The sequence below is a fragment of the Haemaphysalis longicornis genome, unplaced genomic scaffold, assembly GCF_048455015.1.
Source record: "Haemaphysalis longicornis isolate Haplotype H1 unplaced genomic scaffold, Haemaphysalis longicornis Haplotype H1 scaffold_3, whole genome shotgun sequence".
Taxonomy (NCBI): Eukaryota; Metazoa; Arthropoda; class Arachnida; order Ixodida; family Ixodidae; genus Haemaphysalis; species Haemaphysalis longicornis.
In genome coordinates, this window is record NW_027526335.1 from 183,739,221 (window position 1) to 183,883,399 (window position 144,179).

The 144,179-nt window shown below is 46.7% G+C and overlaps 2 protein-coding genes and 1 pseudogene across 4 annotated transcripts in view; all 3 read right to left on the reverse strand.

The window, feature by feature from the left end:
• Window positions 1–59,456: 59,456 nt before the first annotated feature.
• On the reverse strand, window positions 59,457–101,057 carry Dctn4-p62 (dynactin subunit 4). The gene is made up of 14 exons (XM_077704898.1): window positions 100,901–101,057; window positions 98,533–98,603; window positions 97,286–97,464; window positions 95,602–95,645; window positions 92,483–92,584; window positions 91,276–91,334; window positions 89,237–89,349; window positions 81,814–81,923; window positions 80,624–80,697; window positions 76,956–77,010; window positions 74,926–75,024; window positions 68,104–68,198; window positions 62,785–62,860; window positions 59,457–59,919 (listed from the first exon to the last, which is right to left on the reverse strand). The coding sequence occupies exons 1-14, from the start codon at window positions 101,027–101,029 to the stop codon at window positions 59,782–59,784; spliced, it is 1,344 nt and encodes a 447-aa protein (XP_077561024.1). The 5' UTR covers window positions 101,030–101,057; the 3' UTR covers window positions 59,457–59,781.
• A 1,601-nt stretch (window positions 101,058–102,658) lies between these two features.
• LOC144176080 (U1 spliceosomal RNA) lies at window positions 102,659–102,789 on the reverse strand (annotated as a pseudogene).
• A 2,025-nt stretch (window positions 102,790–104,814) lies between these two features.
• The window catches only part of LOC144175871 (uncharacterized), a 47,746-nt gene continuing 8,381 nt past the window's right edge, over window positions 104,815–144,179 (reverse strand). For 2 of the 3 annotated variants that reach the window (XM_077704900.1, XM_077704899.1), the window contains exons 3-16: window positions 142,714–142,824; window positions 139,167–139,292; window positions 136,697–136,768; window positions 133,712–133,886; window positions 130,259–130,435; window positions 127,861–127,930; window positions 125,563–125,690; window positions 124,969–125,009; window positions 121,778–121,888; window positions 116,606–116,720; window positions 112,817–112,895; window positions 109,638–109,688; window positions 109,042–109,119; window positions 104,815–106,649 (exon numbers count right to left, since the gene is read on the reverse strand). In XM_077704900.1, the coding sequence (XP_077561026.1) occupies window positions 106,478–106,649; window positions 109,042–109,119; window positions 109,638–109,688; window positions 112,817–112,895; window positions 116,606–116,720; window positions 121,778–121,888; window positions 124,969–125,009; window positions 125,563–125,690; window positions 127,861–127,930; window positions 130,259–130,435; window positions 133,712–133,886; window positions 136,697–136,768; window positions 139,167–139,292; window positions 142,714–142,824 (1,506 nt within the window). In that variant the 3' untranslated portion in view covers window positions 104,815–106,477. The remainder of the gene's footprint in view (window positions 106,650–109,041; window positions 109,120–109,637; window positions 109,689–112,816; window positions 112,896–116,605; window positions 116,721–121,777; window positions 121,889–124,968; window positions 125,010–125,562; window positions 125,691–127,860; window positions 127,931–130,258; window positions 130,436–133,711; window positions 133,887–136,696; window positions 136,769–139,166; window positions 139,293–142,713; window positions 142,825–144,179) is intronic. The other variant, XM_077704901.1, reaches the window with a different exon arrangement.

Genomic DNA, 144,179 nt, shown 5'->3' on the forward strand with positions numbered 1-144,179 from the left:
GTTTCTGGCAGCATAATTATGTCAAACTCAAAATCAATTTGACTGAAAAATATTTCTAAGGACTCGTGTTTATTTCTAGCAGATTGAGCGTTTAAGTGAAAAATTTTTAAACCTGATAAGTAATCATTACCAAGGTGCGCGCATAGCTCGTTCGGTGTGACGTTCATAGGTTGCATATGAACGCCTTATGTTATTCGTGTCGTGGTCGGGGACTTATACTATTGTTTCGAGAGACCTTTGGGACTTGACAACAATCGCTTTGTCGCCCTCCGTTCGCCTCACAAGAACCTTTCCATTGCTGTGCCACACAAACTGGAAGTTGCTTTCACGTGCCCACTGCTTAGTTTCCCACAACAGCTTTCTAGTCTGCTTCGTGAGGTTTTCCTGGATGTACACGTCGCTGTCAGCCGTTTTCAGCTTTTTTCTAGCTTCAAACCAGTCGTCACGTACTGCCTGCCGAGTGAAGCGAACGATAACACCGGGTGTTTTATCGGGCTTCGAAGGCAGGCGGTGAGCGGCCGTGACGTCATTTATCTCGAGCTGGGGAAGCTGCAGTGTTGTAGCTAGTTCGTTCACCTTAGAAAGAACGTCTTCGTTTTCACTCTTTGGGATGCCATGGATTTCGAGATTAAGTTTCCTGTTGTGCCACTCAAGTTCGTTGATGTCTTTTTTTACATCACTGATGTCCTCGCCACCTTGCTCCGCCTGAACTCGATCAACTCGCCGCTTCACTTCTGCTACATCCCTTTCGTTTTCGGTTAGCTTTGCCAGAACGGAGTCGTACTTATCGGACACCATTTGTACGCTTGCCTCGATAGCAGTGACCGTTTCTTGAACCTGCTTCACCTTTTCCTGCAGCTCTGCGATTGATGCTGCTGTGACGCTGTCAATCGCCCTCTTTTGTTTCCCACCTCTACAAAAAGGGCACCGCCACTGCTTTCGAGCGGCATCACCCCTTGACTTGTACGTTTTTTCTGACAGGCCAGAACAAATTCCGAAGTGATAGGCGCGTAGACATTCGTTACACACCACGCAAGCATCGTCAGAACCAATAACCAAGTCGCAGTCGAAACAAAAGTTGTCATCACTCATTTTGACATTCTCTTGGGCAACAGCTCAGCAGCACAAAATACAATCGAAAGCTTGAAGTGTGCAATTAAAATAATGACAAACCTGAAATAATACAGAAGAACTGAGTGCTGAGCTGACTGTGCCGCCGCTGCTGCCCAAATGCCGGGGACGTCGAGTGCTGTCTCTTTTATAAGGGCCGGGCTCGCTGAAGTGGCAGTGAAGATCGCACTGCGCAGTCGCAGCAGTCTTCCCAGATCACTTGCTCTTTTCTTCAGCAGCCGGGTCGACAGACGAAGTATCTTTATTTCCCCGTGGCGGCCAGAAGCATGGAATACAGTGTCTGAAATACGGCTTCGATACATACGGCTTCGATGTCTACTCTCAACACCACAGCATGCATTTTGCAGGCTTCATATAGAAAACATGAATAAAACGATCAGAAGTTCACCTATGGGACCGCATGGCTTTTTCAAGTTTTTGGAAACTTACTGGTTAGGTGATTTCTTTTATATGCATGACTCCTTATTTTTTTTTCCTGTGTTGTGTTTCTTTTACTTCTTCCCCCTGTTAGTCTCTTCGTTCCGTCCGACCCCCCATTCCTACAACACTAAGTATAGCGTATTCTTACAGTGCAGTAACAACCCTTAATTCGTACCAAAATAAGGCAAATTATATTTTCATGTTAGTCGCACGCACTGTCGACATTTATGTTCCGTTAATTTTAACAGTCGCTTAGCACGTAGTTCCCCTAATACAAAGTCAAGGTGTACATACGAGACTCCCAGAATGCCACAAAACTGGAGTGTGTTCAATTACTTAGTGTGGTCATATGTGTAGTTCTTATTTTTCCTCTTGTCGACAGGACAAAGTGGCTAACTTTCATGAGGCTCCGATTTTTTACGTTGTGTTCAGTAAACACTGAAGAAGCTCACTGAGGCTAAAGGTCATTCAAACCCACGAGAAGGACTTCAAGCTATTATTGATGAGATTGTGTGACGCAGTTCCGCATATGCGTGCTATGGTGGGGAAACAGACGAGGAAATCGATAGGTTTGTGTGCAGCGTAATTCACGGAACTGATTTCCCTTTAGATAACAAAGTTCGGCATTGAGAAGGCATGGTAAAAATATTCATCATCATCACCAGCCTATCTACTCCCGCTGCAGGGCAAAGGCATCTCCCATTAATCTCCAATTCTCCCGGTCCTATGCCAACTGCGACCAATTTATCCCAGCAAACTGCGTGATCTCATCTGCCCATCTAACTTTCTGCCACCCCCTGCCACGCTTGCCTTCTCTAGTGTTCCACTCTGTTACCCTTAATGACAAACGGTTATCTTGCCTTCGCCCACGTCCATTTCTTCTTCGTAATTTCTACTAATATGTCCTTAACGCGCGTTTGTTCCCTGCCCCACTCTGCTCTCTTCTTGTCCTTTAACGTTACACCTATCATATTTCGTTCCATTGCTGGCTGAGTCGCCCCCAATTTAAGTCGAACCCTCTTAGTGAGCCTCCAAGTTTCTGCCCCGTAGGTGAGTACCGGTAAGATGCAGCTGTCATACACTTTCTTCTTCAGCGAGAAAGGTAGAACGCCTGCCGAAGACACTCCACCCCATTCTTATGCTTCTGAAGACCATTTGTGCTTATTTGCAGCACGGGTGTGCATGGTTTTGAAACGTGCCAAATTATATTAAGGCAGTAAACATCGATTGTATCATTAGGAAGAGAACGGCGCAATGGCAGCAGTAGGGGGACGGTTTACACGTTCGCGTAGATGCGTTCACCAGCGAAAGCTTACACGAGAACCTCATTATTCGTCAAGAGCCTAATTTGCCGTATGTAGCAGCAGAAGAAAACGAAATGAGCAAGGAACACGACAACAACTAGATAAAGCAGTTCCCTTTAGCGTGAAAGCCGTCTGAACAGTGATTCGCCATAGGGGCTGTGGCGCTGTTTAAACGCCCTTTGCTACCATCCCGACACCCTTCCCCCCTTACCCTCACTCCTCTCTTGATGAGGTTTGTTCTATGTAATTCAATTTTTCCGCCTTCGCAGTTCACGCGCGCCTTCTTCTGGGATAGCACGCATCCTCGTTTCATCTGGACGTTCTTTTTCTGCTTCAAACAGCATGAGCGGGAGTTCTTCTTTTTGCGCGTGGTTTCATCTCGCACGTGCTAGAGCTTTTTGCGCCATTTCTAACGCGGCGTTTATAGGCGGTGGCGACGGCGATCGCGGCGGTGTTGTAACCGAGCGAGTACAGACATAAAGACAACTGCGGAGGAAAGTGTGGTGAAGTGTCAGGAGAAAGGCAGTATGGTGAGCCCGCACGAGACTGCGCCTGCGGCGTCTGGCGGAAGTGTGAGGGGGCGGGTGGCACGCGATGATATGGTGTCATCTCTCTCACTGCCTCCCCCTTACACTTTCGCCGCCGCCGTCGCCACGTCTTCCCCCTCACACTTTCACCACAGCTGCTTTTCCATTCGTGGTTCACCCGAACCACGTAGCATTTGCGCGGGATGAACGTGATTTGCAACAATGTGATTGCAGGCGGCGGCGACGCGCTGCGAGATAGCGGCAGAGTAATGCGCGCCGGCGTGCGTTCTCTGATCACGCGATCGCTTCCTGAGACGCAGAAGATATGCGCCGTGACCGAGAAGACTGTTCGCGCTGCGCACAAATTTCGTATTAGGGAGTATATTAATCGTCAATGCTTTTTTTTTTCTTCTGCGGCGGCCACATTTTTTCGCTTACTATCGTGAAAGCCAACCCAATGAGCATTCCTAACCAAATGGGCACGGGGATTGCCGGTTAATTACATTAATTCTTTCTTTCTTTCTCTTGCTGCGGCCTCTGGGAGCAACGCTTACATCTATCAAGGACATGCGCACAACGTGCCTTTGGTGCTTGTCTCCGACGGCGTTTTCCATGGATCGACACGGACCATGAAAGCTGCGTATCTACCACACGTGGATACATCGTACGGCGCAGCTATAGTTCGAGCACGTTGACGTCACCAGGGGACCACATGACAGTCTGGCTGGCAGCTATAAAGGACGGACACGGGACATCACTCTTCAGAGGACACGGCAACCCCGCGGTAGCTATCTCGCCTGACACTCCGCTTTTTGTGCAGTTTGGTGACACGAAATACGGCTTTCATAGTAACTATCTTTGCATAGAGGTGTTGCCGTGTCTGCACACTTTTTTTTTTTTTTTGACTTGGCGTGAGTGAATGTTTCTCTGTAGCGTGTTTTCCACTAAAGCTGTCGGGAGATGTCGAAGAGAATCCAGGGCCTATTGAGGATATGATTAAAGAGGTGCTGCAGTCGCAGAGGGAAATGCTAAAATTACTGACATTCAGGAAAAGCATCAGGCCTCGGAGACGGCAATGTCGCTTGTCGAGAAAAGACTGGAAGCGATAGAATGTAAATTACGGGGCGTAGACGAAGTGAACGAAAGACTTTTACACTTGAAGGCTCTATGAGGAACTTTGATGAACAGTTCAACCAAATGTCAAAACGAATAGACGATCTCGAAAATCGTTCAAGACGCAATAACATCATCTTTAGAGGAATAGAGGAGGCAGAGCTAGAAACTGAGGAGGTACTCGTACGAAGAGTCAACGATGATGGGTTTGGGAAAATTCTAAAACAAAAATTGAACTCTATCGAAAGAGTTCACCGGTTATGTAGGAAGATACCGGGAACAAATCGGCCAGTGATACTCCGAGTAGGAGATTTAGGGGAAAAAACAAGATATCTAAACAATATTCGAAATTAAAGGGAACCCCTTTCAGCGGGCAAGAAGATTTTTCTAAACGAGTGGCCGCTACTCGGAAAAACTTGTGGAAATCGACAGCGGAGGAGAGGAAAACCGGAGCTAATGGGCTTTCCACAAGACAAAAGTTGACAATGTGCTCTACGCTTGGGATAAAGTAAACAGCCGCCGGCATGCGCACCCGGCTTCTGCGGCCACGCCTCGTTCAGCTTCGGAAAATGACTGACTCCATGGAAATAAATCTAAATGTTTCAAAATTTTCAACCTTAATCAAGAAGCGCCCTACATACTCTAGAAAGCATTATAATCGAGCATGACCCAGACGCATTGCTAATCACAGAAACGTGGCTGCATCCAGACATATCTGATGTTGAACTGACGCCCCCCGGATATTCGATAATCACAAAGGACCGGCGCACTAGAGGGGGCGGAGTAGCTATCGTTATTAAAAACGACATTTCCTTTACGGTACTGGATGATCGAACCGATCTTGAAACAGTTTGGATTAAAACAGCTTTAAACGACCGTAATGTGCTGATCTGTGGTTTATACAGGCCACCCAACTCTCCTGTAGAAGTGCTTGTTAACTTGGAAGCATTTATGAACTTGTACATGAGCCCTGATGACCCCATATTCCTTGCGGGGGATTTTAATTTAGCTGAAATTTATTGGGTATCCAGCTCTCCAGGATTGACGGTAGTGCGGAGCTGTGACCAGTTGTTAGATATTGCATTTAATTATAACCTAACACAAATTGTGTCTGGTTTCACAAGGGTGGGCACTGAATCTTCGACGCTTTTAGATCTTGTTTTTGTTTCAAATCGCCTATGTCCTTTTGTTGCGAACTGTGACATCGAAGATGGTTTATCCGACCATAAAATGGTAGTGACGTTTTTGAGCATGTGTGCACGTAAACGCATTCGTCCTTCAAAAGTGCCGGCATTGAAATTTGCTTTAGCTGACGATGTATCTTTCTTAGATTACCTCTAAAAATCGTTGGATACATTTTTAGGCCTAACAGACTCTTGCGCAAGCGTAGACGGCCTATGGAATTTTTTCTCAGACACGGTCAATCACTGTGTGCTATGCTTTGTGCCTAAAAAATTCAAAACTACTAATAGAAAAAAATCCCTGGATAACGAGAGAGATAATCCACGCAAAAAGAGGGCTAAAACGGATGCGAGCATCGCCTTCAAAAAACTGCCGACCCATCGATAAAAGCTGCATTTCCACTATGAGTCGAGAGTTGAAACAGCTCATCAAAGAATCAAAAAATAAATTCTATAATGTAACACTGAAATCTTTTCTGGAAAACGCCCATGGAAAATTTTGGCGATACGTTCATCCCCCACCCGCCTCTTCGCATGAAAACGGAGATGGCGCCCCAAACAAGCCACACGCTTTCAACTCGTTCTTTTTGTCGGTCTTTACGCGTGATAATGGCGTCTTGCCCGACTTTACAGATGAATCAGTAAGGCCCCCATTTGATGATATAAAGATTGACGAACAGGATGTGTTTAACCTTCTGTTCAACATAAATACTAAGAAAAGTGCAGGTACTGACGGAATTTCTTGTGAATTTTTAAAAAAATATGCAGCGTGGGTCTCTAAATTCTTAACTGTAATTTTCCAGGCTTCTATTAACCAAATTTCCTTTCCACAAGCATGAAAGCGGGCTAAAATTATTCCACATCATAAAAGTGGCAGCAAATCAGACGCTACAAATTTTAGGCCTATCTCCCTCACTAGCAATTGTTCGAAGTTACTTGAACATATAATGTCGAAGCATCTGTTATTCTATCTTAACGATTACCATATTTTAAACAAATGCCAACATGGGTTCCGTCAGGATCTCTCTACAGTAACTCAGCTAATTGAAACTATCCATGATCTCTCGTACACAATAAACAGCCGTAGTCAAACAGACATAATATTCCTAGACCTTGCTAATACTTTCGATAAGGTATCGCACCCTAAGTTGCTATTAAAAATTAACACTTTATTTAGAAATCCCCGGTTATCTGAATGGTTCTCGTCATACCTTAGCCATAGAGAGCAATTTGTCGAATATGAGGGCTTCCAATCTTCCTTTTCGCCTGTGGAGTCTGGTGTACCCCTGCAGGGAAGTGTTCTGGGCACCCTGTTATTTCTGTTGTTTATTAATGACATGCCGCGTAATATTACTGTTCCAATCAGACTGTTCGCAGATGACTGCGTATTATACAACCGTATTGGAACGCCTGCCGACCACATCGAATTAAATGACAATCAGAAAAAAATAAAAAACTGGTGTGACAGCTGGTAAATGGTTTTGAACACACAAAAAACTGTGTACATGTCTATTACTAGAAAACGAAGTATTATTGATTATGCTTATTGTATTGAAGGTGTGCCGTTGAGAAAAGTATGAACAATTACGTACTTGGGTTTGAAGCCTACATCTGATATGCGTTGGAATGAACATGTAGATTATGTATGCAGTAAGACCAGGAAAGCAGTTTGGTTACTTCGAAGAAATGGGTTTAATGCCACCCCTGAAGTAAAATCTTCAGTGTACAAAACCTTAATACGATCAATTATTGAATATGCTAAAATTGTGTGAGCCCGTACACTTCCGGAAGTCACTCGAAACTGGACAAGATTCAACTTCTTGCGGCAAGATTTATTTTTAACAAATATCGTCGCTGCCACTCTCTCACCCAGTTATGTGAACTTGCTGAACCTCCTTCTTTAGAACTGAGACCTGAATATGACCAATTGAAGTTTCTTTTTCTTATTATTCATGGCCATGTTAAAATTGACAGAAATGAATACTTTCGCATATCGCCCGACGAATATTTTCGCAATCGTCCCAGCATGCATATCCCGCCTCCGACTGTTCGTAATGACTGTTTTAAATGTTAAACTGTTAAACTATAAATGTTTAAATGGTTCGTAATGACTATTTTAAATAGTTTATTTCCTAGAGCAATGAAGCAATGGAATATGTTAACAGATGCCGCAGTAAGGACGTGATCTATAAATGAATTTCTCGAAATTGTGAAAGGCACACACGTTCGCGCTAAATGACCTGGCCAAAATTGAACCATGTCATCCCCTATGTTTCTTGCGCATGTCATTGTTGCCTCCATGTTGCATTTCCCGAGAGTATTTTGTGTTTGCATTTCGGGAGATGTACTTTATTTTTCTTCCTGTAACCAAAATGTATTGTACCCTTTCACTCCTGTAATATCCCAACAATGGGCTGACAATATTGATAAATAAATAAATAAATAAATAAATAAAATGAATATATTTTGCCTCAAATGTACCTGCAGTTTCCTTTGCGCTAAATAATGGGGAAATGTATGGCAAGTACCACCGGTTCCGGGAGTTTCGAATGGTTCTGCTTATATAAACCTCTTGTTCATGCATTCTCTTATCTTTCGGCCGTAAGGCTGAATGGGGGACAAGAGGGCATTTTTTTTCGAATTTTCTGTTTGGGTCCGTGACACCGCGTGGCGGCGCTGGCTAGACAGCGCCACTGCGGACGAGCTACAGCGACAGGCCGGTCCCCTGAATTACTCTGAAGTTAATATGCGCTCGTGTTCTTTTCGATTGCTTTACGCGCATCTCGCCACAACATCCCGCCAAATAGTATCTGTAAACTATCCCTGACACCTACGAAGCTTATCCACTTCGAGATAGTCATCAGCCGAGCGTCACATTACTATAAGCCTTGCGCACCAGCCAGGTGGCGCTATACTGGCAAAGAGGCTAAATCGGCCGTCAGTGTAGTGCCCTCACCCGCGTTTCCCAATTCCCATGCGTTTGCTCTGTTGGTCAACTAGAGCTCGGCGCTTCCGATATTGTCATGGCATGGGCCCTAGCCTGTCACCAGTGTGAGGTCCAGGGTTTATGTACCTCATTCGGCAAAAACTAAAAATAATTTGCCGCACAGAAGAGTTTACAGCATCGCAAAACCGGCCAGTGCAGTGACGGGGCTCTCCCACCTTCGAGTGCACTGATGGTCGTATAAGTAGATTAAGAGCTTAGAGAAGGCGAAGGTATGTACTTACAACACAGTGGAACGATTTAGGCCCGTTTCCTGTACCGCCGTCGAGCCAGTGCAGGAGTCATGATGGACGACTTCCGAAGAGTTAAAACTTGAGCTGGTTGGTAAATATCTTTGCATACGTGTCTGTCTCCTGTCCGCTCCGTCCCATCTGTTCCGCTGCCCCTTTATTACAAAGATATTGGCAGACGTGTGCTATCACTTGACTGGAGTTCGTCTTTGCAGCCGTTGCGAAAAAGAGTGGTTAAAAACGCCGACGTGAGATTGGAGCCCTTTAGGTGAAAAAGAAAATCTAGAGAACGACACTGCATAGGTAATAGAAAGAGCAGAAATAAATTTCAAAGATTTAGATATTTTCGCGTTCGTGGTTGCGGTTTCACATAAAATATGGGGTAATACCTTTGTCTCCTTTTTTCCCCAACCCTCACATTCGTTTATACCTGGTTCTGGACACTTTATCGAACGCCGTTTCATCGAACGCCGTCTCGGAGAAGCCGTTTCATCGAAGACTTTCATCGAACGCCGTTTCATCCAATCTTTATTCTGCCCCATAAAAGAGAGCTATAATAGCACAGTGAAAGTTTTTGTGCAAGCTTGCTGCCAGCCACATGGAAACGGTTAATAGATAAGACTCTACAAGACTCATGTACCGTTCTCCCAAGCATGCGTGCGCGTTGGCCCGATGTGCGCATGCTTGTCACGACAAATTGCATTTGTTGCGGCGTGGAGGCGTTTCGCTGTGATTGTTGTATATCGTGTGATTGGCAACTTTGCACGTGTTTGGTGGTATATGTAGCAGATATTTCACCACGAAAAGTTAGCATACGCGCAATGGAGTTCACTACGACAAGCCATGGAAAACCGAAGCTCTGCTTAGTAGGCCACGCCCACGTTTCCGACAAGAAAGTTCTGTAGAACTTTTACGGAAAGTGGGAGCGTTACGGACCTTACAGGGGACGCGTGGTAACTCTCTATGACGTGGATCTAGGAGCGCACGATTTGAAAGTCTTCAAAGAACCCAACCATGTTCCGGACAGCACTAGTGTTGAAGTGCTGTAGGCCAATCAAGAAATCAAGCGGATGACTTCCCCCCGCGGTTTCGCAGCTACTTTCGTGGTTTGAGAAGAATTATTTCGCTAGCAAAGCACATCAGGTGCTGGACACCGTTGTAATTCGGACGCCGCCACTATTTCAAGTTGTGGTCTGCCCAGCTTTTGATAGCTGCAGGGGAGCCACGGGAAATAATTCCGTGGAGAGCTGGCACAGCCGCTTCCTCGAAGTCGTGGGCACCCCGGTTTCAGCCGTTTCCTCAGCCGCCTTCGGCAAGAACATCAAGTGACTGAAGATAAAATTTAATCTTCGCTACGAAGCCAGAGGCCGCCAAAGCTAAAAAAAAGTACAGTCGTTGCACAAGAAGAAAGCATCATCGCCGGAATCGCCGACAAATGCCAGTCCAAGATTTCTTAAGAGCGCTAGCTCCTAACCTGAAAGATTGACTGAAAGATTAAATGCTTGAGTGGGTTATCTGTCCATCTTTCGCCCATCCTGCGTTATTTTTTACGCCACTCATTTTGTTTTAAAAACAATTTGTCGTATGCTTCTGTGTGATCTCTGTTGGTTTACTGCGCCAAATCGTGTTGGCAGGACACAACGTGTGGTTATCATTGAGGACTCACTAGCAAGATGCTCTGAAACGGGCATGCCTTCGATAAAATGGCGCTCGATAAGACGGAGTTCGATGAAGTGTCCCGGACAGGGCTGCCAACCTGCGAAGCTACTGTTCCCCTGGCTCAGATGAAAAAATTCCCTAGATTTCCCTAGATATTTGCTGAATGCGGTTATCAGATGTTTTCTCTCAGATATTGGGTTCTAGTTATGAGATATGACTGCCGAATTTACTTTTAAGGCATAATTATGAATTCGTTTGAAACCATTTTTGAAGTAACGGTGTTGAAGGTGAAAAAAATGTTGGAGCACAATTTGTAATGCTTTAAATATTTTATTTCATCAAACCACAAAAGCAATACAGGGTCATTACGTGGGGGGGATATGTAATAGTGAATAAAACATATATAAATTACCTAGAAAGTAAAAGAAATTGATTGATTGTGGGGTTTAACGCGCCGGCGCAACGCAGGCGATGAGGCGCACCGTAGTGGAGGGCTACGGATTAATTTTTACCACGCGGGGATCTTTATCGTGCGCCGAAATCTCGTACACACGGGCGCTTTTGCTTTTCGCCTCCATCAGAAAAGCGGCCGCCGCGGCCGGGAATCGAACCCGCGTCCTCGTGTTCAGCAGCGCAACGCCTTAGCCACTGAGCCACCGCCTCGGGTAAGAAAAAGTAGTCGCTCGGCGCACACACAACGATACGACATTCCAAGAAGCACTACCTGTTACAGCGCCTTGTATATAAGACGAAGACGCGTTAAATTATAAAAATAACATAATCAAGAACACCGCAATTCAATGCAAAACACAAAAATCTTGTACTACGATACAGAGCACTTGTAATAGCATCCATGTATATATGAGAAAAGGATAATTGGAATGAGCACAGACGATGCGCAGTGCATGAGATATTCGAGCGAGCAAGTTTACGAACTTCATCAATCATGTTCTTTTGCTATTTAAACCAGCAGTGTCAAACGTAGGAGCAATAGCTTCGCTCGATGCATATTAATGGGAAATAGACTGAAGCAAAATGGAGAGACGAGCTAGTTGGTTCGCAATTTCCATGAGTGAAACTTAAGCGCAAAAATTCTTCACAGGGACGAGAAAGGGAACGACACAGGCGCTTACTATCAACTGAAAGTTTTAATGAAAACGAATACACATTTATACGACCCCCAGACTGAACAACCCAGCACGTGTGCCCTTCGCACATGCGTACGGCCGTACAAGAGAACCACCCCATTCCCTTCTCGTTTCTCTTCTCCTTTCCCTCATCCTCTACCCCCGCTCCTTGAGAAGTTGCACTTCTTTACCTAAAATACTCAGCGACGGGTGACTTATACAATCGGGACCCTTAATCCGGATATGGAAGGCTTCTGCAAGTTCCCTGGTGGCACGGTCTCTGTGCTCGGCTCTGTGCTCTGTGCTTTCTCGTCCCTGTGAAGAATTTTTGCGCTTAAGTTTCACTCAGGGAAATAGACACCTTGGCTTCATCGAGAAACTGAAATGCATAGGTACATAAAAAATGATAAATGTTAAACTTAACAAAGGACACCATTACACTACTGAAGGCATAAGTCCTTGTGGACGCAAAAATTTTCCTAGATTTTGACAAATTTTTCTTTTTTCCTAAAGACAACCCAAATCCCTAGATCTGGGGAAATTTCCCTAGAGTTGGCCGGCCTGGTCCCGGACCCGTTTATATCAACCTTTATACCCCCTTGACCTCAACCAGCCAAATCCATATCAGCGGAACCCGTACCAGCCGAACCCTTACCAGCCGAACCCGTACCAGCATTATCCATACCCGGGAGCAAAGCCGGGCGACTTCGGCGTGGCTTACCATAGCAAGCACACTGTTGCTACAAGTGGCTTAACAGGATGGACATTATATCTGCTGCACCTTCAACCAACGTTAGAACATCACTGTGCATTATTACGCACTCGCGCCATACATTGCTCATTCCTCTGTTTCTCCGACGAGCAAGGTTGAGCAGCTTCAGCCTGTAACGACGGTTCACTCTTCGCTAACTGGATTGAAACTAAAAAAAAGTCTTTGAAATATTGCACTGTCACTTCAGAGCACCAAATACGTGTCTCTAGCCAATAAACTATATTCCAGAAATGCGAATGTCTTCGCATATTTATTCGCTTTTTCTTACAGAAATCATTCCAACACGTAAGGATGGCCATGACTTCCGACGAGCACCCACTCTCGCCGGCCGTGGGCTACTTGCTCTACTCCCACATATCACTGAACCACAACATCCCATTGCTTTGCCGCTTCCGCCATGGGACAACTTCCTCATCGTTCTCCCACAGCCACTCCGCGTCACCGGTCCTACGCTTCCCCATCTAACGAACACAGACGCACGGCTCCAACGACTGCGCGGTTTCCACATAGCGCTGTTTATACCGATGCCACTTGCGACTCAACCACGAATACTACCGGATTAGCGACCGTTCACTCGTCATTTTATGCCACCCGTCAACAAAAAATACTCAACAGCGCCTTCGTCTACCCACCTCGAACTCGAAGCGATATTACTCGCGGTCCCAGAACGTGAAATTTCTTACTCGCCTGCCAACCAGCCTCATGCAACTATTTTCACAGCGAGCCAGGAGGCATTCCGCGCACTGAGCCCGGTGCCTTATCAGAATTCTACCTGCGCTTCTATCTAGATGCCTGCCCGGGGGCTACGTCGTACAAAAGGAATACAAATTCCGGTAGACTGGGTGCCAGGGCACTGCGTTATCTCCTTCAGAGGAGCCTCGCGGGCCATGGCAAACGATGTTATTCCCGCCCCCCCTCCCCTAACACCCAGTTTTGCCTCATCACGACCCCAACTTGGACCCCTTAGAAGCCCGTGTCACCTACCAGCGCATTCTTTTCCCGCGTGGTGGCTTGCTCCTCCACGTGGCTTCTCCCTGTCTTCCTCCGTAGTAGTAAATAGGGATCCTTGAAACGCTTTGAACCGAGCCCTTGGACCTGGTGAGGGGACGGCCACCGCAAATCTTGCGTTTGCGCTGGAGGTTATGTCCGATTGTGCGGTACCGGATGCCGCACTCATGGCAGGAATTAGCATTTTGTGAGTGCAGGCCCAGTTTCAGTTGCCGGCTTCGCAACGTTGCATACAGACGGGTACATCTACCCCCGAAAACAAAGCGCTGGGCGAACTGGAGTCCGGACAGAGCATTCCTGACGTCAAAACAAACATCGACTAACCTGCATCTAACGCGTTCTTGTTGGCCATGACCAAGCGCAGTGTTAGAGCAATGCAATTACAACGGACAATGTAGTTACAGGACAACGTAATTACAACGACAAAATGTTCCCTTCTGTACAAACTTCCAAGCAAATACCACTGGCACTGCTCCCCTTTTAGCTTTGCTGCTAATTTAAGCAATATCTTGCATGATCAGCTAACCACCAGCGGCTTCAGAGAGATCACCGTTTAAACGGTCTTACGAAACGTTTAATAATCCCTGAAAAAGTGCACATATTTTTGTTCACCCTTATTGGTCTGTATGTGAGAGGCGAGCTGGGCGCGTGTTATTTCACATACAAAACTGGAGGGACAGAATTGGCGCCTCGTAGAGCGCGTGCGCCAGAGAGAGCAAAAAATATTGCCAACAATAAAGTTGGCGTTGAGCTTACGTCACAAGCAACAAAACTGGCCCCGTAAATGCTCGCCTCGCTGCAAATGTCGTCGAAAGACAATGCTCTTCTGCCGCCCCTGCCTCGTAAATGCCTCTTATCTCTTTCCTGCCCACCTCTCATGTTCTTCCCTTCCTCGTTCGCTCCTCCCACAATAAACACAGTGAAGGTTTGATCGGGGAAAATTAATATTACCGCGTTCCACTGCTTGCGCCATCTGCTGGAATATTTTGTCACTTTTGAACTTAGAACTCTGCCACGAGGTGGCGCCACAGGCAATTTTCGTATTCTGGAGTCAAATTTTTTTTTTTCTAGCCGTTGTTTTTTATGTGCTGCGCAAAAATCAGGCAGGTATGTATTTTAATTAAAACAACACTGCCCGGTATAACTTACGTATTGATGTTTTGCCTCAAATATGCCTCATGTATTCTGTTTGCTCAAAAATGGAGATGAATATGAACATTCCAACCAGATTTAGTTGTCTGGAAGTTTTGCCTATATAAACGGCTCGTTTTACTGTCATTTTAACTTTTGGCCGGGAGGCAAAATCAAGGGACAGACTGACAGACAGACAGACAGATAGACAGACAGACAGACAGAGACAGACATTTTTGTGTTTAAGTAGCCCAATAAAGATTATCGTCTTTAAAAAACAAGAAATTTGCACGCTCAGTCGCATCGTTTATAAAGCCACCCCGACGGTAGCCATGCCACGAAAATGGCCGTATAAACTGGTGCCTAATAAAAAAAATCATCCATTCCACTCTGCGAAGGTGCAAAGCACGCAAAGTCGGGACCCCGACTATACGCGGCGTCTCCGTTACGACTACAGAAGCGCAGTAAAATTCAAAATGGAAAACGGCAATCGTCTTGACGTCGGGCCCACCGCTCCGATGGGCCGGAGGAAACTAGACACAGAAGAGCCAAGAGCGCCGACTCAGGGAGGAAGTGCGACCGTAGACAACCCCGATGCGAGTCGCAGAGCGGCTAATCTTTGAGGCGCGTTTATTATCTACCTGGGAGCACTAATTTTGAAAACAGCGTTTATTAAAAACTAATCTACGGATCTGCTTCCCTCTTCCCGCGATACCTACAAGACTCCCCCCCTGCCACAAGACTCATGGCAAGAACGAGACCTTTTCAATTCTACAGCTCATTTATTCTTACGCCACCCTTTAACATGTTTCCCTTAGCAAGCCTGGAGCCCGCCTTGCCTCCAATAAAGTCTTCTCTCTCTCTCTCCATCGTTTTCTTCATTTTTTCTCCTTCTCTTTCTTTCTCTCTTTCAAAATTCATATCCAAGTGATGAGACGTTTAATCTGGAGGTCTGAACAATGTTTGAACGGTTTAGCTATTTAATGGTGACTGCATACACACTCACCGGGACGCTCCTTTCCGCCCTCTCATGCTTCAATGACACGTGACTTTTTGTTTTACGACATCAACAATGCATGAAACCTGGTCATAACAAGCTTCGCTTTAAAACCTAGTCGAGATGATTCACAGTGACTGGTCAAATTTGTGCCCACCTATTTTGCACCAGAGCTGGCGTTCACAGCAAACTGTCGACCTAACGTAACAAGTCAGTCTACGCAGTCTTTTTTGTTAATTAGTCCAGCAGATCCTGCTTGGGCTGTGGTTGTAACTGTAGCTGCACAGACTGAAGCTGGTCATTATGTGCTGTTCACAACGGCTAACGATGAACCAGTGCACGCCGTGCTTCAGTGTGCGCCGAAACCGAGAAGCGCTGCCAACTTTTAATTCGACTGATCTTCTGACCGGCCGACATTCAGGCTCGTTTCGACGCTGCAGTAAAGTTTTTTTTTTTTTTGGATCATGCGCTGTCCCCTTTGTCCCGTCCGGGTTTGTTTCGAAAAATTACTACAACAACTTCAACAAACTCTTGTTTTTTTAAACAGCGCTGTGGGAGCATTGGTGATGCTGCGTACAAGGCGCTTTTCAAGGAATTACGAAAATGTCTGACTTTGTCACTCTTAAATCTGAGCAGTGTTAATGATAACCTCCTACCACTTTTAGAATACCCTACGAAAGGTTTCAAATTAGGCTTTCCGGACAAGAATTGTAACACTTTGAGCGTGAAGTTATGTGAAGGCATTTCCTCAGACGTACGTTGTAGTTAGTGCCTGCACAACTAACACTTTACAAGTAATTACACAACAATGAAGCTAAGCGGCAGTTTTTTCAACAGCTACGCCGGCTTTTCCAAAGGTTGTACCATCGTAGAGTTGCAGCACAGAACCTTTTCATTGTGAAAAGTTTGTGCTCTGAGCGTGATAGGTAAAAAAAAGACCCTAGTTTCTTCTTTTCTTAGTCAACGCCTAATTCTTTGAAGAGCTCACATCCTTCATCACTCTTTGTGCAAGAGCGCGCTTACTTAAAACGTCAAGTAAATTTACGTGTACGTGATGCGTCCCTGCAGGATGTCCCGTTCCATAAATCTTCGCCATAAACTACCTTTTTTTGCTAAAAAGCAACAAGTATTATTCGAAATAAAGCAGCTTAACGTGTTCGCTTAATATTCATGAAGCCGCACGACCTCGTAAAGCGTTTCATCCGAGCTCTTGAATGGCGCGTTATGCCATGGCTGCAGCAGAAGTAAGGAATAGCGGGAGCGTCAGCAGAATCTTTTCAGATATTAGGCCTGATGTCACGACAACGTCTGAAAGAAACGCCGCAATACGAAAGCGTCCACTTGCCCTATCGTAGATGCGCACCACAAAAGGACTCAGTTCGTGCACGTGAAGCCTTCGGCTTTCAAGGTCGAGGATTAAAATAAACCACCCTTTTTGCTCCAGTCAGAAACACCAGCTCCTTTCAACAGCTCCCGGAACTTTCCAGTATGCATAACTCTCGGTGTCGCTGCAATTACGCTGCCTTTTTCAGCCGCACTCATACAGGTATATTAAGCTTTTTCGGTGCAGAAATAAGCGCGATGTCTTGCAGAATTTTCTAATCCGAATTCAACTTGCAGCGAATGCAGACTGTAAGGACGTGATTAGCGGCCGCATCTTGGAATTGGAAAGCATCGGTAAGGGGAGCGCTTTATTCAGAGTCGGGGCAACTGGAACGCACATTCCAATTTCTGTATTGTCACAGCATAGGTCGCTTTCGGCATTTGACCACCTCTGTAGGAAGCTTAGCTGAGTCTCAAGTTCTGCTGCCGCCTTTCAACAAGACAATTCCTGCTAGAAAGTCCGGTATAGACTGCCAGGCAAACTGGACTCTGCCAAGAGGTGGTTTCTTGCATGCTGACCCTGGTCTTGTGTGTGTCCGTTATGTGAATGCGAAGCCAAACATTTGCACCTAATATACACACCTTTATTTCGTTGAATAACCCCGTCATACAGCTTCGCTAATAAGACACTGCAAATAAACTTGGCATATCTTACGTTAATTTCCTTTACATTCACTTCAAAGTGTGTTCTCATACCCGCTATTCTAGCAGTCGATTGGTTTGGCTTCAAAGTAAGGTTTAAATCTTTTCTCCTAGCTTTTTTCGAGAAACAACACCAACATTTTTGCGAACAAGATTTCTTAGCAAAAAAAAGGAAAGCGTTCCGACCTCATATGTGAAAAGAGCATGCGTATGTTAGATTCGAGGCCACGTGACAATCGATCCCAGCAATGCGTCATTCTCAAGGAAACATAAAGCGTATACAAGGTTTTTGGTGCAATGCTTAACAGAAAGTGATCTCTTAAGCAGAGAGAAACTTTTATTCTGGTGAGTTTTTGCTGGAGGCCCAGCAGCCAAGGCGTTGGAGTCTCAGCGGTGGGCCTCAGCCGGTGCCTATGTTGCCAAGCTCCCTCACCTCAGCGAACCGTGTGGAAACAGCCAAGTCCCCCCGGTCCTGCCCGCCACAACCCCCCGGCGCCCTCGTGAGGGCGGGCCACCGGTGCCGGCGAGTCCAGAGCCAGACGGACCAGCCGCAGTTAAATCTCCGGGTCGTTGCTGTGCAGAGCTACTTCCCAGTCGTGATGACTCCTAATGAAAGTCGAGCATACGGCCACTATAAATAAATTGCATTAAAACGTTGCCTGTATCAAAACATCTTACCAATAAAGTTTCATTGCGCGGACAATAGATACTTGCGGCATTGTTTTACCAGCCTCTTTTGACCTAGAATAGACTGCACGAGCAGTATTTATCAATCAGCACCCAAAGTAGTCCTCATAATGCTGGGCTCGGCTTCTCACCAAGGGCTCTGGCTGGACACCGATGATATTAGTACGAGTCCCGTTCAACAACTCTACATGAATTCCGACATGTAGTCACCCAAGTATCAGAGCAAAGCACATCTTTTAGAACGCTTCTTTTACGTGCCCATACGTTCGTTCGGCGACGGCGTTTAGAGAAACGTACCTGCAGGGATACAGAGGTTCAGAGACGTCAGGTCACCCTTTGCCGTAGTTGAGTTTCTGGGGTAAAAGTGAAGACCTGCGGAGACTGGAGAATCATGACTGCAATGGTGTGCGAAGAATTAAGGAAGTGGCACAAACCTTATGCCTATAGGAAGTTCCGTGGAGCGGTGAGCAGACGCTGGTCACATATTAGATTCAATAAGCTTTGATTAAGCCAATCGGTCCGACTCGGTGGACTGGTGATTTGTGCGTTTAAACAGTGAAGCTGTTTAATAAGTCGTAATTTTTAGTGTCCGCAGTTCAAAATACCAATTGCCGAGCGAGCGCACGTGAGCGGGCACGCCTCGCGGCGACCGCGCCGCGTCCCCTGCATGCCCACGTTTGTCAAGCCAGGCATAACCACTTACAGAGATTGGCCAAGATTGCGACGACCTCCCGGCAGTTAAAAAAACAAGCAAACGAGTTCAAACAAGAGCTCAAACAAGAGTTCAAACAAACCCCAAGCACAGCCTGAATCGAGTAATTTCGGGGCACAGACCCCGCGATCGGCTGCGTGAAGTCTCGCCGTCCGTGTCATCACACCAGCAAAAGGGCCTTGCACAAGGTCCTCCTCCCTTGATCAGCATTGGCATGCTCTTGGCCGCGCCGGTCGGGTCATGCGCTCCCCGTGACCCCTGCACACCCTCAGTCCTCGGGTGGCAGTTCGCGCTCGAAGAGGCAGAGCGTCCGGAGTACAAACTCGTACTGCTCCGCAGTCTGCACCATGCCTCCCCTGTTGTGGTTGAAGGGCACAAGGAAACGGCAATGTAGCAAGCGCGAACAAAGTAAAATGGGTGAGAAATAAATGCGCTCCTACAAGCCTCTCAACAATAAATGAATTTATAGCAAACTTAAATGAACTAAATGCCACGAGAAACAAGTACACTGATAGAAGTCTCTCAACAAAAAATAAATTCATGTTTTGGTCCTGAGCTTTTTGTTTATGAATTTCAAGAATAACGAGCTTGGGTGCCAGATTATTTCAGGCATCACGGAGGAACATCCGGAGGCAGTATTAAGCTAGAAAAGCAGCTTCTGCTGCTTTTCTTAACTTGCAAATTATGGATAAAGGGCACCACCCCCTTGGCACCATCACACTGGTAGCGAACTTTCCTGCTTAGCTATGTAAAGTCAAACCTCGCTACTGTGAACCCCACGTTAACGAATTTCTCCCATTTACACAGATTTTAAAACTCTCTGCACGATTGCCTACATTTTTAATGTAAAAACATTTCATAACTGCGAATTTCAGCATAGCGCATATTTCAGAATAACACACATAATTCATTTTCTTCTTTATAATAGAGGAACATCAGTTATACGAATTCGGGTGAAAGTAACAGCGCCGCAACTCTGGAGGGAAACAGAAACCACTGTTTCTGCAAGTATTCTCCGAATGCGGTAGCTATCATCATCACCATGTCGAGTGCAAACTGTTAGCGCCACCACAAAGCTGTGGTTTGTGCAGTAGCCTAACGTGCAGCAGGCAAAGCCGCCTTTGCCTCTTTTCTCTCTGGTTGTGTTGGGTGGTTGGGTGTTGGTGGCCGGTCGGTCATTCTTCACGCTATTCACATGTGTGGGAAGGTGTTTTCTTTGTTCTGGGTGATTTTTCTGCGAACGTGAACGATGAATGCAGCAAACGACAGAGCCTGAAGAAGCGGAAGTAATCACTGTCTTTAGTGACGATGACGACGCAAAGGAAGACGACTGTGGGTCACCAAACACAGAATAAAATGAGATTGTGTCGAACATTGGTGTTTTAGTGCACATGAACAAAGTCCGCACTGCAATGACATATCCGATGAGCAACTCCACAAAGTGGGAGATGTAGAGGCATAGGCATTTATAATCACCGTCCGCCAGAAGAAACTATCTGATTTCTTCAAATAAAGCAGCTTTGAAGTGAGTGCAACGTTTTTATGTGAGAGTTTGCTTGTCTGCACACGCGTCTACTGTCAAGGTACGTCATTTTTCTTCCTAGATCTGATCACTGGCCTATAACGGCAAGTTTTTCAATGCAACGATACTTCAAAATAACGAATGCTTTTTGGTGGTCTCGCGTAATTCGTTATATCGAGATCTGACTGTATTGCCAAGCATCTGCCAAGCTGACATGAAACAGTGGGCGTGGCCAAAATATGATGGCCTGTTTTTTGTACTTATGTTGGTTAATGCCACAGGTACTAGTGACTGTAATTCTGTCTTTTTAATGGAGCCTCAAGGCAGATCTAACTGCGAGCCCCTATTCACATTTGAATGAGTGCTCGGCCCATTTTAATACATATCCTTGTACTTAAGCCGGCCTATGACTTTAATATCCTATTTCAAAACAACGACAAAGAAGTGTTTAGCTTAGAATCGAATAAATACTGTGTGATGCCATCAGGTGTAAAGATGTCAGAGAGGGAGCAAATAAGACGAAAAAAGAAAAAAAAAGACAGTTCACAACAGCAGGTTGCAGCCAGCGTGCCTGCTGTGGTGGTGGCGAAGGCACCCTACTGTTGTAACACACACACACACACACACAGACGCACACGCACACGCACGCACGCACGCACACACACACACACACACACACACACACACACACACACACACACACGCACACACACACACACACACACACGCACACACACACACACACACACACACACACCACTGCCAGATCCAGAGGAGTTTATAACCTGAGGCACAGCTTGTGGTGGCCTGTGCCGGGTACCACTAGCAGGCAAGAAGGCGATAAGAACGTGGGAGATGGGCTCACCTGTCCCTGCGCAGCGCACACACGATGGCCAGCACATCGACGCTGTTCTCCTCGCGTAGCTGCCGGATGTCAATGCTGCTGGCCACAAAGCAGCCCGTGCGACCGATGCCCGCGCTGCAACAACACACGCACGCTCATCACCGTGAGGGAACGACATAGCTTCCCCTTTCACGTCCACAGAACGTGCCAGCTCTGCCCGCAAAATAACAGCCCTCACCAGAAAGTCAGCAGCCATCTATAGAAGCTCGCTTAGTCCTGGAGGCATTTACTGGACTACTCGGGTAACACTCGCAACGTCCACATTTCCAGACGTGCACCAGTTTACGAGCGAGGTCATAAACGTGTTCCTCCTGCCACTCTGCATTAGTAAGGGTATTGACCCCACTCTTTCCGCCACTCTTCACAAACACGAGGGGCAAGACGGAATTAGCTGCCCTTGGCACGGTATACCGACAGAACAGCACGCGACGAAAGGGCACGCGACAGAAGAGCACCGCCATAACAGCACGGCGTCAAAAGAGCACGCGACAAAACAGCACGCGACAGAACAGCACAGCGTCAGAAGGGCACAGCGTCAAAAGCGCACACGACAGAAAAGCACCGCGACAAAATAGCCCAGCGACAAAAGCGCACACGACAAAATAGCACGGCGACAAAACAGCACACTGCAAGGGCACAGCCCTGAAGCAGTCGGGTGCGGTGGCGTAGCTAGGTAGTCTGACGTACTGCACTGGCGGGGCAGGCTCGGGCCAGGTAGCACTCGATTTCTCGGGCCCGGGCCGGGCTCGGTCTTGAACTAAACTTTTCGGGCCGTGCCAGCCCGAGCCGCCCTGGCCATCCCTCAGGCCCGGCAATCCTGTGCCGCAAATTATGAATTGTTGACAACAAAAATATTTTTGTTGATGTTTCAGGTTAAGTGAGAACAAACAGAAGCGAAGTGTAAATTCATTACGGCGCTGTTAAAAGACATGATAAAAGGCGATTCCGCTTAGAAAGCCTTTACATCAATAAAAAAATATCTGGGACTCATCAGCATAGTGGGAGAGAGTGGGCCAGAAAACGATGGCACTCTAGCCACACAGTAGAACACGATGGTCTTTTACCTTTACTTTTCAAACAAACACAAACAGAACAAATGTGACCTGGACTTTGGACTATGTGCAGAGTTTGAAGGACCAATTTTTGAAGGAGAGCCCATGATTTCTTCCGGGAAGAATTTTTTCGAACCCATGAAAAGAGGCAAAAAAGAACAGAAGTGCCAATAAAATATTGCTGCCAACGTAACTAGAGGAAAATACTAAAATGAAGTGGTGAAACCGGGCGCATCGTCAGCTCAAATTTCAGCAAGTAATGGAACAGCGAAAGCTGCAGTATCTGCTGAGGAATTTTAATATTACAAAAAATTATCCACTTGCTCCGAATCATTTAAAGTATCCTCGGTGTCTCTTTATTTCGAAGACTCGCAAACGAAGTGGCAATTGGAGTTCATGACTACTAAAAGAACAGTTTCTAAGTGAGGTTATTGAAGTTGTACAAAGTTCGGTCCAAGTTTAATGGAAAATTAAATCCACATTAGTCGTATTCGCTTTGTGCTTGCGCTTTTTAAGCTAACAGAAAACTTCTTCGAGTTCATGTTTACAGCCTGTCGGACTAGGGAGGGCATTTAACAAGTCTGGCGGGCTCGGGCTTATTTTTATCAAATGCTGCCGGGCTCGGGTCTGGCTCGGGCCCACATTTTAGAAGTTTGCCGGGCCAGGGCCGTGTCTCTATCGGGCAGGTTCGGGCCGGGCCTAGAAATTGCGGCCCGGACAGCTCGGGCCCGGGACGGTCCAAAAAAACGTCCCCAGCCCGGCCCACGGGCCGTGCTCGGGCCGGGCAGCGCGCATTGTCTCGGGCCCGGGCGAGACTTGGGCTTGAACAAAAACACTTTTTGGGCCGAGCCGGCCCGGGCAGACCCTGAATACCGGCAGTCGTGGGCCGCAAATTGAGAATGTTGACAAGAAAAATTCGGCTCATTGATCATTTGGGTGCAATGAAAACAAAAAAAAGCGAAGTGCTGTCAGTCTGTCACCGTGGCGATGCTAAAAAAAATACAAAATGACGTATTGCACTCAGAAAGCCATCAAGCCAACAAAAGAAAACGTATGGGCTTCATCAGCATAGTGGGAGAGAACGGGTCAGAAAACGAGAGCACTCTGGTAGTAGAGTACATGATCGTCTCTTTCCTCTGTTTTTCAAAATAAAAAAAAAAGAAGAAATGTGACCTGGACATTGCACTTTGTGCAGACCATAACACCAACGATTAGCTAACGTACCCTTGTGTCTTTCTTAAAGCCTTTTATACAAATACCTTTTTGCCCATAAAGTGACTTTTTGAGTAGAAAACTTTGTGAGCATGGGAGGAACTTAGGTTGGATAGACACCTGGTGCAAACCGACAACGAACCTTGTCAAATTAAATTGAGAGAAGTACAAGTTAAACTAGCTCTCGGCAGACTATGCTGGCGTCAAAAATAAGTAGGAAAAGAGTTCTTTGGGAAACGAATTGAATGAAATAATGAAACGTGGCATATCTGTCCAAGAAATGCATAAATAAAAATATCCACTTTTATCGGCATCATTTAAGCGATCCTCATTGTGCTTTAAGTTCGGAGACTGTCGCAAATGCAGCGCCTGTTTTACCAATATTTTTCGTAAAGATACATTTTTTAGGTCAAGATATTTATATTGTACTGATATAGGTCTAAGGGACATCTGTTGAGTTAAAGAATGCATTGAAGGCACGGACAACCTTATTTTGACGTCCAGCGTCAGGCCATATACCTAATAGTTTCTGGACCCACCATAATATGGTTAGCTACTGCTATTGCTTGTGGTACAGTTCACGTTTTAGCCTGGAGTATATTGGGCAGTCTAAAATAACACGCTGGAAACATCTTCCTTGTGCTCTCCGCATGCGCGGGATGGTGAATTTTCACAGTCACTTTCACAGCAGAACTGGCTAGGCCGAGCTTTGTCCGTCAGTCTCACCAGAAAGCCTCGAAGCCTGAGAAATAACTGCGGTTCGGGAGGGCATGAAACCATAAACCAGAAACGCCATGAAACCGGAAACCTAACACTGTGACTGTGCCACCCCAAAGGCCCGAGGGTGGCACGGTTGTAGCGGCGGCAGTGAACAACACAATAACAATAATTGGAAAGAAAAAAATCCCGGGCCATCTCCACTAACGTGAAACCTGAGGTGGGGCGATGCATGCAGTGGAAAAGTGTATTCTTGGCGCCTTGGCGTTTTTCCAACGGAGATGAAACCACTGGGGGTATTCGCACTTTCCAGCGAATATAGGGGGCCTGACGGGGTATCCAAAATGGAGGACGGGATGATGATCGGGACGTCGCGTTAGCGCGCGCGTCTGAAGGAAAAAGCCGATCCGGACCCATTAGTGTCTCTTCAGACCATCTTTTCTCTTGCCGATGAGACACGAAGGTGCTTTGTCTAAGGCGGAGCAGTTTATAACGCCAGTCACACAGTGTTTTCCGGCATCACGGAAACCACCGATGACATGCTGAGCATCGATAGATTGTGCCTGCAACCGAATGGCGTCACTAGCCAACCGCACTGCATGAACGTTTGTTGGCACTGCAGGTTCCATAAAGGATGTTACACTTCCATCCATGCTCGTAAAATTGTTCAAGCATACTTTACGAATATTTATTACGCGCCAAGCAGAGCTCGGTAGACGACACCGAGCACAGCGTTTTGTTATTGCCTTGTGCGCAATTGTGTCGGGTTAAGTGCGAATAATGCGAGTTAATTATAATTTTGTCGGTTTTTTTTTTACAACGAAAGATCGAACGGCGTTTATGAAGGTCACAGGTAATAATAAAAATACCGAAACTGAATGTCAAACGCTGACGCCTCTACGGCAGGGCCTGTTACATCAGCTGTGCTGTGCTTTCAGCGCACTGTCAAAAGCGACGATGCCGCAGTCACAAGTTTATTTATTTATTTATTGCAAATACATACCTACATCGCCCATTCCTAGGGGGGGGGGGTTTGAGAAGGAAAAAAAGCAGCAACTTCAAAACAGTAATCACACATAATGCTACAAAGAGAACGAAGCCCAAACAACCCAACAAAGCACAAAATGCAACTGGGATGAAGCATTTATTAAAAGAAACCAGCGTTAATAAAAGAACAATGACGTTCTCCTGTGGGTCCTTGGCTTCACTTTCTCGAGAGTGCGCATAGGAATGTTATATGTGGCGGCGCGGCGCCGTTCTTCAACCGCGGTTTTTGTGGCTGCAGACCATCTATTAATAAACGACACACTCCACTTGCACGAAAAACACACAATCAATAACGAGAAAGCGAACTAAACTTACGGATATTGCTCCAGACGAAGTCAGCTTTTGTGAAGTGACTACTTCAAACCCCATTGTGTTGCTAACACCTTTTCCAATCCGGAGCATAGTTATCGAAACCTTTCGGGCTTTTTTATCTCTAGGAAAGGTATGAACGCTGACTTTCCCCGGCACTGAGCGATTTCTATACTGCGGTACACAGCACAATCGATTGCTTTTTGGTATTGCGTTCTCAATCACGTTTCTGAACGCTCCGGCTGCCTTCGCCTGGGACGCCGATCATCTACAATCAGCTTCGGAAAAAAGGCGCGCGGCGGCGCCACCGTTGCTGGAAAGTGCGAATACAGCTTTGCTGTAAAAGTCTCTTGTCTTTGAAGCACGAAGCTCTCTTGCGCGAGGCGTAAACTAGTGTACCGGTGTTTTTTTAATAATCGTTACGAAGTGCTCCAGCGCAAGGGGTAAACGAGTGTCCCGGTTTTTTTATTACGCGTTACGTTCTCCATGACTACGTGAGCCGACGATTACGACGACGAAGACGACGACAGGAGACGCCAACACTTCGGCTCGCTTCCGAAGGCTGTGTTTACTCCAAAGTCTGCCTGATTCTACCTACGACGAGTCGGAGCTCGAGCACCTCCGGTACTCATGGAAGTGCAGCATGAGCCAGTCGCGAGCTTGTGAAGTAACCCTCACTAGCTTTCGCTGTCGCGTGCCAAATTTAAATTATTACTTGTACCGCTCTAATCTGGCCCTGTCACCGTTATGCGCCTTTTGCAAAGAACCGGAAACAATCGACCATTTCTTCTTCTCCTGCCGACGGTTCTCCTCGATAAGACGGAGATACCTAGAAAGTACATGCAGCCGGCTAAACCTCCCGCTGTCTGCTACAGTTATTTTGTCATTCGAGGCGAAGGAACTGGATTCTGCCACGGGGATCTTTGCAGTGCGTTGCACTCATTCATCCTGGAATCAGGCCGTCTGCCGTGCTAGACAGCATTTAGCTTAACTGGATTTTCTTGTCAAGAATATGCGCGCCAAGCTCACTGCTTCGTCTGTACCACTTTCTTCGTGTTTCTTACTTCCAATTTTCATTAAATGGTGTTCGTTTTTACCTTTTTTTTCTTTCTTTCTCTAATCTCCTTACTTTTATTTCTCTACTCATCTACTGCTAATCCATCCTAATAATTAAAAATTATTCTTTCCCTTCAAGAATTACCTAATTTCTTTCGGTAAGGCGCCCATTTCCTGGCCAATCCCCCTGAGTGGGTACGCGCCATTTCACTGGAACCACCACCACCATCCCCAGCCCCTAAGGGGCCCCTGCCCGCGGTCGGAATCGAACCTGGGATCCTCGCGTTATGGATACTGACTGAGCATCGCATTCCGGGCGCACCGCATTTCCTTTGGGTTCGTAGCGCGGGCGTTGACTTTAGACTCGGCCGCCAGTTCTAGCGCGGGCGGCCCACTTTGGGAAAGATGTGGAAGCCTGCGGACGAAACGATCCAGCCCTGCCAGTCTTGCAGACGTTTCAGCGGCAAGTTCGGAAATAAATGTGAGATGCAACAGACTGGTCTCCGACGATGAGGGGGGGCCGCTATCTCTGCTTTTTTTCTTGCAGTGCACCCTGCGCCATTTTTTAAACAAAAAAAATGTGTAGGCAACGCCGAGTCGCATAAGGTGGAAGAGAGCTTCCACATATTGTGGCACCTCTACATTCAATCGGAACTGCAAGGCTGGAAAATATTTGAATAGAATCGAAAGATATGTGATACGCAGAGACTTCCAATAATTTTTGTAAGGGGGCTCACGGCAATATCTTGTTATTATTATATCTTTATTATTATTATACTCTGATATTAACCCAAAAAAAATTGAAGGGCTTCTTCAAAACGATTAGTGTAAGGGATCGTTTCTATAAACCTTGATGTTGAAAAGGAAACAAAAGCCATTTTGAGTTTCATATAGCCCAACCTTTCGTCTTTTCTTTTTGATTTTTTTGGTTCTATACAAGAAAGAGCAGCGGAACGTGAAGAGAAACTCCTACAGAGCATCTTCCGCCCTCTATAATGTTTGTATACGCTTTAAAATCTAAACAATTGCCCAGTTAGACATTCCATAAAATTCGTGCCCTTCTGTCGCTGTGCTGTTTTGACGCTGTGCTGTTTTGTTCGTGTGCTCTTCCGTCGCGTGCGCTTTTGACGCCGTGCTGTTTTGTCGCGTGCTGTTTTGTCGCGTGCCCTTTTGACGCCATGCTGTTATGTCGGTGCTCTTCTGTCGCGTGCCCTTTCGTCGTGTACTGTTTTGACAGCGCCCCCTTGGCACTATTCAGGCTCCACGATTAGAGCTTGGTAAGTAGACAAACACTTGAACTTTGTCTACTTGCTTTGTTTGTCCCGTCCCCTCTGTAGTGCTGCCGCTGGTTTCTGTCAGTTACGCACCAACCAGCTCAAGTTTCTACTCTTCCAAGATCAGAATCTACACAGAATGCAGTTGCGTGCCAGAAGTCTCGTGTAAGAGGACCTGTAACAACACCTCCAGGGAGCTTACAGTGTTACAGCCCTAATAAACAGCCAGAAAAGTGTCACTAGGCTACCTCAACCGTGGACTGACCAGGACATGTGAAATGTGAGCTTCCAGTTCAGCCTACAAATAACTAGACAGCACAAATAAAGCAAAGGTGGTGGCGACAGCAGTGTCCTCTAGTGGCCACTACAATCACCGACCTCTTACCACAACACCTTCTGCACCTTGAAGGACTGCCATATTGACTCCCTTTCCACGGCCCTAGCGTAGCCTATTTCCCCACTCGTAAGCCTGTATCGGAGATCATACCTCCTGAAAACTTACCTGAGAACCAAAAGTTCTTGCCAAATTGTCCGTCAAGCCTTGTCACATGGAAATTTCCACAAATGGAACTTCGTTACACAGACGTTAAACATACAAGTGCGCAGGCACTTGAAGTTTGACTATTTTATGCGTTTTGTCGCTACACTGCAGTTCATTACATTGCGGTAAGACGACATAGACAACTGTTGAATGGTGACATCATGCAGATGTGGTGGTGCAGTTGTCAATGGCAATGGCCAGAGTGTAGGAAAAAAGAAATGGCGATTGCAATGCGGAAGACAAAACTGTGTCTCTCTCTCTTTGAAGTCCTATCGGAGTTATATTGAGACCGGCCGTACCGAAATCAAGCTGCATCAATACTTTTGCATGCCGAAAGGTGTCTAAAATGGGAAATAAAAATAAATTCAATGTTGCCGCCGCGTGGCTCAACACACGGCTGCAACAGTGTGCTGGTTCACTATACCGGAGAAGTGGCACTGTGCCACAATTCGCCACAACAAGGGTGTGACAACAGAAGTTGGTGCACGCGCCTATTCACATCCAGAAAAGCTGACACAGCTTACACTAGGAGCAGGTGCCCCAGTATCTGTGTATGGCACCTGCATTCAGTAAGAGCCGTTAAAAGGCGAGGCCCCAGATACGACGGCTCCGAGTGCTTGCCATTTGTGGTTGTGCGCACCCAAGGCAGAATTCTCAGCCGCGTCCAATTTATCGTCCGTTTAAAGGGTGTCCATTTCAAGCGAGCCCTGCCTGGCCGAAAGCAGACCACTCGGACGTGAGGAGGCAGCACTAGCTGGCCACAGCACTTGGGCTGGCCACAACGGATATAATGGTCACAAAATGTGAGGCCCCAAAATGTGAAGCCGACTGCCCGATTGGCGAGAAAGGAGGTCAACACTTGAAGATGTGGAAGGCGACAGGCCGAGGGAGAAGAGAGGAGAGAAAAAAAGAAAAGAAAAACACCTGGTTGATCAGATTTGACGGCCAGGACAGAGGTGAGACAGCTGAATCAGATTTGGGAGCAGTTTTTGGAGCAGCGAAATCTCTATTTTGGAGAAGAAGAACCTTGATTTGGAGCAGAATAATGATGACATTTATTATGTCACCTTAGGAGCCTAAAAAAATCAAATTTTCACCAACCCTCCCATTTAAGTCCCCAAGGTGCGCGTTCATCGCAATTTGAGTAACGTTGATATGTTTAGCCACCTCCCTCTTGGCATTAAATTTCACTTCAGAGAGATAAACCATAATTACTAGCGTGCAATAATAGCCCGACCCGCAATCGGACACTGCCTGAACATTTTGCTTCGATGTAGCCTGCGCCGGTGAATTTCTGTAGTGTCGATCGTCCCGTTCCCGCCGCTCGCAAGCTCGCCGTCTAAGACAGCAATAACTCAACGTTTTATAACACCGCAATGAGTCCGCAATTTCCCTTCCAGCACGCACCGCACCTCACACTCAAGGCCGAAACACGGCAAATTTGCGGCACCACGTTGTTGTGATGAACTCCCATTTTTCCAGCCGCGCGACTTCCCGCAGCAGATCAAACAACTAAATGTAAACACAGCCACCCCCATAACCAAAAAACCACGATAGAAATCGGTGAAGAGCACTCTGCTTGAACCACGAGCAACTGCTTCGCCCGGCGGCCACGTTTTCCGATCTTCACCACACCAAGATGGCCCAGTGATGTCGTTAAGGAGACACGGCGCTCCGAAAATTGACTTTTTTTCATCAACTTGCACACGCAGTTTGACAAGTATTTTTTCTACATACAGGACTTTGCAATGATTTTCGATTGGAAAACTTTAAAAAATCACAGAATTATAACATGTGCAACCCGAGATTGTGACTTTCGAAAAAACTATCTCGTGGACAACTGTAGGCGGGTTTTTATTGAATGATCAATCAATTACTTTTACAAACAGCATCACCTTGTGGGTGCTGGAAAATTATGCCGTCAGTAAGCATTTTTCCCCACTGAAACTGACGAGAGCGTTATAATTATTGGCTCTGACTGCTTTGGAGCAGATTGACGCAATTTCTGCAATATTCAAACTTTTGGAGCAGCCCGGTGCAGGAAAACAAATTTGTATCAAAACTGTGCAATATGCGCACCTGTTTCAGCCCTGCAACCATGGAGCGGAAAGTGCGGAGCAACGCTGACGACGCATCGCACACATACATCGGATCATGTGTCTCAAATTCATGCGTACGACTAGTCGTGGCAACAGTCTTAACGACCAGTCGCATGCCAATCGCATGCTGTAGTCGTGCATGTGTCTCGTCCTCACTACAATGTGGTCCGATTGGGAGAATATTGTGATGAAGTGCCGGTGGACGACGAGGAAGAAGGGACCGAGCGTGCAGCTGCAACGAGTGCCTCTCTCTCTCTCATTAACCTAGACCAAATTCTTTCTTCTGCTCCATTATTTTGCCTTGATTGATTGTAATGAAAACATAACTCTTCTTGGCCAATCCCCCAAGTGGGTATGCGCCATTTTTCGGGCCACCACCACCACCACCGCCTGGAGAAAATCGAATCGGGCCGGTGATCATTGGGCGCCTGTGACGCGCTGGGCTGGACAGCGCGGCCCTGTGATCGTGTTCGGGTGAGAACCTGGGTCGCAACCGCTGCTGGGTCCGTGAGCCGTCCTCCGCTGATCACAACCCGTGGGCCGGCCGTGCATGGAGCTGGAGACGCGCTGGGCGAGAGAACGCGGGTCCGGATTCACCTGGAGGTGGAACCCTCCGCCCACACCCACTGCTACGCCATCGAGCCGTGACTCATCGGCAAGGTCAACGATGCCTGACCGACGTCCCGTGCCTGGATGCGACGTGGCCTAGAGCCGGTCGTCGAGCCAGCCACGCCGTGACGTCCCCGTCGACCCCGAGAGGCTGCGACAAAACCCCTTAGGGCGTTTCTTTTCTTTATTGGGGACACTTTCCCGTTAGCCTCTTGCCTTTTTTAACGCTTATATCTTTATTCTCGCGTCGTTGCTTCCGTGCCCTATCTTCTTCTTCTTCTTGCGTCATGCATAAAGCAAAGTTTACTCGCGCACGCACTGGCCACTGACTCGTGACTTTCACGCCAACCCTTGGCCCATTCATTACAAATATACGTCTTTTGGAGAAACAAAGGGGTAAGTGATTGAAAAAGGTACCTCTACTGGTTTAGTTGCATCCATCCCTGGAAGGTCGCCAAAAACTCTTCCAGGGGCTGCGTGGCAATGTCGGTGCCCGCAATGGCTCCTATCGGATTTTGCTTGAACCCATTTTCCTCGCGCTTGTACAGGAGAATTGTTGGTGGCGCCGACCCTCCTGAGTGACCGAGCAGGGCACTGCCACATAGATAATATTTCAATGTATCTGCTTCAAAACTGAGCCATCTATATGTTACTTCATGAAAGTGGCGTCCTCAACCCCTAGTACTCCCGCTGGTATCCGGGCAATGGTGTCCGCTCCAACCTCCGTCCGTCTGGACAAAGACGGTGATCTGCGTGTATAAAAGCGTTTGTGGTTAGTACTCAGCAAGCCAGCCACCACGCTTGTGCATACCCTTCCGCTCCCTGCAGCGAGTCTCGGCCATATTGAAGCATGTCCATGATCTTTTTATATGCCATGCCCGATGCCGCTACGAGTACAATGACATGATTGGTTCTTTGCGTGAGTCCCGTTACTTGGTGTACGCTGCCGTCGGCCGCTTGGAACACGTACCGTACAATATCCAAGTTAATCCTGCACAGAATATTGGTGTCTTTGTCAGTAACGGTTGAAGAGTGTTTTGTACTGATAACAGTTTGTGTTGCCAGTTTCATTGCAAACTCCAAACAGGCAATGGAGGTATTAACGAAAACAGAGAAAGCGCAAACAACTCCCCAGCCACTTTCGAGGCCCAAGGGGTGTGAGTTAGCAGCAGTGGGGAACAATAACATGTGTGCAGCCAATTAGAAAGGGGGGAAAAAAGCACCCGGTGGTTGGAACCGAACCTGGGTTTCTCGCGTTACTGAACCGGCGTCTATCCGAATGAGTTGTCATTGCATTTCGGATGCACAGCATTTCCTTTAGGTTCGTAGTGCGTGCGAACGCGGCCTGCTTGGGATAGATGCGACAGCCTGCTGAAGAAGCGATCTGGGCGTGGCAGTCATGGAGAACTCTTAGCGGCAAGTTTGGAAATAAATGTTCGGTGATGACATATGGAGCACAAACTTGGCGCCTTACTAAACAACTTGAGAGTAAACTCAAGTAATCGACTCAACAGGCCATGCAACGAATAATGATAGGGGTAACACTTAGAGACTGGAAATAAACTTCCTGGATCAGCAAACAAACAACAATAAGTCGGATTGTATCGGTGCAGCAGCCAGATGTGGCTACAATGCACCAGACACAAGGTTATAATATGTTAAATTTGAACTGAAAAGTAAAATTCTCAGGTAAAATTGGGTACAATGGGGCAATCAAATTTTCTGTAAAAGTTTGATGCACTCAAACACTTAAGAACATTTCCAAATGAAACCAGGGGTTCATCACTTAGCAATAAAACAGGGTGCAATGGAATGTAAAATTTATAGAAAAGAAAAAAATTCACGACGCTTGTTTTCGTAACTAACTCATCAACAGAAAATTGTGGCAGAGCAATGCACGGGCCCGGGCTGGGTAGCACGCATTTTCTCGGGCCCGGGCCGGGCTCGGGCTTGAACCAAAATTTTGTCTGGCCGTGGTGGTCCGATCCGGCCCAGGCAGTTCCTGAGGCCCGGCTATCCTGTGCCACAAATTATAAATTTTTGGCAAGAGAAAGTTTTCCTGTTGATATTTCAGGTAAAGTGAAAACAAAAAAAGGAAGTGCTAATTCACTACCACGCCGTTAAAAGAGATGATAAAAAGACGATTGCACTTAGAAAGCCTTGACATCAATAAAATAAACGTCTGGGTCCCATCAGCTTAGTTGGAGAGAGCGGGCCAGAAAACGAGGGCACTCCAGTCGCAGACGACAAGATGACTGTATTTTCTCCCTCCTTTTCAAACTAAACAGAACAAACGTGACCTAGGTTTCGCAGTGTGTGCAGAGTTTGAAGGGTCAATTTTCTAAGCAGAGCCCATAATTTTTTCGCGCAAGAATTTTTTTAGAGCCATGACTAAAGGCAAAAAAGAACAGAAGCGCAGGTAAAATCATGCTGCCAACGTAACTAGAGGGAAAGACAAAAATCAAATGGGGAAACCGGACGCATCGTCTGATCAAATTTCAACAAAACATGGAAGAACGAAAGGTGCAATATCTGTTGAAGAATTGCAATAATAAAAAAATCCACTTACTCGGAATCATTTACGGTATCCTCGGGTGTGCCTTGATTTCGAAGACTGGTAAATGAAGGGGCAAATGAAGTTACACGACTACCGAAAATACAGCTTCTAAGTGAGGATAAGTTGCACAAAGTTCGGTCCAAGTTTAAAGGAAATTTAAATCTAAAGTAGTCGTATTCGCTTTGTGCTTACGCTTTTTAGGTTAACAGCAAACTTCTTCAAGTTCATGTTAATATCCTGTCGGACTAGGGATGATATTTAACAACACTCTGGCGGGCTCGGGCCAGGCTCGGGCTCATATTTTAGAAGTTTGTCGGGTTCGGGCCGGGCTCGGGCTCAGATTTTAAAAATTCGTCGGGCTCGGGCCGGGCTCGGGCTCAATTTTTATAAATTTCTCGGGCCCGGGCCGGGCCTGGGCCGGGCCTGGGCCGTGTCTCTATCGGGCCGGGTCGGGCCGGGCCTAGAAATTGCAGCCCGTGCACTGCTCTAAATTGTGGGTCAAGCATGTGCGCCCAGTTCTTAGGCGACGTAACACCACCTCTACAAATCATGTCGCAGCTCTGCCACTCTCTCAGGTGCGGTTTCACGAGGTGCAGCTTGTTTTCATTTAGGTCTATCCATTCCGACTTCCACTTTTTCGTTATTGATAACTTCACTCTCCTTCTGTAAACCTGGTAAGGTGAACAGGTTTCCGCCACATCGAGCTGTTTTGTCTGGGCTGCAAGGGCATCTGCCTTTTCATTGCCATCAATGACCTGGTACCAAACAGAAACTCGGCTTGAGTGATTTTTGCCACAGTCCATTAGTTTGTTGAGCCCTTGTTGAACAAGCGGATTATTGGTTTTGCTTCCTGAACACAAGGCAGCTGGTGTGCTCAGAGAGTCAGCGAATATGATTGACCATGGTGCCCTTTCAGTGCATACTCTGTTTATGGAGGGGTGGATAGTGGTATCGAACTACATCTGCAGCTAACTTCACCACTTTTTCAACAATCAAACTTTTGGAGGGTATGTGTACTAAATATCTACTAACCGTGAGCAAAATTTCATACAGAATTATTTATTAGTTTTTAGAATATAATTCTAGACTTTAAGATTTTTTTCTCGGCTCAAAGAACATTTTCAGAAATGTTTTTGCAGACAGGGCTGAAACAGTTTTTATGTGTGAAATGCCTAAAGCTTCCTTCTGAATCATAATAATAATGGTGCCAATAACAGTTGATCTTAAAAAAAATATTGACGTAGCACTAACTCAAGCTTTTATTATTTTCTACAAAAATACCATAAATAAAAAAGCAGATTTTGGTGAAAACATACTTATTCTGGTTCGGAATGCGCATATAGCATTGATAAACAACTCACAAGAAAATGGTTTCAAAAACCTAAATAGCTAAAGAGAAAATGCTTCTATTCTCAGCGGAAATTGTGTTTTGAGAACTTCCGCTTTGAAGTCCTTGTTTCGCTGTTGTTGTTTTTTTTTTTTTTAATGCAGAGCATTTCTTTAACTCACGATGTCACCCGTTCTTGGTGTCCGTAGTTGTCCGCATCGCTCGCAGGTGCGCCCTCTCGGCGCGATCGTGGCGTGATAAAGGCGGGTGTCGGCGAGGCTGGAACGCACTCATCGCCGCGCTCTCTCGTCAGCCCCGCTCCTCCTCGCCTACTCTCCGCTCGCATCGCGCGCTCTCTCCGCGGTCGGTTCGCGCCCAACAGGTGGGGGCGCGCGCGTCGCGGGATCAACAACATCTGTGGCGTGATCGTGACGTCAGCATCGCGCGCGCGTGGCGCGATCGTGGCGTGATAAAGGCGGGTGTCGGCGAGTCTGGAACGCACTCATCGCCGCGCTCTCTCGTCAGCAGTTGCCACAAGTGCCACAACATTAACGTAACGCAAACTACTTAACGTCGTGCGCCCCCGGAAATGCTCTGCATTTGATCGTCCCCCTCGCGAGGGGGATGTTTCTGCATCGCTTTCCCGTGGACATCGTTTGCAAACCACAATTTTTTTTTTCAGATTGTCGCTTCTCGCGTGGATTCTGAGAAAAGCGAGGCGATGCGACTAGCACAGGAGACTTCAGTCATTAAAACTCGCTCTAACCCGTCAAAAAAGAAACCAATTACTCGCATGCAAACAGAATTACAGACGACCTGACACAGAAAAAAGTTTCACAATGCATGCGCAATGCTCCTGAGTTTCAACTAATGCAGCGCATTTGTGGCATGAACTCAACTACAGAAAATTTCAAGTAACTGTTGGCTATATATGTAAGTACTTATAAAAAAAACATTATTACGCATTTTTAAAGAAGAAATAACAATCTAAATACCACTGTGTGTCACACGAAACTTCCAGTGACTAGGCGGAGACACTTGGGGGCACGTTAGGCGCCATTTTTAAATGACAGAGCGCATCTAAGGATGTCACTTCGTGGGGATGTTGTCAAAGAATATTACCATATTTTGGCCCTATAATAAAAAAATCTGAAAGACTATTAGCATATTTTGGCCCTATAATAAAAAAACCAACTTTAGTAGGCTTTGCCCTCCATTCCCCCGTAAAGGAGTATTGACACAAAATTTCAAAGCTCAGATAACTATGTAACTTTGTATATGGAGACACCCCTCGGAATTTTCAACTCTAACCGTTCAGTAGGACATACTTCAAATCGATTTTAATCCTTGCGCACACGAGAAAGCTCATTCACGCCAACGTCATCGGCGTTTCAACCCAAACAGCCGACACCAGGGCTCCCGTGACGTATCGAGGCAGCCGCAGTGCTGTTGGCGCACGCTCTTCTGCCCTGTGCATCACATCACAGTTTCATGAGATTACAACGCACTATCGGCTCCAAAGACAAACGTACGCCCCACCGCACAAACAACTACCCAAGGGTCACGATAGAATACTTCGTGCCCTGCAAACTAATATTTACCCCCACCCTAGCAGAAACCACCACATAGCCCCCACCCTGTATCCCCGTTTGTGCCGCTTCTGCGGGGAGTTTGGAACACTTTTTCACATGGTCGGCGGCTGTACACAAAGCCCACTTGACCCGCCCAATCCCTTCCACACCTATGAGCTTTGGGAGGGCGCCTTGGCCAGCTCTTCCCTCGACGTCCAGCGCAAGTTGGTGGAGAGGGCAGAAGACGCGGCCCGTGCCAATGGACTCCTGGAATGAGGAGGCCACCCTAAGGACTCTTTATTAAGAAACAATAAGCATGTTTAGACTCTCTCGGGACTGACGCCACGTGCTACTACAGCTGATCAGGTCGGTCTGGTGCATGCGCGTGCCCAGACCGGCGTTGCCTGTGGTGCGACGAGAACAGTGGCGTCAAATGCGCCTTCCTGTCTTGGTGGCTGCCTCTGTGTTCAATTCACCGAACCCGAAACTGACACGAATAGACGGAGCTTTAAGCAATTATTTACGCTGCGTTCGACAATTAGTGGGCTCGTAGGCACTTAAAGTCACGAAAAGTATGTAACACAAAAATTCGTGTCAGCACTTTTTTAAACCGAGCTGTATAGCGCGCAGCCGCGAAAATGGTTTGTGTGGAGACTGTCATTGATTCAGTTGCAAATTAACTTGTTGCAGGACAGTGGTGCTGCAAATGGGACGCTTCACCATGTCGGAAGCACAGCAAACAGCCATTTGCAACATCATGGATCGGATTGGATCGGCTAAACGACATTCTCCAGTACTGCCACAAAACATGTTTGTAAAGAGTAAAAGAAACACGCTGTGGAGCATGATGCTCAGAAAATAATTAGAGACAACAATTTTTTTCGTGTTTTTGAGGAGAAATTTTAACTGAACATGGAAAATGCTGTGTGAAGGATGTTTTCAGGAGAGATCGGGCAGGCGTGTCCAGTCGACATCTTTATTTGGACAAATTATTTATATATAGCTCCTTGTTCGCGGGGGGGGGGGGCATCTGTGAAGTTAATTTTCGGAAAGAAAATTTTCCCTTTCTCAAAAAAATTCCGAAAGCGGGCTTGGGTCACTGGCACATGAGCGGCCCGCGGAGAATCGAAAACTTTTACCGCTGTGAAACAAAAAATTACTGCAGCTATCGCCCTAGTTCTTTTTATGTGAAGACTTAGCATACTCTTTAATGATTTAACATATTCATGCTTGGCTTGCAGAGCAAATGCTTTTTAATAAAATTCCAAAATTGGGAAAAATTTTTAAAATTGCCCGAATTCGGGGATTTCTTTCTCAGAATCTAAACATGCCAAGTAGTTCAAAGTTTTCGGTGTTATTCTTCTATCTTTGTTCAATCTTCGTACCAATTTAGGTTTATGTAATCAAGATGGTTCAATATAAAAAAGGCCCTGTACTGCAGCAATGTAGCGCATTTTGGCATATTTTGAAAGCCAATTAAAAAAGGCCATCTTCGATTTCTGTTAAGCTTTCACAAATTGAAGCTGAGGTGGCTCTCTATCACCTACATGGAAAACACGCTACACTATTTTTGTTGTTTTGCAGCTACGAAGAACTAAATGTGGCCTTGTTAGCAGTATTGCGGTGACATACCCAAGTGGTTTGTAAGAAGCTTATGACCGCAACGTAGGGTGAGAACTGGCCGTTACATAGAGAAAATCATTAAATAAACATTGCGGAGAGCATGCTTTGTTGAAATTGAACGCGTATAAAGTACATTGCACCTAAATCCCATGTTGAAGCAGCTTCCAAGCCCATGTTTGGTTGTGTGTATAATTATCTACTCCTGCGGTCTCAACCACGCAAATCGAGACCTGGACTTTTTAACCCTTTCAGGGTCAACGACGTACATGTACGTTCCCGGTAAACACCTTCAAAATGGTCAATGACGTACATGTGCGTCATGGCTGGTATGTTAAAACAGCGCGCCTTTTTCAATCATTTCTTTCACTTGGCATGTGGTGCCACACTGCGGAAATACGTGAAATAAATTTTTTTCTTGCGCCGATAGTTCTTTTCTTTTTTTATGCTTTACTACATACGTGCGCCAGCTGTAGACGGTATTCGTTGGAAAGTTTAGCGGTCAAATTCTTCGTTTGGCAACACTGGAAACGGCCACAGACATGGCCGATGCGCCACGGACACGGCGCAGCCTGGTCCACTGCGGCCGCACGCCGAAGAAAAAAAAGACACCGGCGTGCGTCATCTGCTCCATTCCAATCCGATTCTAAACTGCGGCGTCAACAGAGATGTTATTAATCGCACTCACAGTGAACTCGACGCAATACTTTGTGTTGGGCGAAGAATTCGTAACGTGAAACACAGTCATGTGTTTCACAGTCGTGCTTAGCACGGACAAGTGCCGCCATCCCGTGGAGCGCGACGTAACGAGTGACGGCGCACTCACATGGTTGCATGGAGGAGAAGAGGGGTGCCTGATCTGCGGGCCGTGCGCACAACGTCGCCTAGCAACAGAGGCTTGGCCACAGATATGGCGGCGCACACTTGGTTGCCTGTATGCATTCCACCCAATTGAATACCGAGGATTGCTTGAACATCAGGTCACGTGCGGGTGCGCGGGGTCTGGTTTCGGTTTCGTCCACCGGACGCTTACCGCTTCTTGCGTCCGCGAAACTGATGCAATTTTCCCCCTTCGCTTGCTTCTTGCGCCCGTGAAACTTTCTTAGAATTGTTCTTACGTTACTCATGAATAAACCAAGCATACGCAACAACACAAACGATTTTTTGTCACTATGATCACACTAAAAAATTTCGACAATTTTTTCACAATAGATTCGTCCGAAGAATTGATATTAGCAATAAAAAATCGACCCTGGAGGGGGGCTGCATTTGGCAAAAAATTTGACCCTCAAACTGTTAGGTTCTGGGCTTTATAAGACTGCCATAATATTTTAGAGAAAAAACAGTTGAGTCATGAAGGAGGAGGAGAAAGGTGGAGAGGTTATCCAGGCATGGTGCTTTCACTGTCATGGCCTGTACGGGCAGCAGCATCAGCCAAAACATTGCCGGTTATTCTACAGTGACTTGGCTGCCACTGAATTGAAATAATATGGCCCTCTATGACGCCCTGGTAAATTAGTAAAAATAGACCACTTTTGCGGAAAAGCTTCCACAATGTATTGAAGAGCTTGGCGGATGGCTGCAAGTTCAGTAACCGTTGAGCTCGTGACATGGCCAACACGGAATCGGATTTTGGTTTATTCCGAGCTCGAGGACGGCACAGAACCATCTGTGTATACGTGCTTCCGGTCACTGTGTTGTTCGTGCAGTAACTGCATGGAAAACTAAGAGCCAGTGGTGGCAAGTCTGCCTTCTTTCCAACACCCAAAACATGGAGATGAATATCCAGGGTTGCCAGGAACCACAATGGGAAGAACGGTGTGACCGCAGGCGTGTAACTCAACGGCACTTCAGCCCTGTACGCTGCGACAATGGTTGCAAATGAAGAGCGTGGCCGACTTCGAGGAAGCTGCGCAAGGTGGTGACATGGTAGCCTCGTGAGGAGCATGATGTGTCGGCGTAGCGTCTCAGTGGTCACATAAGTTGCTGTAGGATAATCTTGGGCAAGGTATATTGTTCCCGCTATTGATGCACATCGCAGCAAACCAAGACACGTGCGGAGAGCATGTGCTTCGATGCACTGGATCGCCCAAAGGTTGGTGGAGCATGTACTGGATATCGCTGGCAAGCTGTAACGCAAAACTCCCAGGAAAAATGCCGTGTACAGCTGCAGCATTCCTCTGACCGATATGTCACACGTCAGTCCAGCGAGAAATCTGAAAATGTGGGTGATGGCGGCGAGTCTCTTTTTTAAGAAAGACATATGTGCGCTCCATGAAATGTCCCTGTTGATGAACACGCCAAGAACTTTGTGATTTCTGGAGTGCGGTGTCGACTTTCCATTGATGGTTATCAGATATCGGGACATGGGTTTGCGGGTAAATGCAATCACCGTGCACTTGTCACTGGAAATGCTCAGCCCTTGCTTTCGGAGGTATGCCCTCGTCACATTGGCCGCTTTTTGAAGCCGTGCTCGCAGCTGAGGTCGATTAACACCCAAAGCCCAGAGGCAGATGTCGTCGGCGTAAATGGATACACAGACAGTCTTCGGTAGAGCGTGTACAAGCCAGATTATAGCTAGGTTGAAAAGGGTTGGGCTTAGTACCCCACCTTGAGGAACCCCACGCTGAGTGGGGTGCTGCGATGTTGGGTCGTCTTCTGTCATCACAAAAAATGATTTTCCGGACAAGAATCTGCGTATCCATTTGTAAGCTCGACCACCGAGTCCAAAGGGTGTCTAGCACAGTCTCGTGAAGCACATTATCATAGGCCCCCTTGACATCAAGAAAAAGGGCTGCTGAGAGGCGTTTGCGGCTTTTTTCGTGCTGCACAAACTGTGGTGTTTGCGAAGGACGGAAGAAGCACCAGAAGCACCACCGTACGAAAGACGTTTATTCTACACAACACATCAAATATATATATATATACCTAAAGGACAGATGCGCCGCCTGGGGGTGAAATAACACAAAGGAATAACGAAACTTACTATAACGGGCTCCCTCCCTTATATCAAGTGATTAGTTGTTAGTGTTAGTAAGAAACCCCTATGCGTGCACTGCACATATCTACACGCTGTATACACATTAATACCCAGTGGTAGTTTGTGGAGTACAGCGGTAAATAGCGAGGTAGTCCGTGACTGCTTGTTGGATAGGGCGCCTTTCGAGGAGTGAAAATTGGATAAAGTTCTTCAAAGTTCAATTGAACCTTTCGACTTTCCCATTCACCTAGGGGTAGCATACCGACGAATGCGACAGCTTGATGGCTCGGTTTTGAAGAAAGGTTATAAATTCACGTGAAGTGAACTGCAGCCCATTGTCGCAAACAATCTCCTCCGGGTACCCTTCACGGGCAAAACCACTGGTTAAGAAGTCTTTGACGGTGCTTGTGGTCACTTCGCTGCAAAAATATATCTCTGGCCATTTGGAATGGTAATCGGCCAACGTTACAGTAAATTTGCTATTGTGAGGTGCATGCTCCAACGGGCCAACAATGTGTACGCCCAGTTTCTGCCATGGCCTTTCAGGCCAGTCAACAGGCTGCAATGGCGCTGGCGATGGTTTGACGGACTTATCTGCCTCCAGGCAGATGTGATAGTTTTTCACGGCAGATTCCGCTTGCTTGTCCATTCGTGACCACCAGAATACCTCACGAAGTCACGCCTTTGAGAGCATATTATGTCCGGGTGTGTCTCGTGGGCGACGCCGATGAACTGAGCCAAGAGCGAGGACGGAACAACGAGGCGCTCTGCGCGCAGTAGAAGGGCATCAACAACAGAAAGTTCTTTGCGCACAGAGTAGAAAGGTTTTGCCTCCTCTGGTACGGACTTTTGTGGTGGCCAAGAACCGATCACGAACGGCTTGACAGTTTGCAGGCAACCATCGTTGAGGACGGCTTGCGTGAATTCTTCCTTCCTCACGCAGGCCGGCTCGACCAACGACACGATTTCTTCTTCCTTGGCCAGTTCTGCCTCAGACGTAGGAGCCGGCAGCCGAGAAAGAGCATCTGCCACCATGTTGGTGGACCCCTTGCGGTACTCGACAGCGAAATTGTAGCATAGGAGTCGTGCACTCCCGTGTGCAATTCGGAGTGGTCTTCTTTCACGTCCTTGCAACGACAGCAACGATACCAATGCCTTATGGCCCGTTCGAATCTTGAAATGGCGACCCCAAAGGTAAGTGCACCATCGTTCACACGCCAAAATGCATGCTAATGCTTCGCGTTCGCCGACCGAGTGCTTTCTTTCCGCTGGTGACAAGGTACGAGACGCGAAAGCAACTGTGCGGAGCTCGTGGCCATTTTGCTGCTGCAGGACGGCTCCCAGCCCGCAGTCGGAAGCGTCGGTCAACACGATGACTGGAAGTGATGGATCAAACATGTGGAGGACTGTACTTGAAGAAAGCATTTCCTTGACCCTCCGAAAACTGCTGTCTGTTTCGGCTGACCAGATGAATGGCTCAATCTTGCGAAGCAGAAAGCGCGTAGGCCCGACCACCTGGGCCACGCATGGAACGATGATGATGATGATTTCGGGTTTAATGGCGCAAGGCCAACAAAGGCAAAGCGTGCCATGACAATGGTGAAAGAGATGAGAAGGATTTGTAGAGGAGGCACTAGTTTAAAAAACTTTACTCAGCGGGTTGGTGTATAGGGCCATAATTAAAGCATAGTGAGTATACTAATTGAAATGGTGTATAGGGCCATATTAAAACAGTGAGTGCAAGCACCTAAGGTGTAAAGCCTCAGGTTCCACCACCATTTTAAAACACATAATGAACACAGGTAAGGTTATGGGCTTTATAATATGACGTGTTTTAAAAAGTCTACATCTGCTAGGTAACTAAAAACGTTTTTGTAAGAGAACATTGGATGGTCTGATAAAAATAATGCAGGGTGCAAGGGAATGTTATATGTGTAAGCTGCATTAAAATGACGTTTCCTTGTAGCTGCAAAAAAACAAAAATAGTGCAATATTTTTTTTTCATGTAGGTGATAACGAGCAACGTTGGCTTTAATTTCTGAAAGTTAAAAAAATCGAATATGGCTTTTTTTAACTGGCTTTCAAAATATACCAAAATGCATTAACTTGCAGCAGTACAGGGCTTTTTTTCAAATTGAAGCGTCTTGGCCACACACTAAAATTGGCTCGAAGATTGAACAAAGACAGAAGAATAACACTAAAATAGTTCAACTGCCTAGCGTGTTTAGATTCTGAGGAAAAAAGCCCCACGTTTGGGCAATTTTAAAAAATTTTCAATATCTGGGAATTTTTATTGAAAATAATTTGCTCTGCAAGCCAAACACGATTATGTTAAATCATTTGAGAAAATTTAAAATCTTTACGTAAAAGAAACTAGGGTGATAGCTGCAGTATTTTTGTTTTACGACGGTAAATTTTCAATTTTCCGCGAGCGATCTCAACGTGCCAGTAACTCAAGCTGGCTTTGGGAATTTTTTTATTGAGAAAGGGAATTTTTTTTTTCGAGAAATAACTTCACATATGTTTTCCTCTGTGCACAAGGAGATGTAAAATTTTCGTAAAAATTAGAGATGTCGACCGGACAGGCCTGTCCGATCTCTCGTGAAAACACCCAGCCATTCAGTTCCCACGCCCGTCAGAGAATTCAACTGCCGCTTGCGCGTTTAACGGCCGTTGCCAGACTGGCCGCGAACTCCTCGAGAAGAAGACCTGCAGTCGTTTTTCCCGTACATTTCTATGGAGTGGAGAACCCGCGCCTTGGTATTCTGAGTCCTTCCACCTTGAAATCGATTTACCCATGCATAAGCATTGCACAATCCTCCCCTCAGCCAAGTGGAGGGTGCAAATGGAGTGGAAGAGAGACTCAGAACACGGCCCTCGGACTATTCGCAATGAGACTGAGAGTAAATCGAATAGCTCCCACTGACCGCACTGCGTCTCTCGAACAAGACACCCTTTCCTCCTCTCCCACTGTGCAAGTTTGTTTCGCAATTCGGACGAGTGCGTCGACCCGCATCATTATACGTCCTCTACATTGTTCCTACAACAATGGGGATGACGTTATGAACAGCAACACGGTGCGCGCGCGCTCCAAACGAACCCGCTCTAAACGACGCAGCCGATACAACGAAGTTCTAACGAAAATGTTTGCGCCGCTCCATGTTTGTTCCTTTTCACGGAAATGTTCTTTTCAGTCGCGACGTGTGATCAAACCACGCGACACCGTCAATGTTGCCGCTCTTCCCGGTCCAAACGAAGCTACCAACAACCTCCCACACCTGTTCACACTTGCCTTATGGCATTTCAGTATTTCCACGCAATATAGAACTGTTGCAAGAACAACGCTTGCTACCTTTCACGGACTCACTTATGGGTTTCTGTGCCTAGATGACACTATGAGATGACTAATGCATCTTCTACGAGCCCTCACCTGAACAAGGGACCCCGTGCTGATAAGGACACGGCAGCAATCAACATCATAATCCCCCGGCTTCAAAACTTCACACACCGCTCAAGAGTGGGAAAACGTTTGTTTAAGAGAGGACGTTTTTCAAAGTCTTCCAGCTTTTTCACAGGGGGAAAAGAGCGTTGGCAGGTCCTGTCTGCGGGAACTGCACGAGCTGTAAACTGCTGCTGCTGCGCTCTAAACGCTCAACGTTTCTCTGACGCCACCTCAATGGCGACGCCGTGCGGTTTCCGAAGAGGTCATGCATGGTCCAGACGAGAGCCACTAAATCTAGTGGTCAGTGGCGTCGCTAACGGGGGGACGGGGGGGGGGGGGGGGGGGGCTGGGCCCTAGGTACCAGCACCCTCGGTGAGGGGGGGGGCTTTTGTACATCTCCAATGTGTAAAGTCGATGTTGACAACTCGAAAACTGCGAAAACTGCGATGGGCGCAGCTTCAAGAGTTCTATGAGTGAAGGGCTACTGGAGGCGAACGAACGATTCCTGAGGGCGGGTCTTCGGTATGACCGCGACGCGCGGAAGGGCGTAGCAAGCAAGGTTGTTCCTCCAGGGGGTGACAGCGGGGCCAACGAGACTGTGGTCACGTGTTTTTGGCGGCTTTCTGTGTGGCTTTTTGTTGCGCAGAAAGGTTGTGTGAGCTTATATGCTGAATGGTTTGCTTTTTCTTGCGTCTTTGCGGTGACGCATCGGAGACCGTGCACTCCGGTCTCCGATGCGTCATTTCAGAGAAAAAAATTTCAGAGAAAAATTTCAGAGAAATTTTCAGAGAAAATTTCAGAGAAAAATATTTTCAGAGAAAATATTCAGAGACAATGAATTGAAAAGAAAATTTGGGGTTGATACTTGAGAAAGAGGGGTGGCTGCGGGACTAAAAATTAAAATAAGATGAAAATAAGTGTAAAAAATGAAACTACGGCTGGTGTTGAAGAGATAACTGTACAGACTTTCTGTGTGTGGAAGGGGAGTGGGGGCCGTTCAGTCGCCCAACACTGGGTGAGACAGTTGGCGGCGTCATGGCGGCGTTTTGACCATCGATGTGGCATTAATCGTGGTTTTTGGCGTTTGTAAATAGGGACCGATAGCCCCTGAGAATGAGCAAACGCCGCGGACAGAAGGATGCAGCACTGGATGTCTCTGATGGGGACGAGGATTGGTTAGCCTGCATGGGTTGCGGATCCTGGGTCGACCTGAAAACGAATCGTTTCGGCAACTTGAAAGAGGCCATAGAGGCGCAAAACTACAACTGCACCCTATGCGTAAGGCTGCGGGTGCTGGCAAAGACGGCGTCGGATGCAGGGGCGGCGGATGAGCGATGGTCGTTGTGCTTTCAAAAGCTAACCTTGCGGCAACCCAAAGCGAACTTGAAGGCAAGTTAGGGGAAGCGCGACAACAGCTGCGAAGTGAAGCTCAGCGGAGGGAAGCTTTGGAAGTGCAGGTGCGGCAGCTGCAAAAGCAACGTTCGGGAACAAGGGACGCCGAGGTGCAGGCGGCGGGCTTGTACGGAGTTGCAGAGGGTAGAGCTGATACAGTGGCCACAACGGACCCAGATGGTCTGTTCCCCAACGCTCGCAAAGGGGATGGGCCTCAACAGTCCCTGACTGAGGTGGAGGCTAGCGCCCAAGCATAGTTGCATGCTGAACTACAGCCACACCACGAAAATGGTGCGGTTGCACTTCAGCAGCTGGAGACGGATCGCGGTCGACCGCCGGTCAGTGATGAGGTGGGAAGCACAGGCGCTAAGGGCAGGCGAGGGAAGAAGAGAGGCCGGGACAGCGGTGTGGCGGGCGGCAGGGTGACTAGCCAGACAGGGACACAGACCCTGCGGCAGTCGAGCTCAAGCCAGCAGGTGCGTGCACAAGTGCCTAAAAACAGCAGTGATAACAGCCAGCCAAGCGTTGACTCGGGACGGGAGGTCTGGGTGTTTGGAGACGCCAATGCCTACAGACTGAAGTCGGCCATACTCGGCCAAGAGGGGGTGGACTGCGGAGTCACCTTTTGGATGCACGCTGCGGCAACAATCAGAGAAGTGGCTGATGTGGTGCAGGGAAAGCTCACTGCAGAGAAAGACAGACAAAGACTGGTAGTGATCCACGCTGGCCTCACGGAGTTGCTTCGGGGAGCCGACCTGGCCGAGGAACTGCAGCACCTGAAGGCGTGCCTGGGAACATATGGACCGTGCAGTACCCGCGCAGCCACTTCCTTATCTGTGCGGTTCCGGAGGTGACATGCAACGGTGACACTGTCCGCAGCAAGTGCCAGCACTGGAATGAAACTGCCCAGAACATGTGTCGGGAGGCTGGCCCGATGGTGGAAATGATTTGATTGATTGATTGATTGATTGATTGTAGGGTTTAACGCGCCGACGCAACGCAGGCGATGAGGCGCGCCATAGTGGAGAGCTCCGGATTAATTTTGACCACCTGGGGATCTTTAACGTGCGCCGAAATCTCGTACACGCGGGCGTTTTTGCTTTTCGCCTCCATAAGAAAAGCGGCCGCCGCGGCCGGGAATCGAACCCGCGACCTCGTGCTCAGCAGCGCAACGCCTTAGCCACTGAGCCACCGCGACGGGTCATGGTGGAAATGGTGTGGTCATCTCGCCCGGCTGGTGAAGCAAGCCTGGAGGGTGTCCGCTACTCAAAGATGACAGCGGATGTGTTTGGTGTGAGGTGAGCAGGAGGTTCAGCTCTTTTTAGGGCAACCTCCACCTGCTTTCGTCAAAAGTCTCAGACCAGCGAAGGCTACCGTTGGTGGCAGGAGGAGCAGCAGGTCGGGACACTGCAGCTGGGAGCCCAACGAGGTCCAACTGGTCCGCCAGCTAGGCCAAATCCTCAGAAAACTGGGCACGCAGATCTAGGGCGCCATAGCCCTTCAACGGGGGCTGGGGGCAGTGCACCCGGACTACCAGTGGCGGGGGAAGAGGCCAGCTGCAGGTGGGCTTGGAAAGAGCGTCACCGCAGACACAGGAGGCCCCGTCGAAAGCAGGCACAGGAGATGATGGTGGCTGCTCCCAACCTGCATGGAGCCAGGAGTGAACAGAACTGGGGTGAGCTCGCCAAGGAAATGCGAGACGAATACATCGCGGTATTTGCAGTGATAGAGACCCACTTACGGGAGGAGGAAGCCCCTCCGAGTGAGCCAGGCTTGGGGTGGGAGGGGTGTAACAGGGCCTGCTCAGAACGCCGTGGGGGTGGCTTAGGATGCCAGAACCCCAGCGAACTCCAGCGATGGACTAGATGGCCAGAACCCCAGTGATGGACTAGAACCCTCACCACATGCCGGGAACACATGTGGTTGAGGGGTACCATTGCTGGTAAACCCGTTGCCCTGGCAGTGGTCTACTGGTGGACAGGCAGCTCGAGAGAACACAACGCAGAAATGAGTGCCTACCTACGGAAGGACATCCAGAGCCTGCGAGAGGGGCACGAGATTCAATGCACACATAGAGGATCCGGGTGACCGCCCTGATGCCAGTGGCAACTTGCTGTTGGGGTTGGCGGAAGACGAAGGCCTAGTGATAGGCAGCCTCACGGGCAAATGCACCGGCAGGGTGACATGGGCTGTACGTGACCTACAGTCATGCATTGACTACTGTTTGACGTCTGAGGGCCTTAATGCAGTGCTGGACTCTATGATCATTCACGAGGACGGGAAGGGGAATCTGGGCAGTGACCACAACCGTATCGTGCTGACATTCCGGGGGCACAACAATCACTCAAGACGTAAGGGCCACAGGCAGACACGACTAAATGAACGGCAGCTCCAGGAGGTGGCGGATCGGCTGGAAACGAGGGCGGAATGGATGAGCACATACGCAGAAATGATGGGGGTGATGCGGGATGAGATGAGCAGGCAAGTTCCTTTGAGAGCACGGTCACACTGCCCAAAGACGGGGTGAAATGCTGAGGTGGCTGCTGCAATACATGTGAAGGAAGGCCAGCCGCCTCCATCGACGCCTGAACAAGGCTGGGAACCCTGAGGCTACTCGGAGAGCATGGGAGCCCTTCCTGGACTGCAAACGCTCAGCAGCAGCCCTGGTGCATACCCACATCAGATGCGCCAATAATCAGTTCATGGAGGAGCTCAAGGCGGCGGGCCGTCAGGCACCTAAGCGTTTCTGGCAGAAAATTAAGAGGGACATACGGTCGGCAACCGGCACATCTCTGCGGGCACCAGAGGGCCACACTGTAGAGGGTAAGGACTGTTTGCCGGTGTGGAACAATTGGCTGCAGTCACTGCAAGCACTCAGGGGCCCCCCGAAGCAGCAGAGTGGGTGCACGGATCAGTGGATTCACTGCAGCAGTGGGGAGTGTCCCAGTGTAAAGCGGAGCTCCGTTTTCCTCCCACAGAGAGGGAGCTGGAACGGGCAGTCAAGAAAGTGAGTTCGGGAACGGCACCTGGCTGTGACGGCGCCCCAATGAGCTTGGTGAAGGTGTTGGGCTCCCTAATGTGCAGACAAGTGGGCATCCTCCTGACTGAGACTCTAGGAAGGCTGCCATTCCTGAGGAATGGTCGAGGAGTCTGTTGAGGCCACTGTACAAGGGGGCTGGAGACAGGACGGACCCGATGTATTACAGGCCCATTGCAGTGACCCCCGTGCTATACGGGATGGCGACGCAGGTGGCGCAGGAGCGACTGCAGGGGTGGGCAGAGAGAAAGGGCCTGCTAGCTGCAGATGGGTTTCCGAGCGGGAAGGCGCATTGACGACTGCTTATATGCGCTCACCCAGTGCGTGGAGATCGCGCGGCGCAGCCACCTTCCCCTGTATGTCGCTCTACTCGACATCAGCAAGGCATATGAGTGTGGACCGGGAGCTTCTGTGGAACCTCCTGGGTAGGTATGGCCTCGAGGAGAGGGACGTGGACCTGCTTCGAGCCATCTACGCAAATGTAACGACGCAGGTGGTCTGGGAGGGTCACACAGCATCGCCGGTCGAGGTCACGCAGGGACTGAGACAGGGCTGTCCTCTGTCACCCCTCCTTTTCATGGGGGAGTGATAGGGCGCCTCAAGGGATCCGGCCAGGGCTTTAGGCTGGAACATAAGGAGGGCGGCCAGAAAGTGGTGGTCAACATTCCGGCGCTGGTGTACGCGGATGATTTTGCGGTTCTTGCTGTTCCCCGGAGGAACTGCAACAACTGCTGGACACCTGTGCTATGGCTATGGGCATGACCGAGCGTCACCTTGTTTTTAACTTATCCAAGTGTGTCGTGATGGCGTGGAGTGTGGGGGCACAGCAGACAACCCCCACCTGGCGCCTGCAGGGAGCCACAATCCATTTGGTCCCAACGGCGAAATACCTGGGCGTGAGGCTGACCACTGGAACCAGCTGCTACCTCGCCGAACATGAGACTGAGCTCACGGCGAGAGCATCCCGCAGTAAGGGCATGCTGGTCCGCCAGTCCCTGTGGTCGTTCAATAGGTACGAGGTGACCAGGGCACTATGGAAGTTGGTCGTCGTGCCGGGCATCTCATACGGGAACGCCGTGCTCTGTCTTCGGGCACCCGCGAGTTCCTGGAACGGTGCCAGCGATGGGTGCACGCGACTGGCACTGGGCACCCATGGGCAGTGTACGATGGCGGCGGTGCAGCGGGACATGGGGTGGTCCACTTTTGCAGCGAGAGAAGGGCGAGCTACGAGAACAGGTTGCTTCGCTTGCCTGTACCACAAACGTGGCTCGACAGACACCCCTGCACACCATCTACAATAGCCAGCCAACGAGGTGGACGAAGAGGACCAGAGCACTTCGGGACCGCTTCGGACTGCCAGCGGCGACACTCGTCACAGTGAACCCGTCGAGGGAGGTGGTCCGGACCCAGGTGCAGCGATCCGAGAAGGCAGAGTGGCAGGGTCTGGCGACAGCGAAGCCGTCTCTGGAGGTGTACTGCAGCTACAAGGACATTCGCCGGGAGACACTCTTTGACAACTGCAGGGGCAGTGGCCTGCTTGCGGGAGGGCGGGGTGTTGCGCACTCGGGTGTGCGGGTGTTGCGTCCAACGTTTATATAAACGTTGGACGCAACGGCCTCTCAAGTTTGGACGTTCCCGGTTTTCCTTCGAACACAGTCGGCCCCCGGCGGCGGCGGGACGAACCGCTCCTAGTGTGGATGGCGCTCTCGCGTCGTCTGCTCGTTCACGTTGCGCGCGGCGCAAGACTCGTGCTGCACGCGATAAAATAACGAATATGTGTATTTTTTGGGCAGTAAGCAATGACATAGTTAACTCTACTTGCGCATTTCATCTAGAGACGCAATAATCAGCGGCCGTTGCGGGTTAATGCGCTGGTTTAATTCCACGAAACATCTACGTGTGAAACGTACATAAACATTGCTTCGACACATTACACTTTTCTTATTGGTGAGTGCAGTCGTCTACCGTTTCGGGAACGTCGAAGGGTGCTTTTTTAAGGTGGTGTGGCGGTTATTTAAAGGACAAAAGTTTAATACACGAAACGGGTAAGAAGCGACAAGATGTGCATACCCGTGCATTTGCCACAAGCGCCTGTGTGATCGAATTCTTGCCGTACCTTTTCGAAAATAAATACCATTTTCGGACAGTCGTTGCTTATATTCTGTGTTGCTAATTTTGCGTATTATTTAAAATACGTTTCTGTGGATGCGCAAGGGTGTTTCGGGGGATTTCTCAGTAAAATTAAGAGTTTGCGCCTGTCCTGTGGCATTTCGTGTGTCATTTTCATTTGTCCCATTTTCAAATCCCGACGTGAATAAGCTAGCTTGTCCAGAAATGTGTTTCAATATGGTCATGTCTTAATCTCTTAAGGTGGTCCTAAGTTTAAAGGAGGGAAAATTGCGTAATATAATCAACCTTGGGCGACGCGTTTCACATGCGCCTCAAATTATAGCGCGCTAGAGCTGCCCCGCGAAGGAGCAGTGAAAATGCGCACGTTGTTGCCCACATGTGTGGAGGGTGTGTGCCGTGACTCGCTGGGTTTTTTTTTTTCCCCACAACGCCCGATTTCAATACCATTCTGAAAAAGGCGAGCCACAATTCCTTGACAATCTTGGGCAAAAATGGGGTCAATCAGTTTTGGAAATACCGGCGTCTACTCGTTGAAGTACTGCTTTTTCACCGCTACGGAACACGACGCCGAGCTTACTTTCAATTGCAAGTGATACTGATAACCAACGTTTGGCTTTTCGCGTTACATGCGTTCTATTCTCGCTAGCTGCGCTTGGAACGTTGGCAGACCCCCCGAGCCCCTCTCCCTCCCCCCCCCCCCCCCCTCCTCCCAATAAAAACGAAATGCACAGAAAACTTTTATCCGTGCCTTAAATATTTGTTTAACTCATCCTCAAGAATTAAATGCCAAGACAAAAGCGAGGTTCAGTTTACAACAAACAAAAAGCATAGTTATCGGGAACCCGTTACGCTCTTTCGTAACGAGAATTAAAAAGGGAACGTCTTGCTCATCTGCAACAGGGCAACTTCATTTGTCATCTTTATGGTTCGTAAGCGACATTAGGCAAGAATGCAAACACATCTCGCTGTCCTAGGCACCAGTTAGATTTTAAAAGGAAAGCAAATGGTCAACATGGCACCCGTAGCAGAAAATCTGTGGTGACTGTGAGGTCCCAGAAGCTTAATGGTTTACACACTGTAAACCTGCTTGCCACTTTGCAAGTCTAGCTAGCATGAGATGTTGATTGTACTGCGCGCGTTAGAATTTAATTCGCAAGTTCACTTGCGACGAAAGCCGTAAATAAGCGATCCGACACCGCTATTCATCAAACCTGCCTTCAGAATCGCTAAATTTTCGTTTGTCTAAAGCTGCGCGCAAAACACTCGTTAGAACGGTTGCATTTATATCTCTGTACTGGTTAAATTTCAGTAATTTTATGTTGCCATTCGAACGCACAAAAAATATCGTAAGCTCTTAGAAAAAATGTCGGGGCAGTTAACTGGTGTTACCATTTCAGGGAATCCCACAAGTGCAAGAATTGCGTCATGCTTGCGGTGATTCCACGAGAGAACGAACATGCGTGTACACGACCATTTTTTGTTCATTCTGGTTTTTTTATTATATATGCGCGCAATATGGAAACCCCCGAAAATCAAGTTTGTTTTCTCCTGAGGTGCGTAGTTCGGGAGAAAAAAATGTTTGAATGTGCCCGGAGCGCAGCGGTGGTTTCGGCAACTGCAGATTTTTCCAAGTTTGCGTCTCTGTGTACGTCAAGGAGTACAAGGGGTGTGTATAAAATGTTTTGGGCCATAAACTAGACCAGAATGCTAATCTGTATAACGCAAAATCAGTGTCCTGCAGCGAACAAAAAATAAAAAAAAAATCGTGAAATCGGCCCAGACGATAATTTGTTAGTGTTTTTGACGCCCCCTATCTACATTTCTTCTTTTCTGAAAAACTTGTAAGTCGGCCATTTTATTGGCCATACGTATCTGAACGCATAAACAAAAGATGGTGTTTGTAGAAAATTTAGAAGTACTAAAAAGAATTGAATAACTTCGGCTCTTTTTCAGAAATTGCGCAAATTCAAAACTCAATATAAAAAAAACCCCATACTCGATTTTCTTCAAAATTGAGAAAATAAGACTCCTTTACTTGGACAACAAAACTGTGGAAAAACATGTTGCATCCTTTTGTTGAGAACAAAGTTATAAGGGGCCAAACTTGGGGCTCGCGCGACGCGTCTTGGCGCGCCGCGGTAAGTTCTGGCCGCTGTTGCCGGACGTTGCGCGGGTGTACACGGGCGGTAATTCATATTCCACTGCCACATGCCGGCACGGTCAATCTCTTTCCAGTATTCCCAAACGAAAAAAACTATTCTGGAGATTCTTCTGTTTTTTTTTTTTTTTTTTTTTTTGCCCGCCTCTGTTTCCCTAATTTGTTCTTTAACGAGCTAACTTTCTGGCCGATACCAGCTCGAAAGCGCTCCTTTGCGAACGCCACTCTTCTTATAGGGAAAGGAAAGAAGGATTCGAAACAACAGGAAAAGTTTTTCCGGTGGTTATATCGGGTAGAAGGGGTAGGAGTGGTCGAAATTTTCTATTAATTTGGCGCTTCGGTCACAGCACGAGTAAATTACTGAAGGTATTTCAGTTTTTTCTCAAGAATATTTCTTCAAGCAAAAAGACACAAGTTTGGAAATTTGCTGTCAGACTATCGTGATTAATTGTTTACAGTCAGGAACACAGCAAAAGGCATACGTGTGGGAATACAACTCAAGTAAAATATTTATAATATCTGCAACACAGCTTCCTCGGGCGCTCATACAGTCAAGCACAGCCACTTCGCAGACGTGTAGTTTGCTCTGGAACGTTCGTACAGCTGATATTTCTTCTTGAAATGGCTGGCTGCACCGTCACTAACGTAAACAACGTAGCTGCACACAGGGGCACTTTCTTCCAGGCATTCGTGCACCTCGTGGAGCGAGCGCATAGCATGCATGTGCGGTATCGTGTTGCATGTGATCGCTAACTACTGCGAAGCTCTGAACTGATTTTCTTGTAGTTACAACGCACGTAAACAGTGAAACCTGTGTTTTGTGCCAGTGGTACGAATGGAGTTCATTTGGCAGAATAACTGTCCAATTTTCAGAGAAGTCGAAGTGCAGTACAATGCTTGATCGCCGTTCGCATCTTTTCGCTTCGTTTATGGCAATGGCCTGGGTCCGCCTAATAGAGTCACGGGAAATCCACTTGGTGACCCATTTGCCTAGCTCCTTCACGAATGCAGCTGGCGGTAGATTCTTTTTTATAAGAGAACCAATTTCCCATACAGCGTATGTGACGTCTTCTTCGTCCGAAACGCCCAAAGCGGACATGGTAAGGTTGTCGGACATTGGGAATTGCCGGCACGCGCCCAAGAAACACTGCGTCGATGGTGAGGTGCAAAGACAAAGCTCCTTTAAGTTGCTCATTCTTCGGTCAACCCCTGTAACATTTTGCAGGGCCAAAGCAGACAGGTCGGCATTCGCACAATAAACGCAGACGCACACTTCATGCTGGGGTGAGTGCAAGACTTGGGCGGGAATTAACTGTGGGTGGGTGAACGGGTCACACTTTTTTTTTTTCAGAACAACATCCGCTAGGCTTCCCCTGCCACATCTATCAGGATAAGAGTGTGCGGGTAGTCGAGCAAGCAAACACGCGCACAAATCCACGTGCAAACACTTAGGCACAAACGAAAGCATCCACCCATGAAAAAAAAAAAAAAAAAACTTTTAAGGGGAGGAGTCAAAAGCAAACAAAAATATGGCAAGAGTAAAGCAAAGGGAAGCATCCGTTGAGAGCCCATCAACCAGTGAGTTGAAGGACAGAAAAGGACGGGGCAGTAGCCTCCCCTTACTGCAATTTTCGTACGCAAGCGTATCAAAATCGCTAGTAATACTGTAATGTACGCTTCGCCTTTGTGATATGTGACTAAACAATAAATATACGGCAATAATATGACAACAGACCGGAATTTAATAATACGTAAAGAAGCCAGGTACCCGACCGCACCTGATTTTCATTCCAGTAAAATAGATTCGCGTGCACGTGGCGTCTCCGAAAAGCCTCCTACGGCCTCGTAAGCCGTGGTGCAGGTGTTTGTTTCCTGGTTAGTTATTTTTAAGGTCGTTCTCTTATGTTTGCCTCAAAGAATGCGGTGGGATACCCTGTACTGACGCCAGCGCACCATGCACCACCAGCGGAAATGCGCCGTCGTGGTGGGGAACTGATTAGGGTCTGAAGGTCAATCCATTCCCTCCCTTGTAACTGCCCGAGCGCCATCTGTTTCGGTTTCCTGCGCATCGGAGGAACCTTTGTTTTTTTTTTTTTGTTTTGCATCCCGCAAAATACTGGCGCCGCAAAGGAGCGCTTTCGAGCTGGTATCGGCCAGAAAGTTAGCTCGTTAAAGAACAAATTAGGGAAACAGAGGCGGGCAAAAAAAAAAAAAAAAACAGAAGAATCTCCAGAATAGTTTTTTTCGTTTGGGAATACTGGAAAGAGATTGACCGTGCCGGCATGTGGCAGTGGAATATGAATTACCGCCCGTGTACACCCGCGCAACGTCCGGCAACAGCGGCCAGAACTTACCGCGGCGCGCCAAGACGCGTCGCGCGAGCCCCAAGTTTGGCCCCTTATAACTTTGTTCTCAACAAAAGGATGCAACATGTTTTTCCACAGTTTTGTTGTCCAAGTAAAGGAGTCTTATTTTCTCAATTTTGAAGAAAATCGAGTATGGGGTTTTTTTTATATTGAGTTTTGAATTTGCGCAATTTCTGAAAAAGAGCCGAAGTTATTCAATTCTTTTTAGTACTTCTAAATTTTCTACAAACACCATCTTTTGTTTATGCGTTCAGATACGTATGGCCAATAAAATGGCCGACTTACAAGTTTTTCAGAAAAGAAGAAATGTAGATAGGGGGCGTCAAAAACACTAACAAATTATCGTCTGGGCCGATTTCACGATTTTTTTTTTATTTTTTGTTCGCTGCAGGACACTGATTTTGCGTTATACAGATTAGCATTCTGGTCTAGTTTATGGCCCAAAACATTTTATACACACCCCTTGTACTCCTTGACGTACACAGAGACGCAAACTTGGAAAAATCTGCAGTTGCCGAAACCACCGCTGCGCTCCGGGCACATTCAAACATTTTTTTCTCCCGAACTACGCACCTCAGGAGAAAACAAACTTGATTTTCGGGGGTTTCCATATTGCGCGCATATATAATAAAAAAACCAGAATGAACAAAAAATGGTCGTGTACACGCATGTTCGTTCTCTCGTGGAATCGCCCACCAGTGAAAGCAATTGAAACTGCCGCTGTAAAGTGAATTTTAGAAATTGGGGCTTGCTTATTCATTTCTTTTTATGCTTTTATTGAAGGCTCAATACCATAGTCTGGAAAGATCGAGCTTGCTACGAGCCGCGGCGTACAAGTTCATTCGGCTGTTCTTGAGATTCCCGATGGGTCGCCGCTTTTTTTGGCGTAGTAATGACAACTTATTGCCGCTTCCATGCTATGCATTGAAGGTTGAGCAACCGAACCACAGCATACCACTCTTGTCTGCGCCTTTCGCCCGCACATGCGGCGCGAAAAAGGCACGAAGCGCGTCCACATGCATTCCGCCGGGCCGCTCAGCGGAGCATCCACACTAGCAGCGCGACGCTGTCGCCACCTACATGTCGATCTCGCGGCGAATTAAATCCCGAGTTTTGCTCGAGAGAACAAATTTGAATTTTTTCTATGAAGCAAGTTAAATCTTTTTAGATGCGACGCATCTCTTGCTCTGAGGCATGTCCCTCCTGCGTCGGCGTCGGCGACGTCCGCACGCCACCTGCGCATGCGCGACTCTCCTCCGCTCTTCTCTCCGACAGCTGTGCGCAACACTCTCCCTCCGTCTCATTATCATAAACAGCTGCGTGCGCGCGCTTCGCTCGCTTCGCTCCGCTCCCGTCACGCAAGTACGCGCATGCGCGACTCTCCTCCACTGTCTCCTCTCCTTCAGGCGCTGTGAATATAAAGTGGTCCAGTCAGCGCTCGCTCTCGTTCGACTTCGCGTCACTGTGCTTGACGACTGCGTGCTTGACTTGACTCTTCCGATGAAGACGTGATGGAAGCGACGGTCCCTTCATGAAAAGTAAAATTACACCCATCTTCCCGCGTATGAGAACACCCACATGTGATGGAATGCATCATACGCGTTCACAACAAGTTTCACCCGATTTAGAGAATCAACCCAATGGAAACGCCAATTGAACCCCCCGATGCGTCGCATCACACCAGGGTTCCCTCGCGGGAAGATGGGCGTAATTTTTGTTATGCACTGCTTGTTGTAATCGCAAGGGCAAAGTGTGAATCAATTGATACAGCTAGGCATTTTATACAATACAACACCAAAAAGATCATTTGGCGACTACTCCAGTTCACAAACTGTGCCAACGGACTGGTACGCTTTTAGCTGAACATGTACGAGTGACAAATTTCCTATTCCCAAAAGAGCAAGACTAAGCAGGACTACTGAAACAATAATTGTAGAAAATTGTACATACAGTAACGAGTGCTCTCTGCGTTTGGGTAGCAGGGCTGGTCACCGTCGTGTCTTGAGTGCAAAGAATAGTGCAGTTTTGTACAAGCTGAACTTAACGCATTTACAAGTCTGGTGTGGGGTGGGAAAGCTGGTGCAGTGTGGGCAGGCAGATCGTACAAGCTGTGGAGGTGGGTCAGCTTGTACGATGCCACCAGAGGCCACTCGTAATGTTGTGGTGTGGACGAGGTGGAGGTGAGTCAACTTGTAGGATGTCTCTGGCTTGTGCACACAAATAATGCAAGATTGTGTGCATACTAGGTTGGCGTGGTCAGTTAAGGCTGATGTGGGACAACTTGTAGAATGGCGCCAGATTAAGTTTATGCACACGGGCAGCACTCTGGTGCTTTGCTTCCCTCTTTGCTCTTGCTAAATCCAGGGCTCTGTTTTCACTGGCCGCCAGAGAGAGCAAGCCGTCAGATAACTTTTCAACAAATGCCCCCCCGTGAAGAATAACCTTTGAAACAAATGTTCTTGTTATAAACCACTCTGTTACGACAGGCCCACGACCAAATGCCACAAGACAAACGGGGCCACATTCATGGCAGGAGAGTCTCCCGCATGATGTCGCACTACAATGGCCATCCTGAGGCGTCCTTCAGCTCTTACTAGCGCACCTAGTCCCCAAATAGCGGTGAGTTGCACCTGCACACACAGCCCCATTCAACAGTGCCCCATGTGCTGGTTATCTGCTCTACTGAAAGTTCCCTGCAATACGCACCACTTTGAACCTGGTTATGCATTACACTATGTAATGCTTTCACAAGCCGGTGCACAGCACCTAACACAGGGCTACGCTGGCTACAGATGGTGGTTTGGTTTAGTCCTCAAACAGCACTTCCATCATTTACGAGATTCCTGCGGGCATCGATGCTCTGATCATACAGATGGGCAAGCATGTGCCCTTTCAAGGCAATACAATAGAGGCAGGAGCTCATTTCACTCCGGGGTGGATAACTGTAGCAGCTACGTCCAGCCTGCACGAAAGGACATTTCGCAAAATGATGCTGTGAGCATTTTATCAACTAAAGAGCCACTTTACATGCCCGCAGTAAACTTTTCAAGCACATTATGCGCCAAATAGCTGCTTGAGGCTCTCGCTTGAACATCTTTCACTTCAATGGGTCTACCAGTTTTGTGTTCTACAGTAAATAATTTCTTCCGAATGGTCCAGGAGCTTTCAAATGCTTGCGGTGAAGAATTACGGGTTGTGCCGGCTTCAGAAATGTCCATTTCAATTGCGGTGTCAACTTACGGTTGCAAGGCTTCTGAGGTGCTCATAAATCAACAAGCCTTGCTTGGTTAGCATCACATCCTGTTGTCTCCCTTCAACCAATAAGGGCTCACTTCAAATGGACACTTTGAAACGGACAAAACTCAGAATTTCACCCCTGGCACTCTCAGCCACATCAAAGGTATTCAGAACAGTGCACCAGAACAATTCCATAACAGCTTGCATTGAGACAGGTTTTTCTTCTGGCTGCCCAAAGATGAAGCCATTGCAGAAAGAAGACCAGCAGGTGAGAAGCCCGTCATCAGCGTCAGTTTTATTAAGCACACAACGAGCACCTCTTACAACAGTGACCAGGACAACAGAACTAGCCACACATCATCAAAAGAAACCCTTTTACAACCAAACCATAAATAAAACAGACAGAACGCGAGGCCGCCAATGGAGAGACCAGTCGCAGCGACAGAAGGCACACGTAGCGCAAGCACATTGTTGCAATGTCCAAGTGCCACCTGGCTGAGCGGAGAAGGACCCGACACCACTTGGTCGCAAGCATCTCTGCCCAGGCTCGCTTGCCACAAGCACTGAGGCATGTCTTGGAGGTGGAACGGGGGCCTAGGGGTCCGGCCGGTACGAGCGGGTGCCCAGGTTGACCAGCACTGTGTGGGTCATCCAGACCACCTGAGGTTCGCGGTGGTCGGCCTGCAGCTGCACCACCATGTTCGTGAAGTCGTGCTTCAGCCGGAAGGCCACCTAGTGGGGACAGGCAGGGCTCAGGGGTCATGCAACCGGTACAAAACACAACTGCTCCAGCACTATGCAAAGTAGGCACTGCACTTGTGCCCCAGCTGTGATGCCCATTTCAACCCAGCTACTCCTGAACCACTCCAGATGAATGTTGGTGGCCGTACTTGTGGGCCTGTTCCACTTACGCAAAGTTCACAATGAACCATGCATCGACCTAAGCACTGATCATGCCAGTATGCAACTCTGTTCAACCAGAACTTGCTAGACATCTTCACTCACAGCAATGCGAGATAAAGCAGGTGCAAACTTGTAGCACTTTAAAACTGCACAATTGCAATTTACACTATCTTTGCACCGTCCATGGCACATCATGAACGTACACATGACACAGATCAGCACATTAGCTCGTTTTCACAGCTTGGCCACAAAAAAAAAGTCAAACAGAAAGCATACCGTGCCACCGTGATTCCTGTCACCTATTACAGACAAAATAACTGGGTTTGTTTGAGCTTTTGAGTACACGTGAAAGCAAGCGATAGCTGGTCTTAAGAAAAAAAGATTGCGGGCCTGGGCATCCTTCTCAGTAAGAGGCAAAAAAAAAATTCTGGAAACTGCAAAAAAGGCCTGCAAGAAAATTTACACTCAGTGAATTGCAACTAGGTACCCACGCATACGTATATACAAACAGTAAAGCCCCTTTATAACAAACTCGCTTTATTCGAAACCCACTTTCATTTGAAGCCCTACTTGGTTTCCACTGCAGTGTGGCTAGAAAAAATTGACTGCTGCCCACTGTTACAATTGTTATCCAAGTGAATGCACTATAATTGCGTGGTACTCCTCCTCTTCTTTTTTTTTTAACAACTGGAATGGTAATTTTTACCTGTGGACGACACAAGACGGACATGCGGTTTTACGCAGGATCGGGTTATATATCAAGCTATACCTGTTCCATTCAGAAGAACCGAGGCCATGCGTACGCAGTTATTCTTCCACCATTAATGTCAAGACGCTCCGTCGCCTTCCTGGTCACGTACCTTTTTACAATTATTTCATGGTCTTTTTAAATTACCATCGCTGGTTCCCCAACACAAAAGCCATCCCAATGTTCTTCCGGTGCATGCGCCCCATTGCCTGATGAGCATTTTTTCGGACGATGACAAGCGAATAGACGGTGCCTTCACAGCAGCAAACTCATCTCTCTAGGCTTTCGCACAGCCCCATTTTCTTCCAATTTACTGAGCTTACTTTACTCGCAAACAAAACTTCGACAGGTTTTTCAGGAGCCAGAAAGGCCACAGCCAAGACTGTGCACGAGCCTATCCTTTTCAAGGTGGATTTCACACTATGCAGAACAGCATAGCACAGCATCCAATTTTCCTTTTTTTTTTTTGTTTCATACCTGTGCTACACGGGCATTTCACAGAGCGAATTGTCTACAGAGAGGCCCGCTGTACTTAAATAGGGCGCCCTTGTGAGTAAGTAGCCAACTGACCATGTAGCACAGATATTCATTTTTTCACAACCAGAATTTGTACCAGTCATTCAGTACAGGCTTCTTGTGGCTACAAGGTAAGAAACAACCATGCCACAGATTCCAGTCTCAGGCAGGTGAATGCACAACTCAAGCAAAACACCCTAAAATGCAGTGCAATTACGTTTTTGCTTCTCATCCTGGCTTGTGCGCACTGCTTACTTTGCAAAGTGCCTCACTTGTCAACCAGCCCATCATTATGTCCTCCTCGTCAGCCAAATTAATGCAAATACAGTCGAGTCCACTTATAACGATACCGTTTATAACAATATATCGGATATAACGATGAACAGCTATGGCACCGTCAACTTTTTTATTCTTTCTATGGTAAAATAAACTGCTTATTACAATGCTCCAGGGCCACGATATCGGATATAACGATTGAATATCCGGTTATATTGTGCAGCAAAAGTGCAACAGTGACGACTCTAATGATGCAGTTCCGCAGCCTACTCAGGTAGTGCCTTCGTAGGAGGCCCAATGCGTGACACAGTCCCTCGGGGACTTTGTTTCCGCCAAGGACATCTACCCCAGCTAGGTGAAGCCCCTATAGATGCTCTTGGAAAAGATTTGCGCTAGCTTCACACGCAGCAAACAAAGGTGACCGACTGTGGCTTCTTTTCCGCAAATTAGTAGTAGTACGACCTTGCTGGCGTGCGAATAAAAGGTTTTGAGTTGTGTTCCGTCTTTTTTTTCGCAACAAGCTTATAACAATTATCGGTTATAACAATGAGATTTCCATGGCTCTTGGATATTGTTATAAGTGGACTAGACTGTACAGGGAAAAAACATCCAGCAGAACTCTCAAGGGTTAGCAATGGCAATGGACTTTCCATTCAACAAAGCATACGATTTCTCAGTTCAGGGAAATTAATGCGTAGTTCTCCTCAGACACTGAAGCTCACTTTGAAATTCTACCAACCACAAGTGCTATCTGAAACTGAATACGAGAGCTGCACCTTCCATTCAGGTTGCACATCTTTCGAGATCTCAAGAGAGTCGTACAATCTGGGTTCTTGTGTGGCACCAGTCACTTCCATTTCAACATGCAAGTGACAACAAACACAACGTTCTTCGTCAAGTAGTGCGAACGTGTGTGCATTTGTGGCTGGCCACAAAGTGCACAAGTTTTTTGCCAACTAGGAAAGATCCAAAATCTTACAGCTTGCTAGGCCTGGAGCATTCACAAATGAACCCCTTTTCCCGGCGCAATGCAGTGCCACATTGCACACTGCGCTTAGCTTATGCTTAGCGTCCACTGAACATGCTCAACCCATTTGCACTTCTCCTCCGAAAGACAAACGGGAAAGGAAAAACAGAGGGGCGAAGGGACTCACAATGACAGCGTCGTGCTCGGACGGAATCACCCGGATGTAGAAGCCCAACCGGTTGGCCTGCCGGAATGTCACCACGCTGCGAGGGGGGGGTAAAAGAGGAGAAAAGGCCACTTACAAACCACAGCATTTCCCTCAAGCCTCCACTGTCCAGTTTAGAGAGACAATTGCATTGCCATGTGTACAGCTGTAACTTCAAGAATGCCTGACCAGAGCTGCACAGAATTGAGTTACTGAATGCTAACAGACGTGCAAAATAAGGGGCTCCCCCATTTGCCCTTTACCACAGCAGTGGTGGGCTCTCCCTTTTATGAAAGAGGCAAGTGAAAACGTACCAAATTTTGAAACAATGAACAGAGCGGCAACATGTGCTTTCATCAAACCACAATGTTACTGGACATATAAGCATCCTGCAATTGTAATTCCCCACTTATGAGGGTCGTATTTAAAGAAAAAGAACAATGAAAACAGGCATCAATTTTGCAAAGAAAAAAACTGAGGGGCTTGAATTTGAAAATTTCAGCTATACAGCACCCTGCAGGCTTTTTTTTTTTCCCCTTTCCTTTTCACTTCACACACAGCAGAAATACAGCATTGGCTAAAACATCACCATTAAATTGTCCAAATGGTTCCTACACGCAAGTTGTGTAGTCCTCCAGCAATGGGGCATGTGCCTCAAAGGATCCTAAATGGGAACACTGAAAGCACATTTCATCTTGAGATATTGCAGCGAATTTTTTAGTAGCTGCACTCTCACACTGCAGAAACAAGCCCATCTTGTAACATGACGGCTTGGTCTGCCCAAGGGCAGAGAAAACAGGAATTGTTCAGCTCTCCATTGCTTAAAGGAGCCATGAAGACAAAACACAAGTTTGGTTCATTCAAAAGATTGCCTCGTTAGAATCGCACTGACACCATTTTTACCGTAAACTTCACTCAAATGAGCTACATAATTAGGAAAAAAGGAAGGGCCATGCGACCCACTCGCTCGTTTCCCACAACAGAACCTATGATGTCATACCAGACAGCTCTGCGATTGGCGGAGGCCGGCAAAAGCAAGCGCAAATTAGGCAGAACTTATATGCTTGCCAAACGGGCTATTTGCGCTTAAATTTAGGCCACATTCTTTTTGAAGCCGTAAGAATGGTAAGACCGACAGTGGCAGTTACAAAAGCACACGAAAACATAGAAGTATCGATGGGCACTGCTGCTGGAACTGCGTGAACTATGCTTGGTTTAGCTACACAGGACTGAGGGGCTTTGCGGTAGTTTTAGACAGCACTTGCCGATTGACGCAAGCAGCGGTGTATTATGTTACCATATTTGTCAAGCGAGCACTCTGTTTCACGAAACGATTATTTTCTTCCTGAACAAAAACAAGCCAAGTTCAAATACAGTCAAAAACAAATCAGAAGCAGAAAACGGTTTGCCACGGTATGGTGGCGCCATTTACGTTCACTAACAGTAAACAAAGCTTTCCAATCGGCTGCAGAGCAGTCAGTTCCGGTGATGTCATTGCAGACCACGAAAACACACGATTTAGTGGGAGAATCAAAATTTTAATGTAAATTGATTAATTTCTCAGTGAATAAAACGTCGTTTGCACCCGGACAAGCACTGGGGACACTATAAAACACGAAATCTTTCGAACAAAACAAACTTGTATTTTATCTTCATGGCTCCTAAGCCACCATGCAGCAAAACACAGGTTTGTTTTATTCGAAAGATTTCATGTTTTATAGTGCCCCAGCGCTTGTCTGGCAGCAATCGATGCTTTATTCACTGAGAATTATCCAATTTAAGTTAATATTTTGAATCTCCTGCCAACTTGTGTTCTTTAACACGTCTCGAATGACATCATAAGAATCGCTCTGAAGCCAACTGTGGCACCTAATTTACCTGCTGTTAGTCAACCTAAATGGCGCCATCATACCGAGAAGGGCCGTTTTCTGCCTTTGCTTTGTTTTTGACCGTATTTGTACCTGGCTTTTTTTTTCTTAAAGGAGCCACGAAGAGAAAATACAACTTCGTTTATTTTGAAAGAACTGGGATTCAGTATCTCACTCAGCTCCATTACAGCCACAAAAGATGTTTTTTTAACGAAAAAAAGCAAGTATTTAAAAACTTTCAAATTTGGCACCACAGTGGCGTGTTATGAGCAAGAATGACGCCATACAGGCCAACAATAAAACATAATTTGCAGTGCGTTAACTGCATGTTAGCATTCAAGTGATGCGGTCAAAGGGAACTAGGGGCCCCATTACAGGCGTCCAGTCATGTGTCGTTTCAACAGGTCAGTTAGGCAGCCGCCAATCACACAAACAAGGTTCCGTGACGTCATAGAAAAGTTGCGGGAAATTGGCTAGGGGGTCGCGACTGCCTCGCACATTTCCTTTAATATCTCCGTTATTCGTTCGAAGATTGCGATGATATTGGTATCATTGTTATCAGGACTAAGCAGTCTTTCTAATAAACCCAACTTGTATTTTGTCTTCATGGCTCCTTTAAGATAGAAAATAATCGCTTGGTGAAACATGCTGTTCGCACGATAAATATGGTCACATAAGACACCACCGCTTACGCCAATCGGCCAGTGTCGTTTCAGACAACCCCAAAGTGCCGCAGTGCTGTGCAACTAAAACAAGCATAGTGCACGCAGTACCAACAGCAGCGTGCATCGGTACTTCAATGTTTACGTGTACTTTCGTAACTTCCAGTGTTTAACCGACCATTCTAAGCACACATAGCTTGTTCTGCAAGCTTATAAGCCTTGCCTAATTTGCATTTGCTTTTGGTGGCCTCAGTGAATCGCACAGCTGGGCATATGACGTCATAGGTTCTGTTGCGAGAAATGAGCTAGTGGGTCATATGGCCATTCCCTTTTTTCCTAATCATATGGCTTATTTGAGTGGAGTGTGTGTTAAAAGTGATGTCGGTATGACTCTAGCGAGGCAATCTTTCCAATGAACCAAACTTGTGTTTTCTCTTCATGGCTCCTTACATGGACAGATACATGGCAGATACATGGGCAAACCAAGTCAAGCCAAAGAAACCTTCACGACATAGCACACTCTGTTTTCCAACATGCCATCTCCTTTGCGGTCACTTCTAATGCACGTACTGTGCAGGCTCGCCAATGCTTTTTTTTCCTGGTGCCATGACAAAGGGACACGAGAAAAAAAAAAATCCATGAGAGACACAGTTCGAGCCTGTGAACGATACGCACTCAACGTGATGGTGCCTTTTGTGTATGCTGGGTTCGCTGGGCATGCATGCACTAGTGCTGAGCTCAACCACACTCAAGCACTCACTCTGTGTCCGTACCAGCCTTTAATGGTCATCAAGTTTCGACAACAATTTGTCCCACTGGTCAATTCCAATTGCTTGTGGGGGCATGTGCCAACAACACCGCCTGGCTATAGTGTACTAGAAGGTAAGTTGTGTCGTTCGGAGGGAAAACCGATGGAGAGCGCAGGTCCCTCTTGCGATGAAAAAATTGTATGGAGCGCAGGCGTTTTCCAGAGAACTCCTGTTGCCAGCCAGCACCAACTATAAGTTTTTAAATCAAACTAAACAGTTATTTGACAGGATTTATGAAACTTCACATCATCAGAGAAAGAATTAAGACTGTTTAGGGCAATACATAAGGATTAATTTAACAAACAAAACTTCTGAAACCAATTCTTAAGCAGCCGCCAGCAGGGCGCTGCTTACAACAGGAGTTCCTAAGCAGAAATTTTCATCGCCAAAGGAACCCCTTTAACTGGCTCAGAATGTCACATCTCTCTCTTCAAGTACACTTGTACCCTGGCTGTGTTTATTATGACTTACTGCACTCTGAAATGCTCATGTCCTGCGTGTCACCTAACGCACCAGACACGAAACAGTTGGTACAAGTTCTTTCCAGTGGTTGCTGAAGTGTTGCCACGCCCAGAACGCTAGAGCACTCACTTCAGGATCCAAAATGGACAGCAGATTGAGACTTTTTTGTGTGTATGGTCATAATTTCAAACTAAGTATATACTAGGGGGAAATCTGTAGCTGCAATGGCATGGCGTTGTGTGCACCACCATGGCAGCTAGCAGCAGTCCTCTCCTACTTGGCTTGGCCACGTGGCTTCTTTCCACTCTTGACAACAAAATCAACAAAAAATGGTGAAATCTCCTATTCTTGTCTTGTATGAAGCTTCTAAATAATCCCTGACAAATAATTTTTGGGGGGCTTCACTTTTCTATAGAAAAAAGCACCTCTAAGACGGAAGGCCGCAGTGAAAATTAAAAAAAAAAAAACTAGCCAGGATTATAATATTTTTCCTGTTAAATAAGCATGGTTTTTTATCATGACCAACTCTTTAAAGTATCAAATAGAGGTATTGTTGAATTTTAGAAGTGTTTTTTTGTTGAAAAATGCATCAAAATTGCTAGTCACGCCAGCAATGACAACTGAGTAAGGAAATGTGCAATAGAAGAAGGCTTCCGCATTTATCTAGCTAAAGGTCTGACCTGTGCAATGAACTAGGATAAACGTAATACAATGAATACACTGGCCTTAGGTTTTCCTACTAGCGTACCAGTCAGCGAAGCGTCGCATGTGCACTTGTGCAGCGCTTGTGTGGAGCGACCCGGACTCGGAGCTTCATACAGTGTACAAACTAACAAAGTAAAGAAAGGCACATTCTTCCATTCACAAACGTGCTGTGGCTTAGTTTCAACTGGGCGAGCGAATTGCGACGACCCGTCGGCGGCCGGTGGACTAAACGCTGGGACGACTGACTGCCAGAAGGTCGGCGAGCCAGCTCATCTCCTCCTGACGTCACATGAAAATGCCACAGAAAATGGGCGAGGGTGCAGAGAGGACGACAGCATTTTCAAATTGATTTTTCTACTAAATAAATTCGCGTAAATGCGCTCGGAGTGGTAGAAACATGGCCTATGGACTCTGGACTACAAGTTGCGCTAGTAATCCCGCAATTTTTACAAATCACTTCAGTGTCCCTTTAAGAAAGCAATGATTGAAAAACTGCAAAAAGGTAAAAAACTGCCGCTTTTGACCACAGTTTTTTTGCAAAATGAGTTCAAAATACAAAATATTGCGCATATTTGTTATATCGTAGTTCATAATACAAATCTGTGCAGTCAAATCCTGGTACAACGAAATTGACAAGACGTGCGAAAGATTTCGATAAAGTGGAAATTCGTTGAGGCGAAATCTGGCCCAACACACCCACCACGTGTGACAACCTTTGTTACGTTTTTTGCGTGAAATCTCTGACGAAACACACTTTACGTTGATACACATTGTGCAGGCAAAAGCAACACCTACCTGGGGTCATCCAAGAAGCTGCTCTCGTTGCTGTCGTCGAATTCTGCCGTGTCATCCCTAGCAGGCAGCGTGAATTCGCACGTGGGCAACAGCACCTGCAGGCAAAGGTGAAGGTGGCCGGTCACAGTGTGATGGGAAAACGGAAGCCTTCGACAGGCAGGCTTGCACAACGACAAAGGAAAACTAGTAAATCGAATATGTTTCACTCACGAGAATACATGGTGCTGCCACTGCTGATATGATAAAGGAGCACCTTTCTAGAATAATTGCATGGCAGCTGTACCCCTAGTAGTTACAGTGTGCCACAAACTGGGATGACAAAGGCAAAGAAAGAAAACAGCAGAGCACAGTTTTATAACAGCTCTATTCAAACACACATACACACAAATTACCCTTGCTGTACTTACCCGATTCCAACGCACATTTTTTTTCAGGAAAAAAGGGCAGAAAAATCGCATGCGCGTTACGAAACTGCCGGAACAGCAGAAATTTCGTTCCCCCCCCCCCCCCCCATCGCCATCGTAGGATGGCGCCAAAGCTCTTTTAAGCAACGATTTTTTCGGAAGCAGGAAGCCTCGGCGCCTAGGATTTGTTCTATCGGCGTTCACACAAATCGTCAAATCATTCCACTTGCGTGTTTGCTAATAGCAATGAAGGTGCGCCGCTTCCACCAGTGACTTACGAGTGGCTCCCACGCGTTCACAACGAGCGGTCGGCTGAACCGTGTGCTTCTGGAGATGCTTGAGGGTAGGACGTGTGAGGCATGGGCCACGATACCATCGACCATGGCTGAACGTTCGTCCAGAAGTGTGGCATCACGAACGCACTTGATGGCACCGATGACGAGATGTTGCGGTCAGCGGAAGGCGACAAGGAGCTCTCGGAGAGCGACGAGAGTGATATGAGTGAGACTACTTAGGGAAATAAATCGCCCGTTTTTCTCGCAGTCATTTTTCTTGATCACAAAGTTCTATGCGAGTTACAATCAGAGATGCAAGTTTTTCCTTTTTTTTTTTTTGCCTGGAATTCGGGTGCACGTTAGAATTGAGTAAGTGCGGTACCTAGAACTACTCAGGATGCAGAACTGGGTTACCCATGTACCTGGAGGGTTTCCATTTCTCATTGAGCACTGTTTTTTACCTATTCTAGCACAACAGCTACCTGTTCTTTTTTTTTTTTCCTGTGCCCAGAAACATCTTCGAAAGTGGCACACACACCACTGCGCCGCTTTGAGCTGTTGTTCTACTCAACAAAAGCAGCACTGCAAGTTTTCATTAGTCTCCCGCATGCTTACATGACTCCCAAACCAAATACGATGCGCATTTCTGATGTCGTTGATTTGATTGATTGTGGGGGTTTAACGCGCCGACACAACGCAGACGATGAGGCGCGCCGTAGTGGAGGGCTCCGGATTATTTCGACCACCTGGGGATCTTTAACGTGCGCCGAAGTCTCGTACACACAGGTGGTCTTGCTTTTCGCCTCCATCAGAAAAGCGGCCGCCGCGGCCGGGAATCGAAACCGCGACCTCATGCTCAGCAGCACAACGCCTTAGCCACTGAGCCACCGCGGCGGGTGCATTTCTGATGTCAATACAGTGCAAATTCGAAATGATGGCCAGTGCTTTACAAAATTTGACCTCAGGGAATAAACAGCATCTGCAGAAGCTGTGGCCACTAAGCAACCAGAACAGGCTGGCAGATGAAGTCCAATGATGAAGTCCAATGGTGAAGTCCAACAAGGAAATGGAGACCAGTTCAGGCAACAGCAAAAGGGCAAGGAAAGGAGGAAAGTGCATGAGGTGTCACCCTTCTCTATTATGGGAGCCGTAAAAAAAAAGCTGGGGGGGAAAGGGGGAGCACTAGCTGCTTTCTCTTGCCTGCCAAAAAAAAAAAAATCCCGGGCCATCTTCACTAATGTGAAACCTGGTGAGGGGCAAAGCATGCAGTGTGTAAGTGCATCCTTGGCACCTTGGCATTTTTGCCCACGGAGATGAAACCGTAGGGAGGTAGAAGTACACAGCTTTGCTGTAAAAGTCTCGTGTCTTTGAAGCCCGAAGCATTCTAGCGAGAGGCATAAACGAGTGCCCCAGTGTTTTTCTAGCACGCGCTATGTTCTAGCGCGAGGTGTAAGCAAGTTTTTTGGTGTTTTAATACTATGACTACATGAGGCGACAATTACGATGATGACAGGTGATGTCAACAGCCCCTGCCCGAAAGGGGCATTGCCCCTAAAAACAAATTCCACGCACCCCAACAAGCCCATAGCTCGCACTAACAATGCTTTCCCGTACTTCCATAAATTGCCTTCCATAAATTTTCCATAAATTGTCTTCCCAAGACCAGTTTTCTTAAATTAAACTGACGCTAACCTTGTTAGCGTCACTATGAGGCTATCTCTATAGTTAGGAAAACTATGAGGCTATCCCTGCAGAATTAGAATCATACCTCGAAATTTTTATTCGGCTGTCTAAATCCCTAGGGTTGGAAGAACTTTGGTGTATCTTTCGCGATAAAATAAAACATCTAACAGAAACGTTTATACCATCGAAGTACCTAACGGCAAAAAAAACAACAAAAACCTTGGTTCAGCGCGGAAATTCGCAAGATAATAAGGAAAGCCCGGCGAGCCTATAGACGTTTCTGCAGTAATAGTAGCGAATTTAATTAATGAACAGGCTTTGAAAGACTAACAATAAGGTTAAGATTGCAATAAAAAATGCAAAAGAAAAACAATTTTTTGGCCAGTTGAACACTGACCTTAAGCAAAACCCGAAACAGTTTTGGAAATACGTAAAGAAAACCAGGAAAGATGACATTTCTATACAGTCATTATCAGTGGATGGTATCACTGTGCAAGGTAATGCTGAAATGGCGGAAACATTCAATGCATTTTTCCAGTCTGTTATTTCACAAAAAACGTCAACTGCTCCTTTACCGTCATGCGTTAGTGATGTAACCCACTCTATGGATGATATCATTATAGATGTTTATGGCATAGATCGCCTCTAACCCGAAATGGACACTTCTAAGGCATGTGGTCCAGATGGGCTATCGCCATTTCTACTGAAGGAGTGCCATGACGTTATTGCAAGGTATTTAGCTATTATTTACAAAATGTCACTTGAGTCAGGCATTGTTCCCAAAGACTGGAAATTTGCAAATGTAACGCCTTTTTTTAAGTCCGGGGATAGAAAAAATGTGAAAAATTATAGACCGATTTCTTTGACTTCAATTGACTTCAAAATATATTATATATAGTGCAATATTTCAATACCTCAACTCCATCAACTACCTTACACCTTCTCAGCATGGCTTTCGCAGTGGATTTTCATGCAATACTCAATTAGTAGAATTTCAGCATTACATATCACAGGCCCTCTATAATAATACGCCGCCAGTAGATGCAATCTTTCTAGATTTTAGGAAGGCTTTTGATACCATTCCTCATAACCTTCTGGACAATAAACTTGCACCCTGAATATTAACTATAAAATTCATTCTTGGATACGTCACTATCTGCACAGCCGCGAGCAATGTGTGGTTTTAAATAGTCATAAATCTAGCTCTATTGCGGTGAGTTCTGGCGTACCACAAGGTAGCGTACTCGGACCATTATTGTTCTTAATTTATATAAATGATATAACAGAAAACATTACGTCCGAAATTAAATTATTTGCTGACGACTGTGTTATTTATAGGCAGATAAATTCACTAAGCGACGCATGCGCGCTACAAAAAGACCTAGAAACGGTAGCTCGGTGGTGTGACAGATGGGGCATGAACCTAAATATCGAGAAATGTAATTACCTCCGGTTTACACGAAAATCAGCTATAACCCAAGCAAGTTATAAAATAAAAGATACAATAATCACTAGCATTACAGAGTACAAATACTTAGGTGTATACTTAACTCAGTCACTCAAGTGGATTAAACATGTAGAGTACATAATTACAAAAGCCAGTAGAATGTTATATTTTATCCGTAGAAACTTTAAGGATGCATCCAGAGAAGTGAAAGAAACACTGTATTTTATGCATGTCCGATCTATACTTGAATATGCGTGTGTAGTGTGGGACCCACACCAAGAGTACCTTATAGAAAGATTAGAAAAGCTGCAAAACAAGACAGCGCATTTTGTTACCAACAAGTACGAACTTTTTGCTAGCATCTCGGCGATTAAAGCTACCCTGAACTGGGAACCACTGCAGTCCATACGTAAAAAGTTAAAGGGGCCCTGAAAGGCATTTTGAGCACACTAAATGAAGTAGCGCAATCGTTAGATTGGGTCGTCAAGGTCATATGGGCCAGGTATTACTCTTTTACGCGCAGCGGAAAGCTCACACTTTTGTTGCAAAGTTTGTCGCTTTTTTTCTCACCCTTTCCTTCGTGTTTTTGGACGCCGCCATCTTCACATGTCTACATCATCGATTCCCAGATGTTCGTCATGAGCTAGACATCCTGCTATTGGGCGGCTTTTTCACGCACTTCCGGCAAAGAGATGAGTCGTCTGCTCAGCGTCAACTCGCCGGCTGATCTGCCAGCGGAGTGCCGGAGTGCTTGGGCATTTTACGAGAAACGAAACAAGTGTAAAACAAACGCTTAACCGTTTATATTGAATGCAACGCGCCCATAACACGACATGGATATTCTCTTACCGGAGTACGTTCCATAAAGAAAGCGTTGAAGCCCCGTGGCACTTCTTTCGTGCAATCGCAGAGAACGCCCTGAGCCGAATGCCCGGGTTTGACGGATACATTTTTTTCCACTTCAAAACAATCCAGAGATGCGTTTCGAACGAACACAACGTCACAACATGCGTTGCAAGTCTGAACCGCGATTGACAGACGATGGGTTGCCTCCTCCTGCCCGTCGTAAATTCGACACTCACCTCGCGCGCGGTTTGCGGGGACGAACAGCAAGTCACTCAACTCTGGCGCGCAAGCCGAGATGGCTTTTAGCCACGCACACTGCACATACCCCATGCGAGGTTGAGTCTTACGTCGCTCGAGAAAGATAATCCAGACCATGGGAAGCACTATCCACCCGCAGAAGCACAACGTCACATTTCATTGCGAAACAAAGGCGTCCACAACACACACACCATCGCCTCCTGTAATGCCAAATGCATCTCACACTTCCTAATGAGAGTGAGTGGTACGCCTGCAGTGCCCACATGTCGCGAGGTGGGGCCCCGAGCTGAACCGGGATCACGCGACCGTAACTGACTTCTGGGGCGGTTTGTGCCTTGTTGCCAAGGCAACCGATGTTTGAGATCGTCAAAGAAAGGCGCTCGCTCCAGCGTAGAAAGCTCAGAGCCGCGCCGGAGCATGTTTTGCCAACGTTGCCGCTCTCCACCACGCGTCGCCCCAAGCTGAACTGGTCACGATTGAAGCGTTTTGTGCACGGGTTCTGTATCGGTTTAAAATGTCTTTTTCACATGGCGCCGGCAGGAATTACCACCACCGCAAAATAAGACCCGGCACCAGCGGGGCCACATCTGATACGGCGCTTTTTGGATAAACAGTGCGCGGTGCATGAAAGGGACCGAGCGCAAGATGCTCCCCAGCGGCTGCGAGTTCGCCGCCGATTAAAAGTCACGTGCTGCACTGCAGCAATGCACCGTGAAAGGGCGAGGCCAGGCCACCGCACACATGCGGCCAGATTCTTCGTTCGCTTATCCATCCTTGAGCGGAGTGCGGAATTCATGGTGTCAACAAAACTTGCCCGTAGCAGACGGCAGTCGGAGGAGCATAATGCGGAAGTACGTCACCGCTGACTAGCGCAGCATCATGGGAGGGAGTGCTCGCGCGCCGTCAACAGTTGAAAAGAGGAGGAAACGCGGCGCGACAATAATGCGCGGTTTTTGATTTACGATTTCTCAGCTAATACTCATCGCTTTAACAAAATTCTTGCGGGAGGAGATTGCTAATACATTGTCTTATTTGGTTACATGTACATCCATGCATCGGCGGAAGGTATTTCAGGACCCCTTTAAGGTTAAAATTTTTACACTGCATTTACTACAATCGTACAGGTATCGACAAAAAACAGTATCTCCTCGAGCCAAACTACATATCACTTCATCATGATAATCCAAAAAAAGTGCCAGAGTATTCCCACAGAACAAATATTCTTGAAAATTCTTTTTTCCCTAGAACACTACGTGACTGGAATATGTTGTCAGAGGAATTGGTTAGTCTACAAAATAACAATCTTTTTTTCTCCCATCTATGATCAGTGTGGTGTTCGTTTTTTTTAATCAATATGAATAAGTGCTTTTGAAAAAGTGTATGAATGTATAAATGTATTTGTATACTCTGTTCTGTACATGTTGCATGTCCCCCCTACAAAAATGCCCTTGTGGCGATGTAGGTATTTTGTAAATAAATAAATAAATAATACAGTACATGCTTTTCAATGAGCATTTTACATCGTGTAAATTCGTTAAGTTGACAATTTCTTGGTACTGAAGTTTGCTATATTAGGTTTCACTACGTTCCCACAGAGCCCTTGGGCTACCCTCAGGCTGCTTGCTGCGAGTCCAGAAACAATAATCGAAGAGCTCCACTGCTCCACCTCCATTAAAAAAACTGTTGCCGTGGCTGCCAACCAAGCCCTTTGACCTTGAGCATGTTTGCCGGCAATTCTCCGGCCTTGACCTCCACAACCAACAGCCAGCACAGACACGTCATGTCTGTGGGGGAAAAGTCCATTATAAATTGAAGGACAGCTCAAACAGTCCTGCCAAACAAAGGTGGGAGACAAAGTATCGCAGACAAGGCAGAGTCAAGACTCGCGAGCAGTGTGGTGGTCACGCACCGTGGCCGTGGTGCCCTCGATGTCCTGCTCCAGGGGCAGGAGGGTCACGTGGGTGACGTGCGGGGTGGGGTTGTGCATGGACAGCTGCACGTAGCACTCCTGCAACAGAGGGGGAGAGGAGAGGGAGACGCAGCAACGTTCAGAACGAGATGCAGTGGTGGTGACTGACATGGAACTCTCACAGAAAAATGCTGGCGGTCTTTTCTCTTATCATTGATGAGGCAAGACAAAACTCAAGTCTAGAAGCTAACACCTTGTATGCTCCAGTGGCTGAAATAAGATGGCAGCCATCTTGCAAAACTCGCTCCATTTGCCTACCGTGCCGATGAACAAAAGGAGAAAGCCTCGGCCGGATAGGACAGTTCACAATTACAACAGAAAGCAACAAAAGAGATAGCTCATCGTGCATTAAGAATTGTATTCCTTGGTGCAGGCACCGAACAATATTTTACAACATTTCAGATCGCCGCCCCCTAACTGATTCAATTAGGGAGTGAAAACTTTTCTGACATGGCAATTCAGAGGCAGAGATCAGGCTTCCTCAAAATTACTCCAGTCTCAAGACGTTCCTTTGAGACCATTCAGAACGCACAATTATGACCTCTTTAGCACCAGTGTGGGCATCAGTGAACATGAAGAAAACCCCACACATCCATTAAACGAACACAAGAGTGTATGAAAAAGCTGGCCTACATAGGATGCAAACATCATGAATGAAAACATGTGAATGCAAACATCATACTCGTCGCTGCTCAAATGCCGCTGCGTTTTCATAAAAAAGCTGATGTCAAAGCTCTTGTTGCTCTGCTATAAAGTGAAGCATCAACACTTATGTGCATTATAACAGTAATGTTGAGCCCTGTCATTAACGCACTAACCTAGCAGTACGCTTGGGACACTCCAAAAAGGCGGTACCATCAAGTGCTGGACAGTGCAGGCTCGCATGGAGCATGTTTGCCTTCACGCTCCTGATGCGCTCAGCAACGCGCACGCAATTCCTGCTTTAGATGCACTCTACAAGATCGCAGTCTTCTTCCCAGCATACTTATCGCTCCCAGCACAAAAAAAGACCAGGGTGCAAGCAAATGTGAGCGAGAAAAAACATTCTCATTCTACGTGGCAGTTCTCCCTCGCATAACTGGCTCCACCACCGAACGCAGGGAGCTAATGTTGGAAGAAAGCAGACGACAAAACATTTGTGTAATAGCTGGGTCAATACATTTCCCCTGAGCATCCACCTCAATGCTCCCAAAGCACACCGTGCCCCAATGTCGCCCGTTGTGCCTTCCGGACACTGCCACTCCCTTCATTTCACTCAAGCATAAAACAAGAAAACGACGACTCAGAAATACTGAACCGCAACAAAAATGATTCAAACCCACCCCAAAGAGGCCACAGCTCCTGAATCAGAAGCCAATAACGCAGAAATAAACAAAGGTGCAGTCTATAGCTACGCATTATGTCACAGCAACCCCACCATAAGTACAAAGATAACAAGGCGCTGTGGCCTTTGCTTGCACAGATAAGGAAATGTGCACATGATGTTCACAGCACCTCTACCCTGAATGGGCTGCTTTGCTTGCATGTCAGAGTGAATGGATGGACCCACGGGTGCAGACAGAAGTTATTGGGGCAGGTTGCAATGCAAGCAAACTTTGGACTATGCTGGAGCTCACAAGGATGCTTTTGGATGGAGCATTCTTCAAAAGCAAGTACTAATCCCTTTGTAGACAGACATTTGCTGCCGGATAACTACACAGCAGAGCAATTCCCCTAGTTTCCATAACCCGAACATCTGCTTGCCTTTTTACCTTCATCCCTGAACACTAAAATTTCTCTCGTGTAATCCCTTAGTGACAAAGTGTCTGGCATTTACGGAGACCTGCGTAGAGACTGTTCCAGAAAAATTACCCAGATCCAAAGATACACCAGCAAGCTGCAACACCCAATACTTAATGCAGCATGACCTAAAGACCTAAATATTGCTGTTTCCGGCCCGCTGTGTAAAAAAATGCCAAAGCTGTTCTCACCTCCCCAATGTTGAACGGCGTCACCGACTTGATTTTGATTTCCGGAATGTGATGGCTGCACAACAAACACAGCAGGACCTATTAAAATTCTGAAACAGTACTGAGTGGTAGCATTTTGAAGGGCTGTGTCATGCGAATAATTAGGTGCGTTTCAGGCCCTCAAGAGGCCATGAAGACGAAATACGACTTTGTTCAGTTCGAAAAAACTAGCTTTTGGCAACTAGTTCAGCTCTACCCCAGCCACAAAAGATGTTCGTTAACCTAAAAGCACACAATTATTACTTAAAAACTTTCAAATTTTGCGCTACAGTGTTATGGGTGGGAGGGATGTAATATTGGCCAGCACTAAAAGCATAGTTATCAGTTACACACTGCATAACTGCATGTCAGCATTCGAGTGATACGATAAACAAAGCTGGGGGTCCCACTTCAATCGCGCAGTCATGCGTCATAGCAATGTTTAAGTTGGCGGCCGCTAATTGTACAAACAAGATCCTGTGACGTGGCCAGGGAGTTGCCATGGCTTCCCATGCTTTCTTTCACATCTCCCCTATTTGTTCGAACTTCGTAATAAAATTGGCATCCTTGTTATCGGGAGAAAGCAGCCTTTCTAATGGACCAAAGTTGTACTGTGTCTTCACGGCCCCTTTAAGACACTAGGGCTCTCACTGAAGAAATAAGTTTGTGGGCAGGATTTTGCAACAGGGTTCATAGTTGCGTGCTAGTACTGATGTGCCGCATCCATCTGCATTAGTCAGTGGTCAGCAATGGTGCAAACTACAGTCAAATCCTGATATGACAAATCCTGCGGGACCACCAAAAATTGTTCATTATTTTGAAATATAGTTGTAATAAAAAACTGGCGGTTATAAGCCCTAGTGCTACAAACCTAGGAATGTAAATGACGTACGTTAGCAGTAGACATGTGTGGAGACAAGCAAACTATCAAATAAAAATGATGCGCTCAGTTCAAAGTTGCTTTATTTGAAGAAATCAGTTATTTTCTTGTGGCATGCGCAGCACGCACAACCGATTAGGAATGCGTTTACATCTTCCATCTTGCACACTGCCTCATTGGGTACATCATTGCACTGAGTGATGGAAGTGTGGACTTTGTTCGTGTGCACTAAAACATCAATGTTCGACACGATCTCATCTTCTTCTGTGTTCCGTAACCACAGTCGCCTTCCTTCTCTTCGTCATCCTCACTAAAGATGATGACTCCTCTCGCTTAGCTGCATTCATCTTTAAATCTCGCACAAACGCACAAACTTCGCAGCAAAATCACCCACAACAAAGAAATACCCGCCCACACACGCGAATAGCGTGAAGTACGACAGACTGGCCACCGTCACCCAACACAACGAGAGAGAAAAGAGACAAACACGGCTAGGCCTGCTAGGCTACTGCACATTAAACCACAGCTGAGTGGTGGCGCTAGCTGTTGGTGCTCGACATGGTGATGATGATAGCTACTGCATTCGGACAATACTCGGAGAAACGGCGGTTTCTGTTTCAGTTGTGGCGCTGTTGTGGCGCTGTTACTTTTAGCCAAATTCATAATGATGATGTTCCTCGATTATAATGGGGAAAATAAATTACGCGTGTTATTCTGAAATATGCGCTGTACTGAAACTCGTAGTTCTGAAATATTTTTACATTGAAAATATAGGCAATCTAGCGGGGATTCTTAAAATATTCGTAAATTTGAGAAATTCCTTAACGTGGTGTTCGTAGTAACGAGATCAAACTTTATTTATCACAGTCGACGTACTCATTTTGGAAGCTTTGCTTTAAAAGAAATATCATTTTTGCTTGAGTCCAATGAAGCCCCCTGGAAAAGGTTCACAATAATAATGATGACTAGTATGCAAGTATAGTCTTTTTTTACGGTGAAAACCAAATACAGTAGAATCTCGGTGATACGAATTTCTTGGGATAGCAACAAATATTTGTATCAACCAAACTTGATACCAGAAATGAACCAAACAAGCAAAAATACACAAAGAACCTTTACTTGCACCAGCAGAAAGTATCGCGCATTTCCGCTCTTTTTTCTTACCGTAACATTACTGAATGGATTATAAAAAACACAGGCCAATATATTCATACGGTACATTATTACATCAACCTCTTTCCAGCAAACGTATATCAACAAAAAAAAGAATACTGAAGAGGGGGTGAATACTCTTGACACACTAGTGCTTCCACCTACTCATGCTTCATAGAAAAAGACAAGAGTTCCTCCATATCTCTGGAACACTGAGAGACTTCTACAGGTCTGCATCAGTTGGAACCCGTGTTTACTTTAGCCAACTTTTAATCCCCTGGGAGTCGAAACCAATCAGGTCTGACCACAGAGCTTTTGAGGCTAGAAAAAAAAAAAAAACAGGCATACGGAGAACAAAGTATAGAACAAAGCAAAGCAAAGCAAAGACACTGTTCACACCTCTTAACATTGTGCCAGAGCCTGTGTTTATGCACGGCTGCATTCCGTTGCTGTTTGGTATGCAAGAAAGCGAATGCATGGCAAGAACCTTGCTTCCCAATGTAAGAAAATTACACTGGGCTCGTCTTTACACTAAAAAACTTAGGCGTGTGAACATGGCAAGGACTGCTGTGGGGCGAGCGCAGCTAAAGAAATGTCTGGGACAATGGCATCATCATCAGTAGCCACTGCTGGACAGCCTCTCCTATCCTGCAAACCTGCTAGCCCCCTGTATGCAACCAACCATGCTAATCTCATCCCTACAACGAGCTAGCTCTCCTTCCCTACTGCAGGTCACATCCCGTGGTATTATGTTTAGCCACTCTGTTACCCAGGTGATTTGCCTGATGCTGGTCCTACACATTGTGCGTGTGGCCCAACACTTTTAGGGCCCCTCAGGCGCTGGGGCTGCCAGCGTCTCCTGTCGGCATCTATTGTCGTCGTCTCATGTAGTCAGGGTACTAAAACACCGGGACACTCATTTACGCCTCTCGCTAGAGTGTAACACGTATTAAAAAAACACCGGGACACTCGTTTCAGCTGGTGGACAGAGCACAGGCGGCGCGGACTGCATATGGGCTCCAGTGAAGAAGGAACAACTCCCCTGGGCCGCCCTCTGGGCCATTCAGAAATCTGAATAAAAGTATGTTCTCCTCCTCCCCCTCCTCCTCCTTGTAAACAGGGAGGAACCCCACTTATGCGTCCCTCCGTTAAAGAACTGCCTTCCAATGACCGATGGACACCAAGGTCTCCACAAAAACAGTGCCCACTGATACGACACGAGAGTACGAGGGGCCTGCTTCATACAGTGGCTCACACGTATAACTGGAAATGCCTGTGATGGTTGAGAGAAAAACTGGCGATGTTCTCTTTCCCACCTTTCAAGCCGCTCTCCCCACTCCTGACCCAGGGTGGTGGTTCTCTATTCACTTCACTGCTTTAGCTGCCACATTGCTCAGCACCTGTGATGCAGTTTTTATGCCGCACAACCCCCCTGTTCATTTTTTTCCACCTCGATTTTGTTCCTTCACTACCTCATGCCATTGTTCATCTCACTTCGCCCACCTGCCCTGCTCCGTCATTAGCTGTGAGCAGAGTGGGAAGGAACCGCCTCACTGAAGAATGGGCCTAAGCCAGGCTGAGACGCAAGGGAAGCTCAGGCAGCAGCAGCAGCACTCACAAGGCCGCCATCTGGATCTTGAACTTGATGCTGGACGGGCTGAACTCGGGCTTGCTCAGGTTGTGCTCGCACTCCTGCAAGCGCCACAAAAGAGGACAAGGGGGGAAATTGCCGCCGTGTTGTTCTACCCCAGCTTGGAGTCACTGCGAATGGCTCTAACTGCAGCAGCATGCGTAGTCAGAATAAAACACACTTGTGCGCACAAATCTAGAGCCACACAAAGTTCCACGCGACCCCAGGTTAACCAATATCTGCAAGAAAGCTTTGTGGGCCCCTGTCACCGGTCTGTCATCATGAGCAGAGACAGTGATGAGATGCAATCATAAAATGACAGTGTCAACTGCTCTTTCCATGAGCAGAGATGCTGGGTGTGCCCCTGCCACGCACTCTTGCCCAGCCCTCTCCTGACTATAGCGTGGGAATCAGGATGACCTGTATTTGTGATCACTCCCCTCCGCGACTGTGATCCCACAATTTGTGGTACAGTCCAGCCCGCTTATAATGACACATCGGGAAAAGAAAACCAGCTTGTTATATCTGTTTTTCGTTATATTTGAACATAAAATGTGTACAAATGGTAATGGGAAATGAAGAGTTGGTCTTTATAGCCGGTATTTCGTTAAAACCGTGTTTGCTTTAAGTGGGTTATACTGTATCACAAATGAGCACAGCCAGCTGTTTAAGCTGGTCCTTCAACAGTACATCAGGATTAAGCAAACCTCCATGTGTGCTTACCAACGGACCCATGCGGCAGCACTCGGAAGTTCTCAGTTGGTGGCCTTCACGACTGTTGCCCCACTACCATGCTGCAAGTTCTCCCTCTGTCCTAGGTGCCACCCAGCGGCACGCTTTAAAGCCTTACACGTTCTTTCCCATCGGCTTTGCCAGCCATCCTACAGAGTGATTAGATGGTGTGAAGGTGTAACGAACACCAAGCCCCACCCAAGCCCCGCGCCCAACAAATTCTCTTGCATTTGGACAAGAGCTTTTCTTAATCGGGCATTTACAGAGCATACAACACTTTAGCTTTCTTGCCTTTCTTTTATTAGGCTGGGTCATGTTGTTTCCTCTAGGTACGTGTCGGCAGGAGGTTTCCTACGCTGCACCCCAGCAGCAACAGCCGAGATGGGGGTTAAATTTAAAGTGTGCCACAGAGAGGGAGAGAGAGAGAAAGCCAGCGGCACACGTACCCTGCACCTCTGGGAGCGCTTGATGAGCAGTGGCTTGCGCCGGGGGTACAGGAAGGCCGTGTACTCCGGCTGCACATCCGGCTGGGCCAGCCGCTGGCCGATGGAGCACACTGGGGCAGAACGGGGGAAGAGGAGAGGAAAGGGAGAGTTCAGGCACACGGCCACCAACTGCTCACTTGGCGAGCCTCTCAGGGGGCAACTGGACCACTGGACTACAAACAACCACAGCTTCTTCTGATGCCCCAAAGCAAAGCTGGGGTACGTCCCAGTGCAGGGCTCAACACTGTCACCACCCTGGGTCAACATCACCCAGGGTTGTTTACTGTGTGAAGCAAGCACCATCTGTGCAGCACTCAGCTCCCTCAGCTGCTGACGAGCACTATTTCAACCTATGACCAAGTGCTCAGCAGGGGATGCAACTAACGGAGTAGCAGAAACCGGCTTTACGTGCTTCTTCTAAGGAGTTTTGCTGAACAACAGTGGTTGGTGCTTGCAATCTCAAGGGGTGTGCAAATATTTAAAGCTTCAGGGAATTGATTTTAATAGAACAGTTCACATATCGAAATTTTAAATATTGAAGAAAACGGCACAATATTCGGTTCAGGAGAAGATCCAATTCGGGATCAAATCAAATAGCAGTAATTCAGAAACTATGAATACCTTAAGTACCTACAATTTGGGTTTCAAAGGTACGAATATGTACTCAATGACACACCCCTGAACCTTCTTTCGACAAACTTGGACACAGGGATTCTGCCCCCACATTAACTGCAGGGAACGTTCCCTTAAAAACACAACATATTCATTGTTTGTAATGCACTAGGTGTCAGTTTTATTGCACTTTGAGTGCTTGCGGTGACCACCCAAAACGTACAACCTACCAACACTGACGGAAGAGGGTTATCTGCAGGCTTCAGCTGACACTTGATGAAAAGGCCTTTGGAAAGCCTTTAGGCTCTGTCCCAGTACACACTGACAATAATGTGGCCACCCAAAGGCAAGACTAGTCAACACCTTCCAGAGAAAAAAGCCTAAACAACCACTTCTCAGAATTACTTTCTCTCATTAAGGGTTGGTCAACTTTCATCCTACTTAAGATGTAATCCCTCCGTTTTTTTTTTTTTCTATTTAAGGCATTCAAAAGAACAATAAACCTGCCACAGCTTCGCGAAGCCATGACAAACCTTTATTCTTGACCCAAAGCTGCTGACGCCACAGTTAAGGAGATGCTAATTTCGCATCCACCATAACACTTCGTTCTCACACATTTCCCGTGCTCAACCGTTTGCCGAACGTAGACTAGCTGAGCTCGTCCACACGGGTTCTACAGCTCCCACCGAAGACGAGCTACGCCCGTCCACACTAAAACAAGTGCTTGCATGCTACCAGGGTCAAGCTACCCTAAAATATGCTAGTTTATTTATCATTTTAGTCATGTTTAGCATGTTGTGTATCATGTTAGTTTATTTTTGAACCGGTTTTATCCATGATACACCATTTTTTTTTTACCGTCGTTTGACAACTTGACAGGAGACGTCGGTGTCTCCTGTCGTCAAATGACAGGAGACGTGCTTCATTTAACCCTTTCACTCCCGTTGACGAGTATAGTCGTCGTGAGATGTTGTACGAAAATGACCAATGACGACTGTACTTGTCATTGGTCATTTTGTAGCACTGGTGGCGCTTTTTCTGCAAGACACTGCGGCCATGCGGTGAAGCCATCTTCGAGCAATCTTTTTTAAAGGGGCACTGACACAAAAATTTAGCATCTTGTTTTTTTCGTTGCGATAAGTAGCTAGTGACCTACTTATAACCTGTAGAAACCTCATTTGCTTCAGCGTGCGACGGTTGTTTAATTAGAGGGATTTTAAATGCGGCCAGTCGCAGTTTCGGTTTCAGCGAGTGCCGCGAAACGATGGATTTTGTGGATTTTGTGTGAACAAAGCTGACCACGTGACCGCCGGAGGGATATCACAGAGCAGAGACGCCGTAGCACTGTCGAATCCGCATCGACGGCAGTTTCTGCGAATGCCCCCACGTACTGATCTCGTGAGGCGCTTAATTAAAAAGCGACCGTGGATGTGACGCAGGCGCTGCGAGTTCAAATGCTACCGCGGCTAAAGAACGACGCGCGACGCTCGAGGCGGTGGGTGGCAAGACGCGCGCTGGGAGCAGCCGGCCGGTCTGCCTACAGGTCCGCCTACAGATGTGTTCGGCTCAGCACTGCGGCGGATATTCGAGTGCCGCTCTCGTAAGCGGTGCGGATGACAATTTTTAATGCAACCCGCCATCGCATCATTAACTCCTTTCTCATTTAAGCCACTATGGTCGGGACTTGGGGACAATTTCGTGCAGCGGTAACAAGCTATCACTCGAGCTACCTGCGCCGGCCTGGGCCACTTCGCGGCCGTGGCCGCCGCCTGCACAGCGACCGTGCGGCTAGCTCAGTGGGCTTTTCGTGCCTCCGGCGCGTTTTCGCATCCAATGGTAATAAACAGTAATAGAAACAGAGTGCCTGGAATCGCTGTAGAACTTTGGTCGCGGCCAGCTGCCCGATTAGCTGACGAAATCACGGCGCCTCCGCCGCCAACGATCGGGTCGTTCGTTCTCGAGAGCAGAAGCTCCGCCCTCCGGCCGTCCGATTGGAGCGGCGAGCCGGGCGAGCCCGCGTAAAACGCCGGTAGTGCGGAAGCGGCAAACACAAACTCGTGACGTGTTTGGATGTTGTTTATTTACAATTGCGCGTGGTCCTCTGCTGGCTGCTCGGTTGCGTTTCGCACACTTCAAAATTGATTTTAAATATGTTCTAGGCTGTATTCGCCGCTGATATTTTGCAGATGATGTATATGTGTTCCCACCAATCTATCTCCGACGTTATCTCGCCTTCAAAATTTTGTGTCAGTGCCCCTTTAACCAAAGAAATAAAAGAAGTTACTTCACCGAAATAATGGTGCCGTCTCAAGCCGTCTTAGAGCAATCTTTTTTACACAGTTAGAGAAATGAAGGAACGTTTGCTAGGTGCTAAGGTGTTTTATTCAGAAAAAAAAAGCTCTACAAATTAAGTGAAAAACATTTTTTGGTAAATTCAGGGGTGAGACAGCTGAATCTGATTTGGGAGCAGTTTTTGGAGCAGCGAAATCTTAATTTTGGAGCAGAAGAACCTTGATTTGGAGCAGAAAAACGACATTAATTCTGTCCCCTTAGGAGCCTAAAAAATCAAATTTTTGGCAACTCACGGGAGAAAAGTGCACTTTTTAATCGGTTTTGAATTTACATAACACTGAAACAGCCTTTTAATAAAGTTTTTTTTCTACCAGAGTATCACAAGGTGTGAACTGCACTACCTTTTTGCTATACTATTATATCCATTTTTTAAATTCTTAGGCCCAAATTTTAAAACCTTCCTTACCTTACCCTATTTCCTCACCTTACTGAAGGAGCCCTTCATGCTCCCTTACAGTGAGGCGACCTTGCAGCTCTGATCCTCATTTTTAAAGCTTCCCTCAACCTCCCTTACCAAAGGGCGCCCTTACTCCCGTCAAGGAAGCCATTCGTGCACATGGGTGCGAGGGTAAGCACAATTTGTTGTTATAATGTGTCTTCATTAGCCGTGATAGGCATGCAATTTGTCGTGTTTTACATTTATACGGGCATATATATTTAATGTTTGCTTATTGCGCAGTTCTTGAAACAAGTTGTACCGGTCGGTTACTACAGTTGGTGGTAACTCAAATCTAGTCTGGCAACAGTCTCACGTTGATTTTGTCAACATCGCATTTAGCGTCAAAACTTGCAAGCCAACATTTTGTGCGAGCGTAGCACCAGTATAATCATGCCTGGGAAAGTGGATTACACTGAAGAAAAAAAACAACTTCTCCAAGAACTGGTACGAAAATACAAAAACTTTCTAGAGTGCAAGAAGAGCAACGCCGTGTCGCTGCAAGCGAAACCTAAAGTGTGGAGGCCATGGAGGTGGAAGCGGCTTTGCGACGAATACAACAGCATGCCCAACATGCGCCCGCGGAATGTAAAACGACTCCGCGTCCTTAGCGTTTCCTCTTCGATGCGTTTGGTAGCTGACGTACTTTGGGAACAGGCGCAAGCACACCGCCTGCTTAACTTCCCAGAGCTCATTGCTGACCGTGGGCTGCGAAACGTTGACGAGGTCGCCGACCACTGTCAACCGTCAAAAGAAGTTCCAAGTGCGATAAAGTAGGCGTTAGTGCGATGAAAAATTGTGCTAGGGATTGTTATCTGCGCTTATTTAAAGGCGGCGATCAGATATCTGCCGCGATGCTAACACTACGCTGACCGGCCGCACAGGTTCGCTGGTCCGACCGGTCATTGCGGCGCACCGTGCGCCGAGCGGCCGAAAGATGGCGCTACCTGCACGGAAGCATCGAAACATGCTACAGCAGATGTCTCAATCACCGATCGCTCAAACGGCAATTACAGCTGAAATAAACTTTCAAATGCGAGAAAGGGGATGATAGTGTGGTGAAAAGTTGTGTTAGGTATTGTCATTCGCAGTTGCACAGATAGCGGGATCAAATATCCGCCTCGATGCTAGCGGTAGCGGAATGAAAACTCGTCGTTGCTGTACAGCTCCATCGGGTTGAGGCGGTCTCGCGGCTGCCTCATCGTGAGCGACGGATATCTGTACACGTCGCCACACATGAAGGCGTCCACCCGCAGGCAAAACAGTGCAAAGTCCGCCCAGCTGTCGTACGAAGCAATAAACTCGGACGCCACAGCCGTCGCGTTCCTCCCGCAGCACCGCCCGACCACAGCCGTACGGAGCTCCCAGCGTTCCGCGCGTCCTAACGAGGCGTGTGCAAAGTGCTGCGGAGAAGTGTGCGTCCAGTTGAAAGAGCGGGGTAAGGTCGCATCAAGGTAGCCCGCGAGCTACCTTGCAGTAAGGAGACATCAAGGGATTGTTTCGTAAGGAAGCCTCAGAAGGGAACGTTCCAAAATTGAACTAAGGCCTCCTTACAAGTTCTAAGGCGACCTTAGTAAGGTAAGGAAGGTTTCAAAATTTGGGCCATAGGCTCTATGCATAGATAGCGTGGAGTTCCATTGAAAATATCGAATTGACAAACTAAGCAATCGTAAGGCATTTTTATTATCATGTGAATGCCAAAATTGTTATTTTTGTAATCCCAGACTCATCTTTACACACAAGTGTAGAGCCACGGCAAAAGTAGCGCAAAGCGAGGTCACAGTCGTCGTACCCCACCAGCCCTCCCATGTCAATCCCCAAGGTGCACATTCACTATGATCATAATCTGAGTAACGTTGGTATGTTTAGCCACCTAACTTTTGGCATTATATTTCACTTCAGATATATGAACCATTATTAGTAGCGTGCAATAATAGCCCGTCCCACTATCGGGATGCCCCTTCTGCAGCGTCGATCGTCCCATTCCCGTCGCTCGCAAGTTCGCTGTGAAAGGCAGCAGTAACTCGGCGTTCTATAACACCGCAATGAGTTCGAAATTTCACTTCAAGCACGCACTGGCCTCCCCACACTCAAGGCCGAAACACGACGAATTCGCGGGCACCACGTTGTTTTCGATTAACTCCCGTCTTTTGAGCCGCGCAACTTCCCGCAACAGATCAAACGACTAAATGTAAACCCAGCCACCCCCATAACTAAAACCAAGGTAGAAATCAACGAAGAGCGCTCTGCCTGAACCACAAGGAACTGCTTCGCCCGGCGGCCACGTTTTCCAATCTTGACATCAAAATGGCGGCGCCCAGTAATGTCGTTCCGGAGATACGGCGCTCCAAAAATTTCCGTTTTTTTTTTCATGAACTTGCACAAGCGGTTTGACGCCTCAGTACACAAAAGTATTTTTTCTACAGGACTTTGCAGTGGCTTTCGATGGGAAAATTTTAAAAACGCACAGATTATAACATGTGGAACCCGACATTGTGACTTTCGAAAAAACTATCTTGGGGGAAATTTTGTGCGGTTTTTTATGGAATGATCAATCAATTACACCTTTACAAACAGCATCACCTTGGCGGTGTTGGAAAATTATGCTGTCAGTAAGCATTTTCCCCCACTGAAACTGACGGGAGCATTAAAATCCTTGGCTCTCAGACCATTTCGGAGCAGTTTGGCGCAATTTCTGCAATTTTCAAGCTTTTGGAGCAGCCTAGCACAGGAAAACAAATTTGTATCAAATCTGCGCAATATGCGCAGCTGTCTCACCCCTGTAAATTTGGTACAGTTTCTTTTCCTTTTTTTTTTTTTTTTTTTTTCACGGAACGGAAAGGGTTGACAGAGCCAGTATTCTAATTTACGGCTGAAATGCCCTTTATGGAACCCACCCTAGCGTTCTTAGTCACAAAATGTTAGACGTGAGACATTGGGAATGGATAGGTATTTCTACCCCCAGAGGATACCATCCCCAATCTGGGTGCAGTGTGCATGCGTGCATGAGCGGAAATTTGCAGTGCAGATGTTCAAAATATAAAACAGGTAAATTGCAAGCACTAAGAGTGGAGCCCATGCACGAAGAGTCAAAAAAAGGTAGTCGTATCACCATGCCATTTGAAGGCCGGTTTCCTTCCTAAAAATTGTATGGATGTGTACGATGTGGCCACTTGTAAAAGTTTTCTCAGTGTGTGTGGTTGTTGATCAAAACAGCACCCCCAAATTGTAATAGTAATACTGAGAATCATAATAGAATAAAATATAGTAATAAAAAGAATGATAGTATGGAACACTATTAAACTGTAATAAGATAAGCAATAGGAATACACCTCAACTAATAATCAATCCTATTTCAGAGATGAACGTCGCCTGCAAACCAAAGGCTAATTAAAGAGTCTGCTCAATTACGTTTGTTGCTGCATTTCCTTTTTTTTATGCTTTGAGAAGTTTTTGCAAAGCTGCAAAACTTCAGCATTTTACCGAATCTTACACAAACAACAGCAAATTTCAGTTTTCAGAATGAGCACGGCAAATTTCTTGCTCTGATTTTAAAATATTTTCTTAAAATTTGCTTCTGTAAGTGAGAGTCTCCGATTTAAGAGGCAGCACAGTATTTGCATCCCAAGTCTGCACCTGGACTTCAGGTGATAGGAAAAAAAAACTAAGTTGCACCTGGAAGTTTTACCACAAGAGATGATGCACGCAAGGTATAAAGGGGTGAGACAGTGCTCCAGTCTACACCTAGCTCCTAGTCTTGAGTTAACAGGTGAAGCGTCGTGGACTATGCACCTCTTGTCTTGTTGCCAAAAAGAAAACTCTGATGACGCACCACCCATAAACTGCACGGGATGAAATGAGAAATTGCTGCACGGGATCTACGCCAGACTGAGAAGTGGATTTTGGGAGACTCTCTCCTTGTGCTAACAACATAAAGGGTGGAGGAGCCGATGCACTGCCACCGCGGTGGGGCGCTGAGCTCACCCTGCGTGATGCTGACGGCCTGCGTGAAGTACTCGGGCGAGAGGGCCTCCACCTCCTCAGTGGCCACCGACGGCTGCATCTCCGCCACTTTCTTGGAGTCCTCCTCCTTTTTTCTGGGCAGGTGAGCAGGAGGAGGAGCGAAAGAAGAAGAAGAAGAAGCACATTTACAAGGTTAATTCCCCTTTCAGGAGAGGAATTCAGGTCACTCCTCGAGGGTGAGATGACATTGATACAACACAATCCTCCTCTTCAGGCCATACAATCATGGACAAACTTCAATGAGCACTCCGTTGGAAGCAGTCCCCTCATTCCATCGTTCAGCTACCTAGCGTCACTAAATAAGCTACGCTTAAGAGTACCGCCACTTCGAGCACCCAAAGGCGTCTGGGGGCCATTTCGTTTCTGGCTTGCAGTGTTTCTATCTCTACCAACGAAACCTCCGCTGGTTGTGACGGGCAGAGGGCCGGCCACTCTAGCGTCTGCACACACACACACACACACACACACACACACACACACACACGCACACACACACAGAGAGAGAGAGAGAGAGAGAGAGAGAGAGAGAGAGAGAGAGAGAGAGAGAGAGAGAGAGAGAGAGAGAGAGAGAGAGAGAGAGAGAGAGAGACGAAATGGCTGCGCCCATATGTAAACAAACATCACGTGCTGCAGACCGACCACTGAAAATCCTGGCGACACATAACAATGAGAGAAAAGAGTGCCGATACTCTAAAAGACTTTATTCAGTGACACTACAGCTATCCATCCACCTGGCACATACGGAGCTTGGGGCACCTGTTTGCACTTCACCAAGAAGCTCACGCAATTGTATCATTTTATTCCTAATCATATTTTCAAAGCATCCTGTTTCGTGGATTCATACTTAAAACGCTCCACAGTATGAAAAAGAGCTGCTAATTAAAGGAGCAAAAAGCTACTTCACAAGACAGTGTGAACAAAAAAAAAGAAAACAAACTCAACGTCCTTGCTGGTAGCTAGCACTGGCAGAACTTTTACAAATCCAAGTTAAAATCACAGCACCATTAAAGATGGTTTTCAAAAACACACCATTGCAGCAAGCAAAACCTCACTTTCTCTACATTGAGCACTATCAGAAGCTTTTAAATGCACATCTGACTGCCCAATGCCATTGCTTTGTGAGAACTCGGCCTATTTCACAGCACATCATATGAAAACATGGGAGATAAGCTCTTCAGACATGGACTCTCAGCAAGTCACTACTTTGTGCAAGATACTACTGGTACAATTAAAACATAAATTACATAGATTATTATCCTTGAAGCAATTTTTTTGTTTTTAGTGCCACAGCCAATCCTACACATTCACAGATTTGACTAAAAGAAATTCAAAGTCACATTGAAATGAAAAATTCTACGGGACAAAAGTCTGCTTCCGTGCTTTGACGACAAAAGTCTGGAGATACTTACTACCAAAACCTTTCACTGCTACATTGTATTTCCGTCTCTTTATTCGTTTCCTTCCTTTGTCCTTTGGCACAGATTACTTCTGCCAGCTTCTCCTTCTACTCATAAGGTGTCCCGTTGAGCTAGTGTGCGGGAAGCACTATTCTGATAACCTTTACATTTTCAATTCCATAGGTCTATGAATTTTGTGAAGTGGCCACATTAGCTCCAGAAAGCTCCCGATTCCTCGCCAATCCTAACTAAGTGGGTACGTGTCATGAAGAAAGGAACAACAGCAATGACAACTTTAGTTGTACCTCTAGTAATGTACAGAGATAGTACAGTACTACTGCATTAAGCTGCTACTGTGGATACCCGTTTTGAATCCAATCAGATCACACGTTTTTTTATCTTTTTACTGTTCCCAGGAGCGACCATTTTCTTGAAGGGACAACAATGACGATGGATCTTCACACAATTGGGCCATCCAGGCCTTGCCTTGAAACATGAATGTGAAAGTGTCGGGGATCAACCAAATAGGAGTCAAACCCTCACCCTCGGTACTGGTGATGTTGCTTGCCAAACCACCTTTTAAAAGGTTGCTGAAAGACTCACCCCACATTCATGAGGCCTGCAAACTTCTTGGCCACCACAGCTGACACCCCGTAACGGTCCTTCAGAGAAAGAACAACGTGAAGAATAAACAAAGGCTCCAGAAACCACGGAGCTTCATACTAATATAATATACTAGAGGGAAACCTGGTGCTACAATCGTGGGCCGTCATGGAAGCCACCATTGCAACTAGCAACGTTCCTCGCCTACTTGACTTGGCTAGTCACAAGGCTTCTTTTTTGTCTCGGAGCCAAAGTCAACAAAAAGTGGTAACATCTTTTTTCTTGTTCATCTTACATGAAGCTTCTAAGCAATCCCTAACCGATAAACCTTTTTGAAGCTTCAACCTTATAATAACAAAACACATTTGATTATTCTTCCACAATAGTACTGTTGCCTTTTCGCAGCCAGAGGCAATTTTCCAGCCTGTTCATGAGCCATGCCAAGGACAAGTGGAACGTGCCTCGCTGGTACATGACGGAATGCTCACTGAAGCACAGCCTGCCTATACAGGGGCGCCAGATTTCCCACTAGTATATATCAGTATGAAACTTTGTGCCAGAAACAAGCGTTGTCAATTTAATTGCCGTCGATTACATAGCCTCACCACGCCTATAGCCAGAATGAACAGGAGGTACATCATAGCTCCACGCTTATTAAAATGAGAACAGTCACACTTGGGGAAGCATTCGTGCTGCTTCCTGATAAAAAAGCATGAGTACATAATGAAAAAAAAAAAAGGAGACGGGGAGGGGGGGACTGTTTCTGCGAGTTTCAGACAAATACGGCTCTGTCTCAGTGCTGACCACCCCTTACTCTCCTCTCTCAACCAATGGTACTTCTAATTCATTCCCAAGATGCCTCATGTGTGTGAACAGCAGAGGGGTAAGGAAGGCAGCTTGCAGAGTACTGATTTCCCAGCTAGCGGGACAAGTCCCCAGTAAGAGAATCCTTCCATGGCAGCGCCGGCAGCAAGCTTTTGCTTGTGCCACCTTAATAAGAGCCACATGAATGAATCCAATGCAACATCCACCGCATTAACTGGAGCAGCGAATCTAAGACACTCCACACATGGAGTCCATATTCACTTAAACCGTGCTGAAAAGAGAACTGGTAAACCAAACCAAAACAACGTCCCTTTCAAGTGCTAGCCTTTCCGAAATAGAGCCCGCAAAGTGATGGCAGTGCCCATAAGACTTGAGTGCTCACCGCAAAGTGGAGGTACCCCGAGCGCTGGGAGGACTTCCTGCGCTCCCTCTCCATCTTGTCCCTCTGGGCCACCAGCCGGTAGTGCTCAAACAGGTGGCCCACCTGCGACAGCACCACCACCCGACAGGGTTTGCTTGGTCACTATTGCGGCATGAATTAGGTGCATCGACAAAGGTGCTGGCATCACCGATGCACCTTCGGGAATGAGACCATCATTCATGAAAGCTCGATTGATTTTCTTGGCCCCCTACCCACAGAAAAAGAACAAATGCAGAACAACATATCACATAAAAATATACAGTAAGCCTTTCTCCAGCACCTGATATTATCTTATACAGCCATAACACAACATAATACCTTCTGCTGCAAATCCATCAGCACTTGTGCAACTTTTAAATTCCTGGCTTCACGAGCAAATGATTTAATTAGTAACTAATGCACAAACATTAAACAAACAACTTTTATACTCTTTTCGTCTAGAAATAAACCACAATATCATGGGATCAAGTTTAATTCCATCAGCTCACAAATTTCCAGCGTAAACTCTTGCATATATCTTGGCATACACTTTCATGGTCAAATTAGCTGGACCGGCCATGTAAACAGTCTTAGGGCAAAAATACGTGGTCAACTGATCCAATTTAGCATTCTGCTGCAAATAGAAGGACAACTGTATTATGCACCCACAAATCCTCACAATTTTTAAAATGTTTTTTGGTATGGTGCATAAGCATAACACGCTCAGTTAAGACAAGTACTTTGTTCGACAGAAGAAAGCCTGAATGTCATAGGTGAGAGCTCAATGAAATATACGAACCTAGTTTCATCTCATCCCATTTTCCCGACTATAGTAAGCGTAGCTTAGCTACATTCATTTGTAATAAGATTAACCGATTAACCACGTACTAGCTCTTTACTACTAGTATAACTACACCCGCAGTCATAATACCAAATGATAGTACAACTTCCATGTAACTTCACTTACTTTTAGGTAAATCTCGATCAAATTATAAAAATAACCCAAATCATCAAGCAGTAACATTGTTTTAATGTGCACTTATGTTTAGTTCAAAGTGCTCCCAAAAGTCCATTTAAAAGAAGCGTAAATTTCTTGAACTCTCAAACAGTCGAACATAACTGCGTGCATAAATTTACTACCACAATGGTTGCAAACTGTTCTATTTTATTTGCATAGCAAAATCAATGCGTTATTCTTGTTCGTAGTAATGCACCCTCTTTGCACATCACTTTGCATATTTTTCTTTTTGTTCCTCTGTGCCTACATTTTCTTAACCCCTTAAGGGCTCATTAAACGAAAGAATTACGTTCTGAAATGGCCAATTTTTTTAATGACGTGATATGCTTCAGTAACGTGTTCAAAACAAAAAGATATTATTTTAAATATTTTACGGCATATAATAAAGTTTTACTAGTCATTCTCCACTCCTTATATAATACGCTATACCTGGGGCATATCAAATGTATTCACAAATAAATTTCTGCACCTGCACGAAAATAACTTCTTAAAATCAAAATCCCCCATTTTATCGTAAACGGGGGAAAAAAAAAAGAACTTTGCATACAGAGACTTGAACCACTTTTACATTTACGTTCAATTACATGTGACCACTATGACACACCACGATGGCACGTAGCAGAAAGAGTATCTCAAGAAAGCGCCTTTTCACTAAGAAAGGTTTTCAGCGATAGCACAACCATTTGCTTAGACCTCCTGCGTCTTTTCTTCCGCAGTTTTTCAGTGACTGATTTTACGACGCATGTGATGTCATTAAATACTCAAGCTTTTTCAGTGTAACTGTCAGCAGCTTCCACCAGGTCAGCGATGGCCTTTTCTAGTTTCTTTTTCTCGTGTCTACTGCTCTCAATTTCCTCTCCAAGAAGGCTTCTCTTCAAATTCCTCAATTCTCGAGCTTCGTGCTTCTTCAGTTCCTTCAATTGCACATGGTATCAATTCCACGAAGCTAAAACTGATGTCCACAGGGCCTTTGTAGCTGCAACCTTAAGGATGCCACCCTCCTTTTTTTATAACATCATAGGCAACACTCGGTGACACACGAGACTTCATGTTTTCAACAGGGATTTGCCAGTAAAGTATTAAATGTCATTTCAAATGCTATATCCTCCTCCTGTACAACTCTGATTTTGAAAGAATTGAACTAAACTACTCCATAAAACAATGTCAAAATGTCAAAAAGTAGCCTGTCCATGGCTTCAAACAAGGAGAATTTCGATGACACCCCAGACATTTGAGCATGAAGTACAGCACTTTAAAAGATTGCAAAAAATATGTTCACATTATTGGAATGCCTCTCCAACAATCAAAGGCAATGTTTTTCTTCTTGGAGCAGCTTGGTGTCCTCGGAAAGCACTGAATCTCGATGTTTCAACTGGTTAGCTCCAATGATTGCCTCCAAAACTTTCCTATGAAACACTCACTAGGCTTTGATCACATCTAGACTCAGGTATCTAGAAAAAAGGGAGCAGTGACAACAGAGTGCCTCAATGGGCTCTGATACAAGATCTCTTTGCTGCAATAATCAGAAACTGCTAGCACTCCATTTTAAATGTGAATACATCCTGTACACTTAACTAGGCAACCTTCCCAACTTGCATTTAGTAGAGTAATGTCTACTTTTTCAAGTAAAGCATGGTTCTTTGAATCATCAATGGCGATCTTCAGGAGGCTCCCAATTATAGCAGACGCAGACAGCACAGAGCACTTGGGAAACCTTGTTATTCCTTTCCTGCAGAGCTCAACAAAGCCACAAGCGAAGAGAACGCAAGCACGATTGAATTGGCTCGGGTTTATATGTCAGCTGTAGAATGTGGCCAGACGCTCAGTAAAGTTAGCTACATTTAACCAAGCATAGACACTCAAGGATTTTCCAGGACCTTTAAAAATTCATGGGTTGTCAAGGCCTTAAAAATGGCATTTCAGAAATCAAGTGTTTTTTCTAGGTTTTCAAGGCCCACTACAAACCATGCTAAAGTTTCTATCAATCAAGACTGCTTCATTCACTGTTCCTGCTTTGGCAAGAAGTTGGTCAAAGGGTTCACATACCCGTGACTTTCCACACAGAGTCGAGAAGAAGCCTTACCCTCTTGTTCCAGGGGTTCTCCAACTCTTGCCAGCCTCCCGTTGCTGCACAAAGCGTAAGAGAGATGAACTGGTTGAGTCCCTAACAGATAACTGGTAGGAAAAGCAATAACTACGAAGAAGTACCAGGCATTCGGACAAATTTCAGGCACCAGCGAAAGTTGAGCGCACACGACTGGACAGAACTTTCTCAAAGTAGTTCTCAAAAACTTTCCTTGAGAACTAAAATGTGAAAGTAAACAAAAGAAACATCAAAACGGGACTTAGCTAAACGCTGTGTAGTTGTGATAAAACACAAAGGTTGGCAACAAATGAGAGAAAAAGTTGGCACTAGCAAACTAGGCCGTGGGGCGTACTAATCAGGGCAGACTTTTGGGGGGGTTGGTGCCCTATGCCGCACGAGTGAAGCGCAAAAACTTGGACAAGAGACGAAGGAGGAAGACGCGGACAAGCTTTTGCCAATCCACATGCTTCGGCTATGTAAATCCTCTGTGCAAGTTTTGCTACATTGAGCCGCATGTGCAGCCTCTCTCAGCCCCAGCCTTCACCTTTCCAAGCTGCGCAGTGATTATACGTTGATCGTCGCGGGCATATTAGTCCGCAATGTACAGAACTGAAGCCAGTCATCTCACAAAGGACACCAAAAGAAAAAAGACAGCATGACTGACAATGGGACCGCTCATTAAACACCGTCTGGGGATAATAAAGAATGGATTTCGCTCCCACAAGACAGCAGCCACAGGCAAGATGTCTCCATCCCCCAGCCAATGATGATTGGTGATGAGAAGAATCAACCGCCCACCAGTGCTAAAGTCTGGCCTCTTGTATCCCCTAAATCTGTATACACCTGTGTGTATCTAGATTGCTGATTACAACGTCGTGTTTCGCACGGCAACATTTTAGTTTTTTTTTACCATTTTGTGTTTTTGTAATGTAATATATGTACTGCGTATTAATCCTGCTCCAACCGTCCCCCCCCCCCCCCTTTTTTTTCCCCAACTCTTTCATCTCACCTGGTTCACTCACATCTGTAGTAGTAAGCCCTGTTATTAGTACGGTGTTTCATTAAAGCTTTTTATCTTTCTCTCCCACCAATTTACGACTGCTCCTATCCTATTTCGTCCAAATCCCCCCATCTTCCCCACGAGTAATCTGCCTTTCCTTACTTCTAGTCTCGCCTCTGATCAGAAACTTAAAAAAAAAAAGGTGGGAGGGTGTATAATGTACACAGTGCCTTCCTTGGCTACCGCTTGATGACGCTACCGATCTACTCCAGTGGCGACTACGGAATGCGAGCAGGTGAGCAGAAGCCGCGCACCGCCGCGTCAGGGAGAAGAAAGTGTGCTCCCCGATTGGTCACGCGAACGAGTTTGTAAGAGCAATGAGTGAATTAGACGTGTTCTGTTGAAGCCAATGTCTCAAGGTCAATAACAATACACGTGTACCAATTGAACAGTGCATGGACAAACTGCAGGCAATAAGAATTTGTGAAAAGTGTAGCATCAATGAAGAGCAGACGACATAAAGGCGATGCTTGCACGTTTTACAGAAAGTGTATATGCCCTGTGATGAGTGGAGGAAACAATTGTGCATAAAAGCAGCAGGAATCGCCACTTTGAAAAAGCTCAGAGAAGGGGTGGGCATAACTGCATGAGAGAGAGAGAGAGGGAGGGAGGGAGACTGACCGAGGGGCTGGTCGGGCAGTCCGACGTCCTTGGTGGTCCACCGGCAGAGTCCGCAGGCCATGTAGTAGACCTTCTTGGCCACTGCCTTGCTGGGGTCGTCGGTCGCCTGCACCTGGATGGTGGTGGCCCGCACCGACAGCGTGTGCCCACACCCGGGGCACTCAAAGCACGTCGAGCACCTGAGTGAGGGAGAGGAGGGAAGGGAGGCTGCCTACAGCCATTCTCGGGACTGTGCAGCCAGTCGGTGCGTTTTCCTGCCCTGAAGCAGTGAAATTAAAAGAGACTGACAGGGCATTGCAACACAAACGTAAACACAGCTAGCGTATCCTTCAACCTTCTTGGCATCTCTGCCCTGTCACCGGCCTGTGCTCGCACCACACGCACTTGGTGAAGGTAGCCGCCGTTCGAGTGCGGCAGACAGTGAGGCATCGACGTGTACTATGTGTGTACATGCGTTCTTCTGGCCTTCATACATAGCGCTTTTAAACTGTCCCGTGTCTACATATTCCCCCAATTTCTGTCCTCTAGTCTCCTGCACCCGCATGAAGCCATCTTGAAGTGAACCCCTGGCAGTTCCCATCGTTCTTCAGGAACATCTGTGCACACAGCTCTGCCGCCCTTTTAGTTATCCACAGAAAAGCGGGAATTCTTTTGCACACATGAGCAAGGTCACGCATTCAGTTTTCAATCCAGTAAACACAACAGCGGTCACTCACACAGCAGCCACTCTTTCTTGCTCAATGAAGACACAACACTGAGGAAGGCAACAGCTAGCACCACCAAACATCCACCTTAAAATGTGGTGGGAAGCCCACCACGACGATGAACAAGGTGCATTTGTTATCTGAATTTCGCCTCCAGTTCACACTTCTACCACAGAACATGATGCACTGTAGGCTAGAAGCAAATATTTTCTAATGCATGCGTACACCGCGACAGCTTGTCACAAGCATGATCCATTGCACACAGCTGCGGGATAAGTGAGCTCCCATCTTTACCAATTTCTTCACAAGAATGCCACGGCGGCCTAGCAAAAAGTGGTGCTTCCCACTGCCTTCTACAGTAATACGATAAAAAACCTCATTTCAAGAGTCTCTTGTAACCAAGGTCTCCTATATGTGAAGTTGCTAACATGGCGATCATTGGAAAACCAACCAAAGCGCTTTCACTCGTATGTCTCTTATAACCAAGTGTCTCTTGTAAAGAGGTTTTACTGCAACTGTAATGAACAGCGGGATCCCACTCACTTGTTCTTCTTGCCTCGCGCCTCAGGTGACGGCATGTATTCGAGGCAGCTTGAGCAGTAGTTTGAGTCCACCTGCATGAGCAAGACAAGTGCCGTCGGATTCCTCGCAATAAGCTCTTTACAGTGCACTCGTCAATCGAGTGCACTCAAAGGCTTCGTCTGATGTGCACCAAAAATGCTTGGGAATCCCCGCTGGCCAGGCAATGCAAACTCCAGCTGGGGTTCACAATCCCCAGAAAGGTTGGACTGCGCTGTCTGCAAACTTAAGTTTTTTTGTTTTTACGCTGAACTGCTGGTACATGACTTTGTTATGGCTTATGCTCAGCCTCATCACACCCTCCTCTACAAAGTTCGCTTTTTGTCGTTCTGTAGGTCAGGGGTTCTCAAGCATGTTGGTCCCAGGGAACCCTGCGAAGTTCCGTTAAGTGCCAAGGAACCCCCCTCCCGCCATTTTTCATTCCGTTCATGCTACATTAACGTGCAATAAATTCAAAAGCAAGCAAGGGTATCATTTTTCTTCCCCCGTCGACTTTACGCAAATGCGTACGCTAGCGGCACCTATCTCCAAACAGGAGAAATGCGCATGGGGGTAATATAAGGCCGAGATTCAAGTGCAATAGTTTAACCACGTGGCCCGTTTTCGGAGTCTGGCTGGCTACAAGCTGCTGGCGAGATTTATTGCGCAACTCGTGCGTTTCTGTTATGCGCCGAGATGTGCTTACTGACACTCGGGCGTGAGTAATGGAGGTTCCTTAGATCGATCGCACCTCAAGTTCACCATATAAGACTTTGCGACTGCGGAACCAGGGAAAATTTACCAGTGGCTCGCGGAACCCTGAGGAGAGGCCTGCGGAATCCCAAGGTTCCGCGGAACCCACTTTGAGAAACCATGCTGTAGGTGATTACAACGGAGCATTTTTTATGTAGAGTTTTATGATTAGATGGCACGGAACTATGGTAACTATTATAGACCTACATAGATAGAGCTACCCGAACAAAAATGAACAAGGGCACAATTACTCAGACGCAGCACTGCAGATGAAATTCCTTTTCTGAACCCTATTTTATTCACTCAAAGATTAGAGTTCATAGGCAAGACTCTACCTGCGAATATTTTTTTCTCTTGGGACAGCCTACCCATATACATAATTGAGAAACACAACATCAAAGAAACTTCAGAGTACACCAAAGAGTTACCGCCTTTTTTTCCCCTTCAAGAAACAAGGGCTGTATTCGCCTTAAAAATTTATGCTGGTATGGCCGATCGCCACAAAACCTCAGCAAGCTCATCCAAATTTTCATCAGTTGTACAAAATGCAAGTTCGATTCATTTAAAAGATTGCATTATGACAATAATGATGATTCCAATGCTAATGCATACTTCAAACAACTAAGCGAGATATTAAGGAAAACAGGTGAGGCTGTGGTGACTTGAAAGCCGCTTTCTCGGCAAGTCATTGTGATGTCACGAGGACTTGTTTTTTATGCAGCTGTTGGCTGCCTAAGAAAGCCACTGCAATAAACCTGACTGTGGGATTGTAATGGTTTCTCTAGTTCTGTGTGTATTACCTGAATGTTAACGTCCCGTTAACACGTTGACATCCCTGCTGATGTCCTGTAGTGCACGATTTGAAAATTTTCAATATTTCGTTCACTGCGAGAGATTACCAATAATTTTAAATGCTGTCCTACATTATTAATACGGAACTTCACGGCAAGATCGCGACGGCAGCATAACAAGTGAGTGATAAATGTTTTCACAGCAAGGCGGATTCTGAACGCCATTCGAAGTCTGTCATCGATGCGCCGGATGACGTTTGTTTCGAACGCGCTTGGAACACCAGTGAAGCACAGCTATAAGGTATATGTATAAAGCTTGTTTTTGTTTTTTGTTTTTTTAATAAAGCAAAGTTGTATTTTATTTTTACAACATCAAGAAAGGTGAAAAGGGGGAGGAGAGCGAGATCCTTTCAGAAACTGAACAGATGTCCCCAGCATTCAAGTACGTGAAAGCTGGAAATTGTATACAGCAAGCCTTTTCACAAAATATAATCACGCAAACATAAAGCTCAAACTTCATGAGCCCATACAAGCACTGACAAGCTTTCGCCCCGCCTCGTTCCATAAGCAAGCAACGTCAACCGAGCGAATGCCACTCCCTGCTCAATCACCGAGCATCATTCAACTATAGAATGCCGCCTAGTTATTCATTCAGTCATTAGACTGTGTGAAAAAGCAACGAGTGTAGGCAGAAAAGAAAACGAGCTGTTCAACCCACGCCCTGGTAAACCGCTCGAAGTTTCACACCGCAAGAGACGCTTGTGCCACTGCTTAGTGTCGAATAAGACGTGCATGCAGACTTTACGAACCTCGTGGGAAACACAGTCTCCGCATCTCAGCTTGGAACAATGCCGGCAAAAATATATCCTAGTAATTGGACGTCTTGAACCGCAACTGCACAAATAGAGCACACGTTCATTCGTGAAGATGTCAGCCATTTTGCATCCAAGCTGCGGCTAGACATGGCTAGGCCGCAAGCTGTGGCTGTGGCTGGGACGGTAACAGTACGAAACCAAAACTGGATACTAAACCCCAATATTTTCACAATGTTATCTAGTTAAACACGGATATATCGAACGGATATATCGAATTATTGTCTATATCGAACAGTGCGAGCATCCCCTTGAAAATCCCATGCAAAAGTATAGGGCTGCTGTGCGCGTGTATCGAACTCCTGATCACGGGGAAATTCGATATATCGAATCCCGCGCCGAAGGTGCCCCTGAAAGTTTGCTTCCTCTGATGGGGTGGAGTTGATAATAATGTTGACTCATCGCAGGAGCTGCCTGGCTTGGTGGGAGAGAGGCGGCGTCCGCGGCATTATGTCGCTTCGATGGCCTTCAACAGCTGTTTTCATGCTAGCACGAGGGGCAGCTCCATGATAGCTAGAAAGCGGATAGTGGTTGGGGTGAAAGGACATAAACGAGCAAAAGAAATTGACCGGAGGCACTCTTGTTCTGTGATTGAGCTGTTTGGTGGCTCGTGCAGGGGGGCCGATGCGGCGTTGTATGTTTGTTTTGTCCAAGGCATTCATTTCGGAGCAACGAAGGCGGGAATTTGTCAGGTGCAGGCTGCTGAAAAGATGGTTAAAAAGGCGTTCGGAATTCCTTGCAGTAGTTTTGAGGGCGATGCACGCATCAGTTAACGTTGACGTAAAGGCGAATGCAGCACAACCCGCCCCGGCTATTCCGGAGCGTGTCGGGTGCAAAGCGACTTCATTGCACGCCTCCAGATGGGGGAGGTGTTCGGTTCGTTTACTGAAGATAACGGCACTCAGTGCCTGGCAACGTTTCCAACCTCCTACTGCAGACAAAGTTCCGTCAGCATTATTCGCCTCTGTTGTGGCCCAGTGTACAGCGTTGATTTTCTCATTTGTGTGTGTTCGTAATCTTGAAGACAATTTGGCAAACTTTACGACGCAGAAGAAAAAACAAGCGAAGCTCAAAGACATTTCAATGATAAATAAAGTGCGGTGGTCATTATGGTGCAGTTCGGATTTTCCGTGCTTTGAGGGACAAAACGGTAAACTACCGTTTTCCACAACTTCAGAAAACTCTCAGTGATGTGCGGAGTTGTCAGATAATCTTCAGATAGGCGTATTTTATATATCGAATTATCAATATATCGAATTCTTTCGCGATCCCCTTGGAGTTCGATATATCCGTGTTTGACTGTATAATATACTGCTATTTTTTTTATTTCAATGTATAAAAATATGCTGAATCGTAATATTGTTTTTTAAATTATTTGAAACAGCTAGCTCTCATCGTCATACGTGGCAATCATAGAGAAAGTATTTCTCTATCGCAATTAAGCTATAATCTAAAATCTAAAACTGCTTTGTTAAACTGGGAACGTGATCACCACGCTGGCAGAGACACTTGCTAGGCAACACGTGACTTTGCACTTGAAGTACTGGTGTGAAACTTAAGGTGTATTCAAACATTGTAAGTCTCTCTCTCGCCACACGGCGCACGCTGATTGGGCGCCGGAGAAGTGCCGGTGGGAGGGGCAACCACGCACTTGCTGAGGCGGTGGCGCCCTCTCTTCCGTTGTACTGGATTTAAGCGATTTGCATGCCCCATACTCCCCAGTTTGGAAAAGTGGCAGGGGTAAACGCGAGCGCAGTGCAGTGCCCGCGCCTCACCCTGGGGGCTCGTCCTCGGTGATCAACGAAGGCCCGGCACCAGTTAAGTATGCCTTTTCTTGCTTCGAGCGACCACCCGAGCCAATCAGGCGTATCGTCGAAAGCCGGTGGGTATTTGAGTGTAACACAAATTATAACATGTTGGAGAAGTTTGCTGTCCAGGGGAGTCAGCTGAGCTAGAACGGGTTTAGTACCCATTTGTGCAAGATGAGGCAAACTTTCTTGCAGAGAATATCAATGATGTCGGGGACTGTGGGAAGAACACAGAGTTGGGGAAGTCATGTGGTGCTAGTGGTGATCAGGAGATCCAAGAAAACCTTGGTCACTTTATGAATAAAAGCGTAAAGCACTTGCCATCCAAAGAACGATGCGAGGACGACGTACAGGGCTTGATGGACAATGCAAGAGATTATCAATCTATCACGAAGTTGGAAGAGGGCCTGTTGTTTGAGGGCCCTAGCTAGAGCATGCAGTGACACGGCAAAGGAAGAATGGGTTTGACCTGACGGAGATGGCAATATTTTCTCCTCCATTGAATTGCATACGAAAACCTGATTCTTTCAGACTGTTGTGAGCTAACAGTGCCAGCGTGATGTTGACAATAACTTGAGGTCAGTACCAATGGCAGGAGTGCACAAGAAGAAGGGATCTTTCTCAGCAGAGGAAGCTAGTCCGACGGTGTGAGCTGCTTAATAAATGGCATGAAACGAGTTTTGAATGAGTTCATCATCATAAGAGTATCAGATCTAAGGGAGATGCTTTAGAATATTGTGAATGCGACGGATGAGATTTCATAATGTGGGCAAGTGGATTGCTCCCTGAGGAATGCCCCTCTGTGGGTGATGTACCGCATTGAGCATGTGGCACTGATTTGTATGGTAAAGGTGAGATCTAAGAATCCGCCATGTAATTGTATCCGCAATGTGTGTCGGCTAAGTAGCAATCCACATAGTGAAATGCCACTGTGAGGTCTATGGCGAGAATGGCTTTGAGCCGAACTGAGCTCGGAGACCACAGGATGTCCTCATGTATGCGAAGCAGTGTGTTTTGGGTAGACAGGTGTGGGCGATAGCCAATCATGGGACAAGGAAGCACTTGGGTATCTTGGAAACGATGCTGAAGGTGATGGGAGGACATGTGCTCCTTTACCAATGTTTACTAACGTGAGAAGAGAGTGTGATGGACAGGAGATTGGCGAAGCTCTACAGGGGCTTTATCATGTGCGCACCCTTCTCCCACAGGTCAGAGAGGTAGTTGCACTGTCCATGTGAGGCTGTTGGTGCGCAAGTGCTCAGCCTCCGAGATGTTCTGAAGGGCTGTAGTTACTGAATTGGGCTCAGGGGATCTGCTGCTGGTGTGTATGGCTACAGGAGCAATTTGAGCGCGCTCGTTACAGAAAGTAGCAATTAGGCATGCAGCGGAGCACATTTTCTCTATATGTCACGTCCTCTTTCCTCGTTGATGTGATCGGCTGCCTTGGCCAATCCCCAGGTAGACAAGACCATTTCTTTCCTTCATTGCAGTCAGAGTGGGTATGGGTCATAACTGTTTCTTGCCACATTGGCTGCGCACTACATGACGCGGCCTCAAGGTTAGCAAAATACCAGTCACTATCATTTTGTCCTATTCCAATCCACAGGACTTGAGTGGAGGGCCCATGCCTTTGCCATGGGAATCCAGTGTTCCTTTCACTTCGCGTGTCGGCACAATTTCCCCAAAGCACCCTTTTGCAATGCTTGATAGCTCCTAAAAAAAAATGAGCAGGTGTGTCACTTATTGAAAAAGTGAGATATTTTTCTCCACATAAAACGGCGCACTAACTGTACATTCCATCACCCACTTACGTACTCATGATAGAGCTTCTAGTTTCACTGCCAATAAAGTGTGCATGGTTATGAGTAAATATTTATTTGCACTAAACTCTTGCCTACGTTAAAATATTTAAGGAGCCAATACCTTACTATATGACAGACATTTACATCGTTTTTGCCACAGTGACATAGATTCCGCTTTCAGTTTCTCAGTGTTTCATAAATGCAGTGGTCGCTACACAAGCAGTAAATTTCACAACAGCAGTGACCGAACACAACAAATGTTTTAATGCACTGAGTAATGCAGACGTTTTCGCACAACTGAAATAACTTACAAATGCAGGTGTAAACAATAAACACCAACTCCTGTGAAATATTACGCACAAAAAGTTATATGCTAAACATATTTGCGTGCCACACACAGACTTCTCGAGCTTTAGGAAAGCAATGCTGTAGAAAAATGATACAGAACCCCATCCCCCTCTTTAACTGTGTAGCTGTGTACGGCATCAATGATCACTTCCTTCCCTTTTTTACAGTAGTGATCAGTCGCAGCAATTCATCGCCTGATGAATGATTGCAACTTTTTTGTTACAAACAGAAACTCTGCACAAGAGCCGTATTGAACCTAAGAGACAGAAAAAACAAAGCAAAACAAAAACAGAGTTCTCCAATATAGACACATTGGAAACTCCGCTTCAAAATCTGCCCCATGCGAGCCCCCCCGTGCTTTGTTGAAGCCAACGGGCAAGTGTATTCGCATGGCACTTACTGGACAAAAAAATAAACTTTGATAAACGTTTACTCTGTAACACAACCTCCTTATTTTACATTTACTCTAACAAAAGATAAAGCTCACACTCGAAATGAGGAACTTTAAATTGAACTATGTTCACTTATGTTTACACGGTTCTTCTTTAATGACTTACGGCAGTAGCCGCCAGCAGTTGAGTGCTAATACTTCAACTTCCTGTCAACAGATGGCAGGCTAGTCAACGTGCCCGTTTTCGCCCAGCACAGGGGGGGCCAACTGCAAAACCATTTTTGATCCATGGAACCTATGGGGAGTTTCGCAACTGGCGTATATTAAGTAACTCTGAGGGTGAAACATGTTCCATGCCCAGCCAGCAACAGGACGGAGCAAAACAAAAAGGCCACCTTTGCATAGAGTACGGCTCCTTACAGAAACAAAGTTTCTTTGCTCCTAAGATATCATGTATGCCTCCCAAGTTTCCTGAAAATACTGCTCCTCTCACCCCATGGCAGTAGCAAAAAGCATGCGAGCGTCACCACTGTAAATACTATAATCCTAGTAGTGTGAGAGTAAATTTACACCCTAACTCTTGTCAGAGCAACAGATGACTTTGGAACAGTGTTAAAAAAAAGTTACAACAATGGAAAAGCAGATGTGTATCCTGGGGAAGCAATACCGGGGAAGTAACCAATCAACCCTCAAAACAACATAGTCTGTGAAAACACTGAAGGCTCAGAGTGGATGTAGCACTCTTAAGAATCCTGAACCTTCAGTCGCACACGTGTTGCATAATGTGAGGTTGAATAAAGAAACAAGGCATGAATTTTTGTATTCAGTGGTTATTCTGGTTTCCAGAACCTCAAAATATATATACACCTTTTTCTCTTGACGAAGTCTGGTGATTTTGAACTTCACACCAAAGTTTTTTCCCAACACACCACGAGAGACTTTACACCGAGTATAGACATGCATTATCCAGCCACTAGCATCACTTTCTAACACTTCCACTGCCTAGGCCATACTGTGGACATGGGAACAAGTGCAAAGTAGAAAATTCTGCAAGGCTGCATCGCCCGCACAGTGGTTGCAAGCGATATCACAATTCACTGCACCCCGAAGCGAGCACTACAGCAAACAATATCACAGACATTCCGGCCAATGCCACGTAGGGCGATCACTCCGGCCAAAGGCTGAGCGGGATGCGTCCGGAGCGGAAGTGGTGTGGGAAGATGACCTGGGGGTCGAGGGGCAGCGGCGGTGGCGCCCCCTTGCCACCTCTTTTGCCCGAGGAAACCGTTGGGTGAAAGAGGCGCGTCAGCTCGGTGCGCAGGTCCAAGCCACCCTCCCTGCGAATGACACGTGACACATGAGTGACCATGGCGCAGCGGCAGATGCATGGGTTGCCCACTCCAGGGATTTACACCCCCCCCCCCCCCCCCCCAAACCCCCAGGGGGACTTCAACACCCCCTCAAAAAGGTTCTGCAACCACAAGCGCCCCGCCCAGGGATTTATACACACCCCTCCAGCAGCTCTCCAACACAGCCCCCCCCCCCCTTCCAATCGAATTTCTGGATACCGTATTTTCGCACATATAACCCACACCAAAAATGCGAAAATTTCAGTGGCAAAGTGGGGGTGCGGATAATACGCGGGGTTTTTCCTTTAGTACAGCTTCACAGCAATGCGTGTTGTGCTGTGAAGCTCCCACGCAATGAGACTGACTAAGCCTTCCATGGCAGCGACTGCACAAAACATACAAGGACAAGGAAGAAAAAACAAGGACGAGCATGCTCTAACTTAAACTCAATTTCATTAGAGAATTGTAACTTTCGCCTTGCAGTCAGTGTTTTCTACTCGCTAAATATGCACTTTTTCTGTCTACATGCGATGTGTTGTTTGAGCAGTAGCTTTGGGTGCAGCCTTTCCTGTATGAAATGTGTGGGCAATAAGCAAGGGTTTTGTTTTTTTCTTTTCCGGTGAGCTGAAAGTGGGGGTGCGGATTATATGCAGGGGCAGGTTATATGCATGAAAATAGGGTAAACCCTGACCCACTCCCATGCTTGTGAGTGAGTGAGTACAACTTTACTGAAATGAGAAACGTCCTGTGGGTGGCGCCCTCAATCCGGAGTGCCATTGGAGCGGCCCACTGTCTTCACCCATTCAATCAGCAGCAGCTGCCTCCAGGAGCAAGAGCTAGTGACTTTGCTCTCCCACTGCTCTCGGGAGATGTTTGGGACAGGGTCGATGTCGGGGGGTTATTTTGACATTCCCATACCATGTGGTAAAGTGTGGCAGGGATGCCGTAGTGTCTGCGCTGGATCACCGCGATTGACAGAGAGTGCAACAGCAGCACTGGCTGCAGAAACCATACCATTCCATACTAATATACACTGGTGGGAAATCTGGAGTTAGTGTCTAGGTGAGCTGCTCCGCAAAGAGTGCGCATTCATGCCCCAGGTAGGAATGTTCCACCGTTACTTGGCATGGCTCACCAACAAGCTCAAAGGTTGTGTACGGCTGCAAAAAGGAACAACAATATGATTGTAAAACACTATATAAAGTTATTTTATCAACAGAAAAGTGGAGCTACAAAATATTTATTTGTCAGGGGTTGTGCAGAAGCTTCATGCAAGACGAAGAAGGAAAAAAATGCCTTCCTTTTTTGTGATTTTGGCTTCAAGAGCGAAAAGAAGCCATTCGGCTAGCCAAGCCAAGTAGGAGAGGAATGTTGCTAGCTGCTATGGTGGTGCCCATGACGACATACAATTGGAGTTCCAGGTTTCGCTCTGGTATAGTATATTAGCATGAAACTCCACGGTAGAAACCTGTGCTAACAAACAATGCTTGCATGAAATTACAGAACAAGCACTTGTATTGTGTATTTATGCAAACACTGGTTAGCACTGGTACAGCGGTGGGTCATGTCAGTCAGTGCGATTTCACCCAACAATGAAATGGGTGCAAAGTGCACGAACCAAACCTTGCACTCGGAACTGACACTGGAACGTCATTTCCGACTTTTCAGAACAATGCCGACACCACTGTAAAAGCACCGACTGTAAGAGCGATAACACAGCCTCCATCAGCTGGTGGCTTCTTGGATCGTGCTGGCTATTGGAAGGCATTCGCCTGCTGGCACCTACTACACTTGTCAATTCTTTCAAGCTGGGATGAGGCAGGGCAGTACTATAGGAAAGGGTGTACACACGTGGGAATTGCAGGACCCCTCCAAACAGGATAGGCACATGGTGTTGCACTAACTGGCTGGTTGCAAACGACACAAACACTCCACTTGGAGTTACTGCACCAGAGGAATCGTGAAACATTCCAAACTGTCATGGCATACGTAAGCGCAGGTACGCAAGCGTTGCCGGTGGGAAATTGCTGTGGGAGACAAACTGTGCGTGTCCCAGAATCACAGCCGTTTACAGGACCAGGGTTTCTATATGGAAACCAGAATGAGCAAGGGCAACTTAGGTACACGTTGCCCTTGGGCTGCTATATTCCTGTCAAGTTCCACGCTGTAACAGCGTACGGACTTCCAAGGGCCACCACTGTGTCTTAGCTCAAAGCAGGTTTGCTCAAAGACCAAGTGGCGTGCACAAAGGTGCAACTGGGAAGTACAGCGGGCCCTTCTCTAAAAGTGGCATCAGTCCCCGGCAATGCGTCGATTAACTGTTCCACCTTCAGGCTTGGTTTTGAGGAAAACTGCAGGCAATCGTTCGTGTGGCGCTCACCCAGACTGGGAGGGCTCCAGCAGCTTTGCCCCCGCTTCCCCAGCCCCGTGTGCCAACAGGTACTGCCCCGGTGGCAACCTGCACACATTGACGAGAAAAGGGACAGCCCGGTAAATTCATCACCATCATCAGCCTGGTTGTGTGCACTGCACTGCCCTGCAGGACAAAGGCCTCTTCCAAACATCTCCAGCGGTGTCTACCATGAGCTAGCCAACGACATATTCTTTGCCCCCGACTTTTCATAGTCCGTCCCTCCATCGAACCCTTGTTCTGCCCCTATTTCGTTTACAAGTCCACAGTGCACCCATTGGACCGGTGGACTTTTTTCTACTCTGTGGCCCTACAGAGCCAGTGACTGCGATCACCGTTCCAAGCCCCCCGTAGTGCATATTTCCCTGCTGATTGTGGCATTGTAGCAGCGAGAGTGGCTTTAATTTCTGCTGGATCAGCGTTTACAATATGGCCACAAAAATCACCCGAACATTTCTCTACCCCTACTGTTGTGTTTTTGCTGCCAGGATTTTATTTTATTTTTTTTTTCAGAATGGCACCGCTAATTTGTCCAGCAAAGTAAGGAGAGGGTTGGGGAGACTCACCCGGCCAGCTGCTCCAACAGTGCAGCCACTGGAGCAAACAGGGCACTCAGCCTGCAAGAGGGAAAATCAGCATGGCCCGACGTGTTTTTTAGGACAGGGGCCCCACCGGCGCAAACAAAATGTGTGGTGCACACAAGGCGTGAATGACACAAGTTTTGCTATGCCTGCCTGGTCAAGGGTGTTAAGAATCAAAGATTTACCAAAAAATAAATTTTCCCCGTTACTTTTACTAATGATCCAAAGTCCCGAGGAATGCCCCTGCAGGATATTACAGGTGTGCCTTGAGCATTTACAAAGCTGTCACACCTCAAAGTCCTCTAAGCGGTCATTTTGAACATTTGTTTTTAAAATTCTGGCCTCGCTTCCTTGGACTTTTTTTTTCTTTTTTCCTTCCATGAAACAACCACTGCCTAAATTCCTTTGGATGTACCAATTAGATTCAAATAACATTTTATGCATCTGAAAGCTTATGAATCTGGAAGTGAAGTAAACTCACAAAAATAATAGATTTGTTCATGCCAGTGTAGAATTCGTTCAGTTTATTTACCGAAATATTTTAGGGGCTCAGTTCCACTCTACAGTCTTTGTAGAGCACAAAGGGATACAACGTATTCCAGTGTTTAGTGGGTCCACTATACCAAAATGTGGCTGCAAAGAAATGCCATAACATGCCACGCAGCTTTAAACTTTGCTCACGTAGGCAAAAGCTGGCTGCATACATGCGCTCAACATGGTACAATCCACTGATTGCGAAAACCTGAAGTGCCGATCTTTGACTCACCAAACCTTGTACCACTTTGCTGCAGGAAGAGACAATGTCATGACTGAACGCAACTTCAACATTTCATATTTTATAGCGAAAAATTTCATATTGAAACTTTTCTTGCTTTTCATGGCGGGTTTTTTGAGTGCATGCTTGCAAGGAACCAGCATTGTTCAAATCTTTAGGTATGTTGATGATTACTTCGTGATTTTTACTTGTGATAGTGATGAATTTTCTTTGCATGTTACACGAGTTCTTGCACCCCTTGATCTGACCTACAAAATTCCACCGTGAAATTCAGTACAGTTTCTTGATCTAAGGTTTCATTTATCCGATTCCCGTAATTGCTGGAGATATGAGCCACGAAACATGAAACAGCTCCTCCCCTACTCGTATGCGCACTAAAAGCTCACAAAAAGAGACATAATTAGGTCATCCTTCAACACTTCCTTCCTTAAATCCTCTACACATACTTCTGAAGTTTCCTACCATCAACAGTGCACTTGTCCTCTCACTACAAGTCACCCCAGGCATGTTTTATCCATATTTCCAGCAAATAAGTTCAGACCATGCTGAAATAAAAAGCTGGAAGAAAAAGAAAAAGAAAAAAAATGTAGCTGTCGTGCCCTATACACTCAATTGCACACAACTTTAAAAAAGAATGGCAAGTGCACTGGTGTCAAGGTTGTTTTCTCAGCGCCAGAAAAGCTTGCTAGACAATGCTCCAAAGCGAATTCAAAGGGTTACAAATCTTGAGATGCATCATAAAGCACTGCAGTCAATTCACGGCCTCCAAGGAGGAAGTTGTTTACTCATTACCTTTGTCCTAAGGAAAAAAGTAAATCAGAAAATTGGACAGACGCATAAATGACCAACTTCAGAAATACCGCAACAACGTCGAGAAGCTCGTTGCTGCAAGGTACCTTGCTTATCACTGCCAGCAGTAAAGTTGCTAACTCTGTATTATGATAAGTATAGCTTGGTAGGCAATGGTCACAACAGAACTGCCTGGAAAATCATCAAGGCTTTAAAAACTTGCTGACTTAGTTGTGACAACTGAAATTTAACATGCCTTCTGTAGCGTTATCAAATAAGGAACTGCATTTGGCCAACCGTTAATGAGGGGAGATTAACACTTTAAGTGTACTTGTTTTGTTTGTAATGAATTTACATAAGTTCACCTGTTCAGTAAAACTTTCAGTTACTTTCAGTTGTTAGTCAGCGCTGTGTCTAGGTTCCTCTTTTGTGGCCTGTTTCAAGTGTGCTGTGCCTCAAGAACATCAAACACTTGCAAAGTGTTTAGTGCAACAGTTCATCAAATAAAGTGCTAGGTCACATTGCTACACTAGTAGGGACATTTCATGCTGGGTTTGCCATAAGTTCTCTCCACTTCAACATTAAAAAAAATATTTAGTCGAAAACATTCCAACTTTCATTAACACTTGTACTCTGAATGAAACAAAGTAATTTTATTGGTACAATTTCACCATTTCCTTCACTTCAAGCAGTGGAAGAAATCGCAAAAACTTCCGGACGTCCATCTGATGCACTAACCTCACACCAGGACAGTATGAAAACCAAAGAGGGCTTCATTTATGTGTTTCTCATGGTCTTCTTGTGCTGAGACCAAGGACGCGGGTTTGATTCCCGGCCAGAACGGCCGCTTTTCTGATGGAGGCGGAAAGTGAAAATGCCCATGTGTTTGAGATTTCGGCGCACATTAAAGACCTTCCAGTGGTCAAAATTAATCTGGAGCGCTCCACTACGGCACACCTCATCGCCTGCATTGCATTGGTGCATTAACTCTCATTATGAATCATCAACAGTGAAAATTCAAACCTGGCAGACAGCTTAACACTGCACCATAGCCATAGGAGACCCCCAGCATCAGATGCAAGTGCAATGGCGAAGAAACTTACTTCAAGCCCTAGCATCAATGTATTGATTGATTGCAGGAGTTTAACACACCGACGCAACACCAACGCACCGACGCAATGCAGGCAATGAGGCATGTTTTAGTGGAGGGCTCCCAATTAATTTTGACCCCCCCCCCACCCCCGGTGATCTGTGCGCGAAAATTTCGAACACACGAGCATTTTCACTTCTTGTGTCCAACAGAAAAGCAGTCGCTGCGACCGGGAATCACACCCGCATCCTTGTGCTCAGCATAGCATCAATTTAGCAAAACTGTCTCGAAAACTGGCCAGCTTGCACGTCGAAGATCAGTTTCAGCTGATCCGCCGGGCTGAGACGGCTGGACGCTGCAACGGAGTCCTGAACTAAGGAATCCGACCACTTGACTAGTCATCTAATCGCATTTCATCTCTCCTTCTCTTCAAACTCAACATGTACGTGCAGTATGCTTTAATGACGTTGACGATAGATAGCACAGCATGAATGGCTCAAGGGCACCCACCTGTCACGTTCATCGTCACACGGCTGCCGTTCCACCTGCTCCACCAGGAGGACCTCGTTGCTTGGCACATCCACCCGGACTGCGGACAGGGGGACGCACGAGCCACAAATTAATTTAACAGAAATTTCGGCACTGTTGGCTAAGATGACACTTTAATAAAATAATAACAGCACTCATGGTGGAGTGGCTGCAGACATTGTGGAAGAGTAGATGCTAGGGAGAGAGAATGTGCCCAGGGAGCAGCAGCCAGGAAGACGACAACCCTTGTGGAGACCCCCTGTTCTTGGCCTCCCAACATCTCGTCTTTTATAGAGGAGAGAGAAGTCACTGCAAGACAACTCCCATGTGGCAAACAAGGGTCCATCTGTTCATTGTCCCTGTTCCCACTTGAAAACTCCCACGAGTACACAATCTGACAAGGGTTGTGCGAAGGAGTCGGACAGAGAGGTGTGCAGTTCCACTGTGAAGACACAGGAAAAGGGCGAGGATAAGGCTACACGTCGAGCACATCATCGCCTTCTTATTATCCTCACATCCCTTAGCAAAATGCAACCCACATGGAAGTGAGCTGAACAGCCCACAAGAAAGCCTCGCATTTGGGTACCAGCTTGGCTATGGATGACAGAGGGCATAAATCCATCACAGCTGGCTCCAAAAACACTGCTGCAAGTGAAGGAACTGACGACACAAAGCAGATGTACACATAAGCACCAACTATCGAACAAGGCCTCCGTCAAGCATCAGTGACGAACAAGCATTTATGCAAGGACAAAATAGAACATGCTTGAAACAGCTGTTACATTAATGTGCGCCTAGAAAAGTGACTAGATTTGCTTGAATAAGCCACCAACTAATAGCCCTGTGCGACTCTCATGAGTCCAGAACACCCTCCTTCGTAGCATTCAATTTGAGCCACAAGGTTCGTCGACTGCCCAGGTCGGAAAAAGTTAAAACATCAGTGTCAATCAGTCTTCCGTCCGTTCTCACAATAAAGAGCAGCTCTGCTAGATTATCTTCTTGAGTGACAGCAGCATTAGACATGCATGCACTGTTCAGCCACAGTTTTTCATCCTCCTAAACATTTTTGCAGCTCATATTTACAATTCTGAACTTTACATGGGTTGGCCTTAGTGTGCATTGGTTCCACCTGCTTTTCAAGAGCAGTGAGGCGACAGGTATTCTGCCACATTTGACCATTTCCGACAAAGGAAGCGAACAGCATGCGTCCATCAATTATCACACAACACACAGAGGGGTATTTCTAATGACAAGAAAATATTAAGCATAGCTCTTCCCTGCTGACTGCAACCTGTTTGTGCTGCCCTTGTCGTTTGCTAAACAATTCCCCCCCCCCCCCCCCCCTATTTTTTTTTAGTGTGTGTGGCATGAATATCCAATGCTTTTTAATATTGAATAATATTGAAGCGAATAACACAATATTTGATTCGGCTTTGAATCTTATAGCACTACATATTCAGAAATTCTGAATAAATTTTCAATATGTTTCAAAGACATGCACCGGCGCCCTAAGCTACTGGCAACGCGCTTTCCTGCACTGCCCCGGTGACATGTGGCTGAACGGCAAGAAGAATAAGGCGCTTTCTATGGGCACTGCCTCGGAGCTAACTCTAACTTGGTACTTCCATTTTTGCAATCTGATAACCTCGGGTGCTCAAGCTGTCCCGGTCAACAATTTCTAGGTAAGAAAACCCCACTTTGACTGACATAGTCCCTGAGTAAGGTCACTGGTTTTCTGATCAAGTTATGCACAAATTGAACTTATTTTACAACCTTCAAAGTTCCTAATTACAACCTTCAAAGTTCCATCAATGTTCAATGTTCCTAATTAATTTGTCTAGCTTCACAATCCTACACGCCAAGATAAAGCTTTCTTGAAAAGGAGGCACCAACACTGCAGCCCTGGCGAAGCTGTCCTGCACAAGCACCGATTTTGGTCTCGACCCTTTTTACACATATACTACACTACTAGGCATGACATGCCCTTCTTGCAAGCCATATCTGAGATTCTTGTGGGTGCGTGCAAGGAGATATGCTTGGCGCAAGTGCTTCCTAGAAGCGAAATTCATGAGTTCTTTAGTGCTGGGAAAGGGGGGCTGGGATGATACCACCACACCATGAAGGCATGCAGTGGAGGGTTTATGAATCCGGCTCACTTTTCATGCCTTGCACTGCCCCAACACACAGGGGTTTTTAAATTTAAGGGCTGACATGAAGGTCCATGAAACTGTCATTTACATTTTTTGTTCATGAGGGAATTGGGCTAATTATATAGCTTGCCAGGATATATAGTTATATGTACTAATGCACTGAAGCACTTGTGGCTGAAGTCACCACATGAGGTGGAAGCTAAGGCTAGCCGCATAGCTTCTTTGTGCTGTTTTATGCCCCATGAAAAGTTTGCAAAACCCTGTACGTGAGCATTTTATTTTTCTACAGGCCATAGCTACTAAAGCATGCTTGCAAAATTGCAACTTTCAGTTTTCTTATGGGAAACTGCTCAATATTTGCTTCGATTTGGAAATATCTGCTTTTATTCACAACTAATTCAAACAAAATTATTATTGGCTCTGTATTAGATTCGAAAGCAAAAAGCACTACTTGCGCATCCCTACCTTTTAACGCCTTATGACGACACTACCAACGATACAGCACAAAGAGCTAGGCAGAGAAGAACACAATTCTGTGTTCCTATGATGACTCAATTAAGCCGTCCCAGCACTCGCAGCCACTGTGAACTTGCTGAAGCCATCGTGGAGGAAGAGGAGGGCTAGGAGGCATGGGTGCAACATAACGAAAGAGAGGAGGGGGGGGGGTCATTCCTCGTCCATTATGACCAAAAACAGTGCGTACATGAGGATGGAGACAGGCATTCGCAAACGGAAGAACAGTTTTTTGTCAAAACACAGCTAAACCAACTTGCCCAAGTTCAACCTGTGCCTAATACACCCCTCGTGCCCTTTCTTGTAAATAGTTAAAAGGATATGTGATCCTCTTCATCATCATTATTATAATCATCGTCGTCGCTGCATGCACCTGGCGTAGCAAGCCTGCAGGCAGCTTAACTCGGCTGACATTGGCAGTTTCAGTAAAGATCGTTCTCTCCATCTCTCTCTCGTTCCCTTTCCTTCCAGAGCCCACACCCAAATTGCAGATAGAACAGCCCCTATGCGTGCTTTGACAGCAAATGTGGTAGCAAGGGGAAGCCTTTGTGCAAGCAACATTCACTTGTGTGGTACCATTATGCATAGATGGTCTAATATTGGAGTTAACACAATGCTTGCTTCGGTGCCAGTTTCTGTAAAAAATCCCGGGCCATCTCCCCTAACATGATGCCTGGGGAGGGGCCGAGCATGCAGTGTGTAAGTGTTTTCTTGGCGTCGTGGTGTTCTTGCCAACGATGAAACCAGTGGGGGGTTCAGGTATACAGCTTTGCCGTAAAAGTCTCTTGTCTTTGAAGCACGAAGCTCCCTAACTCGAGGCATAAAGGAGTGTCCCGGTGTTTTTTTAGCACGGCGTTGCGTTCAAGCGCGAGGCGTAAACGAGTTTCCCGGTGTTTTAGTACCGTGACTACATGAGACAACAATTACGACAACGACAACAGGAGACGCCAACAGCCCCAGCCCCCAAGGGGCTTCGCCCCTAAAACAGCGGTACTGTCCAGCACACCTCTCGGTCTCGAGACTGACTCAGCACACTGAAAATACTCTTTTGCCCCCTTCCCTTGAATGAGGCAACGGAAAAGCGAGCCCAGGCCCACAGCAGACTCACCCCTCAGCAGAGCCGGGAAGAGCAGAAGCCGTGCCGCGTGCTCGGCACACTCCAGGCCGCTCCATTGCTCCGCCCCCAGGGGCGACTGGTACTCGGGCTTGCACACCACAGTGCACTGCCAACAGGGGGAGGAGAGAAGAGGGTGGGAGAAAAGGCGTTGCCCAGCTGTTTGCAGTGCAGGGAACCTCTCCCGGGACACTCAGAGCCTCCACCACTGTCACTCTGCCCACGGCAGAGCAAGAGTAGTGGAGGCTGCGAGCTCCTCTAAGGGCGCACATGGTGGGTCTTTGATCAAAGACTTTATTTTTGCAGTTACGATGATGATGAAAATTGGAAGCCGTATGTAGTTTTTCATTCTGACTGTGGATATAGAATTTGTTTTTGTGTAAAACGACTATATTCAGAGTTATTTGGATTTTTATATTTTATTTTTTGACAGCCTTTGTAAAAGAAGGGCTGGAGGGATGCAGCTGAACAAGGTGCCCGTGAACTGTGCACAAATCAAGGGGGGCAATAAGACTAACACTATCATTCTAGCTGGTCTGTAGCAGAAGTTACAACCGTGCGAAGTTCCGGCTAGGAAGGCAAAACCGGTTTTTCTGGTCGCCACCTTTCAAACCCAAACTTCGCACGGTTGTAACTTCTGCTACAGACCAGCTAGAATGATAGTGTTAGTCTTATTGCCCCCCTTGATTTGTGCACAGTTCACGGGCACCTTGTTCAGCTGCATCCCTCCAGCCCTTCTTTTACAAAGGCTGTCAAAAAATAAAATATAAAAATCCAAATAACTCTGAATATAGTCGTTTTACACAAAAACAAATTCTATATCCACAGTCAGAATGAAAAACTACATACGGCTCCCAATTTTCATCATCATCGTAACTGCAAAAATAAAGTCTTTCGGTTTAAGACCAGTGTGCCACACTTGCTCTCTTTAAACTGGAAGGTCCGAGAAAAGCCCTTTTCCCTCACAAACTAGGACTTCATTCGTGACTGTCGTTAATTAAAACAAGCATGGGGGTAAAACTGCTGTGCCCACAGTTTCCCGACTTCATGCGCCACTACGGACCAATCTAAGATCCCATAAAACCAACTTGAAATAACTTTCCTTTCATTACTGTAATAACACTGATTCTGGTGCTTCACAGCACTGATGAATTCGTTAACTGATTGGTTCATTATTATATAAATTATTAATTATGATTGCTTGTTATTAATTAATTGCATAAAGGAGGTAATTTCACAAATACATTAATCCATAACATTTCATTTGAACTACTCAACCAGCAGTCTAGAAATGTTTCTTTAATGACATGTTAATCACTTTGGCCCACTTAGGGTTGCCACCTGCCCGGTTTTGGACCGGCCCGACCAGTTTTTTAAAGAGCGGGCCGGTTGCCGGTCTATACTTAAAACCGGCTGTCATTGGCCGGTTTTTTGGCCCTTGTGTCCGTTTTGGTGTTTTATGAGCGTCACTTCAACCAGAGTCCTTCAATGCTTTACTGGTCACGAAACTGCTCCGTAACTCAATGGGAGAGCTTCATATGCTGCGTTTGGCCGCCGTGCGGTGGCACCACCCTCTCACTGAGGTCACTCCTCGGGCGGCGTTGCACTGGCTCGAACGGCGGAGCCGTGGCGAGTTGTGTTTGTTTTGTGCGGGAAAAAAATGTAACGTGCATATCGCGCTCTTGTGATGCGATTTAAGTAGTGCAACGACGATGCCGAACATGTGTTGCGTCCCGGGATGTCGTTCCTTGTACAACGATACCACAGAAAATGTTTCCTTGTTCTGTTGGCCGAGCGACGGGCAGCTGTGTGAGAAATGGAGGGGCACCATTCCAAAGCAACCAACGGGAGATTTCAGCTTTGATTATAAGTGTGCGACAGTGTGTGGAAATGCACTGTGTGTGAGAATGGAAAAAGCAATGTACCCTTTTGAGAGCATCGTGGGCCTAGAATTGTACAAGGCTAACTTTAAGCCGGATTTTTGTCATATCAGTCAGGTTGTAGCGGTGCTTCATTACCTGTTTGCAAACTTGTGTTACCTTGCGCTCAGGCTCGCATGTTAAAAAAGCTTTGGGACGTCCTTGTGCTTTTACTTTTCATATTTCCGCGAATTATCCCTTAGGGTTCGTTTTGTAACCGCGCGGGGCCGATCCCGGTTTCTTATCTGGCGTTTAAACCGGAGCGCCCGTTTGCTCTTTTTGTCGTACGTACGTCCCGTCGGGCAATATTGTTTGATATTGTTACGAGGCAGATGCGAATAAGCTGTCTATTTACAGATAATTACAGCTGAAGGCCCAGAGACCAAAGCCAAGGAATCTAATGCAGCTCGTGCCAGTCCGTTTCTGCTCGATCTCTTCTTCGTCTCTCGGCTTGCTGTACGCGCCCACTGATGAGGCACATACCCATAGGTGAAGTGTACGATGGATTGACCACCTGGTGGTCCAGTCCAATGCTATGTGAAATGTTCCGGGTGTTACGTATCAATATGTAAAGGGTGCCACCTTGTCGCTAACTTGATTTTGTGTTTCTTCGACAATGTTCTTGATCCTATTTCCATGGATCTGAAATTAATAACGTTCCAAGAGTAATGCATGCATAGCAAACGCCACGCAACTCACTTTATCGACGTTCATCTGTTCACGTCACACTGCGGACTGCTTCTTCGACGTTTGTGTTTCATTCTAGTCTTTTCTAGTGCAGAAGATCGCTAGCTCGCTGCATTCAAAAACGTTTTGCGTCGTCCTTAGCTGCGCGGCAATTGTTAAGAAATAAAGATGCGCAGGCAGGGGGCGACAGTAGGGGGAGTAGAAGGGGAGGAAGAGGAGGATCAGGGCGCTCACTCTCTCGCTAATCGACACCATCACCACATCGGAAGCCAGACGCTGGTCTTATTTCGCTACACATTTTGTGGTGCCGAAACCCGGGAAATGATTAGCGAGACAGTGAGCGCCCTGATCCTCCTCTTCCTCCCCTTCTACTCCCCCTACTGTCGCCCCCTGCCTGCGCATCTTTATTTCTTAACAGCAGTACCTGTTTTCTCCGTGTGCTGCACTCGCAGCGCGAAAAAATAAATTTTTGTACTCTGGACCACGCTCTGTTGTCTCCCTTCGTAACATTGAAATTGTTTGTTGCGTGTGATAAAATCAGTTTCATTGTTCTTTTTTCGCTTCCTGTTTTTGCAAGGATTGCAAAGCGTGGAAGCAGAAAGACACATGGTGCAACATATATCTCTTCGTGTTTTGTTCCTTCGCGTTTCTGCAGCGTTTTTAGATGTTCTGAAGTATGTACCCACTCATCGAAACGACAATACTATTGGGCCATCTCTTTTAGCGTTCTGTGCATTCTAGAGCAATCAACAGATTCATTAAGCGTAGTCTGAACGACGCGTACTTGGTTTATTTCAGTTTTTTTATTGTATTATCGATAGGCCCTCAGCAGTCCGTGACTACACAGCTACCGTATGTGTGGTATTTACAACTTTGCTTGAAGAAAAGAAGCAATATAGATCTAAAAATCCGTAAACACGACGGCGCAGCGCTTGTGCCAGAGCACCCAGAAGCTGTTGCCGTTCGCGGCTGAAGTCTACGGTAACTTACTTCGAAAAATAAAACTCCATTGAAGGCAGGCGATAAACACAATAACTGTACTATTCATCGCTAACTAATACGGAAAAAAAAACACTCAATCAGCGTGCAGACACCAAAAGCAGTGAGCGTTTGCACGCCAAGAGCTGGCCAATACGCCGCACGCGCGGTGGCTGGATGACCTTCGTGCGGCGGTGGCGCCTGTAGTGGCGCGCGCGGTCCCTATATGAAGCGAGCGCCGAAGTTTCGTGACCAGTAAAGCATTGAAGGACTCTGCTTCAACTAAGACGATGAATATATGTCGATAAGCTGCGCGAAGACATGCGAGCAGAGAAAATTCGCAGGCGAGCGCGCTGGGGACCTAAGCGAGGAGCAAAACAACGAAATGCTGCCGCCGCGGTCAGCAATTGCGTTTTTTTTCAGTGAAGCACATACAGAGCAATAACCAAACTCTCATTCACTTTCAGATCAAAGGTTATGTTGAGTTCACTCTAAGAAAACGCTACAATAAATGGCACTGCATGTCAAAAACATGTCGTCTTTTTTTCAACACAAATTAAACATTCTACCCCCCTCGAAAAGCTGTTTTTTTTTTTTTTTTTTCGGGGAAAGGTGGCAACCCTAGGCACACTCTGAAGAGAAGCTTGATCATTTTGCTGAATGCCATTGATCCTAAAATCCCCTTCAAGCACAAACATTGTTCCAACCCTAGAACAACACTCACTGTGGCTAAAAAAGCAAGAGCATGGGCTTGGAATACTGCTAGCCTACTACAGGCAAGGGTATATTTTAAGCACACAAATTGCTGCTGTGCTAAAGGCAATCCGAAAAACTTATCTTTGCTGATATTGTTGCCAGAACATGGAAATTCAAGGCAGGATATACTAAGAGAGTATACTTTTAATTTAGCATACTACTAAATACCCGAATTCTACCTTAACTTGTTTCAAATGTACAGCCCTCCTGAAATTACTCCAGGCTAAATGAAGAAGTGCAAATATAGGTCTCCCCAATTCGAAAGTGAAGTGATGTACTGCATTTGATCAATTCTGGAAGGAACGACCACTTGTCACTTTCATCAGCTTGCATCAGTTGAAGATGATGAATCACCGCGTAAGCAAGCCGGAAGATGGCCTACTATGTTAACAATTCAAAGCAAGCCTATTATCATCACCTATAGCAGTACACCTATCATGTCCAACAACATTTTCCGTGCATGATTCATAGTACTGTCTTTTGTCTCTGGCCTATTTAGTGGAATGTCACCGACCCGGCACTGCCTGTGCTAAATGTTATAAACCAGCTTTGCTCCCGCAAAATTTCTTTTCTCGTCCGTCGTGAATCTAGAAATATTCATAACTGCATTTTGTAAGCACAAAGCCAACTTTTCCTCAAACATCCTCACCCGACTTGATTAGACGACCTCAACGTTTACATCCCTCTCCATCCTATTCAAACACACCACAGCCTCGACTTGCAATCGTGGCTCTGTGGAGCCTTCAAGAACTAACAACTGTCAACAACAGCTGGCGCCATCAACAACCACGCATTCGGGTTCCAAGGCACTGGGGACTGCACTCACCAGCATGCTGCCGGGGTCGATGCCGCACTTCCACGCCTGGTGTTGCAGCAGCAGCCGCTTTCCACCCGGTGCTAGCTCCCAGAGGTCGACCGACCAGGCGCGGTCTCCATCCTGCGACGAATAGCCACTCCGTTAAAAAGGGGGCTGAGTTAAAACAAAACAGGCACTCCTTTCTTTACACCAGCTGTGTTTTTCTTTTTTAAGCAAGCCCCTTGTACTAACTGTGATGCTTACGGTTCGCGTGGAACAGCGGAGCCAAGCGAGCAAACCAGCCGGCCAGACGGCGCTGGCAAGACCCTCTAGCTCAGCAGGCATGCAACTGCTGCATCAGCACTCAGATACTTCAGTTATTTCGGGGCCAGGAAAAAAAATACATACAGAGAAATGGGGGAGAAAAAAAATTATAAAAGCCCCAACCTGTGCCTACTACTGTATAACGGGTACTGCCCTGTCAACACTAAACTACAACGGCGACGCCATATGTGGAAGGCCTCATAAACATGGTACAGTCACGCCGACAGGACGGTGGCGCCATCTCTTGATGCCTGCATTAAGGGGGGATCTGGGTCTTAAAATTTGATTTTTTATTTCAAGTCCAATTATAACAAAATTTGGTGTGAACGTATATTATAATCTTGTGATCACAAATCTGCTAACAGATTTCAGATATCTTGTATAGAAAAAAAGATATGGCATAATGAAAATTTCTAAATATGCAATTTCTTACGGGGGTTTATGAAAATTTTTCAAGAACAAAGTTAATTTCTAAAGTGTGTCATGCTTCCTAAAGATTCACTGCACATTGCTAAAGCTCAGCAAATCCTTGTATACATATTTTATTGGTGAGAAATAATAATCAAAGTTGGGAGGATACAGAACAACTAACAGCAATTAGATGACATCTGGCATAATTAATCAAATATCATGTTTATCAAAAAAAAAAGAAGAGCTTTAGGCTGTTCGAACCCCACCAAGTTTGTCAAAATCCATTCACAAGAACATACTCAAAACCTCTGTAAAGCTATGAAACTGCATGAAAAACACAAAGCTGGGAAAATGGAAATTAAAGTTTAGACAGCAATGCCACTTTCATTTACAAAACCTACACGTAACGAAAAGCTTTGGCATGAAGCTCACTTTTCCCTCAAAACATTGACACCAAGTTCACTGAAATCGGCTTATCCGAACATGATGAAAGCTACTGTACACTAGTTGCACGTGAAAAAAAAAAAAAAAAAAAAAGAGTCCCTTTACGACAATGCATTACTTCCAACGTACCCAGAATAAGCTTCAGCACAAGAACATACTGCTTCTCTTTGCACTTCGAGAGTTTTGAAAACCCCATCCCGCACTTGCTGCACCTTGAAGACGCAGAAAGCTTGCGGAGAACTTCCATGTCCACAATGACAAACTCGGTACCATGATAGCCGTCGTCACTTGCAAGACTGACGTTGAGCAAATCAAACTTTTGCGAAGTAGCAAACTTCTCCGCCAAGGAAGCATTCTTGCTATCGGCAATAGAGGCTCCCTAACCAGCAACAGCTTCGCGCTCAACCAACTCTTCTTCAGTGTAAAACACAGTGTCAACGCGGTTTGCGCACGAACTAGGTCCAGCCACGTGCAGCGGCAAACTCACTTGTATTGGTGCAGACGTCGACGGTATCGGAGAGCTTCGCTCATTTGAAGCAACCGAGGGTGAAACGATGTCCTGTGTCGACACAACACTAACACGATACTAGCGGGCGAACACGACACTAACACAAGAGCCATAGTTGCCTTCCAACTAGTTACACCAGGATGAAATCGTCCAGAAACTTGGAGGCTTACTAAAAGGGTTCAACTTAAATTGAGAACGACTCAGCGGGCAATGGAGCGGAAAATGATAGGTGTAACATTAAGGGACAAGAAGAGAGCGGAGTGGGTCAGGGAGCAAACTGGTGTTAAAGACATATTAGTAGAAATTAAGAAGAAGAAATAGACGTGGGCAGGGCATGTAATGCGAAGACAAGATAACCGCTGGTCATTAAGGGTAACAGAGTGGATCCCTAGAGAAGGCAAGCGCTGCAGGGGGCGGCAGAAAGTTAGATGGGCAGATGAGATCAGGAAGTTTGCGGGGATAAATTGGTCACAGTTCGCACAGGACCGAGGTAATTGGAGAATAATGGAAGAGGCCTTTGCCCTGCAGTGGGCGTAGATAGGCTGGTGGTGATGATGATGATGATGATGAAATCGTCCAGACTAGCTTCACTCATCGCCCACATTCTCTGTCAGCAAATTCTCGACGAGTTGATCCTGTCTCTCATTCAAAAATGGCTCCTACGTACCACGCACAAATTGGTCCAGCGAGACTCGGAATGTTCCCCCGCAACACGTCATCCTCTGTCGGCGAATTGATCACATTCCCCATTCACCGCGTATCCTCGGTATTCAATTGCGTGGAATGCATGCCGGCAACCAAGTGTGCGCCGCCATATCTGTGGCCAAGCGTCTGTTGCTAGGCAACGTTGTGCGTTGTGCACACGGCCCGCAGATCAGGCACCCCTCTTCTCCTCCATGCAACCGTGTGAGTGTGCCCGTGGCCTTCGCTATTTGCTGCCGGCGGCGCGCCGGCACTCGTTACGCCGGGATCTGCGGGATGGCGACACTTGTCCAGCTAAGCACGACTGTGAAACACATGACTGTTTTTCACGTTACGAACTCTTCGCCGAACACAAAGTATTGCGTCGAGTTCACTGTGAGTGCGATTAATAACATCTCTGTTGGCGCCACAGTTTAGAATCAGATTGGAACGCAGCAGATGACGCACGCCGGTGTCTTTTTTTTCTTCGGCGTGCGGTCGCAGTGGCCAAGGCTGCGCCGTATCCGTGGCGCATCGGCCATGTCTGTGGCCGTTTCCAGTGTTGCCAAGCGAAGAAATTGACCGCTAAACTTTTCAACGAATACCGTCTATAAACCCATCGTTTCCTTGTACAGCCATCTTTTTCTCTTCACTACATTACAGCCCCTTGGACTGACCTTGAACTCACTTTTAGCCAAACGCTCGAGCTCCCTAGATTCCTTGTAAGTCGAGCCACCCCTTGGAGTACCCGGCAGTGGCCGTTGCTAAAAAAACAGCACGATTGTCATAATTTATAAAAAACAAAAGGGGTCAGGGGAAGGCATAAAAGAGGATCCAACAAGCAACAACCCACCTGAGTCTGTGTGACAGTGTCTTCCTTTACACTGGCTTTGTCTGCAACATAAAGATCGGGAGCGTCAGATCACACAGAGATGGGAACAACGGGCCCACACAAAAATCTCCATCAAGAGAGTTAATGTAACTCGCAAGCGGCATTCGTCAAAAATGAGGTGGGCGCCAACACAAAAAAAGAAAAAAAGTATGAGGACCCCTGACCTCTTCTTAGAATTTATGACTGCGAAAGCATTTTTATACCAATCTGAATGCTGATGAGTGCTCCTCCAAGTTAACTCAGGAAAAATTTTTAAAGTGTTCCAATTACCGTCGCAACACACCGCACTGAACGGGTATGTTGTTAAGCCTATATTCGTCTTTGATGTGTGGTTACCTTAATGTTGCGCCCAACCATGTACTGAGCGACATCAAGCTCATTGCACTCTGAGCTGCATGTACCACTTGTCGACGTTTTTTTAATCTAAGGCCACCACACATTCACTAGGTACGCCTTTGCTCAGCTAAAACCATCAAGCAGAAGCCGACCTTTTGCTCACCAGCAAACTATGCTGGCCCAATTTGTGCACGGTATGTGTTGGGACTGCGAACTCACCCCCTTTCTTTTCCTCCTCACCGACGACAAAGCCCCCACTCCTGGGGGGGCTGCTACTGCCGCCTTCTTCGTCAATGACGAGGTCAGCGCTTCTCGGGCTGCTGCTGATGCTCAGGCAGTCCATGTCACTGCACAGGCAAGCACATTGTTTCCTCTCTCTGTCCCTCTCTAAAGAACTGTTGCCAGCTAGAATTCTCCACCCGTGAAAATGAAATGAAATTTCATTCGTCCCAATCGGGCTCATTATGCATTTGAATATGCAGTTAGCAACGCAGGCGTGGGCCATGAATCATGACTACTTTGCACTTTGCCTTCTTTCTTCCTGTCACCATTGAAAGATATTTCCCCCACATTTCTACTCGGCCATCCTGTCTTCTTCCCCTTACCCACCTTGCTTTCGACTTTTTTTTTATTTATCTGTTTGTCATGGCATGCAACGAGTGAAACAGAAATGAACACACGCAAAAACAAACAAGCAAGGAAGTTGGCTTCGTGATCTACTTAGTTGTGAGCAAACACTCTGATACTACTAGACGTCCGCCACCCCCCCCCCCCTTCTTCCCCGAAGTTTTCCCTTCCCGCTCAGTGAGATCCGGCCTTCAGGAAAGTGGCCCTGTCGTGAGACACCGTGAGTTAGAGAGATCGGTGACAAGCAGTGTTCCCAGACACTCGGACGCCTGATGCACCCCCTCCCTCCTGTTTTGATCTTCGCTTTTTTATGAGCTCACCTGCTGCCCTTAGCACGAGTTCACGTTCCCGCAACACTACGGCGAAATGAACAAAGCGTGCTAGCCACCAGTCTTATGAACCTTGCAGCAAAAGAAGAGGTGTGATAATAGCTAGGTATTGTCTACTTTCGGCGAAAGCAAAAGTTTCTAAGCTGCAAGGTGCAAAAATTCGAGGTTCAAAATCTTTATTAGTGCTAATCAAAATCAAACGATCTCAAACCGCACCTGAAAGAGAAACTTGAGACAAAATAGTGTTTACATAGGCGCCGATATTGAAACAGGCATTAAAAATAGGCATTTACGGCCATTTAAAGCATGCAACCTCCCCATGGGGACAGAGTGGGGAAAAAAAAAGAACGAACCCGGGCCAAGCCCGAGCAGCGGGGTGACAGAACCGGAGCGGACTGACAGATCATGGCCTTTACAGGCCCCAATACGTTTGTAGTACCCACAAATGTATGATGCGAGCTAATCAACGCAGCCGCTGCTGGAACCAGCACACATGCCTCTTTCGTACCCGCAAATGCGATGAAAAAAATAAATAAATAAACGCAATGAATGCCGCGCGCACGCAGCCCTCAAGCGCCCGCATATTCCGCACGGGGAATCGGGCGGAGAGGAATCGGCGGCAATTGGACGACAGAAAGAAAGGGAGAGGGAGGGATGGTGGAAGGGAGGAGGACGAAGCAAACAAAGAGAGAGGGAAAAAGAAAAAAAAAGCTTGTGTACCTTAGGCGAAGAAGTCACAATAACTGGCAGCCACCTGCCTCCGCTCTTTCAGCAGCGAGGGCATTCCTGGTCTGGCAACCATGGTAGCCCAGCGGGAAAAATGGAGGGAAAATTTGCGGGTACGCCAGCCGAAATGATACCGTCCTTTCTGCAACAGCCACGTGAGCCTAACTTGATAAAGATAGTATTGCCGCTGGCAGATTGAAGAACGAACTGCAAACTTCTAAATTTCTCTCCTGTGTAGCCACCTCGTTGCTGGATTATCAGTGGCAGCCGCTCCTGACGACAACGGTTGCAGTGAGCATCGGAACCATTTTTGCAACTATAGTACGGACCATTTGTAACGTGACCACTTCCACTGGAGAACCAGATACTATAACACGGGTTGTTGTGACCACCGGTCCATCTTCCCGCAGAACTCAATGAATAAGCGCACCATTAAAACTCGGGAGTGCACAGTGCAATACTGGTTACAGTACGGTTTTTTGGGGCCTACTGATTGACTGGCACCTTGCTTTACGGCTGCAAAGAAAAAAAGACAAATTTCCCCCTAACTTGGCCATGCAGAATAAATAAATATGGGGTCCTACCATTCGCACATTGTGTTTGAAGACCCGTGACAACCACAACTGTCATTGGCATTGGAGTTATTGAGGTGCTAGGACGCAATTTGTCCCTCCCGAAGGATTTTGCCAATAAGCATCAGTCTCGTTCGAAACAGTCTCCAAATGGTCTCCTCCCCCATGCCTTGTACACAAAGCGTACCCCACTTGTTACTTCTGTAGAAACACACAGGCCTGCACGCACACACTTCACTGCACAGCACCTGCTGACGACTTACACGAGCCCATCATTGGGTTCCATCGGGTCGTCTTCCTGTGGTGCCTTGAAAGAAGCTGGGGAGGTGCCCCCTGCAAGAAAGTTCACAAAAGCTGATAAGACAGACCCACAAGCTACGAGTTCGCCAGTGGCACTGATATGGCCAGACATGGCATTTGTAAAAGGTGTGACGGCATATTATTCACGTACCACGCCTCTGTGATTTCGAAGACCTTCACGGATTGCTGTGCACCACAGAATAAAGAAAGAAGGCCCTGAGCAGTTCCTATTCAGCGTTTCCTCGATGGCACCACTGAAAGCAAAGAACAAGTGAAGATGGAGGATTCCCGCCTAGACTGAGGCTTACCAAAGCGGTCCGCCGTGCTTGCGTGTGCAATGCAGATGCAAGCATGTGCAGCTTTCTTGCGAGTTCCATTCTCAAAGCCAACTTTACTCGACACCGTTGCACAACCCCGGCCTTGCCCGAGTGAGGCTGTGCCAGCACTCTACTCACTCCCTGCCTTTCTCCTCGTTAACATAAAACCCCATGGGCTCATGGCTCCATTTGCAGAGAGGTTCGTGAGGCTGAAGTCTAGGAGTGGGCAAATATTTAAATTTCTGAATATGAATCGAATACGAACAAGGCTAAAAACCATCTTTAAAAACCAAATCGAATATTGAATATGTGTTTAGTATGAAAAAGACACAAAACATGAGGTCACAGTCATTTTTATTACCCTTCTAAAATAAACTGTCGAAACTACAACTACACCAGGCTGAATAGAATTGCGGTAATGAACTTATACAAATTACCATTCAGAATTAATAATCAACTGATCAACGTGTCCAGAAAGTATGCGCTCACTATGAACTCTAAGAAAATAAAAAAAGAAGGAACGTACAAAAGTTTTCTAAACAGGCCAAGCTGTTTACGAATGTAAGAGAGTTTGTTTATTATTGTGCTGCACAGCTCCCACAAGTCGCAGCTTGCACTATGGCAAACCCTGCACTAGGGTCTCCCTTCCAAGCTCAAGTTGCCAATACTAAAAATAACAAAAAAAAATGTTCAGCACAAGGCAGTCACTTTTTGTCCATAGCAAGAAGCCCATCACATGGTACTACGTTAGCGCCTCATGTCTTCTTCACTGAGGCAAAGCAGCGGCTCTTGGAACCAGCAAGAATTTCCATTTTTTATCAACGCTTATTTTGGCATAGTTGCGTACTATGAATCTTTCACACTTTGTTTTTTAAAGCGTGATTATCCTAATTAATGAAAACTAACCACTAGCACTGTTTCAGCTGGTACTTGATTCTAACGCGCATATAATTTGTTACCCAGATATTCACTGCTTTTCTCGAATATTCGGGAAATTTTGAATATGCATTTTTTAAAATCAAATACGATTCAAATTAAAAAGAACCATTTGATTTGCCGTCAAAATTCAAACGTTTGCACACCCCTACTGAAATTTCACGGCAGCTTTTGTTCGTATCCGACAGGTGGCACGACAAAGCTGCTCTGTTGGTGTTGCTCACGTCTCTTGTTTACCGACACGTTACGAGGAGGCCGTGCAGTGTTGTAATTGAGTTAAAAATTATTAAGAGCTTCTCATGGACTCCCATTCAAAGGACTTCGACAGTGATAGTGGCAATGACAGCAACCAACAGTCTAAGCTGCCCATGAAACCAGCCAAGACAAAAAAAAAATGCAGAAATTCAGGCAATTGTCGACTTCTTTTGTTTATTTTGCCAATTATGTAAATTTATACCATCATGGCGATGAAGTACCTCTACTTTGCTAGTTGTGTCCTTTTCTTTTCTTTTCTTTTTTTTTTTACAAAGACGCAAGGTATACTGCATAGCTGGTCCGTTTACACTATTTTTTATTCGTATTTTGAACGTTCTTTTTAGCCAACTCTTTTTTGTTTGTTCTTCGGTTTTGGGTGGAGATGTGTAAGATGCCTATTTTCAATTCTGTCAGATCATTTTTGTGAAAATTTCATTGTTTTCTTTCTGTCTTACTTTTTGGTTTTTCAAAACTGTGCCCGACCAATCATATCTATTTCCCCTATTATAGCGATTACAGGTGGAACTTCCGCCAAATCTGCATTTTTGTTGGAAATGCAGGGCATTACACAGTCCTGGCTGTGAAGGGGGGGGGGGGGGGGGGGGACTTCGCAAAGAATGCTACGCATTAAAATGGAAGCGGAAACCATGACTAGACTTGGACAGCAGGGGACTTTAGACAGATATTGCATAATTTCAAGTGTATGAAACCTATATCGAGTCTACGATGTCTGCGGGCCTGCCAATAAGTGTCTGAGATACCGTGAAAAAAAAACCCGCTCCAGAATGCCCAGATCACAACGCCTGCTCGAATCAGGTGGCTCGCCCGTCTAGCCGCCCACCCACTCACTCACCCTTCTCCTCCTTATCGGTGCCACCATGGTGGCCTGTGGGGGACACGGAGGCCCCCTCTCCCTCCTGCAGCTGCTGGCCCTGCACCCAGTGCTCCAGGAGCCAGTTGCAGAAGCGCCGGTTCGCCTCCCGGTGGATGCCAGACGGCAGGGCACTGCCGAGCCACACGCGGCCACCCTCTGCATAACATGCGTACGGACAGACAAAACACACCTTGCAGGCCCCCGAGGTGGGGTATTTAGTGTTGTTACCACAACAAACCAATCCTAATGCGCTTGTTCTAGGGCATGAGGTGTGTTTGAAGTGAAAACCGTCTTCTTTGGTTTATAAGCGATATATTGGCAACGGGATTAAAACACGGGCCTCGCTGGTTGCACAGCAGGAAATGTATCACGGTGCTAAGGAAACTGCGACAGCCTGAACGTGTGGCTTAAAATTTCATCATTCCGTCCCAAAATGACGAGGCACTAAAATGAACAAAATCCATGTTTTTTTTGTTTTTTTTTTTGTTTTTTTTAGAAGGAAATTGTGTTGAGTACCTAATATTTTCTTAAAGTGTTTTCATCAAACAATTCCTTACAATCCCGTGAACCTTATATGAAGTTCCCAAGATTTTGCAACACCAGGGGTTAAAAAAAACTAACATGAAATGTGAACTAAATTAGGTGGCAATGCAAGGGTTCTTTCTTGCCACAATCAGTCGAAGCTGTTGCCAGCCCATTTTATATGCAAGGCAATAATTTAATATTCAGCTGGCTCTTCCACAGTGAAATGTCAGGGTGACACAGTACCCCAAATATAGGTGACACAGTGCCCCAAAAACCTGTCATTTTGAAACTTGATCATTGTTTTCTGCTTTGTTTTAGCATTTTCTCAACGCCCACAGTACAGCCTTCTTTAGTTCACACTGCTACTGCCTCGTACGGCACAGGCCAACTGACTTTACCTCTCAGCATCTCTGCTACTCCCAGAAGAAAAAGCTTCACATAGACTCAATTCAAGGCAGCCAGCTGATAAATAAAACAGAGGAAAACAAAGTGCCTTTCACCTTAAACTCAAATTACAATAAAATAAAATCGTCTAGTGGTGCAAGGATGGAGAAAGAGCAGAGCTGTGGGTCGGCCTAGCTGCTCCCCACACTGACAGCAGATCCCAGGAGAGAGGGAGCAGCCGGACCCCAGCAGTGCAAAGCCGGTTTGAATGGCACTGTAAAACAAAGACCATTAAAGCCTGTGCAGTGTATTATTTAGTAGCACTTGTTGATTGGTTCCAGAAATTAACGTGCCGACGCAACGCAGGAGACGAGGTGCGCTGTAGTGGAAGGCTCCGGATTAATTTTGGCCACCTGGGGATCTTTAACGTGCGCCGAAATCTTGTACACACGGGCGTTTTTGCTTTTTGCCTCCATCAGAAATGTGGCCGCCGCAGCTGGGAATCGAACCCGCGTCCTCGTGCTCAGCAGCGCAATGCCTCAGCCACTGAGCCACCGTGGCAGGTAGGCACTAGCGTTTATATTTTTGTATGTAAATAATTTTTGTACTTACAAAGCTCATACTTGCAGTATTATTTTATAAGGGCCTTTTATTCAAAGTGTATATTTCAATTTTTTTTGTTTACCCCGTTTTCATTTTTTTCTTTTTTATAATTTTATTTGATGATTTTTTATAATATTTGTAATAAATCTGTTGTTTGAAATAATACTTTTGGAATGCCCTATCCTTCTATCATTTCATACCTTAAATTTTAGAATCCATCATTTCCTGTGGCAGGAAACAAAATATTTCTTGGACTACCCAAAAACAACCAATGTACCGACAGTCATGAAAGCGTTGAACAGCTTGGCTGTTAAAAACTGGTACTCTTATTGCGCAATTGTAACACAGCACCTTACTACTGCTCATACCTACGCAACTATTTTGGAAGCTGTCCCGAAGCACACTCAATCAACCCAACAGAGCCCAAATGGCGCCACAAAGCACAAATCTCGTCCCACAAAAATTGCCTTAACGCGAACAGTATACGAGAAGAGCAGGTATTCAGATAGTTCTCCGGCACCCCATTCATAAGAAATTTAATCCACTACAGGTATAATTTAATCAGAAATGGAGGTGACATTTTTGAACTCTTATTTTCGGTGCACTGTGTAGTGCCGATGGCCCCTGGTTTCAACGTACAAATATTTCACTGCTACGAATTTCGGAATATGTAGTACCCAACTTTTGTGATTAATGACACTCATTTATAACATCGCTGCTATGTTAACAACACATAAATGCTACAAATGCACAAATTAAAACTGAGAGTTTTAATCATTTTTTGTCTGCATTCTCCACGGCAAACGAAATGGTGGCCTAGTATGAAAACTTGGTGTGCAAATTAGGCACCATTGTGGGTACATATTTCTGGTACATATTTTGCCAATGCTCTGCCTCTGTGTACCACTTAATTGATCTGTCCAAGCGTCAGCCACCCAAATGAGATCCTGTGGGCACCGCTTTCGACCGATGTGCCGTTTTCTCCAAGAGTCGTCTGCCTCACATATCACCTTGGTAGTGGGCCGTCAAGTTGGACGCACGGCTTTAAAATGTAGCTTCGTCGCCTCTATTTCACGCTTTCTCATCAACATCTTCAACACCAATGCTTTGCTTATTACAAAACTGCAGCAAGAATAACGACAAACAAAAAGAAGTTCCAAACACCAACTGCAGCATTCAGTGTAACAATGTACGGCTGGCAGCAAATAATAATCTTCCCCTAACTACGCTGCGATGCATTGTCGTTGCCATGACCGTGACCAGCTCTCCACTAAGCAGGGGGCGGATCGCCCCTCCCATTACTGAGCAGTGGAATGGTGAGTGGGGTCCTGCTGATCACAAAAGACAGTAGTGGACTCGGAAGACGTACCGTATTTTTGCGCGTATAACCCGCGCCTGCACATAATCTGCACCCCTGCCATCAGCCCGCTGCAAAAGAAAAGAAAAATCCTCGCGTATTTCTCGCACATCTGATACAGGAAAGGCTGCACCAAAGCTACTGCTCAAGCAACACATCACATACTATGGATACAGAAAAAGTGTATATTAGCGCGCAATTGCTGCCATGGAAGTCTTAGTCAGTGTTACTGCGCAGGAGCTTCACGGCACAACGCGCATTGCCGTGAAGCTGCACTAAAGGAAAAAAACTCGTATTATCCGCACCCCTACTTTGCCACTGAAATTCTCACATTTTGGTGCGGGTTATACATGCTAAAATACGATACCACCCTGCTTGCCACGTGGCAGTGATGTGCTACGTGAGGAGCGGAATCGTGACTGCTCTCCTCTTCCCCACTTGCGTACTTCCGCTGCCCCTTGCCTTTCCAAGATGCTGGAGAAGCGTGGCCCGGCAAGTGGAACCCCTTCCCTGCCTTTCTTTCCCCGTTCCTCCCGGATGCGTGGATGGAATGATGGTCGCACCTGTGATCCGGCAGGGCAGCAGCCAGGGCCGTCCGTGCCAGTCCAGCAGCAGGGTGTCCAGATCCACCAGCAGGTCGGCCCCGTGGCTCGCCAGCAGGGACTCCCCGTCGGGCCTCCGCCCCTCCCGCCACTCCCCCTCCTCACCTCTGGCCACACCACTGGGGTCGACAGGTCCCTGCAACGGCATTGCCACACCCTTCACAACCTACATCATTACACAGGGGGCCCTTGATGTACGCTGCCCGAAAGAGCTTTCCGCACCAACATCCGCCGATCACCAAAGTGAGTTGGCCCAGCATGGGGGTTTCAAACAGCTGGCACAATCCTGTTGCCACCAATGGCACAGCTTTGAGAGCTAACGTGGCAAAAGATACTGGGATGAAGAGAGGCTTAAAACAAGGAATGCTAAACTATGGGGGAATTTTTTTTTATCTGATAATGTGACATGCACCCCTTTGCGAGCAAAACTCTATACATATGTCAATCCCAACGCATTATCACTGTCATCACTGCGACCCGCTTCTCACTCAGCTAACACCGAGCCCCTTTAAAGGGGTCCTGAAATACCTTCCGCCGATGCGTGGATGTACATGTAACCAAATAAGACAATGTATTAGCAATCTCCTCGCGCAAGAATTTTGTTAAAGCGATGAGTATTAGCTGAGAAATCGTAAATCAAAAACCGCGCATTATCGTCGCGCCGCATTTCCTCCTCCTTTCACTGTTGACGGCGCGAGAGGCTTCCCTCCCATGATGCTGCGCGCTTCAGCGGTGACGTACTTCCGCTATGGCGCTCCGCATACTACCGTCTGCTACGGGCAGGCTTTGTTGACACCATGAGTCCCGCACTCCGCTCAAGGCTGGAAAAGCGAACGAAAAATCTGGCCGCATTTGTGCGGCGGCCTGGCCTTGCCCTTTCGCGGTGTGCGTTGCTGCAGGGCAGCACGTGACTTTTAATCGGCGGCGAACTCGCAGCCGCTCGGGGTGGATCGTGCGCTCGGTCCCTTTCATGCACCACGCATTGTTTATCCAAAAAGTGCCGTATCAGATGTGGCCCCGCTGGTGCCGGGTCTTATTTTGCGGTGGTGGTAATTCCTGCCGGCGGCATGTGTAAAAGACATTTTAATCCGATATAGAACCCGTGCACAAAACGCTTCAATCATGTGACCAGTTCAGCTTGGGGCGACGCGTGGTGGAGAGCGGCAACGTTGGCAAAACATGCTCCGGCGCGGCTCTGAAGTGCTGGAGCGAGCGCCATTTCTTTGACAATCTCAAACATCGGTTGCCTTGGCAACAAGGCACAAACCTCCCCAGAAGTCAGTTACGGTTGCGTGATCCCGGTTCAGCTTGGGGCCCCACCTCGCGAAATGTGGGCACTGCAGGCGTACCACTCACTCCCATTGGGAAGTGTGAGATGCGTTTGGCATTACAGGAGGCGATGGTGTGTGTGTTGTGGACGCCTTTGTTTCTTGATGAAATGCGACGTTGTGCTTCTGCGGGTGGATAGTGCTTCCCATGGTCTGGATTATCTTTCTCGAGCGACGTACGACTCAACCTCGCATGGGGTATGTGCAGTGTGCGTAGCTAAAAGCCATCTCGGCTTGCGCGCCAGAGTTAAGTGACTTGCTGTTCGTCCCCGCAAACCGCGCGCGAGGCGAGTGCCGAATTTACGACGGGCAGGAGGAGGCAACCTATCGTCTGTCAATCGCGGTTCAGACTTGCAACGCATGTTGTGACGTTGTGTTCGTTCGAAACATATCTCTGGATTGTTTTGAAGTGGAATAAAATGTATCCGTCAAACCCGGGCATTCGGCTCAGGGCGTTCTCTGCGATTGCACGAAAGAAGTGCCACGGGGCTTCAACGCTTTCTTTACGGAACGTACTCAGGTAAGAGAATATCCATGTCGTGTTATGGCCGTGTTGCATTCAATACGAACGGTTAAGCGTTTGTTTACACTTGTTTCGTTTGTCGTAAAACGTCCAAGCACTCCGACACACCGCTGGCAGATCAGCCGGCGAGCCGACGCTGAGCAGACGACTCATCTCTTTGCCGGAAGTGCGTGAAAAAGCCGCCCAATAGCAGGATGTCTAGCTCATGACGAACATCTGGGAATCGATGATGTAGACATGTGAAGATGGCGGCGTCCAAAAACACGAAGGAAAGGGTGAGAAAAAAGCGACAAACTTTGCAACAAAAGTGTGAGCTTTCCGCTGCGCGTAAAAGAGTAATACTTGGCCCAGATGACCTTGACGACCCAATCTAACGATTGCGCTACTTCATTTAGTGTGCTCAAAACGCCTTTCAGGGCCCCTTTAAAGCCATTTTTACCACTATACAAAACTGCCTAGTCAGGCAGACATTTTGGGGGGGAAGAGGGGAAGGGGGGGGGGGGACAATAAAGGAGCTTTTATATGAATATCTGAAGGCCAAGGATTAATGTCTCAGGGCTAACCTCCTCTCCTGTCAATGAAAAAATTTCTCTTCCACCCCCCACCTCCCCCCTCTGTTTCTCTGATTGCCCAGGGCGTTATATTATTACCCCCATAAGATGCTATGTATCCCCACGGGGCATTGCACGCTGAACAAATTTAGAATCGGCTTCACTACTAAACACAAATTCACCACTGGGAAGGCATTTTCCCGAGGCCACATTAAGATTCTGATACCAAAGTATATAACCCCTAGCGCTTATTATAAATAGCATTCTCTTTTGTGGCAAAAGTGTCACACATCAAGCGCAACAGACAGACAGACAGGTTCTCTCGTTCGATCCACATACATGGAAATTCTTAAGCATTTAATACTTTTTAAAAGCATAAGCAGGGAACTTGGCAGTTTATTCTGCGCAAGCATGCCCAATGACTCAGTGACTGCCAATGAAATTACGATAGCGGCATAGTGAAAATGTGCAGACTCAAAATCGATTGACAGGCCTGTTGGAGTGGCCAGTTACAACCTTGAAAAGGGGGACAATGACAGCTCACCGGGGTGGAAGAGGACTTGGCTCCGGGTGGCAGCAGCACACAGCCAGGCTTCGGTCGGACCAAGACACCAGCCTGCACGAATTCGTGTCTCCCATCAGATCACTGGTTTCCAAGCCAAGACGAGCTAGTCCAAAGTAGCGTTTGGATGAATGCAACATAGTAAACACATCACATCCCCCGTGCAATTGGACAGTACAAATAGAAACGGCACAAGCCGCTGGATGAGTGCGTCGTGTTTAATGCACTGGACAAGGCTAGATCCCGACAACAAATGCACCCACTGAGGTAGTGGAACCCAGATTTTGTGGCTTTCTCGGGCTTAATCAAAGACACCTTATAGCCAGGACATGGTGAAATCAGCCACAACACGATACATAGCTAGGAACTTGTAGCTAGGAACCCCAAACGTGAATCCCAAATTTCTCAAAGAAAAAATTACTGCCATATGCCTTCTTAACACAATTTCAACGTGTCTCCCACTGTAATGTGCAGGTAAGTTTGTTTAGGAAAATTTGAAAAGGATAATTTGATGCCGATTCCATTATGCAGGTGTAAAAGACATAACACCTCATTCCCAATAAAAGACATCTTATTTGACGCCCGCAACTGAGGCACCAAAAATATCTTCTGCTTCACAAACTTGCTTATCCAGCTTTGCTGGCATTAAAACTGGAGCGGGGAACATTGAAAGTGTTTGCGATTTTAAGTTCCTTGACCTTCCTAATTTTAGACGTGACAGCCCGTTGGTTCATTCGCTGCTAATTTGTGAATTCCACCTGGGAGTCTTGAAGTTCTCGAAAACGTCCGTGCTCAGGGCTGTTAAAGCCTTGCACAAAAGTATGGCTCTGCTTTTACATCAATCGCACACTCATGTCTCCGGTGAGTAATGCCACTCGGTTCCCCTCGCCATCGGCAAGTAAAATTTTCACGCTTGATAGATGCTTCATATTGGTTTTATTGTGCTCAATTTAACTCGAAACTAGCAAGCGGCGGCTGGAGCTGCTTCTTGTACAGTGGTGGCATTGTGCAGCGAAGCACTTGACAAATAAAAAAAGAGGGGGTCCACCTTTCCAATTACCACCAGCACCTTTCAATGCTCAGATGTGGCCAATGTAGTGCGGTTGCACGCAGCTTCATGCAGCCGGTCAAGAATTGTGATGCACGGTGGTTTACTAGCTATTATCACTGACGAACTGCAATCGGCTATCATGCACTTTCTTTGCAAATTTCCCGATCTACCCTTCTATGAGATGCATCATTTCGAGCTCTATTGCATCACTGACGGTCCACTCTATAGGTAATTTGGGTTTACTTCAAGCAACTGAAATGTATGACAGCCGATCAAGAGTTTTTCATGGAACACTAGCAAATAAACAGCCACGCATCACAGTTTTTGAGCCGCTTCACAATGCTGCGCCTAACACGCGGGGGGTGCTGATGATTACGAGAAGAGCTTAACCCCCTCTCTCATTAGTTCTCAAATTCCTCGCTGCGTGGTGCCACAGCCGTCCAAACAGCAGCTCTGGCCACCACCTGCGTGTTGCGAGTCAAATTGAGTGGGGCAGTACCTCCTTGGAGTCGCAACGACTGAAACAAGGTGCTAACTGCAACAGAGGCTAAGGTATGGCATTGAGGAATGGGTACACCCAAATTTACTTGCGTGATGTTGACAGGTAGTTTTGGATTAGATAGGTTGAGTTAGATTTTGAGAGGAGTTCATCTCCACAGCAATGCTGCTGGCTGCTTTGAAGATGATTTTGGGTGTTGAGTGCGACTGCGATGTGCACACAAATTTGAAGGCCACTTTTAGCGCAAAAAAAGTTACGCATTAGAATCGTGCAAACCGTGTACTACGGTATTTTCATGCTACCTGGCTCATTCTGCACTAAGCTGCCAACTGTGAGCCACGTACTCACGAGATAGGATTGAGAATACACAGCCAAGCAAAGCGAGGACGGGAGAAAGATGCAGCTGCAAAGGCTGCAAAACCTTATCGCCAAGCATTTGCAGAGTTCCTTTGTGTAACAGTGTGTGGCACAGTTCTCAATTAGCTGCACAGCATAGCAAAAACAAAAACTCTCGTCAGCCTACTGCCCTTCAGTCAATACTTTAGACAAAAATAAACGTAAGGCAGGCAGGTACTTGTGGGAGTGCCCGCAAGGTGAGCTGAGCGTAAAAAGAAAGAAGGACTCATCGACATTCTGCTTTCTCGCAGCAGCTCTGTTGCCAATTTTTTTCAGCAACGGCTACAACATTCGGCTTTGCCTGCACTGTGAAAGACTGCCGCCAAGACACAGATCCTTCTTTTCTTTCTCTTATCTCTTTCTTCCCAGGTTGTTCGAGGAGTACATGCAAGGGGGGCTATATGCGCGGAAACACGGTACTTATCACACATTCACAGCACACTTGTCCTCTTGCGTCATGTCTGTGTTGCCGCCTGTAATCGGGAACAACAACTGGTTCCACCCACCTTGCGCAGAACGTGCCCCAGCAGCCCTGGCTGCACCGGGGTGTCTGGCAGCAGGGCCACATTCTGCCGCTCGTGCGGCACCCACGCACCCTCCGGACACTCTCGCAGCACCCTGGCCAGCTGGGCCTGCACAGGGAGTCACACCACCAGATGAGCACACCTCGACCTCTCAAACCCAACTACCCCCCCCCCCCCCCCTTCCCCTCACCTCACACCCAATTTAAAAATACTCAATCATGCAATTCCCATTTTGACGAAACGTGATGACAGGCGACGGGAGCCTTCACGTGTGTCGAAATGTGCACTTACAGACACTTCGCAGAATTCACAGCTTGGAGGATGACCAAACTTAAGCCTTCAAATGGGCCGTGAGGACAAAATATTGGTTGGTTATTAAAAGACTGCTTTGTCCTGGTAATGACGATGTTAACTTTATAGAAAACATCATACAAATAATGGAGATATTAAGGAAAAGATGCGAAGCAGTGCCGACTCCCTGGCCAATTTTCGGAGATTTCTCTACGATACCACAAACCCTTGTTTGTGCAATGGGCGCTCGGCGACCAAAACCACCGCCAAGAAACCTAACAAAGCGATCGTAGTGGGGCCTCTAGTTCTGTTCGATCATATCGCTTGAATGCTAACGTGCATTTAACATAGTGTGATAACTACAGTTTTAGCACTGACCTCTATGACACTGGCAACGTCGCGCGCTGCGAAATTTGGAAGTTTTTCCATAACTCTTGCATTTTCCTCGTTCAACACCTTTTGTGACTGGACTGGAGTTGAGTGAGTTACCAGAAGGCTAGTTCTTTTAAACTGAACGAAGTCATATTTTGTCTTCATAAGGCCCCCTTAAAACTTGCCCAGCAAGCACTGCACACTACAACTCCATCTCTGCTGTCACAGCACAGGCCGGGTTTGGAAGCCACACGGCAAGGGTTGAAGTGAACAAACGATTTTAGAGTGGGCGCCTGAAATGGTGGGGCGGCATTGCTAAAACTTGGTTCGGTTGCAAGGGAAGTTCATCATCTGGCTTACAAGGATTCCAACACGCACGACACTCCCTTTCTGTCTACTTGTCACACAAACCCTCTGTGGAGGGTGTGGGGACCCTTGTTTCCTTGCGCCTCGCCTGCACATGTTTTCGCAAGCTGGTAGCCGCCATTCTGGGTAGCCGGCGCGTCACGTAGGTCGTGTCCTCTCCATGACCCCGCGCGACGCGCCGAACCGGCTCACCGCGAACATGTGTGCGAGGGAAGGAGGACCAGTTTGTCACCTTCCTTTGCGCCGCCCTCTCCCCGACCTGGGGAAGACCTCCTCTCCCCTCCGAGCTGACCTGCGGGACGAACGAGCGCTCCGCCGGGGAGTCGAATGGGCGATTTGGTCGGAATCGGTTGGCTCGGCAGTGCCTACTCCGAATGCCCCGATGACAGTGAACCCAGTTGGCTCCACGGACTCTGCCGAGAGATTCTGCCCTGATCGGTCGCCACGGGATGCCTCCCCTGCTCCCGCGGCCATGATGACGGATATCGAGGCCTGAGTCCCGCGGCTTGAGCGAGCGACAGGAGCCACTGTCTCCCCGCGAGCGAGAGTCGTGTTGTCTGGTATATGCCCTGTATCTGCCAGGCAGGGGTGAGACAGCCCAAACAGATTTGGGAGCAGTTTTTGGAGCAGCAAAATTTCGATTTTGGAGCAGAAGAATCTTGATTTGGAGCAGTTAGGGACATTTAATACATCGTCTTGTGAGCTTAAAAAATCATTATTTCAGCAATTTGCAGGGTCAAGTGCACATTTCAATCAGTTTTGAATACACAGAACACTCAAATAGCCTTACCTGAAAGAGTTTTTAAGAGTATCACAAAGTACTAACTGCACTACGTTTTTCCTAACTGGTGATATTGTGTTGCGCCTGCACGCAACACTGACAACAAAACTGCCGTTAACATTACAGAGTTTTAGCAGTCCGTCTGTTCTGTTGGTTACTTTGTTACCGGGTTGACCGGACCGGTCTGCGCCTGCGCGCGCGGAAGGGCGAGGAGGCGCGGGCAACTAATCCCCCTACGGCTACGAATGCCCAAGTGCCCAGACGAGTCCCGGTGAGCACGGTAACTACGTACACGACGGAACAGACGGACCGCTAAAACTTATCAAATTTAAGGGCTCCGCAATTGTTTTTTTTTTGCTGTTTTAATGCTAAAATTATTATTTTTGTAATCCGAGGCTGTGTTGTACGAACGACTGTAGTCACGGCAACAGTTGAGCAGCTTCGAGCTAACGGTCGCATAGCCCAACCAGCCTATCCGTTTCAGTCCCCGGGGCGCAGGTTCAACCTATGGTAATTTGAGTAGCATTAATGTTTAGCCACCTAGATTTTGGCATTAAATTTCACTTCGCATACATCAAGTGTTATAGTCGCGTTCTATGGCAACCGTGTAGTCCTGCAGCTATCGGGCGCTGCCTGAACAGGTCGCGGCGCCGCAGCACAGCCCGCAACTTTCGTGTCGACCGTTCCATCCCCGAGGCTCGCGATCGCGCTTCGAAGCACGGCAACACCTCAACATTTTACAACAGCACAACAAGCCAAAAAATTCACTTCACGAACCCTATTATAGACATGCGCACCGCGTTTCGCACTCAAGGACAAACCACGCCGAAGTCGTAGGCCCCACATTTCAATGAACTTTTTTTCGAGCCGCCCAACTTCCCGTAATCTGGCACCAATCTCAAACCATATCCTTGCGTTAACGTCACTGTTCAGAGCCACAACAGATAGAATGAATAGACTGGAACTCAGCTGATAGCGTAAAATAAACCAGGGAAAATATCGGCGATATGCACTGAGCGCGTTGGTAGCAGCCAGATCAGGCGGCGGCCATGTTTGTTGCCACAGCGATGCCTAATCGAGAAGGCCGTTTCTGCGAACCCGGACGGAAAGCGAATCGAGTTTTAGAAGCTGCCGCTTGCTTCGTTTCAGTCTTTCTATTTGTGCCATTTCTGTGTTTGCGATTGACCGACGATAAAAGCGGTGACCCGGATGCGGGAGGCTTTTGTCCCCGCCGAAACTGACATGAGCATCAAAATCCGTGCCGTTGAGGCTCTTCTGGAGCAGTTTGGCGCAATTTTCGCCATTTTCGTGCTTTTGGAGCAGCTTGGCGCAGGAAAATGGAATTGTATCAGAAAGGCGCAATATGCGCAGCTGTCTCACCCCTGGCCAGGCAATAAAGCCTCACTTTGGATTGCCGGAGCCTGTCTACCACATGTGAGCACCCGAACCCGTGCGTGAGTCTTTGGATTCCGCAGGGCCAGTGTACGGCGCGTAGCACTTTCTCTAGCGAAGCTAGCCGGGGTCCTCTGCTATCCTGTACGTTAGCCCACAAGGGTACAACCCTGCCCGAAACACATGCCGTTTTCCACCTGGAACAACTGCCCGGCAACGAACCACGCCTGACCAGAAGACGAGTTCTCAAACTTAAATGCAAAGAAAAAACAATTCTCACCGAGCTTTTAATCTCCCAGCGTGCAATTGTGCAAGAGAACAACCCACCTGGCTCCAGGAAACCACCCCCTCCGCGAGCCCCTCGGGGCGCAGTCCAGGAACACGTGGCCACCGCTGGGCAAACTCTCTCTGATGGGCTGCCACTCGAAGCTGCAGTTCCTGCATCAAGCAGTAAGACGTTGCATCGCAGTTAGATGGCTAGCGTTCTGTTCCATTTTTCGTGAACATGTCCATATGGACAGAACAAGAAGACACAGTCGTAAGTCTGTAACAATGCGGACTGCTTGAAGGGGACACCAGGTATTACCGTTACACTCGATGGAGGGTCAAACACCAACTGGAAACTTCCTTCCAACTTAGTACACACTTGTTAACAGGGTGTGTACGGTAACAGCTGCTGCGCCACTCCAGTTGCAATTGCTGTGCTACCCACACCTAAAGAGACTGATTCCGACAGCTGTCCATCATGCCACCTGCAAATTGCAATACCCAATTGCTTTCCCTTGAACACGCCCAAAAGTCACAATAAGGGATGCCAAGTGCGTAAATATATTGATGCGTAAATGCCTGTTCTTTTGATAAGTGGTAAATATGTTAATACTGATCAAATTTTCTAAATTCTCACGGCAGCCGATTAGGCGAGATGTGCAGTGCAGAATGTTATCTGTTCCACAGCTTCCACAGACAGTGCTCCAGAATCCCTTCAATTATGTGCAAAAAAGATGAAGGGAGGGGGCTATTTCAAACCGTGATGAGCGGTCAGAAAGTTGGCTAATGTGGCTGGAAGTCTCTTCTGATCGGAATTATAAGACTGGTACAATGATTGGCCCTAATATTCCATAGACATGCAGCCATTTACTGAACGTGCTACGCCAGAGAAACCTTCAGCTACAGTTTGAATACAATGCTTCAGTTTGCCACAAATGTCAATGTTTACTGCACACGCTTGCACAAAGGAGTGGTGCATGCAAAATCGATCACACATGCAATTTCTTAATTCACCCAGCCCACTCAAGCCCATGTGCTGGGGAGACACAGGATTCTGGGTAAACTTGACTTCGTGCAGTTCTCTATCCAGAAGCACTGAGCAAGACAATCAAGGACACACCATTGGCCCTAAGTTTGCAGTAAAGTGGAAGCACTGAGTGGGCCTAGCTGGTTATACACGTACACCCTTTGACAAAATTTTCTAGGCCAATCTTAAGCCTTCTCGACCACAAAGAATTCAGAGAATAAGCTTTACCTTTAAATGTGACAGAAAAATTTAATGACAGTAAGAAACGAAAGCTGTTCTTTCTAGCTTTCCGGCATAAAACTTTTCAGCCTCGCACGAAACGTAAGCTTGTACGCTGAATTTTTTTTAGGCCTGCGCACTTTCTGCTTGGCCTAGAAAATTTTGACAAAGACTGTACACCGCTGTTTGTGACTGGTACCACAAAAGGGAGCTTCTGCAACATTTGTGCACTAAATAAAACATACGAAGACTGCTAGAACAGGTCCGGCCTCATGTTCAT

Coding starts and splice junctions, on each gene's coding strand:
- Dctn4-p62 (XM_077704898.1), bottom strand. CDS start 101,029: ATGGCTGACATCTTCACGAATGAACGTGTGCTCTATTTGTGCAGTTGC. Junction 68,199..74,925: donor TCGAGGGCACCACGGCCACG/GTGCGTGACCAC, acceptor CTTTGCCTGCAG/GTGCTGTTGCCCACGTGCGA. Junction 59,920..62,784: donor CCGAGCACGACGCTGTCATT/GTGAGTCCCTTC, acceptor TGTCCCCACTAG/GTGGCCTTCCGGCTGAAGCA.